Here is a 121,896-nt window from a genome sequence, read left to right as displayed (position 1 = left end):
CCCACCTTTCCTGGCTTAAAGTCCCCCTGGACTCAAGGTGAAGACTTACTAGAGATCTACAAAGAGGCAAAATGGTGCTTCCATCCTTTACTTAATGCCCTTAATTTGTACAGAAGAGAACATATTAGTTTTATAAGCTACTCACTGGTACTGCCTAGAGTTGCACAGTCTGTTATCTTCAATAAGCCCCAAATTCAGCAGGAACAGCCCCCTAAGTTTGCCCATAGCCTGTACAGAGAGATACCATAAAACTATGGCACATAGGGATTCCCCTGTACTAAGCACAATTCAGCAGGAACAGCCCCCTAAGTTTGCTCATAGCCTGTACAGAGAGATACCATAAAACTATGGCACATAGGGATTCCCCTGTACTAAGCACAATTCAGCAGGAACAGCCCCCTAAGTTTGCCCATAGCCTGTACAGAGAGATACCATAAAACTATGGCACATAGGGATTCCCCTGTACTAAGCACAATTCAGCAGGAACAGACCCCTAAGTTTGCCCATAGCCTGTACAGAGAGATACCATAAAACTATGGCACATAGGGATTCCCCTGTACTAAGCACAATTCAGCAGGAACAGCCCCCTAAGTTTGCCCATAGCCTGTACAGAGAGATACCATAAAACTATGGCACATAGGGATTCCCCTGTACTAAGCACAATTCAGCAGGAACAGCCCCCTAAGTTTGCTCATAGCCTGTACAGAGAGATACCATAAAACTATGGCACATAGGGATTCCCCTGTACTAAGCACAATTCAGCAGGAACAGCCCCCTAAGTTTGCCCATAGCCTGTACAGAGAGATACCATAAAACTATGGCACATAGGGATTCCCCTGTACTAAGCGCAATTCAGCAGGAACAGCCCCCTAAGTTTGCTCATAGCCTGTATAACTATTAGATACTCCCTGTACTGGGCACAATTCAGCAGGACCATATGACAGTAGTGTGGCCCTTGTGATATTGGGGGCCCTATTACCAGTAATCCATTGATCAGGCCTCACATTGCCTATAAGGTAAATACAAATACTGCAAAACAGATGGGAGACATAAGACCGAGGCCAAATCGCTAAATATTAACACAATGCAGATTTCCTACGTATCCAAAGGGCTGTGTCCCGAGCCAAGAAGCATAATATGACATGGAAAGAAAACAGCTTGATGCTTTATTGAAGTTGATGGAGGTAAACACTGTAGTGTAAACATGGTATTGTGAATGGCTGCGGCCCAGGTTTACTAAGCAGCATTCACCTGCTGCAGGGTCTCCCATCTTGGTTTGTAATGGGTTAACCTACCCTATGAAATCGGGGGTCAGGACAGTTCTGCCCCCAATAAGGGGTAATTATATCTTAGTTGGGATCAAGTACAGGTACTGTTTTATTATTACAGAGAAAAGGGAATCATTTAACCATGAAATAAACCCAATAGGGCTGTTCTGCCCCAATAAGGGGTAATTATATCTTAGTTGGGATCAAGTACAGGTACTGTTTTATTATTACAGAGAAAAGGGAATCATTTAACCATGAAATAAACCCAATAGGGCTGTTCTGCCCCAATAAGGGGTAATTATATCTTAGTTGGGATCAAGTACAGGTACTGTTTTATTATTACAGAGAAAAGGGAATCATTTAACCATTAAATAAACCCAATAGGGCTGTTCTGCCCCCAATAAGGGGTAATTATATCTTAGTTGGGATCAAGTACAGGTACTGTTTTACTATTACAGAGAAAAGGGAATCATTTAACCATTAAATAAACCCAATAGGGCTGTTCTACCCCAATAAGGGGTAATTATATCTTAGTTGGGATCAAGTACAGGTACTGTTTTATTATTACAGAGAAAAGGGAATCATTTAACCATTAAATAAACCCAATAGGGCTGTTCTGCCCCCAATAAGGGGTAATTATATCTTAGTTGGGATCAAGTACAGGTACTGTTTTATTATTACAGAGAAAAGGGAATCATTTTAAAAATTAGGGAGATGGCCTTGATGTAATTCTGAGCTTTCTGGATAATGGATCCCAAACCTAGACCAGCACTTTCTTGCTTAGTTGCATTGTACTGAGCCTATAGTTATGAATTATTTATGTTCCTCAGCTTCCAAATGGGGGTCACTGACCCCGGCAGCCAAACCCTATTGCTCTGTGAGGCTCCAGTTTTATTCTTATTGTTACTTTTTATTACTTATCTTTCTCTTTAGACCCTCCTCTATTCATCTTTCAGTCTCTTTTTCAAACCACTGCCTGGTTTCTAGGTTACATTGGACCCTAGCAACCATGTAGCTGCTAAAATTCCCAACTGGACAGCTGCTGAATATAAAGCTAAATAATTAAAAAAACACAAATAATAAAAAATGAAGACCAATTGCAAATTGTCTCAGAATGGCACTCCCTACATCCTACTAATGGTTAAATTAAAGGGGAACAACCCCACACTGATACCTGGGAACCTGCAGGGAGTTGGGGGCCCTTTGCTCCCATAACCCTCCGAGCCGCCAGCGCTACATTTGGTTTCCATTAAATCCTCCCTTGGCAACGGGACACGGAGCGCAGATAAATGCCTCCAATTTCACAGTTAACAAGGAGTGAAACGCAGCCCTGTAACCAAAGCACTTACAGTGTAATTAATGGGGAAGCCACATTACAGCGAGGCAATGGCTTACACATGTATTGAGCGTAATAACGAGCCCAGTTGGCCTCACGCGACTCTGGCGCCACCCTGGCATGGAATGCCCCCTTACCATGTAGCTCGGCGGTGCTTTTGGGTTCCCAGGTGGCTGGCAGAGGATGCTGGGAGATGTAGTTTGGTAGCAGCAGGAGTGCTAGGGTTTGGCTGCCCTTATAAAGAACAATAACAAGAGATTCGCCCCATAAAATGGAATCTCCCCCCGTTGGCAGATGGATGCGATTACACCGCGCGGCAATCAGATCCCTCTTCATAAATATCTAAAGTAATTATAGGCAGATTTACTGTCCCGGGGCCTAAAATAGTGATGTGCGGCCTGTAGGGAATCCAACTCCCATCACTCCTAGTGTGGCATCCAGTGCCCATGGTCTCGGCCCCCCTCCCTGGCATTGCCCCCGGGCACCTCTTCCTGGTTTCATATCCTCAGACAGACATGGTCAGGCCCAGACTGGGGCTCAAATAGGCCCTAATACCCCCCCAGCCCAATAAATAGTAACTGTCTGTGGCACCTTACAGCCCCCCTGGCATTCCCAGTACCCAGAGGCACAAACAGCCCCCCCAGCCCAATAAATAGTGACTGTCTGTGGCACCTTACAGCCCCCCTGGCATTCCCAGTACCCAGAGGCACAAACAGCCCCCCCAGCCCAATAAATAGTGACTGTCTGTGGCACCTTACAGCCCCCCTGGCATTCCCAGTACCCAGAGGCACAAACAGCCCCCCCCCCCAGCCCAATAAATAGTGACTGTCTGTGGCACCTTACAGCCCCCCCCTGGCATTCCCAGTACCCAGAGGCACAAACAGCCCCCCCCCAGCCCAATAAATAGTGACTGTCTGTGGCACCTTACAGCCCCCCTGGCATTCCCAGTACCAAGAGGCACAAACAGCCCCCCCAGCCCAATAAATAGTGACTGTCTGTGGCACCTTACAGCCCCCCTGGCATTCCCAGTACCCAGAGGCACAAACAGCCCCCCCAGCCCAATAAATAGTGACTGTCTGTGGCACCTTACAGCCCCCCTAGCATTCCCAGTACCCAGAGGCACAAACAGCCCCCCCAGCCCAATAAATAGTGACTGTCTGTGGCACCTTACAGCCCCCCTGGCATTCCCAGTACCCAGAGGCACAAACAGCCCCCCCAGCCCAATAAATAGTGACTGTCTGTGGCACCTTACAGCCCCCCTGGCATTCCCAGTACCCAGAGGCACAAACAGCCCCCCCCCAGCCCAATAAATAGTGACTGTCTGTGGCACCTTACAGCCCCCCTGGCATTCCCAGTACCCAGAGGCACAAACAGCCCCCCCCCAGCCCAATAAATAGTGACTGTCTGTGGCACCTTACAGCCCCCCTAGCATTCCCAGTACCCAGAGGCACAAACAGCCCCCCCAGCCCAATAAATAGTGACTGTCTGTGGCACCTTACAGCCCCCCTGGCATTCCCAGTACCCAGAGGCACAAACAGCCCCCCCAGCCCAATAAATAGTGACTGTCTGTGGCACCTTACAGCCCCCCTGGCATTCCCAGTACCCAGAGGCACAAACAGCCCCCCCCCAGCCCAATAAATAGTGACTGTCTGTGGCACCTTACAGCCCCCCTGGCATTCCCAGTACCCAGAGGCACAAACAGCCCCCCCCCAGCCCAATAAATAGTGACTGTCTGTGGCACCTTACAGCCCCCCTAGCATTCCCAGTACCCAGAGGCACAAACAGCCCCCCCAGCCCAATAAATAGTGACTGTCTGTGGCACCTTACAGCCCCCCCCCCCGGCATTCCCAGTACCCAGAGGCACAAACAGCCCCCCCCCCAGCCCAATAAATAGTGACTGTCTGTGGCACCTTACAGCCCCCCCTGGCATTCCCAGTACCCTACCCAATAAATAGTGGGCTGGGGGGGGCTGTTTGTTCCTCTGGGTACTGGGAATGCCGGGGGGGGGGGCTGTAAGGTGCCACAGACAGTCACTATTTATTGGGCTGGGGGGGCTGTTTGTGCCTCTGGGTACTGGGAATGCCAGGGGGGCTGTAAGGTGCCACAGACAGTCACTATTTATTGGGCTGGGGGGGGGGCTGTTTGTTCCTCTGGGTACTGGGAATGCCAGGGGGGCTGTAAGGTGCCACAGACAGTCACTATTTATTGGGCTGGGGGGGCTGTTTGTGCCTCTGGGTACTGGGAATGCCAGGGGGGCTGTAAGGTGCCACAGACAGTCACTATTTATTGGGCTGGGGGGCTGTTTGTGCCTCTGGGTACTGGGAATGCCAGGGGGCTGTAAGGTGCCACAGACAGTCACTATTTATTGGGCTGGGGGGGCTGTTTGTGCCTCTGGGTACTGGGAATGCCAGGGGGGCTGTAAGGTGCCACAGACAGTCACTATTTATTGGGCTGGGGGGGCTGTTTGTGCCTCTGGGTACTGGGAATGCCAGGGGGGCTGTAAGGTGCCACAGAGGGGGGGCAGCTGTAATCTCCTTTTTCTAGCAACTTTTCCCACTGACCATTATTTTTTTTATATAGAGCTACAACTTAATCCCCTTGTTCTCAATGTGTTTTTAATGTTCATGTACTTTCAAAGTGCTAAATAGAAGATTAAGTGCTAATATATCCCAGTGAGGTGCTTGGCCCGGGTGTTTATGGGCAGAAAAGCATCAGAACTGGGATTGGCAGCCTGAGCCCCAGATATATCGAGGGTCCGTGCCACAAAGCAAGGCAGCGCTGCTGTTGTTTCCCATAAAGGAAATGGAGACAAACTGACTAAGGGAATAGAGCAGTAGTTGCCCTTTAGTTGTGATGCCAGAACCTTATATAACATTACCCCATTGCATTGAGACATACGAGTGTATAGCTCTGGGGGGGCCCATTCATTGCTGCCCGGGGTGGGGGTGCCTATCCTATTAGGGACACACTGCCAGTCTCCGCACTCAGGCCCGGATTTGCGGAGAGGCCGCAAAGGCCCGGGCCTAGGGCGGCACAAATTTGGGGGCGGCATGCCGCCCCGCCGCACCGCAATCTAAAGGTTTTTCACCCATACGGAGCAGTGGGGACCTCTCCCCCACTGCTCCGTATGCGAATGTTTACATGCAGTGTCGATCGCGCATGCGCGCGGGTGTACGTCCGCGCATGCGCGGGGGTGCCGATCGTGTGTTTGCGCATGCGCGGGGGTGCCGATCGTGTGTTTGCGCATGCGCGGAGCAAGATGGACAGGGGCGGCCTTGGGGCGGCGGGATTACAAATCCGGCCCTGTCCGCACTCCCTGCCCGCTGGAATCTTTCCCACTCGATGCTCATAAAGAGCCAATAAAATCCTATTTATAAACACGGAGTCCAATGGAAAAAACACGCTGCACATTTTTGTTTTATGAGCAACAAACTGTTCTATTAAACCCCCCAAAAATCAGCTTCCCCGTCCGATCTTCCAAATGTCTAATTCCCTGGTGGGATGGAATGGGTTAAAGTACCATCAAGTTGCTTTGGGGTAGGGCTGAAAGGGCACTTGGGAACCAGCAGCAAAGGATTCTGGGAAGGCAGCAAGGAGTACAACCATTCCAGCAGTGCCAGAGCCACATTTACCTAAACACATTTAAAGGGGAAATATCACCAAATACACATTTTCTGCAATGATTAAAGAGCAGGATCAGCCACAAACAGATTCTTAATAGATGGGGGCGCTGTTCTGTGACTCTTTATGGATAAAACGGTGTTCCCACAACAGGAGAGAAATGGTACTGCGCCTCACATGATGAGATTTAAACCACAGCACTATTAGAACTGGGGAACCCCTGCAAATCCATTATCAAGAAAAAGGTATTTTTATTAAATGATTAATATTGGCAAGTTTTAATACAGAGAATAAAAGACAAACTGTTTCCCCAGTTATAATTTTTAGAAATCTGCCCAAAATGTCCTTTCCCCCCCAAATTGTTCTAAATCAGCTGCAGTAATTCAGCATAACCACTAGATGTCAGTGCTGAACGCAAAATCAGCCTGGAAACTACCCGCTGCCCATGATATACATTATTATACCAATGCAATTCACATCTAATTTGTCTTTTATGCAGAATATTTGCAGTGAGTACTGAGCTGTGTCTATTGCCTAAATGAGAGGCAGGTGTACATTTAGCAGGGGGGTAGGTACCTGTACAGGTGTACATTTAGCAGGGGGGTAGGTACCTGTACAGGTGTACATTTAGCAGGGGGGGTAGGTACCTGTACAGGTGTACATTTAGCAGGGGGGTAGGTACCTGTACAGGGGTACATTTAGCAGGGGGGGGGAGGTACCTGTACAGGGGTACATTTAGCAGGGGGGGGAGGTACCTGTACAGGGGTACATTTAGCAGGGGGGGTAGGTACCTGTATAGGGGTACATTTAGCAGGGGGGGTAGGTACCTGTACAGGGGTACATTTAGCAGGGGGGGGAGGTACCTGTACAGGGGTACATTTAGCAGGGGGGGGGAGGTACCTGTACAGGGGTACATTTAGCAGGGGGGGGGGAGGTACCTGTACAGGGGTACATTTAGCAGGGGGGGTAGGTACCTGTACAGGGGTACATTTAGCAGGGGGGGTAGGTACCTGTACAGGGGTACATTTAGCAGGGGGGGGTAGGTACCTGTACAGGGGTACATTTAGCAGGGGGGTAGGTACCTGTACAGGGGTACATTTAGCAGGGGGGGTAGGTACCTGTACAGGGGTACATTTAGCAGGGGGGGTAGGTACCTGTACAGGGGTACATTTAGCAGGGGGGTAGGTACCCAACATTGGGTCATGTTTCATTATGCACCAGTTCTGTTTCTATAGCAATTACATTTACAAAGAACCAGTGAAAACATTGAATGGAAAGTTGCTTTGAATTTGTTCTCTCCCTACAGGCTACGGCCGTTTTTTTTGCAAATTTTTTTTTTCCAGATTTCCCCGTGTGTTATTTGGCAATATACGTGTGTTATTTGGCAATATACGTGTGTTATTTGGCAATATACGTGTGTTATTTGGCAATATACGTGTGTTATTTGGCAATATACGTGTGTTATTTGGCAATATACGTGTGTTATTTGGCAATATACGTGTGTTATTTGGCAATATACGTGTGTTATTTGGCAATATACGTGTGTTATTTGGCAATATACGTGTGTTTTGCTTATTTTCTTGAAAAATTCTAGAAAAAATTCAAGATTTGTAAAACTTTATGTGACTTTTTTAGACCGACCCAAAGCGCCAGGTTTAAGCTGCCGAGAACCATTGGGCCCTATTGGGGCTGGGAAACAGCCTGTCCTATTGTTTCCTATGTCTCACACTTTAAAGGGGAAATCAACCCCCATGAATGAGCCCCAATGTTCCTAAAATGGCTGCCGGAGCACTTCCTGTTTGGGAACAATAAAGAGAATTCATGGAAATGAACGGCCATTTTGTCAAAAATTTCGACACAGCCCCTCCCATCCCGTTAGTAAAACAGACACACAATAATAAAGGAGAGAGACGTTTAATATAAAAGTTCCCCTTACACGAGATACGGAGATTATAACTCCTTATACAAAAAGACAAAATCAGAACGACATGAGATTGGAATAAAAGTCAGAACATCCCTGAATAAAACGGATCCATTCGCTGAATAAAAGAACAGAAATCACTCGGCACAAAGAATAAAGGAGCCATAGAGACAAATAGGCGACCCAGGAGGCGGGACCAGCCGGCTGATTGGCCCCAGACCAATGAGTGGATCACATGGGGGGGCGGTACTGACCAGCTGGGAATGGCCCAATAAGCAATAGACTTGATACCTTACTGTACCCTGCTCAGCTCTCTTTTACCTCTGTCAGTAGCCAATAAGCTGCCGACCCCACCCAGAATGTCCCAGTCAGCAGCCAATAGCACGGTCTGGAGTGGGGGCCACTAAGGGCCGACTTCAAAAAAATAAAAACAGAACATATAATGGTGAAGACAAAACATGGTAAAATATTTGGCATTTGGACCCCTTCGTGACACTGCGGCCAATTGGTCAGATCACTAGAGACAAAGGCGGGGCTTTGCACAAATGGCGAATTGCATCAATGGTCCCTTTGGCTTTTTTTGTGCATCGGCCGAGAGAGCTGATTGGCCAAACGGATTGTTCTTTCCCTCCCTAAAACCTCATATTTTTTTCCTTTACCTAAAATGGCATTAAACCAAACTGACTGCAGAATTGTTGGTCCCCTCGCAATATAAAAATGAATTCCCATGGTGCCGTCCTACTTACAGACTGTGGCTCCTGGGGGGAACCAAACCTTGGGCAAGAAGGCCCCGCCCCCCCAATGATTGTCCAATCCAGGGCTAAGGGGGCAGAACTGGCAGTTTGGTCACCAGAGGGGCTACAGGCCCTAAATCCTTATTCTATGAATGAAAGCTAAGCCCTCGAGCCAGACTGGACAATTTTTGGCTAAATATCGGTCGGGCAGGTCCCTCCTTGAGGCAATAAGCAGGCCAATTGGACTGGAGGGACCAAGGCAGCAGCTTATTGGCCCACTTATGGCTTATCTATTAACGGACTGATATCCCCCGAACACGTCACTTTGGCACTATCCAGCTTTGCCGCTTTAAAATTAACACCGAGGTGCAAGGGCTGTCTCATTGTCGGGGGGATATCCAGGGGCAGGCTGGGATTTGTTCAACATGAAACCAAGAATGAATAGCATGCAGTCAGACATACAGACGTGCAACGCCAGGCGGAAACGAGGCCTATGGGAGAGTCTCGGGTTTCCTCAAGGCACCTGTGTGGCAGGGTAACATAGAGGTTGGACGTGCTCCTGTATAAACGGCACCCCCCCCCCCCCCCAGGGAAAGGTTATATCCCGGTAAGGCTTTGGCTGCTGAGCAGAACAAGGTTGATGGTTCCTGAGACGGTGCCCGATTTCTTGTTGCCCTTGTCCTGAAGCTCGAGGCTGTGCTGAGTCTGAAGGTTGTTGGCGTCTCCGGAAAGGACCACCAGCCCCATGAACTCATCCTTGATAACGTTGTGATTCCAAACCTGGGGGGGGGGGGGGACAGACAGCAGAGAGGGGGTAATGTTAGTTTGTTTATAAACCCGCCCACATAGGAACCAAATATCCACGGGCACAGAATGAAAGGATTATGGGCAACTGGGCAGCCGCCATATGCTGCAGAACTACAACTCCAGACACTTTGCAGGAATGCTGGGAGATGTGGTTCAACGGCATCAGAGAATTCTGGGAAGCTCCCTATGGGATAACACTGACATTGATTGGGTTGGAGAAAATCCAAGTGACCCATAGGCTAAAGAGACGCTTGGTCAGTCAGGTGACCACGGAGGATTTCCCAGAATGCCCACTTATTTGATTGTGCCCCATTCACAGGCTCCACACACCTGAACCACAATGGGCTGCCCGGGCTTCTTCCTGTAGAACACGCCTTTGACGTTAAATTTCGGGTCCAAACAGTCTTTGATGACAGGAGATTGCACTTTGTTCCCTTCACAGCTGATAATCACGTACGGGTCAGCTCCTGCCAATGAGAGACAAGGAAAGCCGTTTTATTTTCCCATAATAGCCAATCAGCAGCCAATCAGATGTCACTATCCAACAGCATCCCTCTAAATGCTATCTGTTGATTGGTTGCTATAGGTTACCAATCAGATGTCACTCTCAGTGTCCCAATACATGCTACCTGCTGATTGGTTGCTATGGGTTACTAGACCCAGGGATTTTTTTTTTTACATTTTTTAGAGACCATATGTGATAGGACGGTTTAACTTCAAATGTGGGTAGAGGGACCGAAGGAAAGCAAGCGACAGGGCCCATTAAGTACTAGGACCAGGTACATCAACCAATCACCTCCGTTGGAATCCTGCTGCTTGAGTCCCTGGGCCGAGACCACGTGCACCTGTGACACCAGCTGGGGGTATCCGCACAGCCCCGACCAGCACGTCTTGGTGGGCTCGTCCAGTTTGAGTTCACTGGAAAGAACAAACACAGCAACAATATTATGGGATGCCTATGTAACATACACGCCCCAGTGTCGCAGTAGCCAGGCTCTAGGTTTCCTAGCCCAATGGACTCACCAGCAGTTAGAAGGCAAGTCAGTAAATACTCTGAGCAGGAATTCCCCCGTGTGGCCCGGATCAAACGTGGTGGGAATAATGACGTATCTCCCCTCCTTCAGGTCGGTGCGTAGGAAGACGCAGCGAGAGTTAATGTAGATGGAGCTGGCCACTTTGGGCTGGAGGGTGTGCATCCGGAACCGGCGGTTCAACTCCACCTGCAAACACACACGGATTCAGCCTCAGGCCTTCAGCTCCCTCAGCCGAAAATTTATTTCCTGAGTCCTAGTCAGACAGCAGGGGCAAATCTCTGTACGGGGGGGGAGAGGATGAGGGCTCCCTGCTCTGCGAGTCAGAGATTGGGAATGAACAGTTACCCAAGGGAAGGAATACAAACACAGGGGCAAAGGTGCCCCCAGAGCTGAAGGAGTGCCCCCAGAGCTGAAGGAGTGCCCCCAGAGCTGAAGGCGGGCCCCCAGAGCTGAAGGCGGGCCCCCAGAGCTGAAGGCGGGCCCCCAGAGCTGAAGGCGGGCCACCAGAGCTGAAGGCGGGCCCCCAGAGCTGAAGGCGGGCCCCCAGAACTTAAGGCGGGCCCCCAGAGCTGAAGGAGTGCCCCCAGAACTTAAGGCAGGCCCCCAGAGCTGAAGGAGTGCCCCCAGAACTTAAGGCGGGCCCCCAGAGCTGAAGGAGTGCCCCCAGAACTTAAGACGGGCCCCCAGAGCTGAAGGAGTGCCCCCAGAACTTAAGGCGGGCCCCCAGAACTTAAGGCGGGCCCCCAGAGCTGAAGGAGTGCCCCCAGAGCTGAAGGCGGGCCCCCAGAGCTGAAGGAGTGCCCCCAGAACTTAAGGCAGGCCCCCAGAACTTAAGGCAGGCCCCCAGAACTTAAGACGGGCCCCCAGAGCTGAAGGAGTGCCCCCAGAACTTAAGGCGGGCCCCCAGAACTTAAGGCGGGCCCCCAGAGCTGAAGGAGTGCCCCCAGAACTTAAGGCGGGCCCCCAGAACTTAAGGCGGGCCCCCAGAGCTGAAGGAGTGCCCCCAGAACTTAAGGCAGGCCCCCAGAGCTGAAGGAGTGCCCCCAGAACTTAAGGTGGGTCCCCAGAGCTGAAGGCGTGCCCCCAGAACTGAAGGTGCTCATGTATCACCACTGGGCACATTTGGCAATAGTCAGTCACCCATAGCAACCAATAAATGCAACAATTTGATTGGTTGCCATGGGTTACTACCGATGGGCAAATTTGCTTAGTGTTGATATATGACCCCTCTTATCTTAAACTATCTGCACCTCCTAGAAACAGGACAGAGGGCCAAACCCCATACTAATTAATACCATGTATAAACCACCCAACCCAAGAATATTATATAGGTGCTTCTGGCCAACATGGCCGCCATTAGGGGCAACCGTCTCACCTGGTGAATCTCAAATCCAATAGCCAGATTTTCTGCTTTGCCCTCCTGCCGGGTGGTCCTCTTGGTCTTCTGCTGCAGGCAGACCAGCACCTCATCCTCCGGCTTCTTCACATCAAATACAAACTGCGGAACAAAGGGACCAATCAGCGGGCGGTAAATACGGACATGGGTTTATACCCACAGCAGAAGGGCGCCCCCCACCTGCGGGTTCTGTAGGTAGGTGGCCTTGAAATTAAGGCACCCCCCGCTGCGATTCTGCAAGGGGTCCTGATGTTGCACCCAAGAGGATCTCAGCACGGCCTCCTCCCACGTCTTGTGGATGCTCAGGTACGAGGTGTTGATGAGCCGGCACATAATGATATCCGTGTAGTACTTGCAGAAATCCTCGAACGTCATCCTAAACGGGCCAAAATCACATGAAAGGGTTAGTTCACCTTTAAATTAGTGCAATTAGACAAATTGCAACTGGTCTTCATTTTGTATTATTATAAAAACTATATGGTTGCTAGGGTCCCATTTAACCTAGCAACCAGGCAGTGGTTTCAAATGGGGACAGGCATATGAATAGAGGAGCAAATAATAGAAAGATAAGGAATAAAAAGTAACAATAATAACAAAACTGGAGCCTCACAGAGCAATAGGGTTTGGCTGCCGGGGTCAGTGACCCCCATTTGAAGCTGGAAAGGGTCAGAAGAAGAAGGGAAATAATTCAAAAACTATAAACAAATCCACTTTTTTTGGATTCGACCAAACCCTGAATCCTCTGTAAAAGCTTTGGCCGAATACCGAGCCGAGTCATGGAAAAGTTACAACTTCACGTGACTTTAGGGGTACGGTTCGGCCAGGACAGAATCCTGGATTCGGTGCATCCCTAATAAACGATAACAATGAGGGCCAATTGAAAAGAAGCTAAAAACAATAGGCCATTGTGTAACTTACTAAACGTTAATCCTAAGGCGAACTTCCCCTTTAATAGGACTAGTAAAGCCCCAGCCATGCCACGGTCAGTCCCTTGTACCAGTCAGGGTGTAACCGCCTTCCCTTCCCACTTACCCATAATCCTGCTGGAACAGACCACTAGTATAGGGGCCCCAGTACACTCTAGTTCCTTGGCACGTACCAAGTGAAACCCCCCCCCCCGCACTCCCCTCTACTTACACGGCCATGGTCTCCCCCATATCAACTCACCAGAACTCCCCATCGTCCTCCACGGTGACCCCCAGCTTCTCCCGCTCGCTCTTGCTCACCTTCTGCCACTCCTCAGAGCTGGAAAATGTCAACATGGCGCCATGTAAGCCAAGGGGCGTGGCTGTGCCCGGAGCCCCACCCAACCCAGAGACCCCCAATACCCCTATCCCTGTAATCTGTTCCTTCAGTAAGTAGGAATAAATCCCATGTTTATATGCTGAAATCCAGCTGCAAAACAGTTCTACTCTTTCTGCATTATTTGTAATCCTGGCAGGGGAGGAGGGACTAAACCACTGATGTTACAGATTGTAACAACTTCCCCACAGCTTACAGACAGCATGCAGGAACTACATAACCCACAATGCATTGCACTGGGATGTTCCTTTCCTTATTGACAACACGTGTGCAGCAGGGGATTGTGGGATTGGGAGGAGGCAGGCTGAAGACTGAGGGACAGGCGACTACTGTTTTTTAGAGTCACAAAGTAGTCAGCCAATCAACAGGGGGTGGGGCTTATGGAACGGGGGCGGGGCTTAGGGATGAACCTCTCCAGTCCCTGTTCCCGGGCTGTACCTGTCACTCCAAGGTCCGTTCCATTCTCTCTCCCCCCACGGGTTGCGCATTCGGATCATTTCGAGCTTCTCCGACTTAAAGAACGCCAGCAAGCCGTGGCCCAGCCGCACTTTCCTCACATCCGTCACGGCGTAGGCGTGGCCCTTCACCAGGCCGCAGGCCATACGGGCCTCCATGTCACTGGCCGAGGTTGCCTACATGCCATAAAAGCAGCCGTGAATACAGAAGAACAATACTTTGAGAGCCAATGAGATCCCAACACCCTATTGGGCCCCAGGGCCAACGTTTCTCACCCTGATGGAGCAGCTGATGAGCCCCCCCCGGTTGTGCACCTTCAGGACTCTCTCAAAAAGGTCATTTCTTTTCTCGACATCGGTCACAAAATGTCCCTCGGTGAGTTCGATGGGCTCCGAAACCCCACCGGTAAAGTCCACCAGGGCATCGGCTGTATTTCCTCCATCCAGTGCTTCATAGCAACCAGCTAACCTGTAGCAGCAAGCACATAGCAACACATTCTTAAAGGGGAAGGAAAGGTAAAAACTAAGTAAGCTTTATCAGAAAGGTCTTCAGGGCTCAATTTGATCCTCTCTCCTCCTCCCCCTCCCATCACCACTCGCTCCCCCTCCCATCACCACTCGCTCCCCCTCCCATCACCACTCGCTCCCCCTCCCATCACCACTCGCTCCCCCTCCCAACTCTGTGTAATCTGAGCTACCAGCAGCCAGAGCTGCAGTAGGAAGCTACAGAGACCGAGCTAAAATGGCAGCTGCTATCTTAAACAAACAGAGGGAGCTTCTAGGGCTGTTACTCAGGCAGGTAAAGCTTTCTGCAGAATAAATATAGGGTTCTAGGTGCCACTAATGATGATGTCATTCAGAGAATTCTATGGTGCCCATGGTTACACTTGGGGCCAGACATCTCAAGCTGGACAACCCGGCCCTATGGTACAGGGAACATCTCACCCCTCTCGGATCCCACCTTTATCAGGACAAGCCCCTCCTGCTTTTGGATCTGGACTGTACCACACAAATGGGGGGGGGGGTTCCTGAGCGCCACTTACTTGGCATAAGCCTTTTCCACCAGCGCGCACCACAGCTCGTTCTTCTCGTTGGAGTGGCAGTAGATGAGTTGGTTGTTGATCGTAGGGAGACGGTCGTCGATCACCACGTCCACCCACTCCCCGAACTTCCAGAAATGGAAGTGGAAAATCCCGGCGTAGATTTGTGGCTTGTCCGCGTACCACTCCTGCTCCTTCCAGTCGGGGATCACCTGCAGGGAGGGGGACACGGGGGTTATTTGGGGGCAACAATAAAGCTTAGTGCTATAGGGCGACTAACGGGGTACCGGTATGTTCCCAGGGGGAATGTAGGGGCCCCAATATAAGGGATTCAGACCCCATTCAGCCAAACAGAACAGCTTTGTGTAACCGGCCTGTGACTATTCTCTATACCATATGGGCTTGTATTGCTTGCATCTGTCCATATGTTCTCAACGAGCAGACTCCGCCCACATACAATATATTATAGTTGTGTCATGTTGTCTAATGAAATTTATTACAGCTGATCCTTGTCAAAATATAAACAGTGGGAGCCTTAAGCTCCCAACAGTCTGTGCATGGATGGCACCTCAGGGGCGGTACTTGCAGATATGGGAGGAGTCTCAGTTTCACCCTTTGGAATGGTCTTCTCTGCCCAGTATCAGACTGATCAGCTGACAGGCCATTGGGTGGAAATGCTGGCAGGTTGGCCAGGTACTGGCACCTTTAGGACAAAGAGTAGCCCTATGCCACATAACACAGCGCAGCTTTATTTAATTTGTATGTCCCTTCACTGTGCCAAGTACCGGTTGTGCAACCCCCTGCGCCTTGCTATGAATGTTGCTATGAACGTTGCTATGCCTGAGAGAAACTGGACATCATGCCAGAGCCTTATTTTTAGGGCGTCACCCATATTGATACCCCCGGAGAGTAAAGGGACATCCCCTGGGTGTGGCCAAAAACCATCCCAGGTTTCAACCCTAAGAGGTTACCATCTCTATATCTGACTGATACTGTTTCCCAGGGACACAGGGGCAGTTACTATTCTAATACCACTTCAGGGGGCATATATAATGCACTGGTGGAGTAGAAGTGTCAAAGGCACAATAAATAGGACAACAATGGGTCCTCCCAGTTCCCCCTGTCCCTCCTGGTTCCCGGTTCCCCCTGTCCCTCCTGGTTCCCGGTTCCCCCTGTCCCTCCTGGTTCCCGGTTCCCAGTTCCCTCATGGTTCCCAGTTCCCCCGTCCCTCCTGGTTCCCAGTTCCCCCGTCCCTCCCGGTTCCCAGTTCCCCCGTCCCTCCCGGTTCCCAGTTCCCCCGTCCCTCCCGGTTCCCCCGTCCCTCCTGGTTCCCGGTTCCCCCGTCCCTCCTGGTTCCCGGTTCCCCCGTCCCTCCTGGTTCCCGGTTCCCCCGTCCCTCCTGGTTCCCGGTTCCCAGTTCCCCCGTCCCTCCCGGTTCCCAGTTCCCCCGTCCCTCCCGGTTCCCAGTTCCCCCGTCCCTCCCGGTTCCCAGTTCCCCCGTCCCTCCCGGTTCCCAGTTCCCCCGTCCCTCCCGGTTCCCAGTTCCCCCGTCCCTCCCGGTTCCCAGTTCCCCCGTCCCTCCCGGTTCCCCCGTCCCTCCCAGTTCCCCCGTCCCTCCCAGTTCCCCCGTCCCTCCTGGTTCCCGGTTCCCCCGTCCCTCCTGGTTCCCGGTTCCCCCGTCCCTCCTGGTTCCCGGTTCCCCCGTCCCTCCTGGTTCCCGGTTCCCCCGTCCCTCCCGGTTCCCGGTTCCCCCGTCCCTCCCGGTTCCCCCGTCCCTCCTGGTTCCCAGTTCCCCCGTCCCTCCCGGTTCCCCCGTCCCTCCCGGTTCCCCCGTCCCTCCCGGTTCCCAGTTCCCCCGTCCCTCCCGGTTCCCCCGTCCCTCCCGGTTCCCAGTTCCCCTGTCCCTCCCAGTTCCCCCGTCCCTCCGTCCCTCCCGGTTCCCAGTTCCCCCTGTCCCTCCTGGTTCCCAGTTCCCCCGTCCCTCCCGGTTCCCCCGTCCCTCCTGGTTCCCAGTTCCCCCGTCCCTCCTGGTTCCCAGTTCCCCTGTCCCTCCCAGTTCCCCTGTCCCTCCCAGTTCCCCTGTCCCTCCTGGTTCCCAGTTCCCCCTGTCCCTCCTGGTTCCCAGTTCCCCCGTCCCTCCTGGTTCCCAGTTCCCCCGTCCCTCCTGGTTCCCAGTTCCACCGTCCCTCCTGGTTCCCAGTAAATAACAAGCAGAGAAAGTACTGCTGCCCTCTCCTACATAAAAGCTAAACTTGCTGGGGCATTTGGGTAAATTTTAGGGAATGCACCGAATCCAGGATTTGGCCAAGATTCAGACAAATCCATGCCTCTGGCCGAACCGAATCCTTATAATCATGTGACTTTTTGCACATAAAGAATCTTTCACGAAGGAATCGATGTTCAGCCGAATCCCAAAATACCGGATTTGGTGCATCCCTAGTAAACTTGCACCTGGGCAGTAACCCATAGCAACCAATCAGTGATTAGTTTTTTTTTTTTTTAGCCAGTTGCAGGAAGAACAATGAAAGCTAACATCGGATTGGTTGCCATGGGTTACTGCCCAGAAGCAAATTTGCCCAGTGCTGATAAATGACCCCTAATACTTTCTGCTCTTAAAGTGACAGGCACTCAATGGGAAGCAGATAACTTTCCCCGCCCCCCATGACAGCACCACCCCTGAAATAAACACACAAACTCGCACCCACATACATTAGCGAATAAGGCACCACAATGGGCACCACAGTCACACACACAAAAAAAACCCCAAAAATATTGTTCTTAAACTTTAAATAAACTTTATTTTGCAGCAGATAAATAGAATGTGTCACTGTGAATATAATAAAACCATTAACGTGAGTCAATTAAAGCCCAATAGTCGGCAGAACCGGAACCCAATTCAATTCCTGCTGTGGTACAAAGGATACAATATGGTGGGGCCACCAATTAGACCTACTATAGTATTCATTCTATCTTCACTGATCAGTGGGAGGTGGTACAGATGCAACAAGCCTTCTGGTTGGCCAACAACTCAACAACAGATCCCCAACCCAGGGAAAGTTCTGAACATTGAGTAAATGCCTTAGTTACATAAACAGAGGAGTTTCTGTTAGGCTCGGGGTTAGGTGGCTACAGGGGAGGTAGGTTCTCCCAGTCTCACCTACTGACCTGGAAATAGACAATATCACCTGTCCCGTTCATGTCTACTAATCTGAACGTTTATACTTTTGATTTGGTCCCACCTGACCCTCTACAATAATGAAGCAATAAGATAACCTAGAACATCTAGAACATCATTAATAATTAGGATGGAAACCGCACCGTTACGGTGGGAAGTGGATCATCGTTATTCATACACTGCATGACCAAGTCCATTGGCCGGATTTGAATTATTCATCCTTTATTGGGCATCTAATGAAGAGTTAATTGGGACATAAGTGGTTGGAGTCACAAGTCACAATGTTTTTGTCCCACATTAAATTCACCTCAGCCCCTGAGGCCAATGGAACATTTGATGGCGGACGGGTCGGTGCCGTCTGAGAAAGTGAAGACAAAGTACATGACTTTGCGTATTTTGGCCAACTCCGCTATCCTTTCCCCAAACTCCTGGGCATCGGCCTCGTTGCACTCCACCGGGTCCTTTGCGTCTTTCTTGGAGAAGACGGCGGAAGGTTCCAGAAGCTGCCGGGTCATGAGGTTGGTGAGATCCGGGGTCCAGTGCTGGGAGGTGCCGGTGATCGTGACTTTCCCCGGTGTTTTCAAATGGACCTTCCACCACAGGAATTTGAGCTTCTGCTTGGAGAAATCCAGCCGATAGACGAACTGGTTGGCTCGGAGGAGCATCTCGCCCTCTTGGGGTTTGGCGTTCTTCTGCTGGAGGCTCTGGACTCGGATACGCATGCACTTGGTGAGCTGAGCATCGTCGTTGAACGGAAGCTCCATCTCTGAGGTTTCAGATGCCATTGCTCCTCAGCCGGGCTAGTGATCTACGTCTGCTTGCCTCCGCGACTCAGCCCAAAACTACAATCCCAAAGCCCGACTCCCTCCTCTTCATCTCGCATTGCTCTGCTAAGCAACGGGGCCCATTGATGCAACGCAACCCGCCCCGGGGGATTCCTGCCGATGCTCTCTTGGCTTATGGAGAGGTTACCAACAACGTAATTGCCTATGTAAACAAATCTACAAGGAGTAGATATAAAGTTGCCATAGAAACACTTGATGAGAAGGGAAATACTAATGGCTGTAGATAGGATGCCTTTACTGGCTGATGCCAGGCTACGCAACGCCGCAACACACTTGGCACTCTTCTTGAGGAGCAAAGGAAAGGGTTGACTTGAGGCATCTTCACCCGTCCTACTAAAATAACTGCCCCTCTAGGCACTAGGAATCCTATCCCGAGATACCGAGCCTCATTTACTGCAAGGGGTACATTGTACAGGTATGGGATCCCTTATCCGGAAACCCATTATCCAGAAAGCTCCAAATTGTGGAAAGCCCGTCTCCCATAGACTCCATTTTAATGAAATAATTCAGAATTTTGAAACGGATTCCCTTTTTATCTGTAATAATAAAACAGTACCTGTACTTGATCCCAACTAAGATATAATTACCCCTTATTGGGGCAGAACAGCCCTATTGGGTTTATTTAATGGTTAAATGATTCCCTTTTCTCTGTAATAATAAAACAGTACCTGTACTTGATCCCAACTAAGATATAATTACCCCTTATTGGGGGCAGAACAGCCCTATTGGGTTTATTTCATGGTTAAATGATTCCCTTTTCTCTGTAATAATAAAACAGTACCTGTACTTGATCCCAACTAAGATATAATTACCCCTTATTGGGGCAGAACAGCCCTATTGGGTTTATTTCATGGTTAAATGATTCCCTTTTCTCTGTAATAATAAAACAGTACCTGTACTTGATCCCAACTAAGATATAATTACCCCTTATTGGGGGCAGAACAGCCCTATTGGGTTTATTTAATGGTTAAATGATTCCCTTTTCTCTGTAATAATAAAACAGTACCTGTACTTGATCCCAACTAAGATATAATTACCCCTTATTGGGGGCAGAACAGCCCTATTGGGTTTATTTAATGGTTAAATGATTCCCTTTTCTCTGTAATAATAAAACAGTACCTGTACTTGATCCCAACTAAGATATAATTACCCCTTATTGGGGCAGAACAGCCCTATTGGGTTTAATTAATGTTTTATTGATTTTTTAGCAGACTTAAGGTATGGAGATCCAAATTATGGAAAGATGCCTTATCCGGAATACCCTTGGGTCCCGAGTGTTCTGGATAACGGGTCCTATACCTGTACAAAGCTTTACATGACTATGACCCCTGGGTATTGTTTGGTAACTGCCACCCTGGCAGCTGGAGAAGGCACTTGAGTAAGTGGTGAAAGGTTTTCAAGACTACTCAGAAAGTCCAGCTGCTTTAGACCAGGGGTCCCCAACTTTTTGGAAAATGTGGGGAGCAACACAAGTAGGATAAAGGTTCCTAGGGGGTGCTCAATAAGGGTTGTGATTGGTTATCCAGTGGCCTTAAGGCCCCCATACACGGGCCGATTCTAGCTGCCGATATGGGTCCCTTAGATTCGCCAGCTAATCGGCCCGTGTATGGGCACTGCCGGCGGGCCTGCCCCACCCATATCTGGCCTGAAATCGGGCAAATCTCGATCAGACAGGTTTCAAAATCTAGTCGGATCAGGGACTGCATCGGCTCGTTGATGGGGCCCTCGGACCGACTGCGCCTAAACCCGTCATTATAATTCGATAGTTTGGTCACAGGGCCAAACGATCGAATTAGCCTGGATTCTCCCAATATTGCCCACCCGTAGGAGGGGGATATTGGGAGAAGATCTGAAGGTGTATGGGCACCTTTATACAGACTGGCAGTTTATAGGAGGCTCTGTTTGCCATTACACATGGTCTTTATGCCTCTAACACTTGCCCACAAGCCAGAAATGTAAAAATGGCACCTACTTTGGGGCCACTGGGAGCAACATCATAGGGGTTGGGGAGCGACTTGTTACCCCCCGAGCCACTGGTTGGGGATCCCTGCATTAGACTGGCCGCTACTAGATACTGTATATTATGACCTGGATGGATGGAAGATTTGATGGACACGTGTCTCTTGCAATTTTGCAACATTCTTTCCTTAACTGGCCCCCAGGGAAACCCTTATTCCGGCTCTGATTATTCCATAGGAAAAAAGCATAAACAAATGGCAGAGGTAGTTACTGGTATTGGAGACTGATCCCCGGAGAGGAACAAACACTCATTACTGTCACAGATTTGCCATTTGTTTGACACACGCAATAGATTTCCTACGAAACCATGAATGTGCCCAAAGTATCCCTGTACCCCTTACATCATTCAGCTCCATCTCACCAACCGCCCAGCAGCACTGACTTACTGACATAAGGATAATACCCCAGAACCCACAGAGGGATAAATACAGTGCCAATTCCATGTATAATACCCCAGAACCCACAGCGGGATAAATACAGTGCCAATTCCATGTATAATACCCCAGAACCCACAGCAGGATAAATACAGTGCCAATTCCATGTATAATACCCCAGAACCCACAGCAGGATAAATACAGTGCCAATTCCATGTATAATACCCCAGAACCCACAGAGGGATAAATACAGTGCCAATTCCATGTATAATACCCCAGAACCCACAGCGGGATAAATACAGTGCCAATTCCATGTATAATACCCCAGAACCCACAGCAGGATAAATACAGTGCCAATTCCATGTATAATACCCCAGAACCCACAGCAGGATAAATACAGTGCCAATTCCATGTATAATACCCCAGAACCCACAGCAGGATAAATACAGTGCCAATTCCATGTATAATACCCAGAACCCACAGCAGGATAAATACAGTGCCAATTCCATGTATAATACCCCAGAACCCACAGCAGGATAAATACAGTGCCAATTCCATGTATAATACCCCAGAACCCACAGCGGGATAAATACAGTGCCAATTCCATGTATAATACCCAGAACCCACAGCGGGATAAATACAGTGCCAATTCCATGTATAATACCCCAGAACCCACAGCGGGATAAATACAGTGCCAATTCCATGTATAATACCCCAGAACCCACAGCAGGATAAATACAGTGCCAATTCCATGTATAATACCCCAGAACCCACAGCAGGATAAATACAGTGCCAATTCCATGTATAATACCCACCCAGGAAACGGCCATTAACCCAGCCAGAGGATAAATACAGTGCCAATTCCATGTATAATACCCCAGAACCCACAGCAGGATAAATACAGTGCCAATTCCATGTATAATACCCCAGAACCCACAGCAGGATAAATACAGTGCCAATTCCATGTATAATACCCCAGAACCCACAGCGGGATAAATACAGTGCCAATTCCATGTATAATACCCCAGAACCCACAGCGGGATAAATACAGTGCCAATTCCATGTATAATACCCCAGAACCCACAGCAGGATAAATACAGTGCCAATTCCATGTATAATACCCCAGAACCCACAGCAGGATAAATACAGTGCCAATTCCATGTATAATACCCCAGAACCCACAGCAGGAAGTAGGAGGAGGAGCTTGAACACTGTGTGCTGCTGCTGAGTGTTTGGGCCTGCTTTACCCTACTGAACCACCAGATGTCCTCCCGCAGCCCAGGCCTGATGCTTCGGTCTGGGCTTGCTCTGTCAGGCCAGCCCCAGGCTTCATCAAGATCTAGGCCTGGTGGTTTGGCTGCTAAGAGCCAGAGTGAGTATGAAGCAGAGGGCCAGGAAAAACAACTTTATGGCCCAGCAGATGATGTTGCTGTGGATTTACCTGCACTGAAGCCAGGAGATCAGGGCTTCCAGATTAACATGGCTGCCTGTATCAGGGCTTACAAGAAGAAAAAGGCTGAGAGTGAGTCCCTTAAAGCCCAAATAAAGAAAAAGAAGGGGGAGTGCAGCAAGTTGACCAGCAGTGCCAGACCCAGAAAGAAGCAGGAGATTGCTGCCCTGCAGGAGAAGCTGGAGGAGCTGGAGGCAGAAGTATCTCTCCTGGGGCAGAGGATTGGGCCTGTGAGGGAGGCCTTTGACAACCAGGACAAGTTTAAGGAGAGGGAGGAGAGGAGGCAGAGGGACAAGGACCTGCTGAAAATGAAACACCGCTCCATATCTGTATCATCCGGTGATGAGAGTGCAGCCCCCTCCTCCAGGTACAGTGTCTCCCTGGGCCCCAATCCCTCTCCTTCCCAGAGTCCTGTGGCCCCCTCTGGCTCCCCTGGGCTACTCACTGAAATAAAGGCCCTGGAGTCTCCCACCCTGAGGCCACAGAAGTTGGTTTTCTCAGCGGATGAGATTGAGGACATTGATCCTAAAGAGAAAGTTAAAGCAAGAAAAAGTGTAAAAGCCAAAGAAACCTCATTGTTTGTATTTGCAGAGGAGGATTTCCCTGTATTACCGGCTCCTGCAGGCCCGGCTCCTGCTACTCAGGGGGCCCCCCCAGGTAAGCCTGTTACCTCTGTTACTGTGGGTGCCCTGTCTGCCTCTGCCCCCCGGGCACCTTGTTCCCTGGCCTCTGGCAGCCCCCCTGTGTGTCTGGGATGGAAACTGGGAAATGTGTCTCTAAACCATCTTACCTTGCTGAGAGCTCTGGGAAAGGCATCATTGCATGTACTGTTATTCCTTCTGTGCTGTCACATCCAGCCCTGTATACACAGGTGCCTACAACTCCCAGCATCCCCTCTAGTCCCACTGACACTGGGGAAAAGCAAGACTGTTGGTTTTTGCGGGAAAATTAAGCCAGGTAAATCTTTGCCTACATCTCCCATGATCCCCTCTGGTTCCTTTGAGGCTACCGAGAACTCTGCCATATGCCCCCCAGGCACCATTGCATGTACTGTTATTCCTTCTGTGCTGTCACATCCAGCCATGTATACAGAGGTGCCTACAACTCCCAGCGTCCCCTCTGGTCCTACTGACACTGGGAAAAGCAAGACTGTTAGTTTTGGCGGGAAAATTAAGCCAGGTGAATTTTTGCCTACATCTCCCATGATCCCCTCTGATTCCTTTGAGGCTACTGAGAACTCTGCCATTTGCACCCATAACAACATTCCACGTACTGTTGTTCCTTCTGTGCTGTCACATCAGGATGCAGCCCAGTATACAAAGGTGCCTACAACTCCCATCATCCCCTCTGAGGCGGTTAACCCAGCAGGGACTGTATTTGACCAGTTTGAGGATGCAGTTGACATCAGGGAGGTTTCTGGTAGAAAGGAAGCTTGTTTTTCATCAGTGCCTACAACTCCCATCATCCTCTCCTGTTCTGTTATAAAGACAGTGGAAGGTCAGTTTGAGGATGCCGCTGACATCAGGGGAGAAGAGGTCTCTGACAGGAAAGTGTCTTCATCTCCCATCATCATCTCCAGTCCAGCTGCAGGGACAGTGAGCCGTCGGTCTGAGGGTGTCATTAGCACTGTGGAAGGAGAACTCTGTGACAGGCAGCTCCGGAATATACTGACTACAACTCCCATGATTCCCTGTGGTGTATCGGATTTGGTTGCAATTCAGAAAGACACTGAAACCAGGGGTAGAGGGACTGTTAAAAATACTTTTACAAAAAAATCTGTTACCTTGGTGGGTTCTGGGGAGGTTGTGGGTAAAGCACCTCCTAATGTCAATCCTACTGCTTTGTCTCTTTCCCCTGAGCAGGGCCACAGGTCTGTCCTTTACCCCCAGGTTATAATCATCAAAGCCAAGCAACCTCCAGCCAATGAGGGGGCTCCAAAGGCTCCTGTTAATGTTGTATCTGTGGCTGATGGCAGTGCTGTAAGATCTGTGGGGGGTATGGCAGTGCCTGTACCCGAGGTGCCCGGTATGTCTGTGCCCAACACTGTGCCTGTAAGATCTGTGGGGCTGAATCCTGTGGGAGGTATGGCTGCTGGTGTGGGTGAGCCTGTGCCCGAGGTGCCTGCTGAGCCTGGTGCATCTGTGCCCAACACTGTGCCTGTAAGATCTGTGGGGCTGAATCCTGTGGGGGGTATGGCTGTGCCTGTATCAGAGGTGCCCGGTATATCTGTGCCCAACACTGTGCCTGTAAGATCTGTGGGGGGTATGGCAGTAACTGTACCCGAGGTGCCCGGTATATCTGTGCCCAACACTGTGCCTGTAAGATCTGTGGGGCTGAATCCTGTGGGGGGAATGGCTGCTGGTGTGGGTGAGCCTGTGCCCGAGGTGCCTGCTGAGCCTGGTATAACTGTGCCCAACACTGTGCCCGTGAATGCTGTGAGTGGGAGTGTGGGGGATTCTATGGTGAGAGAAAGACTGACTCCTGGCACTAGTCAGAGATCCTTTGCCAATGTAACATCTACTGGTAGTTTTTCATCAAGGGGTCCTGTAAATTCCTCTGTAAGAACAGCTGCAGGGGGTCCCCCAGCACTTCCTGGTCCACTTGCTGGCCCGGGTCCATCCTCTAGTGGTGGGGGTATGGGGGTTACTCATCGGATGCCGCCAGGCGCAAAAACGCAGTAAAGCTGCAATGGATAAGTGAGGGCCCCCCGCCTGGGAGGGACACTGTTATAGATAGGGTGTTGGAACTGGGGTTTGTGGCAGAGGATTTTCATATGTTTGTTCACAACACTGTTTTCAGAGATTATACCATCAGCTTTGTGAGGCTACAGGACCTTGACACCTTCTGGGCCAATTACAGGAAGGCTGAGGCGGAGGGTAAATGGGTCGGCTTTAAAACCATTGTGGTCTCCAGACCGGGCATTGTGAAGGTCACCATACTTGTGGACAATGAGTCCATTCCCCCTGCAGACCTGAGGGTTTGGCTTAAGAGGTACGGGGAGGTGTTAGGAGGAGTACAGAAAGACCTGGATGGAAGGGGTATTTGGTCAGGGGGTTGGCACGTCCGGTTCCGCCTACGTACCGTAGGGAATGTCACACAACACATCCCCAGCTCTGCTTACATTGGTAAAGACAGAGTTTACTGTTTCTACCCAGGCCAGCCCAGGCAGTGCTGGAAATGTGGCTCATCCAGGCACTTCAGTATGGACTGTGACAAGCTGAAGTGTGCCTTGTGCCTTGGCTTTGGGCATATGGCTAAAGGATGCCCCAAAAGTATCAGGTGCAATCTTTGCGGAGAACTTGGCCACGCATACAGTAAGTGCCCTATGTCGTGGCAAAGTATTGAGGATGAGTTTCTTGAAGAGATGGGTCATCCTGATTATGCCACCCCCCCAGCTCAGCAGGCTCCTGTCAGAACTATAACTACCACTCCATCTGTACCCCAGGGTACTACAGGGCCTCCCATGTGTAGGTCAACTCAGTCAGCCAATGTTGTAAGTCTTTTGGCTGCTTCCTCTACCCCTTGCCCATCCCCTCCCTCATCCTCTCTCCATCACCAATCATCTTCTTCCCACACATCCCTTCCCCCTCGCCAGTCTTCTTCCCACCCATCCCTTCTTCCTCGCCAGTCTTCTTCCCACCCATCCCTTCTTCCTCGCCAGTCTTCTTCCCACCCATCCCTTCCTCCTCGCCAGTCTTCTTCCCACCCATCCCTTCCCCCTCGCCAGTCTTCTTCCCACCTATCCCTTTCTCCTCGCCAGTCTTCTTCCCACCCATCCCTTCCTCCTCGCCAGTCTTCTTCCCTTCGCCCATCCCTTCCTCCTCGCCAGTCTTCTTCCCTTCGCCCATCTTCCCCCCCTCGTCCTTCCTCTCCTCTTCACCCATCTTCCCCCCCTTGTCCTTCCTCTCCTCTTCACCCATCTTCCCCCCCTCGTCCTTCCTCTCCTCTTCACCCATCTTCCCCCCCTCGTCCTTCCTCTCCTCTTCACCCATCTTCCCCCCCTCGTCCTTCCTCTCCTCTTTACCCATCCTCACCCTCTCGCTCTACTTGAAGTGTTCAGAGGGAAGAGGGCTGGTCTAAGGTGGGTAAGTCTAAGAAGGATAAGAAAAGGAGGGGTAAAATGAAGCTTGGAATGACCGAGGGGAAGAGTAATGCTGTGCCCCTTGCGGAGAACAGGTTTGGGCCTTTATGTTGGGCTGACCAAGTGGAGTTAGAGGAGGAGGAGGAGCGGTTGGCTAATGAGCTTGGGGAGGATTCCCATGATGACAATAGTTCTTCTTCCTCTGACCACGAGGACATTCCTGTTGAGGAAGCAGAAAGGTTTCCCTTTGGGCTCTCAGCTAAGCGGGAGGGTTCTGATGATGACAGAAGGACAAAGAGGCAGGCGAAAGCCTCCAGAATTTAATCACTCTGTAATGGCTGTCCCCCCTCCAATTCGCTTTGCGACCATTAATGTCGCGAGTGTGAGGTCTGTAAGTGCAAGAGAATCGGCCTATTTTTTGTTCTCCCGAATTGAGGCAGAAGTTTTATTTTTGCAGGAGACCAGGCTATGTCATCTGGCCGATATACATAAAGCTAAAAAAGAATGGAGTCACGGTCCCTCCTATTGGTCTCTTGCGGCCGAGCCTTACAGTGGAGTGGCGGTCCTTTTTAAGACCGATAGGGTAACAATCAAACGGGTGATTGAAGTAGAGATGGGTCGTTGCATGGTCCTTGACGTCCTGCTGAACGGGCAAGATCTTCGCCTGATTAATATTTATGGTCCTCAGTCAAACGGGGCGAGGAAGGACCTGTTTAGCAGGATTAAGCCCTTTCTTTTTACAGCCCAGTTGGTAGTTTTTGGCGGTGATTTTAACACCGTGACTAGGCGTATGGACAGGGGAAGTGCCGCAGGCCGACTGGGCTCTGATACTCCTTTCCTAAATAGCATAGTCAGAGAGGCCGGTCTTGTGGATGTGCACATTCGCCACTACCCAGACCGCACGGGGTTCACCTTCTATAGAGGTATATGTAGGAGTAGGATAGACAGGTTTTTTGTTAAAGAAGACTCTGTAACATCGCCCCCCGAGGTGATGGCTGTGGAGTTTTCTGATCACTGTATGTTGTTGGTTTCCCTGAATGTCTCTCAGACCCCTCAGAGGGGTAAGGGTTTATGGCGCTTAAATTCGGCCCTCCTGGGGAGGAGTGGGTAAAACAGTCTTTCAGGGACTTTTTTCAGGACCAGGAATCTTTAATAGATGTCTGCAGCAGTAAGGTTGAGTGGTGGGAGATGGTCAAAAGAAGGATCGCAGGACTCTTTCGAGGCCTAGCAAACAAAATACAAATTGATAAATATCGTGCCTATCTTGCCCTCAGGAGGAAGCTTGACAGACTGGTGTCTGATGGCGGTGATCGTGGGGAGATCACCAGAGTTAAGGCTCTGATGAAGGAGTATCAGTATGACAGGTACTCTTCCCTGGTTCTGGAAAGGGATTATGGGCCTTACCACTCACCTGACCCTTACCAGAACTGTAGGGAAGCAGCTTCCCGCAAGTTTGTACATGGCTTGCGAAATGAGGCCGGGGTGCTTGAGACTTCGGTTCCAGGCATCCTAGGCGTTGTTGAAAACTATTATACTGGACTCTTGAAGGAACAAGAACTCAGCCCGGCTAGAATGTCTTCCTTCCTGGACGAGACTCCTATTCAGAAAGATAATGACATTCCTTTTGATGATTTGGTGGGTGAGATTGAGGTTGATGAAGTCATGACGGCCATTGATAGCCTAAACCTTAAAAAGTCACCAGGGCCTGACGGTCTTACGGCCGAGTTTTATAAAGAGTTTCGCGACGTCTTGGCACCTTGTCTCACGGAGATTTTTAATAGCTCCCTGGCCGAGGGTTTACTCCCTCCCTCCATGAGACACTCAGCCTTAATCTTGCTCTCCAAGGGTTTGGATCAGTCCAGAATTGAGAACTGGCGCCCCATAGCCCTTCTCAATGTGGACAGGAAAATTCTGGCAAAAGTGTTGTTTAATCGTCTCTTTCCTCTAGCGGAAAGATTACTTTCTCCCTCACAGCACTGCTCCGTGAAAGGCCGGAGCACCTTTTCTGCCGTCCTTGGCATCCGGGAGGCTTTGGAGCGGTGCAGGGCCTGTGAATGGGGGAAGTACCTGCTGGCGTTGGACCAGTCTAAGGCCTTTGATAGAATCAACCACAAATATCTCTGGTTGCTCCTTCACAGATACGGTCTCCCGGGGAGGTTTATTAATTGGCTTAAAGTTTTATATCGAAGGGCCGAAAGCTTCCCTCTTGTGAATGGCTGGTCTGGCGCGTCCTTTTGGGTCTCTTCTGGGGTCAGGCAAGGGTGCCCCTTGAGCTCTCTGCTGTATGTCTTCGCCATAGATCCGTTTATTAGGCGGCTTGATGGTGATGCTTTGGCAGGAGTTCCCCTGGCACCTGGGAAGGCCTTGAGGGTCGCTGCCTATGCCGACGATGTCACGGTCGTTGTGTCCAGTGGGGAGGAGGCAGATGCTGTGGCATTGATTGTGCAGGACTATTCAGAAGCTTCGGGTTCATTGATTAACAGGAACAAGTGTGAAGCTTTCTGGATGGGGAAGGGAGATCCTGCCTTTGATCTTCCGGATGTCTTCCCTGTGGCCCAATCCAGAATTAAAATCCTTGGAATTGAATTTGGCCAGGGCGATTATGCCATCCCAAATTGGGAGCAAAAGTTGGAAACGGCATCTGCGTTGGTCAACCGATGGAAAGGGTTAAAGTATACCTTAAGGCAGAGGGTTGATTTGATCAAGACTTATCTGGTCCCAATTTTTCTTTACGTCAGCTATGTGTGCCTTTTGCCTCAGTCTTTCTATGGCAGGATTTGTTGTCTGTTTTTCCTACTTTTGTGGGGAAACAAAATGAACCTCATCAAGAGGAATGTCACCTACCTGCAAAGGAAGGAAGGGGGCCTTAACATGCTAAACCCCATTGTGTTCTTTGTGAACAATTTTATTAAGTACAACTTCAGCAACCTCCTTCTGGAGAAGCCTCCTTTGTGGGCAGATATCTTCAGGATTTGGGTCTCTCCTTTTCTTGGGGAATGGATGAATGGCGGCTTGGTAAAGAGTATGCGAATCCGGCACGGCCCTGTCCCGCCTTATGTTGCAGGGGTTCTGAAAGCTATGCGGCGATGGTGCATTACTGTGGGTGAAGTCAAGTCCTCTACTAGGAAGGAGATCGATAGGAGGGTCTTGAGATCCTACTTTTATGCACCATTGGCCCTGAAAGATTGCCCAGACGAAGTAATGAGAGTAGGGCTCTCCTTAGTGAACTCTCCCAGGATTCCATCCAAGTTCAGGGATATCGCCTGGCGCTCCTTCCATGGGAAACTTTATGTTAGTGGGAACGTGAAGCACAAGTGCACCGATGACCGTGACTGTCCACGGGAGGAATGCTCTGGGAAGGTGGAGACCATGGACCACTTCCTGCTTCATTGTCCCTTTAACATTGAAGTATACAAAGAAGTGTCTAATGCCTTGGGCATTCCCTGCCTCTCTGGTTTAGATTACCAGGAGTGGGCCTACGGGGCATTCAGGTGTCACCAGGGTTTTGATTTGAGCACACTTTTTCTAGTTAGTTCTGTCGTCCGCTTTTACACTTGGAATGCACGGTGTCAGGTTCCCATTAGGCACAAAGTTCTCCCCTGTTCAGAGGTGGTGGGTTCCATACTGGGTGAGCTTTGGAAGATTCGCTCTTTTGAGAGGCAGAGGATGGATGCGGCACGGTGGGCGTCTTTATGGCGCGGGTTTTGTTTTCGGCCTCCTTGAAACCCTTTATCCACTTGGCCCTTTCTGATTGGCCTCTCTGGTGTGGGGCTGGTCTCTCCCACTCCCTTTAGATTTTTTTAATTCCTCAGAGATTTTTTATGATTGGGCTCGTGCTGTTTTAGGTGAGTAACCTGCGTCTTTGTCTTTCTGTCCTTAGGATTGGGGTAGGTTTTTGTTTTGAGAGGAAATACTGCGGAATTGTATACATGTAAATATATGCTAAGTTTTAACTTCTGTTTATATTTATGGAATTTGTTTTATTTTAAACAGAATATTTGTTTTGTGTTTGTAATTATTTTGTTTGTTATTAAGTTGCTTGTTTTCAATAAAAAATTAGCAGGATAAATACAGTGCCAATTCCATGTATAATACCCCAGAACCCACAGCAGGATAAATACAGTGCCAATTCCATGTATAATACCCCAGAACCCACAGCAGATAAATACAGTGCCAATTCCATGTATAATACCCCAGAACCCACAGCAGATAAATACAGTGCCAATTCCATGTATAATACCCCAGAACCCACAGCGGGATAAATACAGTGCCAATTCCATGTATAATACCCCAGAACCCACAGCGGGATAAATACAGTGCCAATTCCATGTATAATACCCCAGAACCCACAGCAGGATAAATACAGTGCCAATTCCATGTATAATACCCCAGAACCCACAGCAGGATAAATACAGTGCCAATTCCATGTATAATACCCCAGAACCCACAGCAGATAAATTCAGTGCCAATTCCATGTATAATTCCCCAGAACCCACAGCAGGATAAATACAGTGCCAATTCCATGTATAATACCCCAGAACCCACAGCAGGATAAATACAGCGCCAATTCCATGTATAATACCCCAGAACCCACAGCAGGATAAATACAGTGCCAATTCCATGTATAATACCCCAAACCCACAGCAGGATAAATACAGTGCCAATTCCATGTATAATACCCCAGAACCCACAGCAGATAAATACAGTGCCAATTCCATGTATAATACCCCAGAACCCACAGCAGGATAAATACAGTGCCAATTCCATGTATAATACCCCAGAACCCACAGCAGATAAATACAGTGCCAATTCCATGTATAATACCCCAGAACCCACAGCAGATAAATACAGTGCCAATTCCATGTATAATACCCCAGAACCCACAGCGGGATAAATACAGTGCCAATTCCATGTATAATACCCCAGAACCCACAGCGGGATAAATACAGTGCCAATTCCATGTATAATACCCCAGAACCCACAGCGGGATAAATACAGTGCCAATTCCATGTATAATACCCCAGAACCCACAGCAGGATAAATACAGTGCCAATTCCATGTATAATACCCCAGAACCCACAGCAGATAAATACAGTGCCAATTCCATGTATAATACCCCAGAACCCACAGCAGGATAAATACAGTGCCAATTCCATGTATAATACCCCAGAACCCACAGCAGATAAATACAGTGCCAATTCCATGTATAATACCCCAGAACACACGGCAGATAAATACAGTGCCAATTCCATGTATAATACCCCAGAACCCACAGCAGATAAATACAGTGCCAATTCCATGTATAATACCCCAGAACCCACAGCAGATAAATACAGTGCCAATTCCATGTATAATACCCCAGAACCCACAGCAGGATAAATACAGTGCCAATTCCATGTATAATACCCCAGAACCCACAGCAGATAAATACAGTGCCAATTCCATGTATAATACCCCAGAACACACGGCAGATAAATACAGTGCCAATTCCATGTATAATACCCCAGAACACACAGCAGGATAAATACAGTGCCAATTCCATGTATAATACCCCAGAACCCACAGCAGATAAATACAGTGCCAATTCCATGTATAATACCCCAGAACCCACAGCAGGATAAATACAGTGCCAATTCCATGTATAATACCCCAGAACCCACAGCAGATAAATACAGTGCTATTAATTGTTAATATTTTTAATCACAGTAGATAAAACAGTAAGTAGCAGATATTTGAATTGATGACAGTGTCTCTTTAAATGCAAACACCAATTAGTCCCGGGGAATCTCCGCCGTAGGGAAATGTATAGGAAACGGCTGGAAGTTTCCACTCCTGCGCTCATCTGGGATAAGTCAAAATAACCATGTGCGTAAGTAACAGGATAATGGGCTATTGCCATAGCAACCCGCGTTTGTTACACGGTTATAGTAACCTGTACCGCTGCTTATTAATTAGGCTGCCAATTAGTACTCACATTTACTAGTTACTCACAGAATAGAGATACCCATAGCCGGCCCTGGGGTGGGGCAAACAGGACACTCCCATTGGACCCCAATATAACAGGGGGAAATGTGGAGTGCAAACAACCTATATTATAGTTTTAGAATTGTTATCTACCCCTCTACCCTCTGTATGGAGCAGCTGACTGTGATCCGCAGTGCAGGAAAGCACAATGCATCTACATTTATATGTCGTATAGGCACCCACACTAAGTTTAGTAGATAATCACATAGGAAAGTGATGGCCATTACCCCAGTGGTTGGCCCCAGGTCAGAAGGGATCCGATTTTGTAGGGCTCATTTACAATGCCGGGCAATTGGCCGCTGCGAGGGGCATTGTACAAAGAGCTGCCCCTACCCTGAGCAACATAGGAGCAACAGGACCCAATCAGGACTCCTTACTACCTGGGGTAGCTGCGTATCCTGATGAGGTTTCTATTGTAGAGGGGACGCAGTGCTCCGCAGATGAGCTCTTGCTATTACCCCCCCCCCCCCCCCCCCCGGGGTCATAAATGCCTTATATGTTCTTTTTCCCATCTCTGTTTGTTTGTTAATTTCCCATGATTCTCTGTGTCGATCCCACGCAGGGTCAGGAAAACCCCAGTGTGCCCCAATGACCCAGACCCAATCTCCATCTGCCACTATTGCCCCCCCTCCCCCTGATTGTGATGAAAAAAAAGGTACTTATGTGGGGGGGGGGGGGTAAGAAGCTGGCATTGGGCAAGCAGGGGCCCCTGAGGGGGTATGGGGGCCCCAGGTATGGAACCCCAGTGGGCCTTGCACACCACAGTCTGACCCCATCATGCTTGTAGAGCCCCATATGGAACATACTACACTGTCAGTGAGCAAGGGGGGCAAAAGCACCCTCAGTGTATGGGGCAATTTGAGTGCAGCCCAGGGGAAGGGGCAAATAGGGCAGGCTGAAAAGCAAACCCAGCTGGGCTATGGGGCAGGAGGGCCCACAGACTGTAACCTGGTATCAATATCAAAATACACAGAAATGTTATATATTCAGCATTAGGGGCTTCTGTAGCAAAGGCTCCGCCCTGATTGCCCCCACGCCCCCTAGTGATGCAATTACTGCCCCATCCCAGGCAATTAGCAGTAATACAGACGGATGCACCTAAACGTCTCCAGAGAGACAGGAATCAATCACTTCAATGTGATTTGGGCAGAACACGTAATGGGTTATAGGAAGAGGCACTTTCCTGCTGCCCTTAATGAGCCGTCTGTGTCCATTAACTGCCCCCGCGCCTCTCAGGCAAACACATTACCAGCGCCACTAAATTACATCGAAATCCATTTGTCAGTGTTGCTGGTCAGTGTACAGGTCTATGGGGATGCTGTATACAGCAGCCATTACAGCAGCCCTCTGAAATTATGGACGTAATGGAACAGTTTTCTTCAGTAGGTTTAGTTCCCCTTTAATACCAGCCCCCCATACGATAGGGTAAGATTAACCACCAGTCCGAGTTGCACGGTTGGCCAACGTGTTCCAGCAGCAGCGGCAGGCTGGGCCAATGCTTATTAAGCGCCAGTTGGAATAAAGACAGACAAGCGCCCTATGGTACTTACTAATAATCCTTATACTCATGGATTAAAGGGCAGGGGGTTCAAGGTTAATACACACAGCAGTCACTGTTACTGCAGGAGAGGAAATCACAAATTGACATAAACAGGACAAGTCTGTGCCCTTGGGAGAAAGAACCCTGCTGGCACCGAGCAACTGGGCACCGAGATACGGAGCTAATGAGCCTCACTATGGCTCCCGTGGCACCCAGCGTGGCACCCCCGGGACTGACACCCGGCCCAGTTCTACTGCAGCACCGGCACCTTGTCTCATTAATCAGCTCAGGCACAAAGCAGCTCCTCAGCTGCAGGCTGAGTTATACAGGGAACTCTGAGTATCACTCATGTATTATAAGGGATAATGTACCCCCTACTGTAAATGATAAGGATATTAGCAGTCACTGAGGGGTTCTGTGCCCCCCATATAAAGGCACAAGGCTGCAGGCTGAGTTATACAGGGAACTCTGAGTATCACTCATGTATTATAAGGGATACTGTACCCCCTACTGTAAATGATAAGGATATTAGCAGTCACTGAGGGGTTCTGTGCCCATATAAAGGCACAAGGCTGCAGGCTGAGTTATACAGGGAACTCCGAGTATCACTCATGTATTATAAGGGATAATGTACCCCCTACTGTAAATGATAAGGATATTAGCAGTCACTGAGGGGTTCTGGGACCATATAAAGGCACAAGGCTGCAGGCTGAGTTATACAGGGAACTCTGAGTATCACTCATGTATTATAAGGGATAATGTACCCCCTACTGTAAATGATAAGGATATTAGCAGTCACTGAGGGGTTCTGGGACCATAGCTACACAGTATAGACCTTACCTTCTGCCATAGTTGCTCGCGTGAGGCTAGAGAGGAACAAGCGGCAATAAACCAGCAGTTTCCAACTTGGCCTTGGTGCAAATCGTGTGAACTAATTCCATCCACAAAAAGATGGGGGTCGGTGCAGAATTCCTGTGGGGGGAAGAGAGGAACAATGAAGGAATGTGTATTGGTCTAAATACAGGAGGCCTAATTGTCTGATGGAGACTTTGCCTAATGGGAGTTTTATACTCGCCCTATAGGCACGTGGGTAACATTCGCCGGATATCAGTCAGGCAGGAGGGCCCCATAATGGCCAATGTGCTGCCCAATCAGTCTGGAGGGGCCTTTATAGAAGGAATCTACATGTTAATCTCCCAGGTAACAGTGCGGCAGGTTTGACAATGCCCCCCCCCCCCCCCCCCCGTTGGTTCTGCAATGGATCTTTCCTGTATTATCTGGGACAGGATTATGGATCCAAAGCATCACCGGGGCAGAACCTTTATAGGAGCCAGAGAAACCCCATTGGGAATATTCTATAAAATAATATTATTCTGTTCAGCCCTGGGGGCCCTTTAATCAATCAGATTCCAATGCAGCGCTGGTCTCGCCGCCGGGCCCGGTAGATTTATTTACCAGACAGAGTGCGCTCTAATACTTATTTGGGGGTGAGAACTCCCCACTTTCCCCCTTCAGCGCTGGGAAAGAGTAGAACATATTTGGTGGTGCAGAAGTGACAGAATTCAGAATTAAAGTGGTTGTACACCTTTAAGTTAACTCTTAGTATTATGTAGAGAGTAATATTGAGACAATTTGCAATTGGTCTTCATTTTTACCACTTGTATTTTTTTTAGTTATTTCGCTTGTTGAGCAGCTCTGCAGTTTGGAGTTTCAGCAGCTATCTGGTTGCTAGGGTCCAAATTACCTTAGCAACCAGGGTGCAGTTTGAATTAGGGGAGGACCTGAACAGAAAAACAAGTAACAAAAAGTAACAATAACAATAAAACTGTAGCCTGACAGAGCAATAGGGTTTGGCCCCCATTTGAGTTAGAAGAAAAAGGCAAAAAGATCAAAAACTATAAGAAATAAATAATGAAAAAAAAAGACCAAATGAAAAGTTGCTTAGAATAGACAGTTCTACAATGTACTTAATAGTTATTAAGCAGGAATCTATTTTATTTGGTTGCAATCCCTGTATAAGCCCTAACAGGACACTAGGGGGCAGTCCCTGCACAATTAAATCAGACCAGTCCTGTAGCTACAACTTTCCTCCGATACACAGTATTGTCTGTAAAAGAAACCAAGCAGACTGAATGTTTTTGGTTGGTTTCCCAATCATTCCTTCGCCTGAGGGGATAAAGGATTAAATATCTTCTAAAGGAGAAATAAAACTCTCCAAACAGATTCTGCAGCAGAGGGTTTTGGTCGAAAACGACATTAAAATGAATTTTAGTGCAAACTATAGGGAGTCTGTAGGTGACCACGGGACACTGGGATAATATAGGTAGACACATTTATATACACAGATATATTATATATATACTCCATGAGTTATGCGCACTCCAATTTTCAATACTTTATTGTAGATAGTTACATATTTATTACATCAACGTTTCGGTCCTGGTCTTGGACCTTGTTCACGATGTTATACCCTCAATACACAATTTGTTCAATAAAACTTTATATACATAATTAACCCCACCCGCATGTTACGCATCAGCTAGAAAGCCCCACCACCCCCGTCCGGCATAAACTATGCTCGCACCAGGGCAAGTGGGACCCTTACCTACACAGATAAGAAATAAACATATTATCCCAATTACATAATTAGACTTATAGATCACCTAACTGGTAGAAAACAATTAAGGGAACAATACTCATTTAGTCCTTTTGGTGCTAATGTGTCAAGTTTCTTAATCCAAAAGGATTCACGTTGGAGTAGCAGCCTAGATCTATCACCACCACGTCTCGGCATGGGCACATGATCAATGGCCTTATAGCTAAAGGTAGGTAACCTATGACCCACCTCTAAAAAATGCTTTGCCACAGGTTTCGTGGTTGCATTATCCCTAAAGGCTATATTGATCGCTGATCTGTGAGCATCCATACGCTGGCGCAATGTCAAATCTGTCTTGCCAACGTACGAAAGCCCACAAGGGCAAGTTACCAAGTAAATGACATGTGTTGTAGTACAAGTAATGCGGTGCCGGATTTTAAATCGCTGTCCTGTATGTGGATGAGTAAAAGTCGCGCTTGGCGTCATGTAACGACAGGATATACAGGTCGGGCACCTAAAACACCCTAATTTTGTGTCATTCAACCAGGTACCAGCACCCTTAGCCTGCAAATAACTCCTAACTGGATCACTTACCACCAGCATATCTCTCAAATTTTTTTTCTCTGCGATAACCAATTAGGGGAGGATTCGGGCAAAGTCTGCCCAAAGTAGTGTCAGCTTTAACTATTGCCCAGTTAGCACGCAGAGATCTACCCAAGTTTTGTGTTACACTGTTATATTGAGTAGAGAAGATCAAACCTCTCTCATGTCGTTTCACTCTCTCACCTCTGACTATCTTGCCAGCTTTCTCAAGGGCTATCTGTAATGCTTTACCTCCATATCCACGTTGTAAAAATCTTTCCTTCATCTCCATCAATTGCTGGTCACGTATAACCGGGTTAGAATTATTGCGAAACACTCTGCAAAACTGTGAAATAGGCAAAGACCTTTTAAGGGCAGGTGCATGCGCACTTGTGGCATATAACAGGGAATTTCGATCAGTAGTTTTCCTAAAAAGGGAGTATTCAATATTCCCCGTGCCAATCAAGAAACTGTACCTCACGTTCACATGTCGCAGTGAACTTAATTGCATCGGTACACTTATTGAGGTCAGTAACCATTAGTTGGAACTCTACTTTCTTGCCCTGCCAGACAATGCAAATATCATCGATAAATCTCTTATATAGGAGTAGTTTATGCCCATACTTAGGTAGAATATACATGCTTTCAAATTGGTGCATGAAGAGATTTGCATATGCTGGTGCCATCGATGCCCCCATCGCCGTACCTGTTAGTTGCTGGTAAAAATGTGACTCAAAACGGAAGTAGTTAAACTTTAAACATACTTCAAGTAGGTCCAAAACAAACTGAACCGGAGGACCCACAAAATCTTTGAAGCATTCAATCGATTTACAAACCGCGGCTATTCCCTCTGTATGTGGTATGCAAGTGTAAAGGCTTACTACATCTATGGTTGCCAAGAATATTTCCTGGTCATTTGGTATTTTAAGATCTCGAATGATTTTCAAGAAGTGAGGTGTATCACGAAGGTACGAAAAAGTAGACTGCACCACCGGCTGAAGTATCTTATCAATGTACACACCTAATGGTTGTAACAAACTTTCTCTTGCTGACACAATTGGTCTCCCCGGTGGTGCAGTCAAACTCTTATGCACCTTTGGCAATGTATATAGCACAGGGCATTTAGGATGCAATATAGTCAAATAGTCAAATACATTTTGAGAAATCCAGCCATTATTCACGGCCCCCAACAATAATTTATCAATATATGACTTAAAGCCCCATACTGGATCACCATCAAGTCTTTTATACACTTTATTATCCATGAGTTGGCATAAAATCTCCTCCTAACCGGGCAATAGTTAAAGCTGACACTACTTTGGGCAGACTTTGCCCGAATCCTCCCCTAATTGGTTATCGCAGAGGAAAAAATTTGAGAGATATGCTGGTGGTAAGTGATCCAGTTAGGAGTTATTTGCAGGCTAAGGGTGCTGGTACCTGGTTGAATGACACAAAATTAGGGTGTTTTAGGTGCCCGACCTGTATATCCTGTCGTTACATGACGCCAAGCGCGACTTTTACTCATCCACATACAGGACAGCGATTTAAAATCCGGCACCGCATTACTTGTACTACAACACATGTCATTTACTTGGTCACTTGCCCTTGTGGGCTTTCGTACGTTGGCAAGACAGATTTGACATTGCGCCAGCGTATGGATGCTCACAGATCAGCGATCAATATAGCCTTTAGGGATAATGCAACCACGAAACCTGTGGCAAAGCATTTTTTAGAGGTGGGTCATAGGTTACCTACCTTTAGCTATAAGGCCATTGATCATGTGCCCATGCCGAGACGTGGTGGTGATAGATCTAGGCTGCTACTCCAACGTGAATCCTTTTGGATTAAGAAACTTGACACATTAGCACCAAAAGGACTAAATGAGTATTGTTCCCTTAATTGTTTTCTACCAGTTAGGTGATCTATAAGTCTAATTATGTAATTGGGATAATATGTTTATTTCTTATCTGTGTAGGTAAGGGTCCCACTTGCCCTGGTGCGAGCATAGTTTATGCCGGACGGGGGTGGTGGGGCTTTCTAGCTGATGCGTAACATGCGGGTGGGGTTAATTATGTATATAAAGTTTTATTGAACAAATTGTGTATTGAGGGTATAACATCGTGAACAAGGTCCAAGACCAGGACCGAAACGTTGATGTAATAAATATGTAACTATCTACAATAAAGTATTGAAAATTGGAGTGCGCATAACTCATGGAGTATTTTATACATGGAACAACCAGATGCAGCACCCATTAAGACTACCAGACACGTGAACGAGGAGGGAGTGCGGACCGATTGTGAATATATATATATATATATATATATATATATATATATATATATATATATATATATATATATATATATATATATATATATATATATATATATATATATATATATATATATATATATACACATACACGGGTATGGGATCCGTTATCGGGAACATATGGAGATCCAAATTACAGAAAGACCCCTTATCCGGAAAACCCTTGGTCCCGAGCATTCTGGATAATTGGTCCCATACCTGTATATAGAAATGTACTGGTAAATAATCCCAGGACGGTGATCTCCCAACTGGCCACTAGGGGTCACTGCTTGCCTGGAGTCTGGAGATGAGGCGCTGCTGTACAGACTGATGGGGTTACTATTACTGTAAGCAGTGAAGCCCCCTGTGGGGCGCTGTAAGATGTGGGGGGGACGGGGGGGCTATAAAGCTTCTTTCACATTAGACAAAACCATTATTTGTGGGGTTCTGTCTGATGATCACAAAATATCAGGAGGGTGAGGTGCCTCATTTCCCAGCATTCATCAATAGATAAAATCTGCCCAGTTGTTTGCTCACCCCCCCACAAAACAAGAGCCCAAGCCAAGACCCTGATCATTTTTGGCGCTGAGAAGGAAACTCTGGAGATTTCGAGATTAGGAGTTTGGAACAGGAATCCCGGCCTGGAACATCTGCTCGGCCCCCCCATTCTCTAAACACAAGTCACAAAGTAAACAGGGGATGGATCCTGCGCTGTCTGTGTGCAAGGAATGCGCGCATGGAAATGTGCAGGGAACGATGGAGAACATGTGACTCTGAGCTGCCATGTTGCTTCTCTTCAATCAGCTCCAGTATATGAATGACGGCCCCCCTGCACCTACTGTCGCACTGCAACTCCCAGCACCCACAGGCAGCAGAGGGACGTGGGAGGAACCCACAGCACATTGAATAACCCCCCCGGGCCTCCTTGTGTAAATGAATTACTGCCCTGCCAGATCCATTACGCCAAATGCACAGTCAGCCCTCGGCACTGGCAGTTATCCATAATGAAACCTAGGGGCGGGGGGTGTTTGTTTTCTACGTCTCCATCAGCAGAAGTCTCCATCAGCAGAAGTCTCCTTGCTTTTAAACTGCAATCTGAGGGGCAGCCCAGAAATACCCCTACCCTATAATATACTTATAAATGCTGCTCAGTGATGTCGTCAGCTATAATCGGAGCTTAGTGACGTCATTTTGGTCACATGACTGACTGAAACTTGTGTATAATAATAATAAATAAAGTACACCCTGTTGTAATATATGAAGATCTCATATGTCCCCTCGGTGTTCCATGACCTGTATAAAAGCACCCGGCCTTCACTTTATATGGTCTCTGAACTCCTCAGTGACTTATAATATCCTTATATTTCACAACAGGGGGTTCATTATTCACTATAAAGTAATCCAGCCATCCAAACTTGTGAAACAGAGGATTACTGGCCCCCGGTATGGAACATATTGAACATCACTGCTCTGTATTTTTGCCTAACTGGTCAAACGCTGCTTACAGAAAGTGGATTGTTCCCACCGGTGGGTTCAACAGGACAATCTGCCCATTCTTTCTCCTCGTGATCTCATATCCAAGTATAGATTTCCCAGCCTGCCCCAGGGAAGTCAGGAAGTGTTGTTATTGTCCAAAGGCTACAGGCTTCTACGGAAAATACATATACACACTACTGTACCCCCTACTGTAAATGATAAGGATATTAGCAGTCACTGAGGGGTTCTGTGCCCATATAAAGGCACAAGGCTGCAGGCTGAGTTATACAGGGAACTCTGAGTATCACTCATGTATTATAAGGGATAATGTACCCCCTACTGTAAATGATAAGGATATTAGCAGTCACTGAGGGGTTCTGTGCCCATATAAAGGCACAAGGCTGCAGGCTGAGTTATACAGGGAACTCTGAGTATCACTCATGTATTATAAGGGATAATGTACCCCCTACTGTAAATGATAAGGATATTAGCAGTCACTGAGGGGTTCTGTGCCCCTCATATAAAGGCACAAGGCTGCAGGCTGAGTTATACAGGGAACTCTGAGTATCACTCATGTATTATAAGGGATAATGTACCCCCTACTGTAAATGATAAGGATATTAGCAGTCACTGAGGGGTTCTGTGCCCATATAAAGGCACAAGGCTGCAACCCTACTGTAGTCTGACTAGACTTCCATTCCCATAATGCCTTGCACTACATGATTAACAGACCAGCAAACAGGAGAATAACAGCAAAGTGCAAGGCACTGCAAGAACTAAAGCCTTGGCTGGAGAAGAGCTAATTTCTGATACATAATTTATGGCAAAGAGAGAAGGGAAGCTAAATTACCAGACAGACACAGTGACAGTTACACATAACTATAAACCCAGTGAGAATGAGGGATGAATGGATATTGGGGAGTTGTATCAGGAGTCAGAACCAGCAGTGCAGGGAAGGGAAAGGGACAGACACAGTGACAGTTACACATAACTATAAACCCAGTGAGAATGAGGAATGAATGGATATTGGGGAGTTGTATCAGGAGTCAGAACCAGCAGTGCAGGGAAGGGAAAGGGACAGACACAGTGACAGTTACACATAACTATAAACCCAGTGAGAATGAGGAATGAATGGATATTGGGGAGTTGTATCAGGAGTCAGAACCAGCAGTGCAGGGAAGGGAAAGGGACAGACACAGTGACAGTTACACATAACTATAAACCCAGTGAGAATGAGGAATGAATGGATATTGGGGAGTTGTATCAGGAGTCAGAACCAGCAGTGCAGGGAAGGGAAAGGGACAGACACAGTGACAGTTACACATAACTATAAACCCAGTGAGAATGAGGGATGAATGGGTATTGGGGAGTTGTATCAGGAGTCAGAACCAGCAGTGCAGAGAGGGGAAAGGGACAGACACAGTGACAGTTACACATAACTATAAACCCAGTGAGAATGAGGAATGAATGGGTATTGGGGAGTTGTATCAGGAGTCAGAACCAGCAGTGCAGGGAAGGGAAAGGGACAGACACAGTGACAGTTACACATAACTATAAACCCAGTGAGAATGAGGGATGAATGGATATTGGGGAGTTGTATCAGGAGTCAGAACCAGCAGTGCAGGGAAGGGAAAGGGACAGACACAGTGACAGTTACACATAACTATAAACCCAGTGAGAATGAGGAATGAATGGATATTGGGGAGTTGTATCAGGAGTCAGAACCAGCAGTGCAGGGAAGGGAAAGGGACAGACACAGTGACAGTTACACATAACTATAAACCCAGTGAGAATGAGGGATGAATGGATATTGGGGAGTTGTATCAGGAGTCAGAACCAGCAGTGCAGGGAAGGGAAAGGGACAGACACAGTGACAGTTACACATAACTATAAACCCAGTGAGAATGAGGAATGAATGGATATTGGGGAGTTGTATCAGGAGTCAGAACCAGCAGTGCAGGGAAGGGAAAGGGACAGACACAGTGACAGTTACACATAACTATAAACCCAGTGAGAATGAGGAATGAATGGGTATTGGGGAGTTGTATCAGGAGTCAGAACCAGCAGTGCAGAGAAGGGAAAGGGACAGTAAATGAGGCTCAGTGTCAGTGCAGACTGGGGCAGCAGCGGGTGAATTAGCCCCTATACCAGACCGGCAGTTCTTCCCCAAACTCTACATCTGGGCAGAGTGGCATTAGTGGCGCTACGTTTGGGCACTCACCTTGGGGCGCTTCCACTGAACCCCCTGGACCCTCTGTGTCTTGTAGAAGAGGGCGTCGTTATTGGCTGGAAAGACTGGATCCTCGAACAGAACCTTCTTGCTCTGACACTCCTTCTTCAGGGCCTGGTACTGCTGGTTCCCAAAGGGCTTCGCCGAGGAGAACATTCTTCACCGTCTGTTCCCAAAACAGAAAAAGCAGGTGAAATTCACGACTCCATAGAGGCCAACGTGCACCTTCCCTCTCCCAAGCGGCCAATACGCTGTATGTTTGCTAAATGTCTGGTTAATCGGCTTCTCATACATTTCAGGAGTCAGAACCAGCAGTGCAGAATTAAGGAAAGGACAAAATATTTTTCATTCATTGTGCCACATTTTCTTTTTGGCTTTATATCCCCTTTAGGCTGTTAGTGTGGCTGGGCACTGCCCATAATGCATTAACCTAAATCCTTACTAACGCCCTGAATCCCCGGCAAAGCCACGGAGATAATCGCCCCAGGGAAACTCACGGACTCATATGGTGCTAGGAAAGCGCAGGTACTTGTACCCCCCCACTGGCACACAGAGAGATAGAGGCCCCCCTGCCCACAGCTACACCCCCACTGGCACACAGAGAGATAGAGGCCCCCCTGCCCACAGCTACACCCCCACTGGCACACAGAGAGATAGAGGCCCCCTGCCCACAGCTACACCCCCACTGGCACACAGAGAGATAGAGGCCCCCCTGCCCACAGCTACACCCCCACTGGCACACAGAGAGATAGAGCCCCCCTGCCCACAGCTACACCCCCACTGGCACACAGAGAGATAGAGGCCCCCCTGCCCACAGCTACACCCCCACTGGCACACAGAGAGATAGAGGCCCCCCTGCCCACAGCTACACCCCCACTGGCACACAGAGAGATAGAGGCCCCCCTGCCCACAGCTACACCCCCACTGGCACACAGAGAGATAGAGGCCCCCCTGCCCACAGCTACACCCCCACTGGCACACAGAGAGATAGAGGCCCCCCTGCCCACAGCTACACCCCCACTGGCACACAGAGAGATAGAGGCCCCCCTACCCACAGCTACACCCCCACTGGCACACAGAGAGATAGAGGCCCCCCTGCCCACAGCTACACCCCCACTGGCACACAGAGAGATAGAGGCCCCCCTGCCCATGCCCACAGCTACACCCCCACTGGCACACAGAGAGATAGAGGCCCCCCTGCCCACAGCTACACCCCCACTGGCACACAGAGAGATAGAGGCCCCCCTGCCCACAGCTACACCCCCACTGGCACACAGAGAGATAGAGGCCCCCCTGCCCACAGCTACACCCCCACTGGCACACAGAGAGATAGAGGCCCCCCTGCCCACAGCTACACCCCCACTGGCACACAGAGAGATAGAGGCCCCCCTGCCCACAGCTACACCCCCACTGGCACACAGAGAGATAGAGGCCCCCCTGCCCACAGCTACACCCCCCACTGGCACACAGAGAGATAGAGGCCCCCCTGCCCATAGCTACACCCCCACTGGCACACAACAGAGATAGAGGCCCCCCTGCCCATGCCCACAGCTACACCCCCACTGGCACACAGAGAGATAGAGGCCCCCCTGCCCATGCCCACAGCTACACCCCCACTGGCACACAGAGAGATAGAGGCCCCCCTGCACTGGCAGCTGTGATACAGCAAGTGATTTATAACTGGGTCAGACCCGGGTCCATGGGCCTCCGGCGCCGGTGCCAATAACAGAAGCCCAGATTTACTGAACAGAGGAAAATAATTGCAGGAGGGAGACAGGCCATTTAGCAACAGGCGCCAACGCAACGCATTTGGTTTTTGCTGAATATAAAGGGGAAGTAATACCAGAAGCCAATGTTTGATTATTGGGAATAGTCCTGTAGGATTCTGATACATAGCAGATATATATATATATTATATAGTGAATATGAAGAGGGATAATCAGATGCTAGCGCCCCTCTATTGTGCATGTACCCCTATACATATCATTTCATATTACATCGGGGGGGGGGGGGTTTATATTTCATATTTATATGCCAGTCGCGGCTCCTCGCACGGGGTTTTCATAAGCGACAATAACGTTTTCCAGGAAGCGGCGGTTCCAGCAAATCAGCCCGATTCTGGGAAGAAACCACTGGGGCAACTCATGAATATTCCCCCCGATACCCCCGTCCCTGTAGCTCCGAGCAACGTCACATATAGAATAAACCCATTCCTACTCACACCTGCATAGATTGGCTCTCCATATTGAATTTGTTATACAGAACTGCCCTGAGATTAAAGGGGAAGTATTCCTCATCATGCAATGAGTACTTAATCCCAACTAAGATATAATTACCCCTTATTGGGGCAGAACAGCCCTATTGGGTTTATTTCATGGTTAAATGATTCCCTTTTCTCTGTAATAATAAAACAGTACCTGTACTTGATCCCAACTAAGATATAATTACCCCTTATTGGGGCAGAACAGCCCTATTGGGTTTATTTAATGGTTAAATGATTCCCTTTTCTCTGTAATAATAAAACAGTACCTGTACTTGATCCCAACTAAGATATAATTACCCCTTATTGGGGCAGAACAGTCCTATTGGGTTTATTTAATGGTTAAATGATTCCCTTTTCTCTGTAATAATAAAACAGTACCTGTACTTGATCCCAACTAAGATATAATTACCCCTTATTGGGCAGAACAGTCCTATTGGGTTTATTTAATGGTTAAATGATTCCCTTTTCTCTGTAATAATAAAACAGTACCTGTACTTGATCCCAACTAAGATATAATTACCCCTTATTGGGGCAGAACAGTCCTATTGGGTTTATTTAATGGTTAAATGATTCCCTTTTCTCTGTAATAATAAAACAGTACCTGTACTTGATCCCAACTAAGATATAATTACCCCTTATTGGGGCAGAACAGTCCTATTGGGTTTATTTAATGGTTAAATGATTCCCTTTTCTCTGTAATAATAAAACAGTACCTGTACTTGATCCCAACTAAGATATAATTACCCCTTATTGGGGGCAGAACAGCCCTATTGGGTTTATTTAATGGTTAAATGATTCCCTTTTCTCTGTAATAATAAAACAGTACCTGTACTTGATCCCAACTAAGATATAATTACCCCTTATTGGGGCAGAACAGCCCTATTGGGTTTATTTCATGGTTAAATGATTCCCTTTTTAAAATGGCAGTTTCCTATTTAGGATTACCCAATGGCACATACTGCTATAAAAGTATATTTTTATGAAAATGGTTTATTTAGATGATCAGGGTTTTACACGAGCTGTTTATACAATATATGTTTATAGGTGGTATAGTTTCCCTTTAATGGGAGGACAAGGTGCATTACCCGGGGAATCCCTGCTGTACGAGCCCAGACGCGCCGCTACACGGGTTTGTTATTCCCGCACAGCTATGTGCCGCCTACTTGCCCCTCCTCCGGGCAAAATGCTCACAAACCTGTTCCGCCGGTGGGTAAAGTGCGACGCGGCTGAACTATACAAACCGCACCGACTGTCACAGAGTATAGTGGAACCAGAGCAAGGAGTACTGGGGGGCCCCAAGGGGGAGACAGGGAATGTGTAGGGGGAGGGGGGATTAGAGAATGAGAAACCGCAGGGTGGGGGGGGATTTGCTCAGTATCAGTTGCTGAATAAACACTTTGGGGTCCGACATCCCAGTTGTCATGGGTGGCCCAGCTGGGCAATTACCCAGAATCAGCACAGAGAGGGGGTCTGTACAAAGCCCCCCAGGCTCTATATCTGCCCCCCCCCAGGAACAGCACAGAGAGGGGTCTGTACAAAGCCCCCCAGGCTCTATATCTGCCCCCCCAGGAACAGCACAGAGAGGGGTCCGTACAAAGCCCCCCAGGCTCTATATCTGCCCCCCCCCCAGGTACAGCACAGAGAGGGGTCCGTACAAAGCCCCCCAGGCTCTATATCTGCCCCCCAGGAACAGCACAGAGAGAGGGTCCATACAAAGCTCACCAGGCTCTATATCTGCCCCCCCCAGGAACAGCACAGAGAGGGGGTCTGTACAAAGCCCCCAGGCTCTATATCTGCCCCCCCAGGAACAGCACAGAGAGAGGGTCCATACAAAGCCCACCAGGCTCTATATCTGCCCCCCCCAGGAACAGCACAGAGAGGGGGTCTGTACAAAGCCCCCCAGGCTCTATATCTGCCCCCCAGGAACAGCACAGAGAGGGGTCCGTACAAAGCCCCCCCAGGCTCTCAGGCTCTATATCTGCCCCCCCAGCTCTTGGCTACAATCTCTCTCTCATCCCAGCAGGGAAACCTTTGGCCGCTCAGTAAATAAACAAGAGATAAAGGAACAAGTCTGTGAGATAAAAATGGCGACTGCCCTTATGTATGAATCCCGGCCGCCCACAGCGGCTCAGACCTGTATTGGCCCATAGCCAGATATCTACAGCCACACAAGGGGGGGCCTTCACACTTATCTGCCCCTGTATGGGTAATACCGACTGGGCTTGTTGATTAGTTCCTAGGCCCTAGGGCCAAACAATCCCAATACCCCAATAACACCAACCTTAGCTGGGCATATGGGGAAATAATTGCAACGTGTATGGCCACCTTCAATCTGGTTGGTCAATCTGGTTGGTTCCCATTATACTGTGACCATTTGGCCATGTGTGTCACTCGCGGGTCAGTCCAGTGGGCTCATTAGCTCCTTAGACCTCAGGGCGACAGGGCAGTTAGAGTAAATGAGGCTTTGTAATAAAGGGTAAGTACAGAGCATACAAGTGTCTATGTGGAACTGCTGCCATAAAGCAGGACAGTACTGCCGTACTTACCAAAGAGGTGTAACAGGAATCAAACTCCTCTATTCAGGAGTTTGTACTCAGTATGTTTATTACATATATATGTGTGTGTGTGTGTGTGCCCATCCCCCCAACTACACTTCACTCTTTATTCCCATAACAGTTTCCCCTTTAATCTTACAAATTCCCGGCACAACCCCAAACCCCCCTCCTTTCCCATAATAACCCTACAGAGCCGATAGCCATGGGGTAAACAGTTTGTATTCAGAGCTCCCGGCCGCCCCTGCACTGAAGCGCTTTGTACCCCGCACCGACCCCGGGAATCCCGTCCGGCCAAGGACACCGGGCGTCTGTCTGTTTATTGTATATTAATAGGAAAAAACAGGAAAGTGAGTAAAAAGGGCAAGTCACTGTGTGCTGGAATATACATCCCTGGCGTAAAGGGGAACTTCTCCCAAACTGTTCCAATGATAGAATATAGAACTCTAAGCAACTCCCCAATACCCATTCATTCTGTCCCTTTCCCTTCCCTGCACTGCTGGTTCTGACTCCTGATACAACTCCCCAATACCCATTCATTCCTCATTCTCACTGGGTTTATAGTTATGTGTAACTGTCACTGTGTCTGTCCCTTTCCCTTCCCTGCACTGCTGGTTCTGACTCCTGATACAAACACCCCAGCTGTACCAGTGCAGGGCAACAGTAAATAATAATTTAATTACTTTAATATCCTCAAATGTAGCCATATCTGCCCAGCCCTAGGGAAGGGTGGGGCCACGGGTATCCAAGTGCTTTATCTCTCTGGCCCACACTGCAGTGACCCATGTTGCTAGGCAATGCTGCACTGGCAATGACTGAGATAAGGTCCTCACAGAGAGATAAATACAGCGCCAATTCCATGTATAATACCCCAGAACCCACAGCAGGATAAATACAGTGCCAATTCAAAGTCCATAATACCCCAGAACCCACAGCAGGATAAATACAGTGCCAATTCCATGTATAATACCCCAGAACCCACAGCAGGATAAATACAGTGCCAATTCCATGTATAATACCCCAGAACCCACAGCAGGATAAATACAGTGCCAATTCCATGTATAATACCCCAGAACCCACAGCAGATAAATACAGTGCCAATTCCATGTATAATACCCCAGAACCCACAGCAGGATAAATACAGTGCCAATTCCATATATAATACCCCAGAACCCACAGCAGGATAAATACAGTGCCAATTCCATGTATAATACCCCAGAACCCACAGCAGGATAAATACAGTGCCAATTCCATGTATAATACCCCAGAACCCACAGCGGGATAAATACAGTGCCAATTCCATGTATAATACCCCAGAACCCACAGCGGGATAAATACAGTGCCAATCCATGTATAATACCCCAGAACCCACAGCAGGATAAATACAGTGCCAATTCCATGTATAATACCCCAGAACCCACAGCAGATAAATACAGTGCCAATTCCATGTATAATACCCCAGAACCCACAGCAGGATAAATACAGTGCCAATTCCATGTATAATACCCCAGAACCCACAGCGGGATAAATACAGTGCCAATTCCATGTATAATACCCCAGAACCCACAGCGGGATAAATACAGTGCCAATTCCATGTATAATACCCCAGAACCCACAGCAGGATAAATACAGTGCCAATTCCATGTATAATACCCCAGAACCCACAGCAGATAAATACAGTGCCAATTCCATGTATAATACCCCAGAACCCACAGCGGGATAAATACAGTGCCAATTCCATGTATAATACCCCAGAACCCACAGCGGGATAAATACAGTGCCAATTCCACGTATAATACCCCAGAACCCACAGCAGGATAAATACAGTGCCAATTCCATGTATAATACCCCAGAGAGTGGCTGGTGTATAATGCAGACACACAACATACAGCAGGAGATCCCTGAAGGTGAGAGAAATCTGAGCCCCAGACTTTGGGCTGTTTAACACCTTAAGGCTACGAAACCTGTTGGTGCATTAGCCCCAATATCCGCCCTTAGGCTTCTAATCTCCCAGCGCTGCGCCGGATTTACACGTTCCGCCACATTCTTTCCCTATGAGAAAGCTCGGCAAACACCGGGTCAACCAACCCAAAACACACACAACCCATAAAGGTCTATTTCTTCCTCATTTAAATACATATTTGCAATGAAGGCCATTCCATGTCCCATTAAACATAGGGAGACTGTAAACGGTTACCGATTCTGCACCCCCCTATTCTATATCCCCCAGTGGGGCAGTCCAGTTTGCATTCACTTTCTTCCCTTTGTTCATAGACACCCTATAGGGCAATGTCCTGAAATCTCATAGGATATATATTGATTATACTGCTATCAGACCCCTGCAGTCATTTGCATAGAGGAGGGGCAGTGTTAAAGGGGAAATTCACCTACAGGTTGAAGTTTTCTGTTCCAGTTTAACACAGTAACTTTCCCCATTTTGTCGTCATGGTTTGATTTCTTTTTTTATTCTCACTCATGTGAATGTTCTGTGAGTTCTAGCAGGGGGCGGAGCCAATTAATTGAACAGATAATTGTGAGACTCGATTGTTTTTTTGCATTCCTTATCTTACTATTCGGGCCCTTGTCTATCAGTCCGTTATTCAAACTGCCTGCCTGGTTCCTGGGGTCATAGGGACACAAGCAATCAGTTAACGGGTACATTCCATACTGCAAAGCTGCAGAACAAGAAGCTAAAGGGGACACATGCCTGCCCATACACGGGCACATAAGGTTCTGAATCGGTCTGAAAGACCCAAATTGGCAGCTGAAATCTGTTTGTGTCCAAGCAGATAAGATCAGTCTCTCTCCTGCCTTATATACATACAGGCACAGATACACAGAAGAGCAAACAAAATGAATAAAGGGAACAAACAGCCCCATGTTGGCATGGCTTTGCTTGGAACTTTATTCTTTCGTTCCCTTTATTCATTTTGTTTGCTCTTCTGTGTATCTGTGCCTTATATGCATACAGGCACAGATACACAGAAGAAATAAATAAAGTTCCAAGCAAAGCCGTGCCAACATGGGGCTGTTTGTTCCGCATGCATTCTGCCAACTCCGGAGAAAGGAGATATTACCAGCAACAAACAAAAGGCTACTTATCTCTGTGTATCATTAGGGCGGTTACGGGATTGGCTGCCCCACACAATAACATACAGGGGCAGTATCTGTATGTGAGAGAACATTTATATATTTATATTAAACATAAAGGGAAATGTCCTTCCCTGCAGGTCGAGCTGTTAGCCAATCCCCCGCCCCCGTGTCAGGCCCAATTGTCTCATCCTTGGCTCATCCTTGGCTCCAGCCAATCAGATGCAGAGACCTCTGTGCCACCGATTGATCCTATTGTTCTATCCCTACACAGATCAATAGATCTCCTCCCGTTGTGTAACCGCTCCCGCCAGAACCGTGCGTCACACAGACGTGCCCTGAACCCGTAACCGCGACCCAATTAGCGCTGAATTTATTGGCCAAATATCAGATTTTATCTTCCCACAATGCACTTCCCGTGTTCTCTCGACTTTCATCGTCACGATTTTTCCGGCCTTGTGGCTTTTTTTTTATGTTCTGCTTTTTAAATGGGAACTTCACCTTTATAAGTATTATGTAACGTTTAGTGTGATGTAGAGAGGGATATTCTGAGACAGTTTGCAATTGGTCTTCATTTTATATTATTTGTAGTTTTTTAGTTATTTCATTTTCAGTTCAGCAGCTATCTGGTTGCTAGGGTCCAAGTTACCTTAGCAACCAGGGAGGGTTCTGAATGAGAGACTGGTATATGGATAGGAGAGGGACTGCATAGAAAGATAAGGAATAAAAAGTAACAATAACAATAAAACTGGAGCCTCACAGAGCAATAGGGTTTGGCTGCCGGGGTCAGTGACCCCCATTTGAAAGCTGCAAAGAGAAAGAAGAAGGGAAATGATCAATCAAAAATTATCAAAAATAAATAAAGACCAATTGAAAAGTTGCTCAGAATTGTTTCTTTGTCGGTCCCAGGAAGTGGACGAATGGGGGTCCAATGTGCCCAGTATGTGGGTGGGAGGGAATGGGAATGGTACCGGGGTCACAGTACTATGGGCCCAGTATGTGGGTGGGAGGGAATGGTACCGGGGTCACAGTACTATGGGCCCAGTATGTGGGTGGGAGGGAATGGGAATGGTACCGGGGTCACAGTACTATGGGCCCAGTATGTGGGTGGGAGGGAATGGGAATGGTACCGGGGTCACAGTACTATGGGCCCAGTATGTGGGTGGGAGGGAATGGGAATGGTACCGGGGTCACAGTACTATGGGCCCAGTATGTGGGTGGGAGGGAATGGGAATGTTACCGGGGTCACAGTACTATGGGCCCAGTATGTGGGTGGGAGGGAATGGGAATGGTACCGGGGTCACAGTACTATGGGCCCATTATGTGGGTGGGAGGGAATGGGAATGGTACCGGGGTCACAGTACTATGGGCCCAGTATGTGGGTGGGAGGGAATGGGAATGGTACCGGGGTCACAGTACTATGGGCCCAGTATGTGGGTGGGAGGGAATGGGAATGGTACCGGGGTCACAGTACTATGGGCCCAGTATGTGGGTGGGAGGGAATGGTACCGGGGTGCCAGGGTGGGAGGGGGGGGGAGCAGAGCAGGGGGAGGAGCTGCAATAACATTGTTGCTATGAGGCTGCTTTACTGTAGTTGCTGTTTATGTAATATCAGCTTTATGACCCCGTCAGAGCCCCGCCCCCTTCCCAGTACCATGTGACACTAATTCATTCCAGCTCCAAGTCTCAGGGCAGGGTCTACTAAACAACAACAACAGCAATGTGTGTGTTTGGGCCTCACATCCCTGGGGGGGGATTAATAACCCACGGAGCAGAACTGAACCTCCTAATGGGGAACACGTGCCGCTCACAGAACCAGCGGCTCCAACACTGACCCAGAACCCCCCCAAGAGATCCGGCTTCTCTCTGCTTTCAGCAACCACTGAGAATGAACTTTTTCAACTTCAGCAACTACAGAACCGGGTCTCTCAGTACCGACCCGTCCCACTGACTGCAGCACTGACCCACACATTATTCCTCTGCGCAGATACAGTAACCTCCCTGAATTATTCATCCTCTTATTAAATAATCATTTGTATCAAGTGCAATTACAGCAGCCATTACTCTCTGTGCCCTCTCTGACCCCCCCCCCATTGTAAGCAGCAGTCCTGCCCTGCTTTATGGCTGAGATTCTAGCTATCTGTATAACAGAGCATTCTGTCACAGTGGCACAGATCCTATCTGATCCCCCCCCCCCCCCCCCCCCCCCCCCCCCCCCATTGTAAGCAGCAGTCCTGCCCTGCTTTATGGCTGAGATTCTAGCTATCTGTATAACAGAGCATTCTGTCACAGTGGCACAGATCCTATCTGATCCCCCCCCCCCCCCCCATTGTAAGCAGCAGTCCTGCCCTGCTTTATGGCTGAGATTCTAGCTATCTGTATAACAGAGCATTCTGTCACAGTGGCACAGATCCTATCTGATCCCCCCATTGTAAGCAGCAGTCCTGCCCTGCTTTATGGCTGAGATTCTAGCTATCTGTATAACAGAGCATTCTGTCACAGTGGCACAGATCCTACCTGATCCCCCCATTGTAAGCAGCAGTCCTGCCCTGCTTTATGGCTGAGATTCTAGCTATCTGTATAACAGAGCATTCTGTCACAGTGGCACAGATCCTATCTGATCCCCCCATTGTAAGCAGCAGTCCTGCCCTGCTTTATGGCTGAGATTCTAGCTATCTGTATAACAGAGCATTCTGTCACAGTGGCACAGATCCTATCTGATCCCCCATTGTAAGCAGCAGTCCTGCCCTGCTTTATGGCTGAGATTCTAGCTATCTGTATAACAGAGCATTCTGTCACAGTGGCACAGATCCTATCTGATCCCCCCATTGTAAGCAGCAGTCCTGCCCTGCTTTATGGCTGAGATTCTAGCTATCTGTATAACAGAGCATTCTGTCACAGTGGCACAGATCCTATATGATCCCCCCATTGTAAGCAGCAGTCCTGCCCTGCTTTATGGCTGAGATTCTAGCTATCTGTATAACAGAGCATTCTGTCACAGTGGCACAGATCCTATCTGATCCCCCCATTGTAAGCAGCAGTCCTGCCCTGCTTTATGGCTGAGATTCTAGCTATCTGTATAACAGAGCATTCTGTCACAGTGGCACAGATCCTATCTGACCCCCCCCCCCCCATTGTAAGCAGCAGTCCTGCCCTGCTTTATGGCTGAGATTCTAGCAAATCCCTTACTTTGTATATAGGAATAACATATATGTTACATAATAGCAATTTTCACTTACAATAAGGATAATTACTGCCTCATCTGTGTATTTTCTTTGAACTTCAAGAAACACACCTAGTACAGGTAAATGTTTTTGTTTGCCTAAAATGCATGACCAGAAATGACACTAGATTGTTACTAAAACCTTCTGATATTACTGTTGCGGTTTCTTTCATAGAAAATATTACATAGTTTCTAGGGCCACGAAGCCTAGCGACCAGATAGCAAGACCATACTGGAAAGCAGCTTTCTCGTGCCGTTCTGCATCCTCACAACCTTCTGTGTTTGGAATTAGGGTAAAAGTCCCTTTATTTATAATTATATATGTTTTATTGCAACACTGATTCCTCTGGGGAGGAGATAAAGAACCTTCACCCATAGACCCCCAATGAAACAGCGCCCCCTAGAAACAAACGGATTATGTGAGTGCAGAATGGAAGCTTCAGTTCTGCCTACACTGGGGCTCATGTCTATGGCAGCCGTTGGCAGCGCCCGGGCCCGGTGCCAGACTCTCAGGGGTTAAACATTCCTCTTTCCGAAACCGTCGGATCTTGGCCAGTGATTGGCTCTGTGGTCGGACTGGGAGGAAACCACAGTTGCCATTTGTGCCTGAACTTCCCCTGGATAAGTGGCTCCTAACCCCCTAGCACTGATACAAGGAGATTTCCTGCTTGGGCCTGATTAACCCATTCAGTGCTGGGAGCAAATGATAAAAGCCATTAGAGAGCTACTGTCAGCCCTAGGGATGCGCGAGAGTCACATGATGCAGTAACCAGGGTCGGACTGGGCCGGCGGAACACTAGGGTCCACTGAGCCAGACCTGATCCCCTGATTGTGGCAAAAGGAAGAATAAAATGGCTGGCAGTGGGGGCCCCAGAGGGGGTGTGGGGGCCCCTGGGGTAGCACACCTTATTCTGACCCCCTCTGTAACCTGCAGGGGTTTATAGGATAACCTTCTGCCCCTGCTGAGAAGGCACTTAGGCTTTAGACAGTAATGGGATCTAATAACTGGGAACCCTCTATCCAGAAAGCTCCAAAATACTGCAGCGCCAGGTCTCTCTGCCCCCAATGTAAACAAACGTTTCATTATTTGTATCAATAAGAGGGTCCCTAGCGCTAATAGGGGGCCCATTAAGCACAGCCCTGGCAGGAATTCCTGGACAAAATGATTGGACCCTTTAAAAGGGAAACAACAGAATGGATCAGGGGTCCCCAATATTCAGTTTGTTCTTCCCAGGGCCCAATAACAGACCGGCAGGTTTGATTGGCTGGAGGGTAATGGGACGGTAGGTGCTACAGAACATGTTGGTACCGGCTGATACCAGCAGGATCCCCGCCCCGGGCAGCAGGGGGCGCAGCAGTGAAGGGGTTACTAATAAAAAGCAACTGGCGCTGAACTGACAGAACAAACAGGGTGAGATTCCCGGGGAGGCAGAACTGTTTGCTTTATGGGCCGTCCCCGGGGTGAAACCGGTGTCGCTGAGGGAGGGGCACATAGAGCTTTTATTCCTGGCTCCGCTCCCCAATGGGCACGGGTAAAGCCAACAGCAAGAATGGCAGCCAAACTCCCAGCATGCACTGGTCTCATTGCCCAGACACCCCAGGATCTATGGGCCAATCTCCCAGCATGCACTGGTCTCATTGCCCAGACACCCCAGGATCTATGGGCCAATCTCCCAGCATGCACTGGTCTCATTAACCAGACACCCCAGGATCTATGGGCCAAACTCCCAGCATGCACTGGTCTCATTAACCAGACACCCCAGGATCTATGGGCCAAACTCCCAGCATGCACTGGTCTCATTAACCAGACACCCCAGGATCTATGGGCCAATCTCCCAGCATGCACTGGTCTCATTAACCAGACACCCCAGGATCTATGGGCCAAACTCCCAGCATGCACTGGTCTCATTAATCAGACACCCCAGGAACTATGGGCCAAACTCCCAGCATGCACTGGTCTCATTAATCAGACACCCCAGGATCTATGGGCCAAACTCCCAGCATGCACTGGTCTCATTAATCAGACACCCCAGGAACTATGGGCCAATCTCCCAGCATGCACTGGTCTCATTGCCCAGACACCCCAGGAACTATGGGCCAATCTCCCAGCATGCACTGGTCTCATTAATCAGACACCCCAGGAACTATGGGCCAATCTCCCAGCATGCACTGGTCTCATTGCCCAGACACCCCAGGAACTATGGGCCAATCTCCCAGCATGCACTGGTCTCATTAATCAGACACCCCAGGAACTATGGGCCAATCTCCCAGCATGCACTGGTCTCATTAATCAGACACCCCAGGAACTATGGGCCAAACTCCCAGCATGCACTGGTCTCATTAATCAGACACCCCAGGATCTATGGGCCAAACTCCCAGCATGCACTGGTCTCATTAATCAGACACCCCAGGAACTATGGGCCAATCTCCCAGCATGCACTGGTCTCATTGCCCAGACACCCCAGGAACTATGGGCCAATCTCCCAGCATGCACTGGTCTCATTAATCAGACACCCCAGGAACTATGGGCCAATCTCCCAGCATGCACTGGTCTCATTGCCCAGACACCCCAGGAACTATGGGCCAATCTCCCAGCATGCACTGGTCTCATTAATCAGACACCCCAGGAACTATGGGCCAATCTCCCAGCATGCACTGGTCTCATTAATCAGACACCCCAGGAACTATGGGCCAAACTCCCAGCATGCACTGGTCTCATTAATCAGACACCCCAGGATCTATGGGCCAATCTCCCAGCATGCACTGGTCTCATTAACCAGACACCCCAGGAATCAATGGCCGGGCAGATGAGGGCCATGAGTAAAGCCCTAGGGTTACTGACAGTTGCTGCCAAGATGCTGGTGCCATTAGCCAGACAACAGGACGACCTGAGTGTGAGAAAGGCAAATATACAGGGCGTGGGGCAACAATACACCTGGAGGCAAATAAATAAGAGCTTCTGTCCTGGCTCCAAAAGCTTAGGAACCCCCCCCCCCCCCGAGTGTGCAAATATCCCTATTAATCACCGGGCAGCTTTAGTAACCAGGCAGGAGATTCATATATTTAATGAAAACATTATCAACATCTCAACAACATCTCAACAATGTAGCAGAAGCTGAACAACAAACCTGGGGGAAAGCTGAATTGTGCTCCATTACTTTACAAACCAGAATTGGGATAAACAAACAGCAGATTTCTGATCAATTGGCCCTTTGGCCACAGTGTTAGTGGGCCACACCCCCAAAGGGCCACAGTGTTGGGGCCACACCCACAAAGGGCCACAGTGTTGGGGCCACACCCACAAAGCAGACTGAGCCGACTCACTGACCTGGATTATGGGTGTGGGAGATAAAGTTCAGCAACACCTGGAGAAATGCCTGTGGGTTCCCTGATTGGTGGAACTGACTGACTATAATAATAATATTTCTGTTTAACCCCTCACACAAAGAGCACAGGGACCCCCCCAGCCATCAGGGGGTTAAGACAGACACAGAGTTGGGGGGGGGGCATTTGCGGACATTATGGAGGCAAATTAGCCACTGACCTCAGTTTCACTCCCAGCAAATTCAATTGTCTGTCTGATCCGACTCAGCAGCCGCTATGGTGCAATTCTGTGTCCGACTGTCCCCGGCAATTTACTGGGAGCCAAGTACCCCCCTGGCTGCCCCCCCGGGTGTATAATCTGCCCCTGGGCACATTCATGCCCCATGCCCAAAGCCCTTCCCTGGCACTGAGGCTTAACTATGGCACTGGGGGAAGAATATTCCTTTGCACACCTGATTCCTTGTGGCATGGATACTATGGCAACTATGTTACTATGGCAACCAGCACCCCCCCAGGCTGCAGAAAGGCAGCACATGCAACAGAACACGCTTAGGGGATTTGTTGCTCCGAGGTGTGTAACGGGCATTAGACCTGTGTGTGTGTGTGTGTGTGAATAGTAAGGCAAGGGGCACCCACAGCTCTCATATTGTGTGTGATAAGGTCACGGCCAATAGAACCCCCTGCACAATCTGACCAATAGCGTGCAAGAACCAAGCATCATTTAATAGTGTTAAAGGGGCGGAGACAAAAGCATGTATAGTAAGGGACAGCCCCTTCCCTTACTATACACACCGTCCCACAGTGACAGCCCCTTCCCTTACTATACACACCGTCCCACAGTGACAGCCCCTTCCCTTACTATACACACTGTCCCACAGCCCCTTCCCTTACTATACACACCGTCCCACAGCCCCTTCCCTTACTATACACACTGTCCCACAGCCCCTTCCCTTACTATACATACCGTCCCACAGTGACAGCCCCTTCCCTTACTATACACACTGTCCCACAGCCCCTTCCCTTACTATACACACTGTCCCACAGCCCCTTCCCTTACTATACACACTGTCCCACAGCCCCTTCCCTTACTATACACACTGTCCCACAGCCCCTTCCCTTACTCTACACACCGTCCCACAGCCCCTTCCCTTACTATACACACTGTCCCACAGCCCCTTCCCTTACTATACACACTGTCCCACAGCCCCTTCCCTTACTATACACACCGTCCCACAATGACAGCCCCTTCCCTTACTATACACACCATCCCACAATGACAGCCCCTTCCCTTACTATACACACTGTCCCACAGCCCCTTCCCTTACTATACACACTGTCCCACAGCCCCTTCCCTTACTATACACACTGTCCCACAGCCCCTTCCCTTACTATACACACCGTCCCACAATGACAGCCCCTTCCCTTACTATACACACCATCCCACAATGACAGCCCCTTCCCTTACTATACACACCGTCCCACAATGACAGCCCCTTCCCTTACTATACACACCGTCCCACAGCCCCTTCCCTTACTATACACACCGTCCCACAGCCCCTTCCCTTACTATACACACTGTCCCACAGCCCCTTCCCTTACTATACACACTGTCCCACAGCCCCTTCCCTTACTATACACACCGTCCCACAGCCCCTTCCCTTACTATACACACCGTCCCACAGCCCCTTCCCTTACTATACACACCGTCCCACAGCCCCTTCCCTTACTATACACACCGTCCCACAGCCCCTTCCCTTACTATACACACTGTCCCACAGCCCCTTCCCTTACTATACACACTGTCCCACAGCCCCTTCCCTTACTATACACACTGTCCCACAGCCCCTTCCCTTACTATACACACTGTCCCACAGCCCCTTCCCTTACTATACACACCGTCCCACAGCCCCTTCCCTTACTATACACACCGTCCCACAGCCCCTTCCCTTACTATACACACCGTCCCACAGCCCCTTCCCTTACTATACACACTGTCCCACAGCCCCTTCCCTTACTATACACACCGTCCCACAGCCCCTTCCCTTACTATACACACCGTCCCACAGCCCCTTCCCTTACTATACACACCGTCCCACAGCCCCCTTCCCTTACTATACACACTGTCCCACAGCCCCTTCCCTTACTATACACACTGTCCCACAGCCCCTTCCCTTACTATACACACTGTCCCACAGCCCCTTCCCTTACTATACAATACTACACACCGTCCCACAGCCCCTTCCCTTACTATACACACCGTCCCACAGCCCCTTCCCTTACTATACACACCGTCCCACAGCCCCTTCCCTTACTATACACACCGTCCCACAGCCCCTTCCCTTACTATACACACCGTCCCACAGCCCCTTCCCTTACTATACACACCGTCCACAATGACAGCCCCTTCCCTTACTATACACACTGTCCCACAATGACAGCCCCTTCCCTTACTATACACACCGTCCCACAGTGACAGCCCCTTCCCTTACTATACACACCGTCCCACAGTGACAGCCCCTTCCCTTACTATACACACCGTCCCACAATGACAGCCCCTTCCCTTACTATACACACCGTCCCACAGCCCCTTCCCTTACTATACACACCGTCCCACAGCCCCTTCCCTTACTATACACACTGTCCCACAATGACAGCCCCTTCCCTTACTATACACACCGTCCCACAGTGACAGCCCCTTCCCTTACTATACACACCGTCCCACAGTGACAGCCCCTTCCCTTACTATACACACTGTCCCAGTCACAGGTTGGTGCTTACTATACACACTGTCCCAGTCACAGGTTGGTGCTTACTATACACACTGTCCCAGTCACAGGTTGGTGCTTACTATACACACTGTCCCAGTCACAGGTTGGTGCTTACTATACACACTGTCCCAGTCACAGGTTGGTGCTTACTATACACACTGTCCCAGTCACAGGTTGGTGCTTACTATACACACTGTGCCAGTCACAGGTTGGTGCTTACTATACACACTGTCCCAGTCACAGGTTGGTGCTTACTATACACACTGTCCCAGTCACAGGTTGGTGCTTACTATACACACTGTCCCAGTCACAGGTTGGTGCTTACTATACACACTACAATAACCCACACAAACCCCCCCTCCCATTCACTATGCAGCGCCCCAGTAACAGGAGCCCCGGCTCATACCAAACTTGGGAGGGGGGGGTTTCTAATAGATACTGCACGCAATAGAAAGTGATAGAAGGGAAACACATGAAGGGAACCTCCTCTGTACGAGATGGGATTTCCCACAGCGAATTCCCCGTAGCATCAGTTGTGCGACCCCTGCAGCCCCCCCTGCCCGGCCGGGAATGGTTCATCCCTCGGACTCACCCACTTACCTGCCCCGGGGGGGAACCAGCCTCACAGCCTCCTGCTCCGTCCGGCAGCCCCAAACTCTCTGCACTGCAGCTCAGCCTCTAGTACATGTGGTGGGAGGGGCCGGCGCAAAGCATCACGGGACTTGTAGTTAGCACCCTGAGCTGGCAGAAGGATTTCCATTCAGCACAGTAGCTGCCCGGGGGGCACATTCCTTGCCTAGAACTACCCCCGTTATATTGTCACTTAGATGATTCGAAATAAAAATGGAAATTGAAACCAGAACTTCCTGCTTGGGGCAAAGCAAGATTAGGGCTGGGTACACTAAGTGCAGCGGGGGGTTCTGGGTAGGGTAACACTGATGTTGGGGATCAGGCCTTGGGGTGCCAGTTCATCCCACAGGGGTTCAGCTGGGTCAGGGTTCTGTGCAGTCAGGTTCTTCCCATTCTGGACCCGGCTCTGTGCATGGGGGGGATTATTGTGCTGACACAGGGAAGGGCCCCCCCAAACTGGGAAGCACAGGAACATCACTGTACCCTGAATCTCCCAGAGACTCCGCAGTGGGGGGGCCCCAGCTGAACAGATGTGAGTTTAGCTGATTCTATTGGCCATTCGATGTATGTGATTCTCCAGCAGGGATTCCCTATCATGTTGTGTTATAGGGACATCTAGTGTCAGAATGTGGAATTGCACCCACACTGATAAAACCACTGGTGGCATTAAAGGATAAGTAAACCTTCCCATCCAAGTTGATGTAAAATTGATGAGAGCGCAATTCTAAGCACTTTTGCTATTTACATTCATTCATTATTTATTTATTTTTAAATCCAAGATATGAAGGGCTAAAATTACTGTTAATTACTATGAATACATGTTGTTACAACAGCGCCACCCACTGGTCACTTTCTGAACATGATGTAGTCAAGTAAGCTGTCAGGAGAAGGAAAGAGGAATGGGCTAATGTTTTGCTTAGGAGAAAAGTTATCAGAGGTTTCTAAGCAGAACATCAGATCAGCCCTCTTTCCTTCTCCTGTAGGTGGCGCTGTTGTAACAAAATGTCTTCATATTAACAGTACTTTTAACCCTTCATATCTTGAATTAAAAAAAAATGAGTGCTTAGAATCACACTCTCATCAATTTTACATCTTATTAAACTTGTTGTAAGGGTTTACTTATCCTTTTAACCCCCACTACCAGCCAGACATTTGCCTTTGTGTATTTACCTTCTGTATATGTTTTTACTCACGCTTCATTAGCGCTGTGCTATTTACTGTTGCAATTCTATTCCGTATCCCACAGAGCTGCTGGGTACAAGCAAAAACTTTATATTCAATAACAAGAAAACGTCAGTAGGAAACAGCATGGGGATAGAAACTGGGTCAGACTTGTCCATAAACACAGAACTGTTGTGTTGCTGTAGGGCAAATCTCTCTCTTTTCTCTGTAATAATAAAACAGTACCTGTACTTGATCCCAACTAAGATATAATTACCCCTTATTGGGGCAGAACAGCCCTATTGGGTTTATTTCATGGTTAAATGATTCCCTTTTCTCTGTAATAATAAAACAGTACCTGTACTTGATCCCAACTAAGATATAATTACCCCTTATTGGGGCAGAACAGCCCTATTGGGTTTATTTCATGGTTAAATGATTCCCTTTTCTCTGTAATAATAAAACAGTACCTGTACTTGATCCCAACTAAGATATAATTACCCCTTATTGGGGCAGAACAGCCCTATTGGGTTTATTTAATGGTTAAATGATTCCCTTTTCTCTGTAATAATAAAACAGTACCTGTACTTGATCCCAACTAAGATATAATTACCCCTTATTGGGGCAGAACAGCCCTATTGGGTTTATTTAATGGTTAAATGATTCCCTTTTCTCTGTAATAATAAAACAGTACCTGTACTTGATCCCAACTAAGATATAATTACCCCTTATTGGGGCAGAACAGCCCTATTGGGTTTATTTAATGGTTAAATGATTCCCTTTTCTCTGTAATAATAAAACAGTACTTGTACTTGATCCCAACTAAGATATAATTACCCCTTATTGGGGCAGAACAGCCCTATTGGGTTTATTTAATGGTTAAATGATTCCCTTTTCTCTGTAATAATAAAACAGTACCTGTACTTGATCCCAACTAAGATATAATTACCCCTTATTGGGGGCAGAACAGCCCTATTGGGTTTATTTCATGGTTAAATGATTCCCTTTTCTCTGTAATAATAAAACAGTACCTGTACTTGATCCCAACTAAGATATAATTACCCCTTATTGGGGCAGAACAGCCCTATTGGGTTTATTTAATGGTTAAATGATTCCCTTTTCTCTGTAATAATAAAACAGTACCTGTACTTGATCCCAACTAAGATATAATTACCCCTTATTGGGGGCAGAACAGCCCTATTGGGTTTATTTAATGGTTAAATGATTCCCTTTTCTCTGTAATAATAAAACAGTACCTGTACTTGATCCCAACTAAGATATAATTACCCCTTATTGGGGCAGAACAGCCCTATTGGGTTTATTTCATGGTTAAATGATTCCCTTTTCTCTGTAATAATAAAACAGTACCTGTACTTGATCCCAACTAAGATATAATTACCCCTTATTGGGGCAGAACAGCCCTATTGGGTTTATTTAATGGTTAAATGATTCCCTTTTCTCTGTAATAATAAAACAGTACCTGTACTTGATCCCAACTAAGATATAAATAATCCTTATTGGCTACAAAACAATCCTGTTGGGTTTAATTAATGTTTTATTGATTTTTTCAGTAGATTTAAGGTATGGAGATGCAAATTACGGAAAGACCCCTTATCCAGAATACCCTTGGTCCCGAGCATTCTGGATAATGGGTCCTATACCCGTATATATATATATATATAAATCCATATCAAATGGCCTCCACTCCACAGACCAGATTCCACTGAGATTGGATTTACTTCCAGAGTTACAATTCATTATAATGATTGGCCGGGTTAAACCTTACCCATAATGCACAGCACCGTACCCCGATACATATGCAGGTATAATGACCGTATTTTCATGTCTACACCTGACTGGTAACATTTGGGCTGAGGCTGTTTCCATGGTTTGGGCCGCTGGTTCTTTAAGGCTACAATGACATTCCCGGCAATTCCCACTTTGTGGAACAGTTTGGGGGGGGGCCCTTTCCTGTTTCAGCACCATAATCCCCCCCATGTACAGAGCCGGGTCCTACAGAATGGGTTTGCTGAGATGCACAGAACCCTGACCCAACCCAACTGAGCCCCTGTGGGATGAACTGGCACCCCAAGTTCTGATCCCCAGGCCGTGTCCCCTAAGATCTGGATGTGGGAGGAGCCGACAGGAGAGCTGAATGGGACGTTGAATGTAAGAAACCAAAGACACGGAGCAACAAGAGGCACAGATTTATTAGGAAAATAAGTTAGGCACGGTCTGTGCAACAGGGCGGCGCCATGGGACCCCCCTTCCCTTAAGGCAGTGGTTGGCAAACTTGTTTTTGGTTCAAGTTCCCCCTTGGGTACAGATAGCGGAAACCTCAGTATTTCAGCCGTACCCCCATTACCAGCCAATAAGGGCTCACCCCAAATCTCACTCTAATTGCCCTTCTGGCCTAGATGCCAGAGCCCTCCCTGCCAAGGCTCTAGCCCCCCACCCCCAAGGGGCCACCCCCACAGTTTGGGAACCACGGCCTGAAGGAATCCGTCCATCAATAATGGGATGTTTTGTTTCCGGTTACATTCGGGTTTGAAAAGAAACAGCCTCGGCTCCAAATACCGACCCAGTAGGGTGCTAGACTACAAGTGCCCCCCCATAAAATCAGTCTGGGTATTTAGTGTAGACAAGATAGGGTAAGGGCCCCTAGCCCTGGAGGAGCCCATGTGGGGAATACATTCTGGGGTGCAGCCTTCCAGGTGTTGGTGGGACACTGGGAGTTGTAAACCAACTGGGGGGGTCACCCCTCTGTCATTATTGTGTAATAATGTGCCCCCCCCACCCCGTGCCATTCTGCACTTGGCCTGCAACCGTGGTAAGGGGCGGGGATTAATAGCCACTTTCCACCAGGCCCGGATTGGCAATCTGTAAATTCAGGCAAATGCCAGAGGGGCTGCTGTAAGATACCATAGACAGTCACTATTTATTGGGCTGGGGGGGGCTGTTTGTGCCTCTGGGTACTGGGAATGCCAGGGGGGCTGTAAGGTGCCACAGACAGTCACTATTTATTGGGCTGGGGGGGGCTGTTTGTGCCACTGGGTACTGGGAATGCCAGGGGGGCTGTAAGGTGCCATAGACAGTCACTATTTATTGGGCTGGGGGGGGCTGTTTGTGCCTCTGGGTACTGGGAATGCCAGGGGGGCTCTAAGGTGCCACAGACAGTCACTATTTATTGGGCTGGGGGGGGCTGTTTGTGCCTCTGGGTACTGGGAATGCCAGAGGGGCTGCTGTAAGATACCATAGACAGTCACTATTTATTGGGCTGGGGGGGCTGTTTGTGCCTCTGGGTACTGGGAATGCCAGGGGGGCTGTAAGGTGCCACAGACAGTCACTATTTATTGGGCTGGGGGGGGGCTGTTTGTGCCTCTGGGTACTGGGAATGCCAGGGGGGCTGTAAGGTGCCACAGACAGTCACTATTTATTGGGCTGGGGGGGCTGTTTGTGCCTCTGGGTACTGGGAATGCCAGGGGGGCTGTAAGGTGCCACAGACAGTCACTATTTATTGGGCTGGGGGGGCTGTTTGTGCCTCTGGGTACTGGGAATGCCAGGGGGGCTGTAAGGTGCCACAGACAGTCACTATTTATTGGGCTGGGGGGGGGGGCTGTTTGGGCCTCTGGGTACTGGGAATGCCAGGGGGGCTGTAAGGTGCCACAGACAGTCACTATTTATTGTGCTGGGGGGGCTGTTTGTGCCTCTGGGTACTGGGAATGCCGGGGGGGCTGTAAGGTGCCACAGACAGTCACTATTTATTGGGCTGGGGGGGGCTGTTTGTGCCTCTGGGTACTGGGAATGCCGGGGGGGGGCTGTAAGGTGCCACAGACACTCACTATTTATTGGGCTGGGGGGGCTGTTTGTGCCTCTGGGTACTGGGAATGCCAGGGGGGCTGTAAGGTGCCACAGACAGTCACTATTTATTGGGCTGGGGGGGCTGTTTGGGCCTCTGGGTACTGTAAATGCCAGTCCCGGCCTGTTTCCCAATCACAAGCAGAGACAGGACCCCATCCGTTAGGCCATTTCATTAATTGATCAAATGAATTGCCACGGAAATGGGCAAAGTGGCACAGGGATAGGCCCCTCGTACCCGTGAGAGCAGCAATTAAATAGATTATGCACCGCCTGTAGGTGCCGTGCAACTACAACTCCCCAGCGAGGAAGGGCTACTAACCTCCTGCTCATCCTTTCCCTTGAACCAGACCAAGGTTTAAAGCACAGGACGCTGAGAGTTGCACTTCAACAACAACCAAAGAGCTGCTAGTTGAGTTACACTGATATAAACTGCTTCTATCCCCTTCTCTGAAACCCCAAATTTCTCAGCACCAGTACCGGGAGTTGCCCTACTGCACCCTTGACTGGTGGCCCCTGGGGGGGAGGTACAGGACAAGGTAGGAGGTGCCTATAGAGTCGGTGTCAGGCATTTATTGTGCCTCATCCAAACACGTCATTTCTATTGCTTCCCCTTGTTATTTCTGTCACCAGCAGAAATGTCCCACGCCCCCACCCGTAGCTGCTCATCCAGCAACTCGCTGCCCCCCGCTGGCAGGGAAGGGGATTACACGGAGATGAACAGAAGGAATGATCCCAAAAGCAACACCTTACTCCTCTGAGCTGGGTTTGGCGGTACCGGTGCTCATCTTATACCTGGGTATATAAATGCGAGAGCGCCGACGCACACGGGGAGAGCCCACGCGTGGATGGAATTCTATACGCTGTACACATCATATATAGAGGGATTCGCTTGTATTGGAGTCCATTGTCACTGCATAGATTCAGGAGTCAGAGTCCATGGGTGCTGCCCGTACAATCTGGAATGTTTTCGGGGTGTTTAAGGTTCCGCTGGGTCAAAGCCTCTTGGGGTTCTCCACCATAATCACCGGCCACATGCCGAACATGAACTGCACCAATGGAAAGAAAGCATCATGGTCACAAATAGGCAATGATATTAACTGTTACTGCCCCACATTCTCTTCCCCATGTACAGCACTGCTACTGTATATACCAATGGAATGCTGGGAGTTGTAGTCCCATATCAGCGCTGGCAGCTCAAAAGGAGATGGCACGGTGCCCTGGCACTGTACCAGTGAGCCAATGAATACTGCTCTCCCCCTGTTCCAATTAAGGGAACATAATGACAGTTTTTAGGTAGAGACCCCCTTTAAATAAGGGCCACCCTGGCTGTGGTTGTTATTCTGTAAACATGTCACTGGCTGCGTGCTGATTGGAGGAGAATTTCAGCTAACGAATCATATGCCGGAAATTATTTAATTCACCACTGACACCTCAGTGACAGAGAAAAGTAATAAAAAGGTAATAATGAGAATTTTGCCCACTTACCTTGACTTTAGGTCGGTACTTCAGGTAGAGCGTCCTTGTGTATAAACTGTCAGAATGGGGGGGAAAAAAAAGGATTGTAGTTTCAGTAAAATACAGGGAGCTGAGAATGGGAAAAAAGGAGAAGAGTTGGGGTGGGGGGGGGGGGGGGAGTGGAAACCAGGACACAAGGTGAGAAAAATGGGATTTGTGATACCCCCTCCCTTGTTGTGGTACAACCCCCAGTGCTTATAACTACTGGAAAATGTAAGGAGAATATTTAGGTTCCCCCTAAGCAGAGCAGAGCCAAGACATTGGGCTCCCCAGGTACCTGAATAGGATGTGCAGATAGGAGCCCAGTCCTGTCAGGATGTGCCACCAGGCATGGAACTGGGTAACGGCGCCCACCACTGGCGGAACCTTTTGCCGCACTTCCCTAGGGGAGAAAACGAAACACACGGTTATGTTCTGCCGAATCTGTGAGTCCCGAATCCCCTGCCCCCCTCCAACTCACTCCGGATACTCAATGTAACTGTTATACCTGAATCAGAGAGGGCAAAACACACTATTCCGGGGGTACAAACCTGCCACTTACCTCCATGTACTGCAGAAAATGTTGTCCACGTTCCAAAGTACGAACCCTAATAAAAACACTCCTAGGGAGGTGTAGGCCAGTCCTCTCAGCCAGGGGTACACCCTAGGGGAAGGGAGAAGAGGTGGCGGTTACAATGTGGGTTTGTGTATAAGCTCTAAGGGCAAGTGGGTACAGAGATGGTTTCCAGCTTGTGGGCATATGGGTAAATATTGGACACTGGAACTTTAATAGTAATCGGGAGCTGCCATATTGTTTTGACTGCAGAAAATGAGGATGTAACTAAATGGGTTGGAACATGATGAACCCCTATATGTGTAGCTTTAGGGTTGGCCGGCATCACTTACCAGGTCACTATATACACAGATCTGAGGACTAGGAAAGACACTAGCAGTCCGTACATAACCTGCGGCGGAGAGAAAGAGGTGTGAGTATATCAGCAGCCAATCAAGAGTCAGCATCTAACGGGTCCCATTTTCCCAGGGGACAAGCAATCGGATCAGCCACATTTTCCCACTGGTTTGTCTCATTGGTATACAAAGTCCATAAAGGGAAAGTAATATCACATTCAGTGAATGGAGTGGGAGGGGGAATTGGGATAAGGTGCTGGCACAGTGGGAAACAATCTCAGGACAAAATGCCAAGAATCTCTGGTGGGGGGAAGCCATGAGTGGGGGCCATTCATACGCTCATAAGTGATAAACTGCTGCCAAAATGTGACGCCCGGCCCATGAATAGGATACACAGAGACAGAAGTGTGGGTGCGGGGGGCCAAATCCTTTCTGTCACTGCTGGGCAAAGGAACTGTGTGGGTTCTGCACACAAGCCTTTCTTTCTAGGGTTCTGTGCCCAGATCCAGAGCCTGTGAGCAGCCAGAGGCACCAGTGTAACACTCATTGGGGGTTCCTAGGCATATTAGGGGGGGGTACTCCCTGTTCCTTAAGGGGTTGTTCACCTTTGAGTTAACTTGTAGTACAATGTAGAGAGTAATGTTACAATAACAATAAAACTGGAGCCTCAGACAGCAAAAGTTTGTTGGCTGCCGGGGTCAGTGACCCCCATTTGCAAGCTGCAAATAGTCAGATGAAGGCGAATAATTCAAAAACTATAAAAAATAAGTAATGAAGACCAATTGAAAAGCACTGGAGGGTAGGAGCACTGCCCAGGGTAGAACGGATTATTGCCACTGTAGGGGGCAGGCAGTTACTAAGGGGCAGAGGGCTAGGGATACTAGGCAGTTGCTGATGAAGCTGCCCGACAGCTACTGTACATATGTTAGTGTAACACAGCCCATATCAAAGACTGAGAGTTCCCAGAATTCCTCCCTCCCTCCCTAGGGCTGCAATGTTAATTGGCACCGAGCTGGGCTGCCACCCCCACTATACTGAAATAAAGACCAACTGCAAGCTTGCTTCAGATCACTCCCCACATCATACTGAACGTCAGCCGCCCAATTAAGAGAGAGTGTCTGTAGCAAACCCACCTCTGTGCCACTGGGAGTTGCGCGGCAGGGAGTGTCACACTGATTGCTTTAAACACAGGAAACATAACTGCTCAGGGGTATAAAATGTAAAGCTTCTGCTGGGGGCCCCCCTTCCCTGTTATCTGCCAACGTGGCGCAAAGAGCCTTAATGAGCATCTAAATGAGTGCGCGATTGAGGGGATCATGAATGAACCCTGTATGTGCCACCGGCTCCCTCGTTAGGGCTGCTCCATCACGTGGCTGCCAGGCTGCAGGGCACAAAGGCTGACGGATCTGTGTGGCTGGCACTTTCTAACGGTTAATGAGCAGAGGAGTGATTGGCTGGCTCGGTGGGGCTGTATCCGGATGGAGTGCAGTGGTGAAGGGCCCCAATGTTTATTTGTAAGCAGCAGAAAATAGGGTAACAAATATACTCCTTGTACCACAAATGACACAGTAAGAGGGTCTGACCCTTCCTGGGGCCCTTAGTTGCTCGGAGGCGGTGTATTTACATGTACTTACCTGATGAAATACAGGTTCTTTCCACCTTAAATAAACCTGTAGGGAGAGAGAGAATGAGTGAGACAGAGGCGGAGGCAGAAGAAAGGGCTCATTCTCACCGTCACAGCTGGGCATCAGGCTGGTAACCCCGGGGGCCCTGCGACAGGGAGAAAGCCGTACTGCCAGCCTCTCATCCCATTGTACAGCGGCTTGAGATGGCGGGGGGGGGGGGGTGCACAATCTCAGCAGTAATATTCTGAGCCAACGTCAGAGATGTGCTGGGTATATAAATGGCACTTTCATTACACCCAGCAGGTTCCTCTGAGTCACGGGATAAAGGCACAATACACATCTTTCATTTTAAAGGGTTCTCAATTGCACAGTTAAAGGGAAAGTTCGCCTAAAGAGGCATTTGACTGCTTTTATAACAAAGCAAAAAGACTCAATATAATGCCCCGCAGGGTGCCGCAATGCCTGTAACACGGTTGCCAGGGGGGATTAGCCATGTAGCACTACCTGCTCAGGGCAATCTAGACACCCTGAGGGCCCGCTTGCAAGCTCCCATAGACTGGTACTTTATATTGGGTACTGGAAACGGCAGAGCCCATTTTGATTTACAGCCCAAGCGGCTAAACAATAGGTGCCAGGGTCAGCTTACAGCCTGTGCTGAAGAGATAAGTAGCCAGTGGCACTATGTTACCGGGCACTGCAGGCTGCGGCGTACCCTTACTCAAGCACTGTGCTACCTCTGAATCCAAATGAACTTCTTGTACAGGTATGGGATCCCTTATCCGGAAACCCGTTATCCAGAAAGTTCCGAATTATAGAAAGGCCATCTCCCATAGACTCCATTATAAGCAAATAATTCTAATTTTCAGAAATTATTTCCCTTTTCTCTGTAATAATAAAACAGTACCTGTACTTGATCCCAACTAAGATATAATTACCCCTTATTGGGGGCAGAACAGCCCTATTGGGTTTATTTAATGGTTAAATGATTCCCTTTTCTCTGTAATAATAAAACAGTACCTGTACTTGATCCCAACTAAGATATAATTACCCCTTATTGGGGGCAGAACAGCCCTATTGGGTTTATTTCATGGTTAAATGATTCCCTTTTCTCTGTAATAATAAAACAGTACCTGTACTTGATCCCAACTAAGATATAATTACCCCTTATTGGGGGCAGAACAGCCCTATTGGGTTTATTTAATGGTTAAATGATTCCCTTTTCTCTGTAATAATAAAACAGTACCTGTACTTGATCCCAACTAAGATATAATTACCCCTTATTGGGGCAGAACAGCCCTATTGGGTTTATTTCATGGTTAAATGATTCCCTTTTCTCTGTAATAATAAAACAGTACCTGTACTTGATCCCAACTAAGATATAATTACCCCTTATTGGGGCAGAACAGTCCTATTGGGTTTATTTAATGGTTAAATGATTCCCTTTTCTCTGTAATAATAAAACAGTACCTGTACTTGATCCCAACTAAGATATAATTACCCCTTATTGGGGCAGAACAGCCCTATTGGGTTTATTTCATGGTTAAATGATTCCCTTTTCTCTGTAATAATAAAACAGTACCTGTACTTGATCCCAACTAAGATATAATTACCCCTTATTGGGGCAGAACAGCCCTATTGGGTTTATTCAATATTTAAATGATAATTCAGTAAGCTCTCTTGTAGATTGTAAGCTCTTTTGGGCAGGGCCCTCTTCACCTCTTGTATCGGTTATTGATTGCTTTATATGTTACTCTGTATGTCCAATGTATGTAACCCACTTATTGTACAGCGCTGCGGAATATGTTGGCGCTTTATAAATAAATGTTAATGTAATGTAATGTAATTTAAGTTATGGAGATCCAAATTACGGAAAGATCCCTTATCCAGAAACCCCAGGTCTCGAGCACTGGATAACAGGTCCCATACCTGTACCATAAAAAAAGAAATGAATGCCTTTATTCCGCTTACAGCTTCACGCAGCTCGGTACCACTATATGATGCAGCGACACATGAACAGATGTCGGGCAGGGAGGAGGCACTTACTGTAGTGACGATCAGGCTGAAGAGAATTAGTAGGATGAGCAGCAGGTAATTGTAGGAATTTCTGTTCTTGAAACATTCATATCTGGAAAGAAATAAAGAGCAGAACAATTGCCTGTGAGTTTCTATCGGAGTGAATTATTCATGAGAAAAATACTAATGTGCTCTGTGTATCTGTCAGAGCAGCTCCATTACTGGGTGCGTTCTACTATTCAAATATATGTGACTCTCTCAATTCACTCCCTTGGTTACTAAGGTAAAACTGACCATAGCAACCAGATAGCTGCTAAAATTCCAAACTGGAGAGATGCAGAACAATAAGTAAAATAATTAAGAAACTGCCAATAGCAACAAAATAAAGACCAAAATCTGCTATTAATTTATGTAATATGAAATGTTATTTATGAGGTTATAGGGCGTTCCTATTGAATATATATGTTATTTCCGATGGATGATGTCACTTCCTGTCAAATCCCTTTAAAAGCTGTGTAATATACCAGGATGGTTTGTTTACATTATATACCCGAAACGTTGCTACTAACCATTCATATACCTTTTTGTATCTATAATGGATGCACATGATTTATAAAGGGGTTAATTACCTTTAAGTTAACTTTTAGAATGATGTAGCGAGTGATATTCGGAGACAGTTTGCAATTGGTCTTCGTGTTTCATATTTTGTATATTTTTTTTTATTTCATTTTCAGTTCAGGAGCTCTCCATTTTGGAGTTTCAGAAGTTATTTGGTTGCTAGGGTCCAAGTTACAGTACCTTAGCAACCAGGGAGTGGTTTGGATCAGAGACTGTTATATAAATAAATAAATATAATTATATATATATAAATATATATATATATAGATAGATAGATAGATAGATAGAGCTTGGGCAGATTTCAGAATCCTCCATGCTGTCAGTACTATCCCTGCCCCCAGGTGCCATTAGGAATACCCCTGCCTAACAGATCCATATTTAGACATGAGGGGCAAATAGAGGTTTCCCCTGGCACTTGTATTCCTTGGTTGAAGTCTATTAGGAGTGTTAGTGGTACTCAGTGTGACCACTAGGGAGCGCTGCTATACAGACAAATACTGCACTGTGTGTGTCAGAGCCTCCGCTGCGGTGGCATTTGTGTCTGGTTGGACTCCAGCCAGGGACCCAGTTACCCCTGCCCTACATTGTGGGAACTTTTGGGTGGATACGGTTTCCTGTTTGGGCTGAATGAAATGCTGACACGGATATTGTATTTATTGTATGAGCTCTATGAGTGAAACATGCTTTTGTATATACACACACACAATATGTCTCTTTTCTCTATTTACTCGGCCTCCTTAAGCTTCTGCCTGTACAAAAGTAGCTCATTTTGTTGCCACTTGTCTTTTCTTCTTTATTTTTCCTATTTTACTACCTTCCTCCCTGTACCCCCCTAATGGTGGCCCTGCCCCTACCTATTGGCCTGGCATAGGACTCCATTGAGACACTTGGTGCTTAATTTGCCTGGGCCCCAATATCTGCAGTAAGCCATTCTGCCCCATCACATGAATCTGCCATCCAATATGTCCCCCACCCCCACAGGAGGCAGGGCCACATAGTGTGCCACCTTATACCCCCTGGGTTAGTGGGTTAGCATTTGTATAATTACATATTGGGCTGGCATACCCTCTTACCTTCACCCACTTTAATGGGCAGGGGAGGCCACATCAATTCAATCAAGCCCATAAGGTCCAATAGTCAGAACCTGCCCAACCTGGCCATAAACATGGATCATCCAATATTACAGATCTATCTATATAGATAAAGAAGAGGATACCAGGTGGGGAGGGCAGTCCCTTCAGGGGCCACACTCTGGTTTCCTACAGCCAGTGGGTCTGGCACACAAGTAACTGGGGTAAAAGAAGTGAAGGTGGCAGCTCAGTGCCAGGTACTCACAGGCAATAGACAAAGACGCTGCAGCTGTAGATCATGGGCAGCTCATCCAGCAGCTGAAGGGACAGAGAGAGAAGGGGAGATATTAGATAAATGGTGCTAATTGTGGTGCACAATCTGCCTCCGACATGTCAGGCACTGGGGCATGGAAGTGATTGGCACCTTAATACTTTCAGCCAATTAGGCTTTGCATGGTGAACCACATTCACCCCCCCCCCCCCCCCCTCAGGGTCAGGCAGCAAGTATGCCTACAGGGTCACTGTCAAAGTGTCCAATAAGCAACTGGCTAAAGGTTCATGCAGCCAATCACAATGTGGCTTATTGGGACACCAGCAATGAGATTTTCCAGCCTTTGCTTGTTCTTTGGCTCCACCCCTAATGTACAATGTACTGTACAGATGGGCGAGTGCCCGCAGGAACAGGGTAGGGCTGTGCCAGTTCCATATATGGACAACGTTGGTCTATATTTGCCCAATAAATGAAATCCAGCTCATAAGTAAGGCCACGGGGGGTTCTGTGTGGGTACTTACCTGCATTTCATACTGCAACGTCATGTGGAAACACCAGGAACCCAGTCCCACGGCTGCAAGGCAAACACACAGGCAAAGTCAGATGTATTCTGGGCTCCAATTGGCTAAGGGTTGGGCTGAACCACATGGCAGGTAGGGGGGGTGCAGGTAATCACAAGGTGCATACGCACGGTGCATGGGGGTTTAATATCTATAATTGACTCCTCGGCTGAACTTTACATTCCCTTTATAGAGACAGGGACAGCCCTACAACAGGAACACCGATAAAAGGAAGAGCCCCAATGTGGGAGGAGTCAGTCACACACCTACCTGCGAGTCCCAAAAAGGAAACCAAATAGCGGGTCTCTAGTCCATCCCTTACAGTCTGAATTGCACCGTAGATAGGAGGTAGGATCATTATCAGGTTGCTCACAGTGTTCCCTGTACAACACAAAAGGGGGACATTCAGAACCACAAACAGTTACTAGCAGGGTCCGTATCACTAAATATGCACACATGTATATATATGATACCCCACATACAAGCGTGTATATAGTATGAACATTCCCTCTGGCCTAAATGGGGGGCTGCACCTCTCTAGCTGGCAGGTACTTCCCAATAAGGCTGATGATGATTGGCTGCCACGACATCTCTCAATGCACAGCTGACTTGGGTTTATCTGACAGTGTCAGGTCTTTGCTTCTGGGTCAGAACCATCATGTATCACTGTCCGTAGCCTTCTGGCATTCAGCATCTCAGTCTCCCCAACCTATCAATAGGTCTAGGGTTCCAAATCCCACAGTGGGCTACGGGCAAAGCCTTTTTAAAGAGGTAGTTCACCTTTACGTTAACTTTAAGTATGTTATAGAGCAGCCAATTCCTCAGCAACTTTTCAATTGGTCTTCATTTTTTATTTTCCATAGTTTATTTGCCTTCTTCTTCTCTCCAGCTTTGATATGTGGGTCACTGACCCCGGCAGCCAAACCCTATTGCTCTGTGAGGCTCCAGTTTTATTGTTATTGTTACTTTATATTACTTATCTTTCATTTTAGGTTCTATCCTAATCATCCTCCTGTCTCTCATTAAACCACTCCCTCATTGCTAAGGTAATTTGGACCCTAGCAACTAGATAGCTGCTGAACAAACAGAGTTCAGCTGTATCAGTTTCACTGGAACGGCCAGAAACGCTCTTTGTCTCTTTATCTTGGGAACGGAGGGGCCACTGGGCACTCACGTACAAGAGCCACTCGGCGCTCCGGAAATATCATAGGCTTCTGGGAACTTTGGGTGGATAAGGGCCAAAAATCCCTCTAAATATCAGACGGAAATGGCCCTGCGACTGTTTGTGTGCCAAGAGCTGGCTTTCCTGTAAGTTCAATAGTTTTGTTTGCTCTGCATGAACCGACCCTCCTTATCTCTCCCTCGTGTCTAGATAAGAGCAACAGACTGTCATCCCTCTCCAGTGCAGCTACTGGGGATTACTGGGCTTATGGTGCCATGCTATAGGTGCCCATGTGGGGGTGGGGCCCCATGGACGGCTTGGAGACCCTGCATGACTTAGGGCAACGTAGCTCTAGTGACCCCCACTCAGATCTAGTCGCTAACGTGCCAAACTGTGCTCATCCAATCATTTGGCCCATGGGCCAGAGTAAATGTGAGGGGGCCACATCAACGGCCAAGGGCCCCATATATGAGCCAATAAGCAGCCAACCCAATCAGGTGTCAGTGGCTAATAGTGGCCCATTTGAGGTCAGCTTAATGCCCAAGGGTAAAGGTGGCCATACACGTGAAGATCTGCTCGCTTGGCGATAGCGGGAAAATGTAGGCCAATTACAACGGGAGCAATGGGCGCAGTCGGTTCGGGGACCGCATCAACGAGCCAATATGGTCCCCAATCCGACTAAATCTTTTAACCTGCCTGATCAATATCTGCCCGATTTCAGGCCAGATATCCCCTTGTTTCTGCCCCTACACGGGCCGATAAACTGCCAAATCGGTGTGAGGGACCCATATCGGCAGCTACAATCGGCCCGTGTATGGCCACTAATAGACTGAGCGACACCACAGAAACCTAATGGGGGTGAGAAGGAAACAAATGTATAAAATCCATCTTACAAAAGAGCTGATAACGATGTTTTTTGCCCATTGTAGTTATTATAAAGCAATTTCACGTGTCGCCGCTCCCGGATCCCATCAAGCGCTCGGCTCTGACTGAACTAAATTAATTGGCCCCGGATTCTGCCATAAATTTCTATCAATTAAGCGCTGGGGTCCCAAGGCACCGTTCGTTAGCGCAGTACACAGTTCATCAAAAATGTGCTAATTAAGTAAAAAAAGAATTCTCCCCCCATAAGGTTTAATGCGCTGCTCCAAACAACTGTGCAGCCCACCCTGCTTATATGCTCTAGATTGCAAGCTCTTGTGAGCAGAGAATACTCCCGTGTATTTCATTGTCTCCGAGCAGCGGGATAAATGCCAGCAATGGTATAAATATATGAGAATCCTGCTGTGGGCCATACAATATATATGAGCCTAAAGGGCAAGTGCGATATACTGGGGACCCCGGGTAAATCTATGGGAAAGACTCCTTATGTGCAAAGGTACAAAGTTATACATATAAATATAGACAATTAAAAAAGGGGTTGTGCCACGTGTCCCAGAAAGTTCCAAATTATTGGAAGACCGTAAAGCAAATAATTCTCGTTTTTATAATGCAGGAATCCATATTGGTGGCAGAACAATCCAACTGGGTTTATTTACCCCCCCATATGTAATAAAAGGCAGAAAGCTTGCCCAGGAGCAGTAACCCTTAGCAACCAATGAGATGTTTGTTTTTATACATGTGACCAGTAAATTCTACCTGCTATAGGTGATAAGAGGTGTAGCAAACTTTGCTCCTAATATTAATAACCCCGTTAATGTTTAAATGTTTTTTAGTAGCCTTAAGGTATGGTGACCCAAATTACAGAGAGATCCCTTATCCAGAAAACCTTTAGGTCCAAGCATTTCGGATACCTGTATTTGATAGTAATTGTTTTAATGGTTGAGGCTGCAGTTGGCACCAGAACCAGCTAAGCCAGAGATCTAACGGCGCCCATAGGCCCAGACCCAGTTGCCGGCCGGCGCCACATTACCCAGGGGGCCCCAGTACGGCACACAGCTACATTCTGGATCAGATCACCATGACCTTGTCCCGGTTCCAGTTAATCAAGTTCTGTGATGGCTCGGTGCCAGGCAGGCACGCTGGGCACATATCTGTATGGCTGCACTTGGGGGGGGGTACTGTATGTAACAGGCACCCTTTGTGTGCCAACTGAAGCACAGCAGATGCCCCCATCTTCTATTCTAGTGATCCCCCAGCAACACAGAGCCCACTGAGCACGTGCAGTGCCACTGACACACAAAAGTTGGAAACACAAGATGGGGGCAACTTTTAAGCCTGTTCCATTATTGTTATAGGGCCGCAGAGTAAGGCATTTGAAGCCATATCCTTTGTAAGGTTTTAGTTCTCCCCAAGCTTACTGCTAAGCAATCAGTCTAACGAGGGGCTTTACTCATGGGACGCGGGAGTGCAACTTACTGAGTCGGGGAAGCTACGCACAGCACTTAATGTTCTGGAAATCCATCAATATCGGATACCCCCCTGGGTCTAAACCAAAATGCCAGGCTGTTGGGGGGAGCGTTCCCGCCCCGGCTGTAAGGAAGCAGCAGAGACAGCAGGGGAAGGAGGTCAAGAGACGGAATCATACAACAGAGACTGTCTCACCAGGAAGTGAATGGAGTAAAATGTGGAGACACAGATATTTGTATAATCTTCCATGCAAGTCTTTCTTTATCAGAGTTTAAGTTACCCTTGAAGTAAATGTATCTGGAGATCACCCCAGTAATGCCCAATGCAATGTGGCACCAATGAGCCTCCCAACACCCCTGTGCCCCCAGCAATCTCACATTTATAGCCCCCCCCTCCCACACCCTGACTCTATGGTTTCTCCCATGAGCAGCTCTACTACTCTAGTGCAAGGTGAGACCCAATCAGAAACCTGCTTACATGCACTGCTCCAGGTTCCACCCATTAGCTGCGCTGGGCTGAGAGGGGAAGGAGCAACTCCCTGCTGCCCAACTCCCTGTTATATAATTAATGCCAATCTCTAATGTCAAGTTTACCCCCCTATGTGATGGAGGCCGTTCCTGCCCCGACCCGCTCTCATTATAAATTTCACATTCACACACTTTGCATTCTGGGGACCAACCTTGTGACAAATCAAACCGAGAAGCAAGTTTTTCTGGAAAAGTCACATTCTGAGAGACAATATTCCCGACCCACAAACAATTGACTCTATTTAGTTCGTTTCAAAGGACAAGTAAGACCTGTATGTCTGTGTGCAGCACCTTCACCCCACTCCTAACAAGCAAATTACTGAACTGTTTGGCCACCAAGTAGAAACTTGCAGGAACAGTTCAGAGTTTAACAAAACTATGGCACATAGGGATTCCCCTGTACTTAGCACAATTCAGCAGGAACAGCCCCCTAAGTTTGCTCATAGCCTGTACAGAGAGATACCATAAAACTATGGCACATAGGGATTCCCCTGTACTAAGCACAATTCAGCAGGAACAGCCCCCTAAGTTTGCTCATAGCCTGTACAGAGAGATACCATAAAACTATGGCACATAGGGATTCCCCTGTACTAAGCACAATTCAGCAGGAACAGCCCCCTAAGTTTGCCCAATGGGCAGAACAAGGACTAACAGCGCCGCTGGATTTGTTTGGAAATGACCCTGAGACCACAGAGTGCAATAAAACTGTTGGAGGTTAGAGAAACAGTAACAGGTAAGTGAGTCACTAAATACACGCGCACAGATTCCTGCCCCGAGGGGGTAATAACAAGGGCTAAATAATTGAATGGCATTCTGTGCATACCGGGAACAGACTTCAGGTATTTTCCAAGATGCCATTCAGGTACGGACCATGATGCTGCAGATAAATCCTCACCCCCCCCCCCCCCCCCCAAAACCCAAATCAGTAGCAAAAACACACCGGGGGGCTCAGGTACTGCCCAAAAGGCACCTGTGATTTAAGGGTTTAAAGAAACAGCTCCACCTAGTGCTGTCCCAGTGTAACAGCATATATAACTCATTCAGTAACACCCCCCCAAAACTTACTAATGTGCCATAGAATATTCTGATTCCATTTGCAGAAAGGGGAAGTAAACACTATAAAGCTTATTTGGGCAGGAGCTGCCATACACAAATAAGGAAAGTGTTGTCATATCATATAATCATATTCTATAAATTATATCCTTATAAATGGTGCTGAGTGATGTATCCCTGACCTGTAGCCTGCAGCCTTGTGCCTTTATATGGGCACAGAACCCCTCAGTGATTGCTAATATCCTTATCATTTACAGTAGGGGGTACATTATCCCTTATAATACATGAGTGATACTCAGAGTTCCCTGTATAACTCAGCCTGCAGCCTTGTGCCTTTATATGGGGGGCACAGAACCCCTCAGTGACTGCTAATATCCTTATCATTTACAGTAGGGGGTACATTATCCCTTATAATACATGAGTGATACTCAGAGTTCCCTGTATAACTCAGCCTGCAGCCTTGTGCCTTTATATGGGCACAGAACCCCTCAGTGACTGCTAATATCCTTATCATTTACAGTAGGGGGTACATTATCCCTTATAATACATGAGTGATACTCAGAGTTCCCTGTATAACTCAGCCTGCAGCCTTGTGCCTTTATATGGGCACAGAACCCCTCAGTGACTGCTAATATCCTTATCATTTACAGTAGGGGGTACATTATCCCTTATAATACATGAGTGATACTCAGAGTTCCCTGTATAACTCAGCCTGCAGCCTTGTGCCTTTATATGGGCACAGAACCCCTCAGTGATTGCTAATATCCTTATCATTTACAGTAGGGGGTACATTATCCCTTATAATACATGAGTGATACTCAGAGTTCCCTGTATAACTCAGGATTAATTATATCTTTTTTGAGATTAAATACACTGTACCGTTTTATTATTACAAAGAAAAAGGAAATAATCTTGAAAAATGTGAATTATTTTATTAAAACGAAGTCTATCGGAGATGGCCTTCCCGTAATTCAGAGCCTTCTGGATAACAGATTCCATACCCGTATCTCTAATCTTTTAATGAGCTGTGGGGGAGTCCTGGTCATGTACCAGTATATATTTGTGGTTGAGTTTTAGTTACCCTTTAAAAGAAACTGAATGATGTGTAGCACAAGGCCAAACACAGTCTGTAACAGCTCATTCAGTAATTATCTTCATGCTGCGGCTGGCATAAAGGGCCCTGGGTACATTCCCACCCACAGATAATTTATATGGCAACGCCTAATAAGGTCATGGCACAAACACCTCACAAGAAATAATAAAAAAGGGAGGTTTGTACTGAAAGCAACAGATACTCTGCCCCTACTGTAGCAAAAGTCGAATTTAAATGAATGAATGCTTTATGGCTGAGATTCTAGCTATCTGTATAACAGAGCATTCTGTCACAGTGGCACAGATCCTATCTGATCCCCCCCATTGTAAGCAGCAGTCCTGCCCTGCTTTATGGCTGAGATTCTAGCTATCTGTATAACAGAGCATTCTGTCACAGTGGCACAGATCCTATCTGATCCCCCCATTGTAAGCAGCAGTCCTGCCCTGCTTTATGGCTGAGATTCTAGCTATCTGTATAACAGAGCATTCTGTCACAGTGGCACAGATCCTATCTGATCCCCCCCATTGTAAGCAGCAGTCCTGCCCTGCTTTATGGCTGAGATTCTAGCTATCTGTATAACAGAGCATTCTGTCACAGTGGCACAGATCCTATCTGATCCCCCCATTGTAAGCAGCAGTCCTGTCCTGCTTTATGGCTGAGATTCTAGCTATCTGTATAACAGAGCATTCTGTCACAGTGGCACAGATCCTATCTGATCCCCCCCATTGTAAGCAGCAGTCCTGCCCTGCTTTATGGCTGAGATTCTAGCTATCTGTATAACAGAGCATTCTGTCACAGTGGCACAAATCCTATCTGATCCCCCCCATTGTAAGCAGCAGTCCTGCCCTGCTTTATGGCTGAGATTCTAGCTATCTGTATAACAGAGCATTCTGTCACAGTGGCACAGATCCTATCTGATCCCCCCATTGTAAGCAGCAGTCCTGCCCTGCTTTATGGCTGAGATTCTAGCTATCTGTATAACAGAGCATTCTGTCACAGTGGCACAGATCCTATCTGATCCCCCCATTGTAAGCAGCAGTCCTGCCCTGCTTTATGGCTGAGATTCTAGCTATCTGTATAACAGAGCATTCTGTCACAGTGGCACAGATCCTATCTGATCCCCCCCATTGTAAGCAGCAGTCCTGCCCTGCTTTATGGCTGAGATTCTAGCTATCTGTATAACAGAGCATTCTGTCACAGTGGCACAGATCCTATCTGATCCCCCCCATTGTAAGCAGCAGTCCTGCCCTGCCCAAACCAAAGACCTTCCTAACCTATATATGGCCTGATAGGTCTGAAATGTCAGGCAAGGGGCACAGCAATATGAAGGGCCTGTGCCCCACAAGCAGACGGGCAGTACTGCTGGGTATAAGCACGAAGGCCACAAGTCACTATTATTCCCACGTGCACAGAATATGAGTCGAAGTGAAAGTGGGGAAGGAGGAAGCACAGGATCCTCTGTTATTGGAGCAGATTGAGCAGTCGTTACACACAGTGATTCGGCAACCAGACCTCCCACAGCGAAGCATAGCAACCCAGTCAGTAATGGGGCATTCCTAGTGCCTATATGTGCCTGTCTCTGATCAATGTGCCCAGCCCTGGCATTGGGACCGGGACCTCCCATCTGTGTGCCACCTGCTTCTGCTCATCTGCCAATCGGGAACCAAGCAGAGAGCAATGGCATAACCCCCCCATGCCAAGGGAAGTATGGCATTTAGCCTAACAGCCGTGCATGGGGGCTCCAACTAAGTCACATGACTTCCCATTCCAATAGGGTCACCTTAGCACCCTGTCCAACCTGCGGCTCCCGAGAGCTGGCACTGGAAATACAGGATTTAGGGCTCGGCCACACAAGTCCTGCCTCATGCAAGTCTATACCAACCAGCTAAATGTGGCCACACTGCACTTAGCCTGGGAATCTAATGCCCCCATCCATCCCCAGGGTGCCCCTCTCTATCCAACCCCAGGGTGCCCCTCTCTATCCATCCCCAGGGTGCCCCTCTCTATCCATCCCCAGGGTGCCCCTCTCTATCCATCCCCAGGGTGCCCCTCTCTATCCATCCCCAGGGTGCCCCTCTCTATCCATCCCCAGGGTGCCCCTCTCTATCCATCCCAAAGGTGCCCCAAACTCCCCATGTTACAGAAGTGTAAGGGTTCAAGCACAGCTCTTTAGGCCCCCACCCCAATGACTGTAATGGTATAACCCTCAGACCTGTGTGGTACAGAGACAGCAGCCCACAGATAGTGACCCCCCCCCCCCCTGACTGTAATGGTATAACCCTCAGACCTGTGTGGTACAGAGACAGCAGCCCACAGACAATTCTCCCCCTACCCACTGACTGTAATGGTATAACCTTCAGCCCTGTGTGGTACAGAGACAGCAGCCCACAGATAGTGACCCCCCCAATGACTGTAATGGTATAACCCTCAGCCCTGTGTGGTACAGAGACAGCAGCCCACAGATAGTGACCCCCCCACTGACTGTAATGGTATAACCCTCAGCCTTGTGTGGTACAGAGACAGCAGCCCACAGATAGTGACCCCCCCACTGACTGTAATGGTATAACCCTCAGACCTGTGTGGTACAGAGACAGCAGCCCACAGATAGTGACCCCCCCCTGACTGTAATGGTATAACCCTCAGCCCTGTGTGGCACAGAGACCCCACCCCCCATCACTGAGTGGGGTGCTGAAAGTTGCAGTTGAACAACAGTCGGGGGTATAACCCCCCTCACTGTTACAGGAAGAGCAGGTGCGGGGACTATTACTCCCGGCATGCTCAGCCGCCAGGGGGCGTTATACAGTTGAAGCTCAATGTCACGGTTGTTGTACAACCCTGCAGCCTTATAGAGTGGGCAGTGCCCGACAGGCGGGGAACCGTAACTGCCAGAATGCCCCCTGTGCCAGGCCCCTATGATGCCCCCTTGGCTCCCAGCATACCCTGCGCCCCGTACTCACAGAACTCGGCGATGTAGAAGCTGACTGCGTAATTCTCCTCACACCACTCCAGGGTGGAGGTCGGGGGCCCCCAGTAACCGGGCCTGTCCAGCGCCGGAGCCATCGCACTGCCTGTACCACTCAGAGCCGGCCGGGGAGGGAGGGACCGCACAGGGCCGAGCCGGGGAGTGTAGGGACCGGCTACAACGCCTACTACTGGATCGGCCTAGCTCCTCCTTCCCACTCAATAACCTCCAATGACAAGCAGGAGGCGGGACAACTTTATGGGACTGGGCCAACTGGAGAATCAACCGCCTGCGGGGCGGGGCTGCGGTAGGAGACAGTAAAGTACAAAACTGGAAGGCGTGGCTAGTAATTCCCGAGAAAGGGCGGAGCTACAGCTCCTTATACATCCGAAAAAAATCCTACCTGGGGGGGCGGGACTGACAGTGTGGGCGTGGCCAACGGTGAGAGCTCTTGATTTATGTGTTACTTTAGGTTGTGTGGTAAAGTGGCATTGTGGCTTTTCTGTATCTTTACCATCATAGTTTTATTGTTATGTGCAGACCATCATTAAAATGTATTTAAAAATCTGAGCTGGTATGGATGACAATTAAAAAAAAGAATTTGGGTTTAATTTTTAAAGGACTTTTATTATACAGCTTTTTATGTGTGGGTGACAGTTCCCCTTTAAGGTGGCCGTAACCGTAACCATAACTGGACAGCAAACCAGCAAATCTTTCCCCCGATATGCCCACCCTGGGGAAGCCATAGGGCCAAACGATTGAATTAAAATGGCGGGTATATGGGCAGTCGGGCCAAGGGCTACATCAATGAGCCAATGGGGTCCCCAGTCAAACCTGCCCGATCGAGATCTGCCCAATGTAAGTCCAAGGCCCATTGGGAGTCCCCATACACAGGAAGATAAGCTGCCAAATCTGAAGGACCCAAATCGGCAACTGAAATCTGCCCGTGTATGGCCGCCTTTACTTAACGTATAGAAAAGGGGCCCCGAATTAAATCAGGAGCCCGTCATTGGTTATTATTGTGGCACTGCACCTCGGGCCCCTTGTAGGGGGTTAAATAGAATTACAAAGCAGGGGTGTAAGTAGACACCCCCGGGCCTGGGTGTCGGCCGCTCCAACACATTTTTCTGGTGCCAGGGTCCATCGGGCCCTGAGGAGGTGCGGGCCTGGGTGCGAGCTCCGGTAGTTACACTACTGTTACAAAGATCCAACATGTGGCCCTCCAGCATCCTCAGGAAGGGGAGATAAGTGTAAAGGTGGCCATACACGGGCCGATTGTAGCTGCCGATATGGGTCCCTTAGACCGACTCGGCAGCTTATTGGCCCGTGTAGGGGCACAAACGACAGGCCTGCCCGACCAACATCTGGCCTGAAATCTGGTAGATCTCGATCAGGCAGGTTAAAAAATCTAGTCGGATCGGGGACCGCATCAACTGATTGCACCTATTACAGGCATTCTAATTCTATCATTTGGCCCTAGGGCCAAACGACCGAATTAGTCTGAATTCACCCGATATCGCCCACCCGTAGGTGGGCGATATCGGGAGAAGATCCGATTGCTTGGTGAGGTCGCAGATCGTAGCGCGTATGGCCACCTTAAGGGCACTGAGCAGCGGTACATTGTGCTTTGTTTCTCATGCCAGACTGCCCAGTGCCAGCACCCCCTATCATGTTGCCCAGTGATGCCCAAGTGACAGTGATAAGGCTGAGTGGCGCAGTTACAGAGATAGGCTCAGTGCCCGCTGCTAGAGTTCCCCCGTCCTTAGCTGCACGGAACATTAGATGTCACAGGGGCTGAAACATTTTTTAAGTTATTTAGCTTTTTCTTTCTTTGAATTTCAGCAGTTATCTGGTTGCTAGGGTCTTGTTTACCTTAGCAACCAGACAGTGGTTTGAATGACAGACCAGAATATAAATGGGAGAGAGCCTAAATAGAAAGATAAAGGCAGGGTACAAAGTGCAAACAAACATGGGGGATTGTATTCAGTGTTTGCACTTTGCACCCCACATACTAAATGGCCTATTTGCTGTTCCACTCCCCCTCTCCTTTTCGATTGTAAGCTCCAAGGCTCGCTTTACCCCATACTTAGTATATGTGGGTAATCTGTATATTTGGTTTATACACCCTTCTATTGTACAACACTGTTGAATAGATTGGTGCTTTTTAAATACTTACTACTACTAGTACAGTTGACTGAAATGCATTCTCTGGAGCCTATTTTTTATCCACCCGGAACAAGAATGTAGCCTTTCTTCTCTAGACATGAAAATGGAGGGTATCCATATCTAACCAGCATGTCCTATCGGGTGTGTGTGGGTGAAAGTTCTCTGACACGCCTGTAGGGATTGCCCCGCCTTCCTTCCATCAGGCCCCTCCCCTTCCCACAAGAAATAGAGGGAAAACCAAAGGATCTTTCTGATCTCTGAGACGTTGCTCAACCAGTCGGCAGTACATGGAATCCTGATGTAATGCAACTAACAAGCTGGGGGGGGGGGGGGGGGTGTATAGTCTGGCAATCCCTTTCTGTTCTCTGGTTCTGACTCTTTAACCAATGTAGCAGAATTCAGTCCTCCTCCAGGTCTGTTAATTAGATTGTGTCATGAGTCAGAGCCAGCAGTGCAGGGAATATTTACTCTACGGTAGTTGTTCGTGTAGTAACCTACGATATTCATGTTGGTTCGTCCCTATCCGGGGTGTCTGTGGAACTAAAAATGCTCATTGGCTGGGCAGTGGAATAATGTGGGTATTTGCTGGGCATGCTCAGTGATGATCAACCTGCAATGTAGAGGCCTAAGGTTACCAGCAGGGGGAGCTACTGAGAGGGAGCTTATATGACTCCATATGTGGATTTTTTTATATGTACAGGTTGGACCTGTTATCCAGAATGCTTGGGACCTGGGATGTTCTGGATAAGAAATCTTTCCGTAATTCAGATCTCCTACCTTAAGTCTACTAAAAAAAACTATTTAAACAGTATTTAAATCCAATAGGTTTGTTTTGGTTACAATAAGGGGTAATTATATCTTAGTTGGGATCAAGTACAGGTACTGTTTTATTATTACAGAGAAAAGGGAATCATTTAACCATTAAATAAACCCAATAGAACCGTTCTGCCCCCAATAAGGGTAATTATATCTTAGTTGGGATCAAGTACAGGTACTGTTTTATTATTACAGAGAAAAGGGAATCATTTAACCATTAAATAAACCCAATAGGGCCGTTCTGCCTCAATAAGGGGTAATTATATCTTAGTTGGGATCAAGTACAGGTACTGTTTTATTATTACAGAGAAAAGGGAATCATTTAACCATTAAATAAACCCAATAGGGCTGTTCTGCCCCAATAAGGGGTAATTATATCTTAGTTGGGATCAAGTACAGGTACTGTTTTATTATTACAGAGAAAAGGGAATCATTTAACCATTAAATAAACCCAATAGGGCTGTTCTGCCCCAATAAGGGGTAATTATATCTTAGTTGGGATCAAGTACAGGTACTGTTTTATTATTACAGAGAAAAGGGAATCATTTAACCATTAAATAAACCCAATAGGGCCGTTCTGCCTCAATAAGGGGTAATTATATCTTAGTTGGGATCAAGTACAGGTACTGTTTTATTATTACAGAGAAAAGGGAATCATTTAACCATTAAATAAACCCAATAGGGCTGTTCTGCCCCAATAAGGGGTAATTATATCTTAGTTGGGATCAAGTACAGGTACTGTTTTATTATTACAGAGAAAAGGGAATCATTTAACCATTAAATAAACCCAATAGGGCTGTTCTGCCCCAATAAGGGGTAATTATATCTTAGTTGGGATCAAGTACAGGTACTGTTTTATTATTACAGAGAAAAGGGAATCATTTAACCATTAAATAAACCCAATAGGGCTGTTCTGCCCCCAATAAGGGGTAATTATATCTTAGTTGGGATCAAGTACAGGTACTGTTTTATTATTACAGAGAAAAGGGAATAATTTAACCATTAAATAAACCCAATAGGGCTGTTCTGCCCCAATAAGGGGTAATTATATCTTAGTTGGGATCAAGTACAGGTACTGTTTTATTATTACAGAGAAAAGGGAATCATTTAACCATGAAATAAACCCAATAGGGCTGTTCTGCCCCAATAAGGGGTAATTATATCTTAGTTGGGATCAAGTACAGGTACTGTTTTATTATTACAGAGAAAAGGGAATCATTTAACCATTAAATAAACCCAATAGGGCTGTTCTGCCCCAATAAGGGGTAATTATATCTTAGTTGGGATCAAGTACAGGTACTGTTTTATTATTACAGAGAAAAGGGAATCATTTAACCATTAAATAAACCCAATAGGGCTGTTCTGCCCCAATAAGGGGTAATTATATCTTAGTTGGGATCAAGCACAGGTACTGTTTTATTATTACAGGGAAAAAGGAAACCATTTTTAAAAATGTGAATTATTTCATTAAAATGAGTCTATGGGAGATGGCCTTTCCGTAATTCGGAACTTTCTGGATAATGGGTTTCTGGATAAGGGGTCCAATACCTGTACCTATATAAAATAGAATAAGGAAAATCATGAAAGTGTTATTTTACAAGCACTATAGCGCCCCCTTGCTTAGTGGGTAAGGGACACACCTTGCATTTGATGCATCAAAAATCAGCATTCAGAATGGGGTCATTATCTGAGCACCTACCCAAGGCCACATTTCAAATGCTAATAGCTCATTTGCTTTTATTTTACCTGGCACCCTGGGTTCTTCTGTTGCCTGTCTGTGCCAGATTCTGCAAGGACTTGGCAGCCCTAAACATGGAGGAGGCAGCACAGTACAAGAGCACGTTGTTCCCTGTTACTGACGCACTGATAGAAGGGAACTGTGGTGCTGGTGGATTAGGAATAGTGAGGGGAGCTGGGGGGTTAGTGGGAGGGGGAGGCAATATACCCTGTGTATTCATTTTCCCTCAATATTCAGTAAATCCCATGACATAGTTCTGCCTTTATTTTCTAGCTGGATTCCTTATCTACATGAAACAGAGCTGCCCAGGTTACAACAGGTTATGTACTACTGATATTACTGCTACCATCTTGTCCTACTGTCCCCATCTTGTCCTACTGTCCCCATCTTGTCCTACTGTCCCCATCTTGTCCTACTGTCTCCATCTTGTCCTACTGTCCCCATCTTGCCCTACTGTCTCCATCTTGTCCTACTGTCCCCATCTTGTCCTACTGTCTCCATCTTGTCCTACTGTCCCCATCTTGTCCTACTGTCTCCATCTTGTCCTACTGTCTCCATCTTGCCCTACTGTCTCCATCTTGCCCTACTGTCTTCATCTTGCCCTACTGTCTCCATCTTGCCCTACTGTCTCCATCTTGTCCTACTGTCTCCATCTTGTCCTACTGTCTCCATCTTGTCCTACTGTCCCCATCTTGTCCTACTGTCTCCATCTTGTCCTACTGTCCCCATCTTGTCCTACTGTCTCCATCTTGTCCTACTGTCTCCATCTTGTCCTACTGTCTCCATCTTGTCCTACTGTCTCCATCTTGTCCTACTGTCTCCATCTTGCCCTACTGTCCCCATCTTTCCCTACTGTCTCCATCTTGCCCTACTGTCCCCATCTTTCCCTACTGTCTCCATCTTGCCCTACTGTCCCCATCTTTCCCTACTGTCTCCATCTTGCCCTACTGTCCCCATCTTTCCCTACTGTCTCCTTATTTCACTATGCATGGGGCCCAGGGCAATAGTTCATGGCTGGATCTCCCTTAATAACCACAACATTTCCTTTCTATCTATAAGATCTGAAACCCTAGAAACCAGTTGTATGTAGGTCCAAAAAAATCTGGAATTGCAATCTTATATATCTATGTAATATGGAGACACTGTGCTGCGCTGAGCTCCAGTGGGAGCTGTGGGGGTTCAGCAAGTAGAAGCTATGGCTGGAAGCAATTATATGGGTCAGAACCTTGGAAGCTTTTCCACAGCCAGAATTATACTCAAAGAGCTGAAATGAATTAGCGGTCTGGAGTTAATTTTGTAGAAAGAAATCCTTCACTCAGTGGTTGTCATGCAGCTACAGGTGTAAGCATTTCCTATGCTCCATGGTTGTGGCTGTAGGATAGCAGGTATAGTAGGGAGAGATGGTGCCTATAGTAGCAGTGGGGGGATAATAGCCTCTGGGAAGGGACTGGGGCTGTGGGATAGCAGGTATAGTAGGGAGAGATGGTACCTATAGTAGCAGTGGGGGGGTATAATAGCCTCTGGGAAGGGACTGGGGCTGTGGGATAGCAGGTATAGTAGGGAGAGATGGTGCCTATAGTAGCAGTGGGGGGATAATAGCCTCTGGGAAGGGACTGGGGCTGTGGGATAGCAGGTATAGTAGGGAGAGATGGTGCCTATAGTAGCAGTGGGGGGATAATAGCCTCTGGGAAGGGACTGGGGCTGTGGGATAGCAGGTATAGTAGGGAGAGATGGTGCCTATAGTAGCAGTGGGGGGATAATAGCCTCTGGGAAGGGACTGGGGCTGTGGGATAGCAGGTATAGTAGGGAGAGATGGTGCCTATAGTAGCAGTGGGATAATAGCCTCTGGGAAGGGACTGGGGCTGTGGGATAGCAGGTATAGTAGGGAGAGATGGTGCCTATAGTAGCAGCGGGGGGATAATAGCCTCTGGGAAGGGACTGGGGCTGTGGGATAGCAGGTATAGTAGGGAGAGATGGTGCCTATAGTAGCAGCGGGGGGATAATAGCCTCTGGGAAGGGACTGGGGCTGATCCCCTTAATTTGTAGCCAGTTAGTAAGTGCAATGCAGTAGTTATACTTTACACACAGACATAACATACAGAGCGGTACATGTGACACACGGTGGATCTGACACTCAGCGCAGTAGTTACAGTAAAGCGTTTCCTTCCTGCATGGGCAGAGCTGATAGGACACTGCGCTTCTATTCATAGCTACAAACTGAGATATTCTCTCTCTTTACTTTGAATTTGTAACAAGTGGGATTGTAGGAAATGAATGGAGAATTCCTCCTACAGTCTGTGAGTAAATAGAAGTCAAAACTCCCAATTTCCCTACTAAGAGGGGGGAAACGAGTGCTTTGTTTTATTTTGTTATAATTATTCTATTTATAATTAGAAAGGAATTTCCTCCCTAAACCTCTTTATTTTTGTTTTGCACAGGATCCACATGTAGAAGACTTTGGAAGCGATGGAACATAATGAGGTTGCATGGGCTGTTTATAAACCAAACCATATTAAAGGGAAACTATACCCTCTGCAACTATGAATTTAAAAATCTAAACGAAACTTTATCGGCAATAGTGTCTATAGGAAACTTCCCCTAGAAATGTCAGATTTTCCCTATATGGTCACAGAACCCCTCAGTGACTGCTAATATCCTTATCATTTACAGTAGGGGGTACATTATCCCTTATAATACATGAGTGATACTCAGAGTTCCCTGTATAACTCAGCCTGCAGCCTTGTGCCTTTATATGGGGGGCACAGAACCCCTCAGTGACTGCTAATATCCTTATCATTTACAGTAGGGGGTACATTATCCCTTATAATACATGAGTGATACTCAGAGTTCCCTGTATAACTCAGCCTGCAGCCTTGTGCCTTTATATGGGCAGAGAACCCCTCAGTGACTGCTAATATCCTTATCATTTACAGTAGGGGGTACATTATCCCTTATAATACATGAGTGATACTCAGAGTTCCCTGTATAACTCAGCCTGCAGCCTTGTGCCTTTATATGGGCACAGAACCCCTCAGTGACTGCTAATATCCTTATCATTTACAGTAGGGGGTACATTATCCCTTATAATACATGAGTGATACTCAGAGTTCCCTGTATAACTCAGCCTGCAGCCTTGTGCCTTTATATGGGCAGAGAACCCCTCAGTGACTGCTAATATCCTTATCATTTACAGTAGGGGGTACATTATCCCTTATAATACATGAGTGATACTCAGAGTTCCCTGTATAACTCAGCCTGCAGCCTTGTGCCTTTATATGGGCACAGAACCCCTCAGTGACTGCTAATATCCTTATCATTTACAGTAGGGGGTACATTATCCCTTATAATACATGAGTGATACTCAGAGTTCCCTGTATAACTCAGCCTGCAGCCTTGTGCCTTTATATGGGGGGCACAGAACCCCTCAGTGACTGCTAATATCCTTATCATTTACAGTAGGGGGTACATTATCCCTTATAATACATGAGTGATACTCAGAGTTCCCTGTATAACTCAGCCTGCAGCCTTGTGCCTTTATATGGGGGGCACAGAACCCCTCAGTGACTGCTAATATCCTTATCATTTACAGTAGGGGGTACATTATCCCTTATAATACATGAGTGATACTCAGAGTTCCCTGTATAACTCAGCCTGTAGCCTTGTGCCTTTATATGGGCACAGAACCCCTCAGTGACTTCTAATATCCTTATCATTTACAGTAGGGGGTACTTTATTTACTATATAATACAGGGATAGGATTTCATATACCATTGATGTTTATATAAAAGCAGAATACATCAAGAATGTCACAAACTTCACAAACTCGTTCAGTGTTTGAATAAATGTCTCAGGTCAGTAAATGTCTGGATCTAGAAGGAACAGTCTGGGTTCCAACACCCGGTGTAGCCAACAGGAGACATGTCAGTCTGAAAAGTGCTGGTCCATTGGGCACAGAATTATTTATAAGTCCCTAACTAGAGCCAAACTAAGAGGCAGAATCTGATTGGAGCACAATCCTCCCTTGTTGGTAAATAGAGCTTATCTGCCCCGCACCTGTATAGAGTGTTTTAGCTGTGGGTGCCAGAAATTCCTAATGAACACTGCACCCATGCCGGATACGTTGAGTCATGCCGGATATGCACCTTAATTTGCTTACTTGCCTTCAGCCGCACCGAGTGTCCCAGTGTCAGAGAGAGAAGGAACAAATGCAAATGGGCTACAGAAATAGAATTTATCCATAATGCCCTGCCTTGTGTTTGGGTCCTCAGGCTTTTCAATTGTGTGTTCATGACTGCTATTCCAGCATAGTGATTCCCCTGTACTAAGCACAATTAAGCAGGAACAGCCCCCTAAGTTTGCTCATAGCCTGTACAGAGAGATACCATAAAACTATGGCACATAGGGATTCCCCTGTACTAAGCACAATTCAGCAGGAACAGCCCCTAAGTTTGCTCATAGCCTGTACAGAGAGATACCATAAAGCTATGGCACATAGGGATTCCCCTGTACTAAGCACAATTAAGCAGGAACAGCCCCCTAAGTTTGCCCATAGCCTGTACAGAGAGATACCATAAAACTATGGCACATAGGGATTCCCCTGTACTAAGCACAATTCAGCAGGAACAGCCCCCTAAGTTTGCTCATAGCCTTTAAAGAGAGATACCATAGAACTATGGCAGCATAGAGATTCCCCTGTACTAAGCACAATTCAGCAGGAACAGTCCCCTAAGTTTGCTCTTAGACTGTACAGAGAGATACCATAAAACTATGGCACATAGGGATTCCCCTGTACTAAGCACAATTCAGCAGGAACAGCCCCCTAAGTTTGCTCATAGCCTGTACAGAGAGATACCATAAAACTATGGCACATAGGGATTCCCCTGTACTAAGCACAATTCAGCAGGAACAGCCCCCTAAGTTTGCTCATAGCCTGTACAGAGAGATACCATAAAACTATGGCACATAGGGATTCCCCTGTACTAAGCACAATTCAGCAGGAACAGCCCCCTAAGTTTGCTCTTAGACTGTAAAGAGAGATACCATAAAACTATGGCACATAGGGATTCCCCTGTACTAAGCACAATTCAGCAGGAACAGCCAACAAGTGCAAAAAACCCCAAAACCAAATAGTTATCGAAAATGCCCCATCCTACTGAGGTCCTAGGCAAAACACAGTATCCCTATACAGTGAGGCACCTGTTCTAGAGAAAGTTCACTGCCTGCCCCTACAAATATAGCACATTAACTCATGGTGACACCATGTGGTGGCCTCTGGTACTACAGGCATTCAGAAGCAGAACTGAGCAAGGCTGCACCCACCGTGTATAACTGGGTTGCATTCATGTATGGAATTATCCATGCTTTGGATTACCCAGGCCAAAAAATGATTACAGTATCACAAATGCACTTTAGCAATAACAATGGGGCTTATTTAACAACATGGGTGCTAACGAGAAGATTTCAATGGGGCAAAATAAAAATAACATGGAGCTCTGGATCCCTTATATTCAGTTTCCACTCTTTTCCCTTTCACTTGCTCCTATGTGGGGCCCTATAGTGTGTGGGGTTCAGTGCGGGCAGGTTGGCTGGATGCTCAGCCATGTCCTGCTTTACTACAAGTAAACACTAGGGGGAGTCAGTGCTGCCACTTGTTATTCTTCTATAGATATTGAACATTTTTATTATTATTGTTGTTGTTGTTGGTATTAACTATTATTTATTGTATTTATTTATAATTTAACTTTATTGTAATTTTTACTAGCATGTATTTATAAAGCCCCAACATATTATGCAGTGCTGTACAATAAATGGGTGGCGATACAAATTACTTATGAAAAAGCAACTGATAACCAATAAAATTAAAAGGTAAATAGGGCCCTTCCCTGAAGAGCTTACAATCTAAAAGATGAAGGGGTATGAGATACAAGGTGTGTGAATGGGTTTCTCCCTTTAGTTGTGACTATACTACAATTTCCAGCCTCACCCAACAGCCATTTTTCAGGGAATTCTGGGAATGAAAGTTTAAGAACATCTGGGTGGGTGCTGGGGCCACTGTATCATATATTGCTGGGGCCACTGTATTATATATTGCTGGGGCCACTGTATCATATATTGCTGGGGCCACTGTATTATATATTGCTGGGGCCACTGTATCATATATTGCTGGGGCCACTGTATCATATATTGCTGGGGCCACTGTATCATATATTGCTGGGGCCTCTGTATCATATATTGCTGGGGCCACTGTATCATATATTGCTGGGGCCTCTGTATCATATATTGCTGGGGCCTCTGTATGATAAATTGCTGGGGCCACTGTATCATATATTACTGGGGCCACTGTATTATATATTGCTGGGGCCTCTGTATCATATATTGCTGGGGCCTCTGTATCATATATTGCTGGGCCCTCTGTATTATATATTGCTGGGGTAACTGTATCATATATTGCTGGGGTCACTGTATCATATATTGCTGGGCCCTCTGTATTATATATTGCTGGGGTCACTGTATCATATATTGCTGGGGCCTCTGTATCATATATTGCTGGGGTCACTGTATTATATATATTGCTGGGGCCTCTGTATCATATATTGCTGGGGCCACTGTATTATATATTGCTGGGGCCACTGTATTATATATTGCTGGGGTCACTGTATCATATATTGCTGGGGTCACTGTATTATATATATTGCTGGGGCCTCTGTATCATATATTGCTGGGGCCACTGTATTATATATTGCTGGGGCCACTGTATTATATATTGCTGGGGTCACTGTATCATATATTGCTGGGGTCACAGTATTATATATATTGCTGGGGCCTCTGTATTATATATTGCTGGGGCCACTGTATTATATATTGCTGGGGTCACTGTATCATATATTGCTGGGGTCACTGTATTATATATATTGCTGGGGCCTCTGTATCATATATTGCTGGGGCCACTGTATTATATATTGCTGGGGTCACTGTATTATATATTGCTGGGGCAACTGTATTATATATTGCTGGGGCCACTGTATTATATATTGCTGGGGTCACTGTATCATATATTGCTGGGGTCACTGTATTATATATATTGCTGGGGCCTCTGTATCATATATTGCTGGGGCCACTGTATTATATATTGCTGGGGTCACTGTATTATATATTGCTGGGGCCACTGTATTATATATTGCTGGGGCCACTGTATGATATATTGCTGGGGCCACTGTATGATATATTGCTGGGGCCACTGTATGATATATTGCTGGGGCCACTGTATGATATATTGCTGGGGCCACTGTATTATATATTACTGGGGCCACTGTATTATATATATTGCTGGGGCCACTGTATTATATATATTGCTGGGGCCACTGTATTATATATTGCTGGGGCCACTGTATTATATATATTGCTGGGGCCACTGTATCATATATTGCTGGGGCCACTGTATCATATATTACTGGGGCCACTGTATTATATATATTGCTGGGGCCACTGTATCATATATTGCTGGGGCCACTGTATCATATATTACTGGGGCCACTGTATTATATATTGCTTGGGCCACTGTATCATATATTACTGGGGCCACTGTGCCATACGATATTTGGAACTTGCCTTATTTTAGAATTACCAAATCACTTGATAATTAAGGGACACATTTAACCCCCCCCACCCCATTTTGGCCCCCCTGCATTCCTTCTATAAGGGGGTATGAGTGCATAAGCTCGGGGGGGCTCAGCAGTGCCAGGCAGACAGTTGGCATGGGGTGGTGCCCATTCAGTGCAGTTCCTGCCACCTGTGACTTTGCTTTTGGCCGCAGGTCCCTGAGGGGCACTCGCACCGCCACAGATATTTTTGGCCCAAATAAAAATGTTCTGGTTTGTGCCAAATTGCCCAGATAGTGTCACCATTAATGTGAAAATATTCCTTCCCCGGCCGCGCAATAAGAGATAAATCAAGCTGTGATTGGAGAACAAGGCGGCTTTGTTTGGCCGTGACACGGCGCTGACATATCCCTAACAGGGCGCCATTGTACCCAGGGGCCGGGGGAGGCACAGTGTGGCATCTCTCTCATTCACCCGCAATTGGTATATCTCCCACAATCCGGCAAAATCAGCAGCTGCTGACTGACAGCCAGCATTCCTATTGGCTCCTGTACATACGGCTGGGAGCTGCCATGTCGCTTCCCATACACAGTACAGAATAAGGTGCAGCCCATACATACAGGGCTTGTCACCCCAAGGCATGGGAGGATGGCAGGGGCGTAGAGAAAAATGGGTGCTGGGGGACCAACAAAGAGATGAGGAGACAAGAGGAAAGGGGAGAAAGAGTAAGGCTAAATAGAAAGAAGTGGGACATTGTATTATTCCATATTCAGTGTTCTATGGAGACTGGCTTCAGTGGGTGGCACTGCCAGACTGATTACTATGGGTGGCACTGAGAGACTGGCTTCTGTGGGTGGCACTGCCAGACTGATTACTATGGGTGGCACTGAGAGACTGGCTTCTGTGGGTGGCACTGCCAGACTGGAGTCTATGGGTGGCACTGAGAGACTGGCTTCTGTGGGTGGCACTGCCATATTAGTGTCTATGGGTGGCACTGCAAGACTGGCTTTTGTGGGTGGCACTGCCAGACTGGCTTTTGTGGGTGGCACAGTGAGACTGGCTTCTGTGGGTGGCACAGTGAGACTGGCTTCTGTGGGTGGCACTGTGAGACTGGCTTTTGTGGGTGGCACAGTGAGACTGGCTTCTGTGGGTGGCACAGTGAGACTGGCTTCTGTGGGTGGCACTGTGAGACTGGCTTCTGTGGGTGGCACTGAGAGACTGGCTTCTGTGGGTGGCACTGCAAGACTGGCTTTTGTGGGTGGCACTGCCAGACTGGCTTCTGTGGGTGACACTGCCATATTGGTGTCTATGGGTGGCACTGAGAGACTGGCTTTTGTGGGTGGCACTGCCAGACTGGCTCCTGTGGGTGGCACTTAGAGACTGGCTGCTGTAGGCACAGCAGGATTGGCTTCTGTGGGTGGCACTGCCATATTGGAGTCTATGAGTGGCACTGCAAGACTGGCTTCTGTGGGTGGGACTGAGAGACTGGCTTCTGTGGGTGGGACTGAGAGACTGGCTTCTGTGGGTGGCACTGAGAGATTGGCTTCTGTGGGTGGCACTGAGAGACTGGCTTCTGTGGGTGGCACTGAGAGACTGGCTTCTGTGGGTGGGACTGAGAGACTGGCTTCTGTGGGTGGGACTGAGAGACTGGCTTCTGTGGGTGGGACTGAGAGACTGGCTTCTGTGGGTGGGACTGAGAGACTGGCTTCTGTGGGTGGCACTGAGAGATTGGCTTCTGTGGGTGGCACTGAGAGACTGGCTTCTGTGGGTGGGACTGAGAGACTGGCTTCTGTGGGTGGCACTGAGAGACTGGCTTCTGTGGGTGGCACTGAGAGACTGGCTTCTGTGGGTGGGACTGAGAGACTGGCTTCTGTGGGTGGGACTGAGAGACTGGCTTCTGTGGGTGGCACTGAGAGACTGGCTTCTGTGGGTGGCACTGAGAGATTGGCTTCTGTGGGTGGCACTGCCAGACGCGTTTCTATGGGTGGCACTGCCAGAGACAAATACCTAATAAGAGAAAGTTAATTACACACAAAGGAAACCTTGGAGTCTCAGCGTAAATGAGACATAATCGCCCCATAATCACCCAGGGCTCAGAATGTCTGCAATGTATTCCCCCAGATACAGCACTCACGGGGCTGGCGCGGCACTGCTTGGGCGCCCGATCTCTCCGGGAGAGGTTTCTTTATTATCATTAAACTGCTCAGCCAACGTGTGGGGGCTCCCATACTGTTCCTAATGGAGACCAACAAGAACTGTTAAATGCCTTATTAAGAAATACATTGTGGAGGTAATAACTCTCAGGAGTGAGATAACCCTGATATAAGTTTGCCCATAGCCTGTACAGAGAGATACCATAAAACTATGGCACATAGGGATTCCCCTGTACTAAGCACAATTCAGCAGGAACAGCCCCCTAAGTTTGCCCATAGCCTGTACAGAGAGATACCATAAAACTATGGCACATAGGGATTCCCCTGTACTAAGCACAATTCAGCAGGAACAGCCCCCTAAGTTTGCTCATAGCCTGTACAGAGAGATACCATAAAACTATGGCACATAGGGATTCCCCTGTACTAAGCACAATTCAGCAGGAACAGCCTCCTAAGTTTGCTCATAGCCTGTACAGAGAGATACCATAAAACTATGGCACATAGGGATTCCCCTGTACTAAGCACAATTCAGCAGGAACAGCCTCCTAAGTTTGCTCATAGCCTGTACAGAGAGATACCATAAAACTATGGCACATAGGGATTCCCCTGTACTAAGCACAATTCAGCAGGAACAGCCCCCTAAGTTTGCTCATAGCCTGTACAGAGAGATACCATAAAACTATGGCACATAGGGATTCCCCTGTACTAAGCACAATTCAGCAGGAACAGCCCCCTAAGTTTGCCCATAGCCTGTACAGAGAGATACCATAAAACTATGGCACATAGGGATTCCCCTGTACTAAGCACAATTCAGCAGGAGCAGCCCCCTAAGTTTGCTCATAGCCTGTACAGAGAGATACCATAAAACTATGGCACATAGGGATTCCCCTGTACTAAGCACAATTCAGCAGGAACAGCCCCCTAAGTTTGCTCATAGCCTGTACAGAGAGATACCATAAAACTATGGCACATAGGGATTCCCCTGTACTAAGCACAATTCAGCAGGAACAGCCCCCTAAGTTTGCTCATAGCCTGTACAGAGAGATACCATAAAACTATGGCACATAGGGATTCCCCTGTACTAAGCACAATTCAGCAGGAACAGCCCCCTAAGTTTGCTCATAGCCTGTACAGGGAGATACCATAAAACTATGGCACATAGGGATTCCCCTGTACTAAGCACAATTCAGCAGGAACAGCCCCCTAAGTTTGCTCATAGCCTGTACAGAGAGATACCATAAAACTATGGCACATAGGGATTCCCCTGTACTAAGCACAATTCAGCAGGAACAGCCCCCTAAGTTTGCTCATAGCCTGTACAGAGAGATACCATAAAACTATGGCACATAGGGATTCCCCTGTACTAAGCACAATTCAGCAGGAACAGCCTCCTAAGTTTGCTCATAGCCTGTACAGAGAGATACCATAAAACTATGGCACATAGGGATTCCCCTGTACTAAGCACAATTCAGCAGGAACAGCCCCCTAAGTTTGCTCATAGCCTGTACAGAGAGATACCATAAAACTATGGCACATAGGGATTCCCCTGTACTAAGCACAATTCAGCAGGAACAGCCCCCTAAGTTTGCTCATAGCCTGTACAGAGAGATACCATAAAACTATGGCACATAGGGATTCCCCTGTACTAAGCACAATTCAGCAGGAACAGCCCCCTAAGTTTGCTCATAGCCTGTACAGAGAGATACCATAAAACTATGGCACATAGGGATTCCCCTGTACTAAGCACAATTCAGCAGGAACAGCCCCCTAAGTTTGCTCATAGCCTGTACAGGGAGATACCATAAAACTATGGCACATAGGGATTCCCCTGTACTAAGCACAATTCAGCAGGAACAGCCCCCTAAGTTTGCCCATAGACTGTACAGAGAGATACCATAAAACTATGGCACATAGGGATTCCCCTGTACTAAGCACAATTCAGCAGGAACAGCCCCCTAAGTTTGCTCATAGCCTGTACAGAGAGATACCATAAAACTATGGCACATAGGGATTCCCCTGTACTAAGCACAATTCAGCAGGAACAGCCTCCTAAGTTTGCTCATAGCCTGTACAGAGAGATACCATAAAACTATGGCACATAGGGATTCCCCTGTACTAAGCACAATTCAGCAGGAACAGCCCCCTAAGTTTGCTCATAGCCTGTACAGAGAGATACCATAAAACTATGGCACATAGGGATTCCCCTGTACTAAGCACAATTCAGCAGGAACAGCCCCCTAAGTTTGCCCATAGACTGTACAGAGAGATACCATAAAACTATGGCACATAGGGATTCCCCTGTACTAAGCACAATTCAGCAGGAACAGCCCCCTAAGTTTGCTCATAGCCTGTACAGAGAGATACCATAAAACTATGGCACATAGGGATTCCCCTGTACTAAGCACAATTCAGCAGGAACAGCCCCCTAAGTTTGCTCATAGCCTGTACAGAGAGATACCATAAAACTATGGCACATAGGGATTCCCCTGTACTAAGCACAATTCAGCAGGAACAGCCCCCTAAGTTTGCTCATAGCCTGTACAGAGAGATACCATAAAACTATGGCACATAGGGATTCCCCTGTACTAAGCACAATTCAGCAGGAACAGCCCCCTAAGTTTGCTCATAGCCTGATGGTTAAACATATCATTGGAACATATGGCGACATGAACTAGCTAGTTTATATGGGAGCACGGCTGCTATTAGAATAATTACAGGGGCCCCGGAATGTTCTTTATTACAGAGAAGTAGGTCATGTTCAATAGTGCATGGCACCCCTTCCCAACGCTGCTGCCGAGTTCTTTCTATTTATTCTCTATGGCTGTCAAAGGAGAAATAAACCCTTTTATCTACTACTAAGGTTACAATATGGCATCTCCCACCCCCATATATATATATACCGTGTGATGGTCCTGGTTACATCCTACAGAAATGCAGCTTAACAAAGCGCTGTATCTTTAAGGCGTGTCTGGCTTGGGGGCGTGGCCTATACATCCCAGTACTCACTGTATATTAAATATATTATAAATTCTTCTCTATCTCACATGATAAACACAATATATATATTTGTGCCAAGGCAAAGAGACTGCAGCAATAACAGTCTCTCCCTGCGGCAGGGACACAATGACATGTTTAACCATGACCTGTCCCACAGGGGGGTCACATCCCCTAAACATTATGTTTAAATCATTACATGAGCTTTATCCCCCCTACACTTTATCTGTTTGTCCCGAGCAACCCCCCCCGGCAATGTACAGCCTTCCAATTATTTTTATTTATTCCCATCCAGCACCCGCGCCATCGCTATATCTGCAGGCACCTTCCTACTGAGGCCTCAAGATTATCCCTTATATTATGGGTTATCTCACCCCTTCCAGCCAAACACTAATATCCTCTCTATTCCCTTCCCTGCTACCCTCCCCTCTCCCAAGGTTACAGATATATAGAAACATTGGGGTAACACTTACCCTGCTATAGTTCCAGGGGTACCCAGGGCACAAATAAGCACTCACCCCAAATCCCCCCCTAACTGGCCTTCAGGATGGGCCCCCTTAGCCCATAACAAGGTTACAGATATATAGAAACATTGGGGTAACAGTCACCCTGCTATAGTTCCAGGGGTACCCAGGGCACAAATAAGCACTCACCCCAACTCTATTTATATTGGGGGGATGTTGGACTGGTATACAAGAAACAGGGGGTGCAGGCCCATAGTGGGTACCATTTAACAATGTATTAATAAAAAATAACATTGCAGTTACAAAGGCTCAACTCCTATAGCTGAAAAGGGGAGGGGAGGAGGGGGGGTACAGTTGTGCCGGACCCTGCAAAATCTTCTTCTTCACACAGATAATGATTGTTTCCGATGCTCTCACAGTTGGATCAGTACCGGGCTCTGCTGAAGCTTCTGGAAGGCGTTTGAGAACAATGAGAGTCTGGCGCCGGGAACGGAAACTGAAAGTGAAGAATCTCATTATTACTCCTAATAATTATAATCCCATTCCATATTCCACAAAGATTTTAATAATATTATTATTATTATTATTATGGTTTTGTTATTGTTGTTATTAGATTTGTATCTGTTTGTTTCTAATGCCAGTGCTGTTTCCTCTGCTTCAGCTGAGCCTCCTTATCTCTCACTGCCATTGCTACGCACACTCCGGGGGGGGGGGGGGGGGGGGGGGGGCGGGGCAGTCAGCAGTGCAGGAAATGCCTGTGAGCCAATCAGATAAAGGGAATTGCATCCTGCTTTGGGACACTGAGCGTTAGGGACCGACTCACAATACACGCTCTATATACAATATGGAATTGAATGGCTGGTCATTAATTTATCCCTGGGTACCCCTGGAACTATAGCAGGGTGACTGTTACCCCAATGTTTCTATATATCTGTAACCTTGTTATGGGCTAAGGGGGCCCAGCCTGAAGGCCAGTTAGGGGGGGATTTGGGGTGAGTGCTTATTTGTGCCCTGGGTACCCCTGGAACTATAGCGGGGTGACTGTTACCCCAATGTTTCTATATATCTGTAACCTTGTTATGGGCTAAGGGGGCCCAGCCTGAAGGCCAGTTAGGGGGGGATTTGGGGTGAGTGCTTATTTGTGCCCTGGGTACCCCTGGAACTATAGCGGGGTGACTGTTACCCCAATGTTTCTATATATCTGTAACCTTGTTATGGGCTAAGGGGGCCCAGCCTGAAGACGCTGGAGCCACAAAGTCACAGTGTTGGCCCGTGGGCCTCACAAATCAATCACTAGAGAGATTAGGCCCCAGGGAGTCAGCTTTACCCCAGTTCTATTGCGCCAATACAATAACAGGACAGTAAGCGTTACATCTCCCGTCAGACAGAACCTTAGTGCCTGACTCATGACTATATTTAGGCAGCGATGGTGTACATGAAGGATTTGTATAGATGCCTATTGATGTGTGAGTGCCTGATTGAAGCGCGTGGGGCTCTCAATGACTCACGCCGCTCTCTCTCGGGAAATCAAGTGCCGTGACCGGACTGAGCGTTTCTTTAGTACAGCGTGAGCTTTGCCTTTAATCTGCATGGAACGATCGGCCCTCGGGGATCTGCAAGGTTACAAGGGACAGTGTGGCTGATTGGGCTTTTGTATTGGGGACAGAGATACGGACTGGTAAACATGGTATATAAAGGGGGGTTCACCTTTAAGTATGTTATAGAATGGCCAATTCTAAGCAACTTTTCAATCTGTCTTAATAATTTTTTTATAGTTTTTGAACTCTTTGCCTTCTTCTGGCTCTTTGCAGCTTTCAAATGGGGGTCACTGACCCCGGCAGCCAACAAACTATTGCTCTGTGAGGCTCCAGTTTTATTGTTATTGTTACTTTTTATATATTTTTTTTTTTTCAGTCCCTCTCCTATTCATATACTAGTATCTTATTCCAACCACTGCCTGGTTGCTAAGGTAATTTGGACCCTAGCAACCAGATAACTGCTGAAACTCCAAACTGGAGAGCTGCTGAGCAAAAAGTGAAATAACTTAAAAAATACAAATAATAAAAAATGAAGACCAATTGCAAATTGTCTTGGAATATTACTCTCTACATCATACTACAGGTATGGGACCCGTTATCCAGAATGCTGGGGTTTTCCGTATAAGGGACCTTTCCGTAATATGGATCTCTTACCTTAAGTCTGCTTAAAAAAATATTTAAACAGTAATTAAACCCAATAGGATTGTTTTGCCCCCAATAAGGGGTAATTATATCTTAGTTGGGATCAAGTACAGATACTGTTTTATTATTACAGAGAAAAGGGAATCATTTAACCATTAAATAAACCCAATAGGGCTGTTCTGCCCCCAATAAGGGGTAATTATATCTTAGTTGGGATCAAGTACAGGTACTATTTTATTATTACAGAGAAAAGGGAATCATTTAACCATGAAATAAACCCAATAGGGCTGTTCTGCCCCAATAAGGGGTAATTATATCTTAGTTGGGATCAAGTACAGGTACTGTTTTATTATTACAGAGAAAAGGGAATCATTTAACCATTAAATAAACCCAATAGGGCTGTTCTGCCCCAATAAGGGGTAATTATATCTTAGTTGGGATCAAGTACAGGTACTGTTTTATTATTACAGACAAAAGGGAATCATTTAACCATGAAATAAACCCAATAGGGCTGTTCTGCCCCAATAAGGGGTAATTATATCTTAGTTGGGATCAAGTACAGGTACTGTTTTATTATTACAGAGAAAGGGGAATCATTTAAACATTAAATAAACCCAATAGGGCTGTTCTGCCCGCATAAGGGGTAATTATATCTTAGTTGGGATCAAGTACAGGTTCTGTTTTATTATTACAGAGAAAAGGGAATCATTTAACCATTAAATAAACCCAATAGGGCTGTTCTGCCCCCAATAAGGGGTAATTATATCTTAGTTGGGATCAAGTTTCAGGCGGTTCAAGAACCCACTAGGAATGACGCTATTTTGGACCTGGTGATTTCTAATAATAATGAACTTATCTCTAACATTTGTGTGGGTGAGCATTTGGGGAACAGTGATCACAACATGGTCTCCTTTGAGATAATGCTGCAGAGACAGCACTATAAGGGAGTAACTAAAACACTCAATTTTAGACGTGCAGACTTTGCCAGTATAAGGGCATCGCTGCAATGTGTCAACTGGGAAAGGCTTTTCATGGGGTTAGACACAGAAGGAAAATGGAACATCTTTAAAACATTGCTTTGTAGGTATACGCAACAGTATATCCCCCTTGTAAGCAAGGAGAGGCATCGCAAAGCAAAACCTTTATGGCTGAATAAAAGTGTTATTGTCGAGGTTGGTAAGAAAAAACGTGCTATTAGGGCATTCAAGTTAGCTGGGACAGCAGAAACTTTCATCAGGTACAAGGAAGCAAATAAAGCAGCAAAAAAGCTATCAGGCAAGCTAAAATAGAGATGGAAAGGGATATTGCTGCTAGGAGTAAAAAGAATCCAAAATTATTTTTTAATTATGTGAATAGTAAAAAAATGAAGCAAGAAGGGGTGGGAACTTTATTATCACGGGGGGGTACGTTGGTTGATGAAAACGGGGAAAAAGCTGAAATTTTGAACTCTTATTTTTCATCTGTCTATACATCTGAGGAGCCAGATAATGAAGGCTTCCCTTGTAATATGCCCAGTTCTAGTAATTTAGCTACTGACGCATGGGTCACTCGGGAGGAAATTCAAAAGAGACTTGAACATGTAAAGGTAAACAAAGGTCCAGGGCCGGATGGGATTCATCCCAGGGTATTAAATGAGCTGAGCGCTGTGATTGCCAAACCTCTTCACTTAATTTTTCAGGATTTGTTGAGGTTTGGCATGGTGCCAAGAGACTGGCGGATTGCTAATGTGGTGCTGTTATTTAAAAAGGGATCCCGTTCTCAGCCTGAAAACTATAGGCCTGTTAGTCTGACATCAGTAGTAGGAAAACTTTTGGAAGGGGTAATAAGGGATAGGGTACTTGAATACATTGCAGTTCACAATACTATTAGTTTGTGCCAGCATGGTTTTATGGGTAACAGATCTTGCCAGACTAATTTAGTTGCCTTTTATGAGGAGGTGAGTAGGAACCTTGATGCTGGAATGGCAGTTGATGTCATCTACTTGGACTTTGCTAAAGCGTTTGATACAGTACCTCACAGAAGGTTAATGATCAAATTGAGGAATATTGGCCTAGAACATAATATTTGTAATTGGATAGAAAACTGGCTGAAGGATAGAGTACAAAGAGTGGGGGTAAATGGAACATTTTCCAATTGGACCAGTGTGGTTAGTGGGTACCGCAGGGGTCAGTCCTTGGGCCTTTGCTTTTTAACTTGTTTATTAATGCCCTGGAGGGGGGCATAGACAGTACTGTTTCTATTTTTGCTGATGACACTAAATTGGGCAAAACTATAAGTTCCATGCAGGATGTGCCGCTTTGCAGAGCGATTTGACAAAATTAGATAACTGGGCAGCAAACTGGAAAATGAGGTTCAATGTTGATAAGTGCAAAGTTATGCATTTTGGTAGAAATAATATAAACGCAAACTATCTACTGAATGGGAGTGTGTTGGGGGTATCCTTAATGGAGAAGGATCTAGGGGTTTTTGTTGATAACAAGTTGTCTAATTCCAGGCAGTGTCATTCTGTGGCTACTAAAGCAAATAAAGTGCTGTCTTGTATAAAAAGGGCATTGACTCAAGGGATGAGACATAATTTTGCCGCTTTATAGGTCCCTGGTAAGGCCTCACCTTGAGTATGGGGGGCAGTTACAGTGAGTATGGGGGGCAGTTACAGTGAGTATGGGGGGCAGTTACAGTGAGTATGGGGAGCAGTTACAGTGAGTATGGGGGGCAGTTACAGTGAGTATGGGGGGCAGTTACAGTGAGTATGGGGGGCAGTAACAGTGAGTATGGGGGGCAGTTACAGTGAGTATGGGGGGAAGTTACAGTGAGTATGGGGGGCAGTTACAGTGAGTATGGGGGGAAGTTACAGTGAGTATGGGGGGCAGTTACAGTGAGTATGGGGGGCAGTTACAGTGAGTATGGGGGGCAGTTACAGTGAGTATGGGGGGCAGTTACAGTGAGTATGCAGTGCAGTTTTGGGCTCCTGTCCTTAAGAAGGATATTAATGAGCTGGAGAGAGTGCAGAGACGTGCAACTAAACTGGTTAAGGGGATGGAAGATTTAAGCTATGAGGTGAGACTGTCGAGGTTGGGGTTGTTTTCTCTGGAAAAGAGGCGCTTGCGAGGGGACATGATTACTCTGTACAAGTACATTAGAGGGGATTATAGGCAGTTGGGGGATGTTCTTTTTTCCCATAAAAACAATCAACGCACCAGAGGTCACCCCTTTAGATTAGAGGAACGGAGCTTCCATTTGAAGCAGCGTAGGTGGTTTTTCACGGTGAGGGCAGTGAGGTTATGGAATGCCCTTCCTAGTGATGGGGCAATGGCAGATTCTGTTAATGCCTTTAAGAGGGGCCTGGATGAGTTCTTGATCAATCAGAATATCCAAGGCTATTGTGATACTAATATCTACAGTTAGTACTAGTGGTTGTATTTATAGTTTATGTATGTGAGTGTATAGATTGGTAGGTGTGGGTTAGGTGTGCTGGGTTTACTTGGATGGGTTGAACTTGATGGACACAGGTCTTTTTTCAACCCTATGTAACTATGTAACTAACTATGTAACTAAGTACAGGTACTGTTTTATTATTACAGAGAAAAGGGAATCATTTAACCATGAAATAAACCCAATAGGACTGTTCTGCCCCCAATAAGGGGTAATTATATCTTAGTTGGGATCAAGTACAGGTACTGTTTTATTATTACAGAGAAAAGGGGATCATTTAACCATTAAATAAACCCAATAGGGCTGTTCTGCCCCAATAAGGGGTAATTATATCTTAGTTGGGATCAAGTACAGGTACTGTTTTATTATTACAGAGAAAAAGGAACCATTTTTAAAAATGTGAATCATTTGGTTAAAATTGAGTCTACGGGAGATGACCTTTCCGTAATTTGGAGTTTTCTGGATAATGGGTTTCCGGATAAGGGGTCCGATACCTGTACTGCTGGTTCTGACTCCTGAAACAATGTAGCAGAAGCCAGCTGACAGACCTGGAGGGTAAGTGGCCTTTGGCACAGAGTTAGAGACAGAGAAGAGCCAGCCCACCCAAACAACGCCAGACATTGCTCAGCACTACAGTCGGTAGCAGTTGGTGCTGCCCAGAGTTTGGCATCTTTGCAGTTTGCAGCTTTGTGTTGTTCCCTGGCACAGAGGAAACAAAGAAGCCTTGTGAGCGGGACTGGCACAAATTAAGGACAAGGCTTCCAGCAGATGGGGAAATTGTAGGTACCTGCAGGTGGTGATGGTGCAGATTTGTTTTTACTTTTAGTTCATTTTCTGTCGTTCTGTATAGAAATATTTCTGTAAGTAATATAACCAATGAGACTCATTGTAAGCAGCAGTCCTGCCCTGCTTTATGGCTGAGATTCTAGCTATCTGTATAACAGAGCATTCTGTCACAGTGGCACAGATCCTATCTGATCCCCCCATTGTAAGCAGCAGTCCTGCCCTGCTTTATGGCTGAGATTCTAGCTATCTGTATAACAGAGCATTCTGTCACAGTGGCACAGATCCTATCTGATCCCCCCCATTGTAAGCAGCAGTCCTGCCCTGCTTTATGGCTGAGATTCTAGCTATCTGTATAACAGAGCATTCTGTCACAGTGGCACAGATCCTATCTGATCCCCCCATTGTAAGCAGCAGTCCTGCCCTGCTTTATGGCTGAGATTCTAGCTATCTGTATAACAGAGCATTCTGTCACAGTGGCACAGATCCTATCTGATCCCCCATTGTAAGCAGCAGTCCTGCCCTGCTTTATGGCTGAGATTCTAGCTATCTGTATAACAGAGCATTCTGTCACAGTGGCACAGATCCTATCTGATCCCCCCATTGTAAGCAGCAGTCTTGCTCTGCTTTATGGCAGTGGCACAAATTCTGTCTGTCTCTATATTGGACAGTAGCAGCCAAGTTGGCCCCTTGAGGTTTCAGGCAAATATAAAGGGTGCTTGGGGTGACTGACAATTAAATACCGAATTGCCATTTCTTAAACCCTGCCCCATTGGGCCACATGACACCGCTGACGCTGCTGAAATTATTCCCATTTGGCAACTCCTGGAAGTGTTAACAGCACCATCTGCTCCCGGCTCTGAGTTCAATCCCACTTGTCACTTCTCTGTGCCACTCTGTGCGCTGGTATCTGGCTAATTGGGCCGGAATCCGTCCAACCGGATCATTCATGTGGGTGGTCTTTATATGCAATAATGTCGTATGGAATAGAATGGCCTTGGGGTTTGTCAGGTTGAGCATCTGAGCCCAAGTGTACATAGAAATATGTTTATATCGGCTCCTGACTTTGTTACCCTATTGTTTCTATATATCTGTAACCTTGTTATGGGCTAAGGGGGCCCAGCCTGAAGGCCAGTTAGGGGGGGATTTGGGGTGAGTGCTTATTTGTGCCCTGGGTACCCCTGGAACTATAGCAGGGTGACTGTTACCCCAATGTTTCTATATATCTGTAACCTTGTTATGGGCTAAGGGGGCCCAGCCTGAAGGCCAGTTAGGGGGGATTTGGGGTGAGTGCTTATTTGTGCCCTGGGTACCCCTGGAACTATAGCAGGGTGACTGTTACCCCAATGTTTCTATATATCTGTAACCTTGTTATGGGCTAAGGGGGCCCAGCCTGAAGGCCAGTTAGGGGGGGATTTGGGGTGAGTGCTTATTTGTGCCCTGGGTACCCCTGGAACTATAGCAGGGTGACTGTTACCCCAATGTTTCTATATATCTGTAACCTTGTTATGGGCTAAGGGGGCCCAGCCTGAAGGCCAGTTAGGGGGGGATTTGGGGTGAGTGCTTATTTGTGCCCTGGGTACCCCTGGAACTATAGCAGGGTGACTGTTACCCCAATGTTTCTATATATCTGTAACCTTGTTATGGGCTAAGGGGGCCCAGCCTGAAGGCCAGTTAGGGGGGGATTTGGGGTGAGTGCTTATTTGTGCCCTGGGTACCCCTGGAACTATAGCGGGGTGACTGTTACCCCAATGTTTCTATATATCTGTAACCTTGTTATGGGCTAAGGGGGCCCAGCCTGAAGGCCAGTTAGGGGGGGATTTGGGGTGAGTGCTTATTTGTGCCCTGGGTACCCCTGGAACTATAGCAGGGTGACTGTTACCCCAATGTTTCTATATATCTGTAACCTTGTTATGGGCTAAGGGGGCCCAGCCTGAAGGCCAGTTAGGGGGAGTAATAATTTTATCTCATGCAGTGATTGGCCGGCTAACACCACAGAGTGTGGGTGGGACTGGGGGCGCAGGCAGCCCCCCTAGAGCTATTACTGGGCAGACATGTAAGTCCCACAGAATGAGAATGTTATTACTCGTTGTGCAGTGAGAGGTTTATGGGCAAATGGACTTGGCAGGATCAGGATTGTTATGAAACAATTTAGTGTGTTATGAATTTTGAGACAGAATTTTCCCTTTTACTGTTATTTGCTGAGAGATTGAGTCCGTGCCCCCCCCCGGAGCAATGAGAGCGAGCGAATGAGAAAGTGCAGTTCCAGCTCTTTAGTGACAGGCGTTTGGCACGAATCAAACTCACAATAAAAGGGAACATTTGTTAAGAGCCGCTGTTAGATTCGGCCTAATTAAGAGCACATGTCCCTCTCCCAGAAGGCCGTGCTGCTGGGGCGTACTGTGCGCCTCCATTCCTCCCAATTCCTCTTCGGCTCTCTAGTGTTTTGGAGCTTTTAAAGGGACAGCACACAATTTGCTCTCTGGGTCTGACAATGGGTTTTACAATGGATCTGACAATGGGTCCTACAATGGGTCTGACAATGGGTCCTACAATGGGTCCTACAATGGGTCCTACAATGGGTCCGACAATGGGTCTGACAATGGGTCCTACAATGGGTCTGACAATGGGTCTGACAATGGGTCCTACAATGGGTCCGACAATGGGTCTGACAATGGGTCCTACAATGGGTCCTACAATGGGTCTGACAATGGGTCTGACAATGGGTCTGACAAGGGGTCCTACAATGGGTCCTACAATGGGTCTGACAATGGGTCCTACAATGGGTCCTACAATGGGTCTGACAATGGGTCTGACAATAGGTCTGACAAGGCAGAGTTTGGCCCTGACAATAGAAACCTATCAGTCACAAGGGATTTCTGGGAAAGAAGGAGGACCCAGGAGAAGCCTGATCTGAGAGCCCTAAGCAAATGGAAATGCCCCACCAAGGTTTTGGGAATTACCCAGGTGTCATTGCTCTTGTAGCCTCTAGTGGCTCAGTCATGCCATGGTGGTGAGGGATAATCAGCTGACCCAGAGCTGCCAATGAACACCAGCAAGACCACCCCCCACAGTGCAGACCCCACCAGCAGCTGCCATTGTACCAAGGAGAGGTATTTTGTAAAAGGTGGCATTTGGGGTATTAAGCACTTTTGTGAGGGTCCAGGAACTGAGCTCGGCATTTAAATGTTCCACCCTGCATAAATTGTGAGACTGTCACTTTAAAAGACAGGGTTTCATTTATAAACACTGGGCAAATTTGCACCTGGGCAGTAACCCATAGCAACCAATCATATGTGTGCTTTTGTTGTTCTTCCAGCAGCTGGCTAAAAAAGTTAATTAATAACAGGTTGCTATGGTTATTGCCCAGGGTTTATAAATGAGCCCCTGTTATTTCGTATTTAGCACCCTGAGGTGTATGGAGACATTGATATTCTGAGACATTTAGCAATTGGTCTTTATTTTTTATTTTTTAGGGCTTTTCAGTTATTTAGCTTTTTGATTATCAACTCTCCATTTGGTATTTTAGCAGCTGTCTGGTTGCTAGGGTCTTTTTTGCCCTAGTAACCAGGCAGTGGTTTAAGCGAGAGATGGGAATATGAATAGTAGAGGGCCTGCATAGAAAGATAAGTAATAAAAATAAAAAATAATAATAAAATTGTAGCCTCTTGTGGGCCCCGATGTCCCGGCCCTGATCCCCGCAAGGTGCTCCCCTCCTCCGACACACTGAAGGTAAGTTTATGGTGGGGGCCCATAGGGGGTGCAGGGGCCCCTTAGGCAGTAACCCCAGTGAGCCCTGCACCCCCAGTCCGACCCTGCTTACAGAGCAATAGGTTTTGGCTGCCGGGGTCAGTGACCCCCATTTGCAAGCTGCAAAAAGGCAGAAGAAGAAGGCAAATAATTAAAAAAACTATAAAAGATAAATAATGATGACCAATTGCAAAGTTGCTAAGAATAGGGCATACTAAAAGATAAAGGTGAACCACCCCTTTATCACCCATGCAGGGGGTTTACAGAGGGGGGTTCCCAGCAGGTAGGTGCCCTGTGTATTCAGGAGGGTTTGCCAGGAAAGGGTTACACTTATGCACTTGGTCAGACCCGGTTTACACCGGGGCATTTGCCATCGGTACCTGACCGCAGTGTAGGTCCTGTAAAGTTACCGATCGATAAACCCAAACCGAGCACCCCTGCCATGTTATAAAATGCCTTATTGCAGCCAGAGGTTAGTGTAGACTTTAAATCTGTTTGTATTAAAAAGAAACCATTGACTTCAAAGCAAAAACTCAAACAGTTCTGCCCCTAAACTGCAGCCTGGCCCGGGGTTCTGCCCAGTTACTTACGTCCGACTCCTGGCGCTGTGTCCCTGGGTCTGTGAGCAAAGTAAATCTGTCTGGCAGTGAGTTATTGCCTTTCCTATTAGTGCGCAGGGAATCACCCCGGGGAGCGGCCCAAACCCAACAGAACGTGATGTGTTCCATCCCAATGTGCAGCGAGTACAGAACAGTCTGCAATGTCATTGCTTTAGGGACACCAACGTCTCTGTATTGTTAGATCTCCAACTGCAACTCCCAACACCCTCTGGCTGCAATGCTCCTGCAGTGACCTTTATATGTGCACAGAACCCCTCAGTGACTGCTAATATCCTTATCATTTACAGTAGGGGGTACATTATCCCTTATAATACATGAGTGATACTCAGAGTTCCCTGTATAACTCAGCCTGCAGCCTTGTGCCTTTATATGGGCACAGAACCCCTCAGTGACTGCTAATATCCTTATCATTTACAGTAGGGGGTACATTATCCCTTATAATACATGAGTGATACTCAGGGTTCCCTGTATAACTCAGCCTGCAGCCTTGTGCCTTTATATGGGCACAGAACCCCTCAGTGACTGCTAATATCCTTATCATTTACAGTAGGGGGTACATTATCCCTTATAATACATGAGTGATACTCAGAGTTCCCTGTATAACTCAGCCTGCAGCCTTGTGCCTTTATATGGGCACAGAACCCCTCAGTGACTGCTAATATCCTTATCATTTACAGTAGGGGGTACAGTATCCCTTATAATACATGAGTGATACTCAGAGTTCCCTGTATAACTCAGCCTGCAGCCTTGTGCCTTTATATGGGCACAGAACCCCTCAGTGACTGCTAATATCCTTATCATTTACAGTAGGGGGCACATTATCCCGTATAATACATGAGTGATACTCAGAGTTCCCTGTATAACTCAGCCTGCAGCCTTGTGTCTTTATATGGGGGGCACAGAACCCCTCAGTGACTGCTAATATCCTTATCATTTACAGTAGGGGGTACATTATCCCTTATAATACATGAGTGATACTCAGAGTTCCCTGTATAACTCAGCCTGCAGCCTTGTGCCTTTATATGGGCACAGAACCCCTCAGTGACTGCTAATATCCTTATCATTTACAGTAGGGGGTACATTATCCCTTATAATACATGAGTGATACTCAGAGTTCCCTGTATAACTCAGCCTGCAGCCTTGTGCCTTTATATGGGGGGCACAGAACCCCTCAGTGACTGCTAATATCCTTATCATTTACAGTAGGGGGTACAGTATCCCTTATAATACATGAGTGATACTCAGGAGCTTACAATCTACATACACTCTCTCTGAATTCTCACAGAACATCTAGAACCCTCAGTCCTGTATTTCTGACACCAGGAAAGATGGAGCCCCACCCCCCTTCCCACCCTGTGACCTGACCCCAAATGCCTTAAGAGATTTTCTCCCCACAAAAAAACTGCCCCCGACAAGGGTCACTGTCTCTGCGCCATTCGGAGCTTCAGTAGAATTCATGGTGGGAGGGAAATGATTTAATGTGAGTTCCTGCCCGTTAGATAAATTGGAATGAATCGAGGGGTCTGCCCCCCCCCCCTCAGAGACTGGTATTGTCTCCCCCCCCCCCCTCACAGACTGGTATTGTCTCCCCCCCCCCCCTCACAGACTGGTATTGTCTCCCCCCCCCCCACTCACAGACTGGTATTGTCTCCCCCCCCCCCCACTCACAGACTGGTATTGTCTCTTGCTGGGATTCTTTCTTAGAGAGAATATTTTGCTGTGATACTCGCCGGGCCCCATAGTTTGTAGGTTTAAAGTTGAAATTCAGAACCCCATTATCTCAGTAGCTGTTCAGCCAATAGCTGTTGGGGATTATGGGAGTTGTAATTCAACAGCAGCTGAAGGGGTGCAAGTTGGGTAAATCTTATATAAAGTGTCACTATCTTGCCCTACTGTCCCCATCTTGCCCTACTGTCTCCATCTTGTCCTACTGTCTCCATCTTGTCCTACTGTCTCCATCTTGCCCTACTGTCTCCATCTTGCCCTACTGTCTCCATCTTGTTCTACTGTCTCCATCTTGTTCTACTGTCTCCATCTTGCCCTACTGTCTCCATCTTGTCCTACTGTCTCCATCTTGTCCTACTGTCTCCATCTTGCCCTACTGTCTCCATCTTGCCCTACTGTCTCCATCTTGCCCTACTGTCTCCATCTTGTCCTACTGTCTCCATCTTGTCCTACTGTCTCCATCTTACCCTACTATCCCCATCTTGTCCTACTGTCTCCATCTTGTCCTACTGTCTCCATCTTGTCCTACTGTCTCCATCTTGCCCTACTGTCTCCATCTTGCCTTACTGTCTCCATCTTGTCCTACTGTCTCCATCGTGTCCTTCTGTCTCCATCTTGTCCTACTGTCTCCATCTTGTCCTACTGTCTCCATCTTGCCCTACTGTCTCCATCTTGCCCTACTGTCTCCATCTTGTCCTACTGTCTCCTCTATCCCTACTGTCTCCATCTTGCCCTACTGTCTCCTCTATCCCTGTCTCCTCTATCCCTACTGTCTCCATCTTGCTCTCCTGTTGTACTATCCCTCACCCCCAGAATCCCACCCTGCTGACGCTCAGATAAGCCGTTTCTCACACAAAGCTCACAAGTTCCCAGCATACACTCATTAAAACTCTTCAGTGTTATATTATATATATATGAAAGGCATTTGTTATTGAAATCATTGCTGGTTCTGACTCTTGAAACACTGTAGCCTTATGGGTTGGAGAGGGAAAGAATATAAAAGCAGATAATGAGTTAAAAAGCACAAAGACCAGCCTAGCAACATGGTTAGAGCTCTTCCCTCTCCGAGATGCTAAATATCCATCCCCGACTCTGCGGCCCCCGTATTTCACAGCTAAGGATACGGAACACACAGAGTATTGATCCCTGTGCCAATATAATTAATAACAGCCCCGGAGCTCGGCGGCTCACTTGGCTTTGGCTGCACCTTGGGAGACAAAGCTTCTGTAATGATATATGGATTTACATAGCGGCCCTTAATGGGGATTTAGTGTTGGTGCTGGGTGGCTCTGTGTCTCTAACACAAGTTCTTGTATAAAATCTGTGTTTATTGGTGTGAGAGAGGCGATGGCTCCGGGCAGCTGTTCCAGACTTGTTCTTCCTCCGCTTCTTCTCTAAATCCCACTTTGTAACATGGAGCTGCCATGTTGTTAGGGAGAATCACTGCCCCCATAGCAGAGAGACAGGGGAGACAATGCTCTATTCACTCTATTGGTCCGTTCCTGTGATCTCCACTAGGTGGCACCACCATCTGCTGTACATGGGCAGCAGCTATTGCCCGAGCCTTCTCCTCTGAGCACTCCCATAGGATAAAAATGGATTCTATTGTTTCCAAGGGAAAGTAAAACCTAATATAACATTTGGCATAATTTAATTCTAAGTGAATTCCCAATATGACTTAGAAATTGTCAATTATTACATAATGTATCAGCACTATGATTGGCAAGTGGAACCAAGGTCCAGGATCTCTATGGCAGTACTGGCGATACCACTGACTGGAACAGATACATACTCAGTACCAATATGGGTCCAATGCACAGAGCACAGGGGGGGGGTGGGAGTGGCTTAAAAGAACCTTATTGTAGTTGGACACAGCATGTCTATATATCAGTACTGACTGGTGCACAGTTCATAGAGCCGGGGTAGAACCCATTTCAGTTGGGCACTTTTGGGGGGGGGGGGGTGACATGAGAGACAGCAGAGTGAGGGGCTATTTAGCAAAGCAGACAGTTAGCCAAAGGGTGCATTGTACAGCCCCTGGGCAGTTTAGGAAACCAAACTCTGCCATTAAAGACTTACTGCCTTGTTCCAGCTGGAGCCGACTTTTGTTATTGGGCCCAGTAAAGGTGGGACCAATAGCTGCAGCTATTGGTCCTTTAGACTGATTCAGAGGCTTATCTGCCCTTGTATGGGCAACAATGACAGGCCTCCCTGATTTTTCCATCAAATTGACATTGCCTGTGCCCACCTAGGGCCAAACGATCGAATTAGCCCAATATCGCCCCCCCATAGGTGTAGGGCCACCTTAAGTTACAATTATGCCACCGCTGGGCAGGTCTGCAGGAAGCACCCAAAGGACACATTGAACTGTGGGTAATTTCCTGTAGCACCCGTTGGTGACATTGCGTCGTTTGGCAGAGAGAGACATCAGGGTGAGTGGGACCGGATCAGAACCAGGGAAGGGCAATTTGTAACGAACTGTAATTAATCAGCCCCAATGGCTTTTGGCCGCAGGCGTTTGGCAATATATTATGGGCTGAAACATTAATTTAGCAAATGCTAAAGGGAATCATCAATTTGTCTCATTTTGACAATAAGTAGGAAACTTTATGTCCGTAGGTCACTTGTTCTGTGCCCGACAGCAGGCAGTTGGCTCCCTGAGCTGGCACTCAGCCACAGGGCATGCTGGGAAGGACATATACATATATATTCCGAGACAGTTTGCAATTGGCCTTCATCTTTTAACTTTTCTTGTTATTTAACAAATTGTTCAAATGCTCACCAGTTTGGGATTTCACCAGCTATCTAGTTGCTAGGGTCTTGTTTATGTTAGCAACAGAGACTGGAATATGAAAAGGACAGAGACTGAATAGAAATAGGAGGAATAAAAAGTAACAATAGCAATAAAACTGGAGCCTCACAGAGCAATAGGTTTTGGCTGCCGGGGTCAGTGACCCCCATTTGAAAGCTGCAAAGAGGCAGAAGAAAAAGGCAAATAGTACAACAATTATACAAAAAAACTAAACTGCCCCGAGACTCAACTGCCCCAGGCTTTAAAGCTGGACTGGGCTAATATATCAGTTTCCCCTAAATTCAACAGATTCTGAAATATAAATAAAGGTTCCTTTTGGGAAAGAAGAGAATAAATGATTGGCTGTACCAGAAAGTACCTTAGCTATTGGCTGCAGTGGCTCCTAGGGGTGGTGCCTAATAAGGCCAAAAAAGGCACAATTGGGTTAAAGGGAATATTACACTGTCGCTTTCACACCACCTTTAATCTCTAATCCCCCTTTGAAATTAGATACTTTGAAGGAGAAGGAAAGGTAAAAACTCAGTAGGTTTATCAGAAAGGTCTATGTAACTACAGCCATAAGCACTCAGAGTCCTCTATCAAAAGAAACACAGGATTTCTTGTCTCCTTTTGTGTCACATGTTCTTCTGTGTCAGACTTCCTCTCTCAGAAATATCCTTCAGAACTCTCTCCCCCTCCCCTCTCTGCTGTAATCTGAGCTACCAGCAGCCAGAGCTGCAGCAGGAAGCTACAGAGAGCTAAAATGGCAGCTGCTATATTAAACAGAGGGGGAGCTTCTAGGCAGGTAAAGCTTCCTGCAGAATAAATATAGGGTTCTGGGTGCCACTAATGGGGCAAATCTATAACCTTTTTATACACAGGCCCAGTAGAACCCCCCAAACAACCATTTCCCACACAAAGAAAAATGAAAACAAAAGTTTAACAAACATTTTTTATTATAATTTCTGCAAAATTAACAAAATACTTGTGTGCAAATTATAACCGTTATTCAACCTCCCCGCCCCAAACGTTAATACTATAAAACCCTGTCGGCCTCCGAGGGCAGGGACAGACACAATAATAATGGCAGAACACTTTATTGGGAATCCGGGTCCCACGTGTATCATTGGCCGGGGGCCCGAGGCTTTGGGGCAATATCTACAACTCCCAGCACATTAACCCTATATTGGCAGCTCCTACTCACTAACGACTCTGCAAGCGAGTTCCATTCCACCATGTTGGCAGTAAAGCCGCAGACCTGGGGTACAATTTCCCATCTACACCCCTTTCCCCCACCTTGGGATACCCCCCCCCCCAATATAACTCGGTACCTTTATTGAAATAAAATTTGTTTTGGAGCATTGAACAGTTCACCTACAGGTAAACTAAGTATGTTATAGAATGACCTATTCCTAGCAAGTTTTCAATTGGTCTTCATTTTTTTTTTTAACCGTTTTTTTTTTATTATTTGCCTCTTTTTTGACCCATCCCAGCTTTCAAATGGGGGTCACTGACCCCGGCAGCCAAACCCTATTGCTCTGTGAGGCTCCAGTTTTATTGTTATTGTTACTTTTTATTCCTTATCTTTCTATTTAGCCCCTCCTCTATACCTATTTCTGTCTTTCTTTCAAACCACTGCCTGGTTGCTAGGCGGAATCAGACCCTAGCAACCAGATAGCTGCTGAAATGCCAAAGCAGAGAGCTGTTGAAAAACTGAAAGACCATAAAAAAAAAAAACGAAGACCAATTGCAAACTATCGCAGAATATCACTGTCTGCAACATACTAGAAATATTTGTGGCTGGATATGGATAAAAGGGGGCGCCTTTATAACTCCCAACCCAACCAGGGGGTCCCCACATTCATAGAACACTATTGGGAATATTCCGGAAGGTTAGCAAGAAAAAAAAAAAAAAAAGTCCACTAAAAATCTCCCATTAAAGAAGAAAAAAGTTTCAATTTTTTTAAAAAACATTCCTCCTTACAAAGGCAATAAAATAGTGAAAAACTCTGTTTCCAGAAATGCTTGTTCTACATGTTATTATTCATACTGGAGTAGGAGCTGCCATGCTGCAGTACAGGTATGGGATCCGTTATCCGGAAGCCCCATATCCAGAAAGCCCATCTCCCATTTTAATCAAACAATTCAGATTTTTAAAATCGATTTACTATTTCTCTGTAATAATAAAACAGTGCTTTGTATTTAATCCCAACTAAGATATAAATAATTCTTCCTGGATGCAAAATAATCCTATTGGGTTTGATTCATGTTTTATCGGAAAGACCCCTTAGCCGGAATACCCTTGGGGTCCCAAGCATTCTGGATAACGGGTCCTATACCTGTATATAGATTATATCCCATAAGGCAGCTTCCTACTTCCTGGTATCCGTATAAATACTGGGAGGCGGAACTGCCCCGTATGATGCCCCGGAACCAGCGCCAAAGTGGAGCTACTCGGAATCAACCCCCCCCCGGGGCACCCTGAAGCTGGTATTTGGTGTCCCCCCACCCCCTTTATGGTTCTTGGGCCACAGCTAAGCCAATAGAGCTCGCTAGCCCTAGTGCATACAATCAGATACATTATACAGTCATTAAAAAATGCAAAAAACATCCCCAAAAAGTGGTTCAATTAAGAGAAAAAAAATCCCACAGTTTACATTAAAAATAATGGTGAATACGGTTCAGCCAAGCTCCTCCCCCAGCTGGTTTTGGCCCAATGATTACAGGTTCTTGGTCGTAAAATCCATTGGATTTTCTGCAGCAACAACAAAAATGTTGCCTTGCACTTGTCATATCAACTTGATAATTGCCCCTGCCAATAATACCCCCAAGTACAATATATAGAGATCTGATAGGAAATATTCTAAGGCACTTACTGAAATTTACCACATTTCTTCCAAAAATTCAAAAACAAAAAAAAATTCTGCAAAAAATTGTTTTTCCTTTATGCAATGAATCATAGGGAGCAGCAAATCCGCCCCCCAAAATAAACACAACCCACACTATTACTTTCCGGATCTGGTACGCAATGGATAAATATACTCGCGTCGGAAAATTCCGAGTGAAATGAAATTTGAGAAAAAAAAAAAAAATTACGGTAGAAAAATTATAAATAAATTATTGAAAATTTTTTTTGTTCTTATAAAAAGGCACTGGTGTCTGGGCAGGGAGTGTAATATACACAATTACTGCCCCTTTAGAGAACGTCCTGGGCCGGAACGGCTCCATAGTCGTCGTGGCAGAGTAGGACTTCTTCTCGGACTCGGCCCTTCTGGGCGTGGAAGGGACTTTCCTTCACAGTCTTCGAGCAACGGATATTTTCCCCCCAAGTGATGCTCTTCATGGAGGGCAGGTTGAGCATAATGTCCTTTGGCAAGGCGGCCACCCCGGAGTAGGCCAGGTTCAGCTCCTGCAAGGAGTCCAAGCCGAAGAACATGTCGGAACTTAGAGACTTCAGCTGGGGGTTGCTGGACAAGTCAAGGTCCAAGAGAGACGGCAAGGTTTTGAAACTGTACGGAGAGACCTCCCTTAGGTTTGGCAGGTCGCTAAGGGACAAGTGTGTGAGACCTTCAAGCCCCAGAAAGCTTTCCTTCTCGATCTTGGCAAGAGGGTTCCTGTCCAAATCAAGGTGCCGGAGTGGGATCCCATGGAGATCCGGCACAGAGAGAAGGTCGTTCCCAGACAACGTCAGACTGTGGATGTTGGGAACAGGACGCTCGGCCCCTCGGTGGATAGAGCGGATATTATTGTTTCCAAGATTGATGGTCATGGACCTCCCCTGGCTTTTCAGGGTGAAGGCACCAATTCCAACCTCCAGGAGCTTGTTAGAACTCAAGTCCAGCTCGGTGAGGCGCGAATATAAAAAGCTTCCGTCCGGCAAGGTCTCCAGAAGGTTGTGGCTCAGGTCCAAAGATTCCAGGTACCTCAGTTTGGAGAAGGTGGAGAACGAGATCCTGACGATCTGGTTGTGACTCAAGTTGAGGTTGATCAAAGTGGTGTATCCGGGTCCGGACAGCACCGACTCGTTGATTCTTTTTATCCCGTTGGCAGAGAGATCCAGGTAGGAGGTGTCCAGCGGGATGGAGACCGGGACGACGTGGGGGCCGACGCCGCTGCAGTCCACTTTGGTCAAGCTGAAGCTGTGGAACAGGCCAAAGTTATCAACGATGCACTGACATCCCGGGAAGCAGCTCCGGCTCGATCCCACCATTCCGGGGATGAACAGGAGGAAAAGCCAAGAAGGAGCCATCGTTAGACCTGAAAACCAATCAGAAAACACAGGAACATTAGCATTTGGTTAAAGCTCAATAACGGGCATTTATATGGTATAAAGGTAACGCAGAACTGCACCCCGACTGTAACAAGAGCCTCAGTCATTTCTACCCACACAGGTAATAAAGTGCCAACGAGGGAATGCCAATTATGCACTGACCATGCAAGTCCAGGCATCACCCGATTAGAACGTCTGAACTTGGAACATTCCACCCGG

General features: G+C 47.4%; 4 protein-coding genes and 1 long non-coding RNA gene across 6 annotated transcripts in view; 1 reads left to right on the top strand and 4 right to left on the bottom strand.

The window, feature by feature from the left end:
• Positions 1 to 8,123: 8,123 nt before the first annotated feature.
• On the bottom strand, positions 8,124 to 61,528 carry capn5 (calpain 5). Of its 2 annotated transcripts, none has more exons than XM_031895855.1 (13): positions 61,432 to 61,528; positions 43,611 to 43,785; positions 35,263 to 35,394; positions 14,918 to 15,126; positions 14,151 to 14,343; positions 13,858 to 14,051; positions 13,285 to 13,362; positions 12,298 to 12,493; positions 12,097 to 12,219; positions 10,711 to 10,907; positions 10,484 to 10,605; positions 10,018 to 10,154; positions 8,124 to 9,660 (listed from the first exon to the last, which is right to left on the bottom strand). In XM_031895855.1, the coding sequence occupies exons 2-13, from the start codon at positions 43,773 to 43,775 to the stop codon at positions 9,478 to 9,480; spliced, it is 1,929 nt and encodes a 642-aa protein (XP_031751715.1). In that variant the 5' UTR covers positions 43,776 to 43,785; positions 61,432 to 61,528; the 3' UTR covers positions 8,124 to 9,477.
• Positions 17,687 to 18,918, bottom strand: omp (olfactory marker protein). The gene has a single exon (NM_203734.1). It carries the CDS (start codon positions 18,872 to 18,874, stop codon positions 18,398 to 18,400), a length of 477 nt encoding a protein of 158 aa, NP_989065.2. The 5' UTR covers positions 18,875 to 18,918; the 3' UTR covers positions 17,687 to 18,397.
• A 5,837-nt stretch (positions 61,529 to 67,365) lies between the features above and the next one.
• Positions 67,366 to 84,385, bottom strand: acer3 (alkaline ceramidase 3). The gene is given in 11 exon segments (NM_001112966.1): positions 67,366 to 67,537; positions 67,977 to 68,022; positions 68,284 to 68,388; positions 68,548 to 68,649; positions 68,892 to 68,950; positions 70,529 to 70,564; positions 72,563 to 72,644; positions 74,486 to 74,538; positions 75,013 to 75,065; positions 75,322 to 75,432; positions 84,193 to 84,385. Coding segments are annotated over 11 exon segments (804 nt in total). The 5' UTR covers positions 84,296 to 84,385; the 3' UTR covers positions 67,366 to 67,483.
• A 30-nt stretch (positions 84,386 to 84,415) lies between these two features.
• LOC116408917 lies at positions 84,416 to 91,462 on the top strand. The gene is made up of 3 exons (XR_004221416.1): positions 84,416 to 84,504; positions 89,191 to 89,236; positions 91,356 to 91,462. It is a non-coding gene; the product is annotated as an uncharacterized LOC116408917 (long non-coding RNA).
• Positions 91,463 to 118,844: 27,382 nt separating this feature from the next.
• The window catches only part of tsku (tsukushi, small leucine rich proteoglycan), an 18,838-nt gene continuing 15,786 nt past the window's right edge, over positions 118,845 to 121,896 (bottom strand). Inside the window, 1 exon segment of the mRNA NM_001011330.1 lies at positions 118,845 to 121,664. Coding sequence (NP_001011330.1) covers positions 120,604 to 121,656 — 1,053 coding nt within the window. The 5' untranslated portion in view covers positions 121,657 to 121,664 and the 3' untranslated portion in view covers positions 118,845 to 120,603.

Source organism: Xenopus tropicalis, chromosome 2 (assembly GCF_000004195.4).
Source record: "Xenopus tropicalis strain Nigerian chromosome 2, UCB_Xtro_10.0, whole genome shotgun sequence".
In the NCBI taxonomy this organism is placed as follows: domain Eukaryota; kingdom Metazoa; phylum Chordata; class Amphibia; order Anura; family Pipidae; genus Xenopus; species Xenopus tropicalis.
This window is presented reverse-complemented; position numbering and strand designations above follow the sequence as displayed.

Bases quoted from the DNA above. Each gene is read 5' to 3' on its own strand.
- omp (NM_203734.1), bottom strand. From the start codon at position 18,874: ATGGCATCTGAAACCTCAGAGATGGAGCTTCCGTTCAACGACGATGCT.
- capn5 (XM_031895855.1), bottom strand. From the start codon at position 43,775: ATGTTCTCCTCGGCGAAGCCCTTTGGGAACCAGCAGTACCAGGCCCTG. The intron at 10,606-10,710 runs GTGAGTCCATTG...TGTTCTTTCCAG, and splicing joins GACTTGCCTTCTAACTGCTG to TGAACTCAAACTGGACGAGC. The intron at 9,661-10,017 runs GTGTGTGGAGCC...CCCCCCCCCCAG, and splicing joins GGCAGCCCATTGTGGTTCAG to GTTTGGAATCACAACGTTAT.